General features: G+C 38.2%; 4 protein-coding genes and 1 long non-coding RNA gene across 6 annotated transcripts in view; 3 read left to right on the top strand and 2 right to left on the bottom strand.

Annotated features, from left to right (window-relative positions):
* vmp1 (vacuole membrane protein 1) overlaps positions 1 to 8,046 on the top strand; it is a 26,148-nt gene extending 18,102 nt beyond the window's left edge. For both annotated transcript variants that reach the window (XM_079824122.1, XM_079824123.1), the window contains exons 10-12: positions 1,374 to 1,435; positions 6,346 to 6,448; positions 7,112 to 8,046. In XM_079824122.1, the coding sequence (XP_079680248.1) occupies positions 1,374 to 1,435; positions 6,346 to 6,448; positions 7,112 to 7,255 (309 nt within the window). In that variant the 3' untranslated portion in view covers positions 7,256 to 8,046. The remainder of the gene's footprint in view (positions 1 to 1,373; positions 1,436 to 6,345; positions 6,449 to 7,111) is intronic.
* A 3,481-nt stretch (positions 8,047 to 11,527) lies between these two features.
* On the bottom strand, positions 11,528 to 20,886 carry tubd1 (tubulin, delta 1). Its single transcript, XM_079823541.1, has 8 exons — positions 20,408 to 20,886; positions 20,178 to 20,325; positions 19,881 to 20,097; positions 16,775 to 17,006; positions 16,521 to 16,685; positions 16,302 to 16,430; positions 12,221 to 12,404; positions 11,528 to 12,138 (listed from the first exon to the last, which is right to left on the bottom strand). The coding sequence occupies exons 1-8, from the start codon at positions 20,556 to 20,558 to the stop codon at positions 12,036 to 12,038; spliced, it is 1,329 nt and encodes a 442-aa protein (XP_079679667.1). The 5' UTR covers positions 20,559 to 20,886; the 3' UTR covers positions 11,528 to 12,035.
* Positions 20,887 to 22,859: 1,973 nt separating this feature from the next.
* rps6kb1b (ribosomal protein S6 kinase b, polypeptide 1b) lies at positions 22,860 to 38,633 on the top strand. The gene is made up of 15 exons (XM_079823738.1): positions 22,860 to 23,046; positions 23,729 to 23,772; positions 23,963 to 24,083; positions 24,375 to 24,443; positions 24,526 to 24,673; positions 25,002 to 25,059; positions 29,899 to 29,999; positions 30,100 to 30,190; positions 30,331 to 30,421; positions 32,004 to 32,111; positions 32,195 to 32,257; positions 34,977 to 35,054; positions 35,130 to 35,237; positions 35,511 to 35,623; positions 36,876 to 38,633. The coding sequence occupies exons 1-15, from the start codon at positions 22,978 to 22,980 to the stop codon at positions 37,120 to 37,122; spliced, it is 1,509 nt and encodes a 502-aa protein (XP_079679864.1). The 5' UTR covers positions 22,860 to 22,977; the 3' UTR covers positions 37,123 to 38,633.
* On the bottom strand, positions 35,510 to 37,416 carry LOC307130648. The gene is made up of 2 exons (XR_013817065.1): positions 36,585 to 37,416; positions 35,510 to 36,336 (listed from the first exon to the last, which is right to left on the bottom strand). It is a non-coding gene; the product is annotated as an uncharacterized lncRNA (long non-coding RNA).
* A 7,450-nt stretch (positions 38,634 to 46,083) lies between the features above and the next one.
* snx19b (sorting nexin 19b) lies at positions 46,084 to 80,061 on the top strand. The gene is made up of 12 exons (XM_079824098.1): positions 46,084 to 46,224; positions 47,844 to 49,434; positions 51,844 to 51,982; positions 52,066 to 52,166; positions 52,265 to 52,384; positions 52,475 to 52,596; positions 52,696 to 52,789; positions 53,182 to 53,368; positions 56,231 to 56,360; positions 74,645 to 74,829; positions 78,037 to 78,124; positions 78,874 to 80,061. The coding sequence occupies exons 2-12, from the start codon at positions 47,863 to 47,865 to the stop codon at positions 78,995 to 78,997; spliced, it is 2,862 nt and encodes a 953-aa protein (XP_079680224.1). The 5' UTR covers positions 46,084 to 46,224; positions 47,844 to 47,862; the 3' UTR covers positions 78,998 to 80,061.
* Positions 80,062 to 144,179: the final 64,118 nt, after the last annotated feature.

A 144,179-nucleotide genomic window follows, 5' to 3' on the forward strand; every position in this document is an offset into this window, starting at 1 on the left:
CACTTGTTCACACTGCAGTGAGAGTAAAGTGTTTCACTGAATAAAACCGGAAACCGAGGGTGACGCAGATATGACGCAATCGACAGGCGACTCCCTCACATGCATAGCTCACATGTCCCGGTTCCTTGGTTAAAATAGCAATTTCTCAAGATTTACAAATAGTTGGAAACATTTGGGATATTCTAAGTACTCAACTGAACAAAATATATAACACTGGCCTAGTGGTTTCTGGATATTTTACTGCAAAAATCCTACATAGTTCACCTTTAATGATGATTAATCTATATTTCATTTATTATTTATGCAGTTAAGAATGGTGTTTGATAACTATTACATTTCTGCATATGTCTAACAGGGAAGGCACAAGTAAAAATATCATTTATTATGACGGGTTTATGTAAAGATTGTTTTAAGTTCACTTAAATTAAAAGTTGTTTTTTTAAGCCTAATAAATGTTGAAATTGGTAGCTTTCAGTTATACTGTAATGTAACGTCATTAATGTTTCATAGAGACATCAGTATCAGTGATACTGGCCTTCATTCATATAAACATGACAATACAACACATATTTAAAATATGCAGTCAATAAATTGTTTCTACATCAATTTGGAGAGTAACTGAAATTATTACAATATCAAAACATTAAAAACGTATATTAATCGTGATTAATTACAGAAAAAATGTGTTTTAATTAGTTAATTTTTTTTAATTGATTCCCAGCACTACCTAAAACACAATCATCCGCTGCAGTTTTCCAGCTGTTTATTCAAGTGCATTTTTTGTTAACAGACTGAGAGTCCATTGCTTTTTTTTATTTTGTTCATTTATTGTGGATATTTAAAATGCTTTCCGTTTTCAGTGTTAAATAGTCTTTAGAAATAAAAGTTTATTGATCTCTGAAAAGGTGTACCTGCATTATTATGCCATTATCATTATTTTAGATGAAAATGGTCTCAGAACGACAATTTTATCGTTTATCGCAATAATTTCTTGGCCAATTTATCGTCCAGCAAAATTTGTTATCGTGACAGGCCTAAGTGTGTCATTCCTAAAGAGATGATTCCCATATTTCTCAATGTATTTTTTCAGTTGATCGGTGCAATTAGATCATCAAAGACAGATCTTTGCATGTGCCTTGAGTTTTGAATGTTGACTCAGAAGATTGTAGACAGCGGTGCATCTGATGTCTATAGAGCTGCTCATGTCATCCAAATGATCAAATCATGAGCGTGAGTGAGTCAGTGATCTCACTGGGTGTCACGTCTCCTTAAGACACTATCTGCCCCCCACAAAACAAATCTGCCGCACTCGCCGCCTTGAGGAACATGCCGTTGATTCATTGTCTGACAATGCACTTTTTGTTTCTCTACAGAAACTGTTTGTTATTATAACATTCAGCAAGCACATAGTGGAGCAGATGGTCTCTCTGATCGGGTGAGTAATGACACCACCGTGAGGTGAATATGGACACTCTGTGTAAACATTATAGCGAATAAACAAGACCTACATCAATGAAGAACACCTGGAATTATAGAAGTCGTGCGAAGATGGTTTTGTTTATATTCGGCTTGATGAGTGGCAATTCAAAATGCCTTTTAGACAATAGACATACAAGATTAAATGTATTATTAATATTTTTTTTGCACGTGAATTAAGAATCCGAGTGAAATTATTATATACAGTATGCACTACTCTTCAAAAGTTATGGTATAATTCATTAAGGATTCATTAAAGTGATTTTTTTTTTATGATTCTTTGAAGAATTTTTAAATAATAATAACAGTTTCCACTAAAATATTAAGCAACACAACTGTTTTCAACATTGACAATAATTATAAATGTTTCTTGAGCAGCAAATCACATTACAATGATTTCTGAAGGATCATGTGACGCTGAAGACTGGAGTAATGATGCTGAAAATTCAGCTTTGGCATCACAGGAATAAATTATATTTTAAAATGTATTCAAATACAATTTTGCAATATTACTGTTTTTACTGTATTACTTTGATCAAATAAGTATAGCCTTGTTGCATATGTTTTTAAAAATCATACCAACTCTAAACTTTTGAACAGTAGTGCATAGATGAAGTGATTGTATAGATGTCTTTGCCAGTAAGAAACAAATGTCATTGTAAAATGTAAATGCACAAGAGGAAACTAAAAAAAGGATCTGGCAGAGTTTATTGAACTCTTTGATGAACTGTGGGCAGCTCATTTTAATGCACGCATGCAAATCCCTCTCACACAGTCAGATGCTTACCATTGTTTAGTCTGAATCATCTAAAGAATCGCATACAGTTTCTGTTCCTCTAAACCGCTATATAGGAATGACATTTGAATGACTAAATATGTCCAGGAAACATTTCACTCCAAAGTCAGTTAGAAAGAAGATATGTTGCTTTATCTTTTAGGGCCAGTTGTTCAAAAGTAATCTGATCGGATTTTGGATTCAGATTACTTGGATTGGATTGGATCAAATCTTGAAAATGGGTTTTTCAAAACATAAAAAAGATTCTGAAATCAGATTAGATGATGAAATCCAATCTTGGTTTTGATCTGGATGAAATCATCAGTTTGTGTTGTTCAAAACATTTTAGTAAGATTGGGATACCATTGATCGAATAAAAAATCAGGATTATACTGATTCCAGCAGAAGGGTGGATTTCAGGAACAAAAATTCAATAAAACTGTAAAACTGGTAAAAAAAAAAAAAAAAAAAATTGTATCATGTAATACACACACACACACACACACACACACACACACACGTTTGTTTTTGTGAAATGTGAGGACATTCCATAGGCGTAATGGTTTTTATACCGTACAAACCATATTTTCTATCCCCTTACACTGCCCCTGCCCCTAAACCTAGCCCTCACAGGAGACTGTGCAGTTCACTTTCTGTGAAAAAAAACTTGTTCTGTGTGATTTATAAGCATTTTGAAAAGTGAGGACATGGGGAACGTCCTCATATTTCACCCTCTTTTTGTAATACCTGTGTCATACCCATGTCATTATACACATTTGTGTCCTGATATTTCACAAAAACATGCCCACACACACACACACACACACACACACACACACACACACACACACACACACACACACACACACACACACACACACACACACACACACACACACACACACACTCTCTTTACATTTTATTGTGCTCTTGATTAGTTAAAGTTAAAGTAATAAATTAGATGTAGAAATTATTAGGCTACATATTAAGCCTTTCGGTAGCTTACAGTAAAAGTAAAACAGATTTTGGCGCCATAAAGTAATCCCCAAACAGCTGTAAATATCAAACAAAAATATTATATTTAAAGTGTTTTTTTTTATCACTTAAAGGTAGGGTAGGTAGGATTTGGTAAAAAAACTTTTTTTTCCAAATTTGTTTAAACTTTCTTTATATATCAATACATAATTAAAATGTAAGTACTCAGAAAAAGAAAGTATACAAATTGAGTGTCTGTAGACCTCTCACGACTGTTTTAAAGACAGCTCATTATTTCCATTCACTCCACCTTCTCCCTTCTGAGCTCTTTCCAAAGCCACGCCCCCAAAACACATGAACGCGCTACGCCGACCACGATCAGCTCAGCTGAAAGACGCATTATTTACCTGAGGCGAGCGGAGAAGTGCATGTAGTGACATCATGTCAGAATCACATGTAATAAAAAATCTAACTTTATCATTATGAATATAAACAAATAAGATGTCTTTTAGTACTCACTCTCAAGCTAGAATAACGTTACTGGTAAAGTTTAAAATACACACACAACACAGTGTCTATGACACACACAGATACAAGATAAAAACATCAACATAAACATTGGTAGAGTATATAAAAACAAACCAAGGGCCGAAATAAACGTGCAGGTAATGTTCCCGGTGAACATGATAAAAGAGTTTAGACAGAGGGTAGTAGCTAAAGCTAACCTAGTTCTAAAAAAAGTTCCTGGATGCGGTGTACTAGCTTTTACACATGCATTTTGTTATCTAAAGTTACATTTTGCGAAATTCAACACGACAGCGATCAACTTGAGCTAAGCATATTGAGTATTTATCATCTCTACTAATGGTTCGCTAAGTGTATAACATTGTAACTTTATGCTAAGTAATGTTATGTTAGCTATATTAGGCAGCTACGTGTGCTAGTGAGACATGCTTCATGAAAACATTAACCAAAAAAATGTATAATCAAAATGAAAGATTACCTGTCCAGCAGAAATACAGCCTCTTGAACTTAAATCAAACGGGTGCGCCAGGGTTGCCAGGTTTTCACAACAAAATCCGCCCAATTGCTACTCAAAACTAGCCCAAAACAAGCCCAATAGTGTTTCTCCGGTAAAAATCGCGTTTGGGGGGTAAAATGTGTGTCTTTTTGGTAGGGCTGCCTGCTAAAATTCGCAAATCCCGGGGCAAAATATCACATAATTGGGGTCGCTTCAATCCATGGACATGAAAAACAGCCCGCGGCAACAGTGTTTGAAGTAGCCAGACTTGGCAACACTGGGGCGCGCGCATGTGGGCAGATCCTGGAGCAAAAGTGGCGGTAGCCATGGTAGCGAGAGAGAGTGACAGTCGCCCAAGCCAATCACTTGTTTCGGCCCGAACGAAAATAATGAGCGATGTCTGGGGGTCATAACATTTTTGTACAAAATTATCAAAAATGTTGGCACTGGCTCAGGGCCGTAACCACCATAGACATTGAGGGGGGCAAGTTGCCCCCCAATAATTAGAAATGGCCAAATTGCCCCCATATTTGAAATTCTTGCACTCTCCTGCACTCCATTACACAGCGCTCTGTATGTTAGGATGACAAAAAGGTTTAAAAGTTACATTTTTAGTCTGGTTTGCCTCAGGTCTAACAGCGCTCGTCAATGTCAAAATGACCGAGATGGCCAATCGAATCAAAGTAGACGGGGTTTACATTCTCTTTTGGCTCTTCACACACAGATGAGCGCATCAATCTATCGCGTAAGGCCGTTGCGGGGCCTCTATTCTTTCCAGTGAAGTCAAAAAACAAAATGCACGCACACAAATGTGTCCCTGCCCTTAATATACAATCATTGAACATCTTTGATTTTAATGAAGAAGAAGAAAAAAAAAAAAAAAACGACATGAGAGCGGATTAGAACCCGGAACCTTTGACACGCTTTACAAAAATTCTGCCACCAGACCACTGGGGAATTCAAAAGCTAACAGCAGAGCCATGTATTTATTCACTAATGTGAAGAATCTCGGGACTAATAATATATTTAACGCAAATGAATGCAAATATCGTTTGCAAATAGTCTATAAAAATGATTATTTCCCAACTACAATTGGAACAGTGAACGAAATTCTAGGTCTGTTTCCTTATGCTTTATAAAAATAAAATGCAAAATTTGTCGTCGTCCCCCCCAGTGTTTAAGACATGGTTACTGCCTTGCACTGGCTGGCAAAAATGGCGGGGAAAGAGTTAATTGTCATTAAAATAATGTCACTTTATTGGATTATACAGTGTTAAATACAGGCCTTAGGGTGAAATGTGATCATGTGATTGGCCTTAACACGGTTTGTACCACACACTGAGGCCACTTATTAGTAAGCCTGAGGAAAATTCACCATTTATGGGGATGTCTGTACACAGATAGTTTAGATGATGTAGCAGAGTGACTCAAAAGTAGAGATGCGGTCTCCATGTTGGGACTTTAAACGACATCCATAAGTACAAAGGAAATGACTGTTCGTCTTTGAATAAGGCACAATTGTAGCTTTATAATTAAGCCACATCGAAAGCACTTCATACGTACAATCTAAGAATGGTCAGCATGTTTCATCACATGATCTGGGCAAGATCCTTTGAATATGATGTGCTGCTCAAACTTGAGGTTCTTAATCATCAGCCTGTTTGTGGTGAGGTCATGTGACTGAGACCAGTACCGTTCAGAATTTGTATTGTGGTTCCTTTCAGTAGTATTCCTTTGCTTTTTGATGTATCAAAGACATGATAATTGCATCTTGAACTGCAAAGATGTGCGGTGCAGAAATAATATAATTGATCCTACATGATGGTTCGGTTTCACTGACATTCACACCCACCCAAAACTGGGTGGTTCTTCCTACATTGCAGTGATGACACAATATTGAGTCACTTCCTCATTAATTGGTTTAGAGCAGTTCCTACAGAAGCCTTTCTGCTATAAGTGAGGGTTCAGAGATCTCGTGCCTCATTGTTCTGGAGGCTTCACTGAAGGAAAGCTGTTGTGGGAGATCTAGTGGACTTCTGGCGGCTTTCGCTCTTGGTAAGACTTTGCTAATCATATCTTTTTTTTTTTTTTTGGACAGTATTATCCCTGGAGTTGGAGCATCTCTTCAGAAACCTTTTAGAGAGTACTTGGAAGCCCAGAGAGCCAAGCTTCATAATCCAGCCGGCGAAGGAACATCAGCGGTAAAAGTCAATCAATTATCTTGTTTTTTTTATTTTTCCCTTTTAATAAATACAGCAATTGCACTTTTATTATCATATAATTATATTATATTATTTTTAGTATTTTTATTTTACTTTATTTTAACATGAACTAAAAGCACAGAAGTATTTTCTTGATTTAAAAATAGAAATAATATATATATATAAAATTTATCAAGAAAATACTTCTATTTTTTCTTGTTTATTCTCACTTTTTTTTATTTTATTTAACATTATTTAAAAAAAAACTATGTATAAATAAATAAATGTGTAAATGCATATAAAATATATATACATTTTCTATTCAGAGTGAGATTACATTACAAATTACATCTAATTTATTTTTTCAACATTTATTTATTTTTAATATAATATAGTTTTGACATGGACCAGAGGCACAGAAACGTTTTTTAACATTTTTTTAATTCCTTATTCTGAATTAATGAAGATTATTTATTTAATATAAACTCTGTTTAATTCAATTTATTTACACTTTTAGTCTTTTTTATATAATATAGGTTTAACATGGACTAGAAGCTCAGAAAGATCTCGATTAAGACATTTGATTTGGTTTCAAAATCTTCATTTTTTTTTTTAAATATTTGATTTGTATACAAGATGTTTTTTTCTCCCTCTCCCGTGCAGGGTGAAAGCTGGCTCTCGTGGGTATTTGAGAAAGTGGTGCTGGTCATGGTGTGCTATTTTATTCTGTCCATCGTGAACTCCATGGCACAGAGCTACGGCAAGCGTCTCCAGCAGAAGAAGTACTCGGAGGAGAAAACAAAATGACGGACTCACGGAAAAACATCTCATCACGCTCCTGTTTCGGAACCTATGAAATATTTAAGCTAAAACTGCTACATGAGCACTGATTTCTGTGCGCTTCTGTATGTTAACGGTCATTCAGATCCCTTTAGTTACGTGAAGTCCCTCTTCATTTGTCTGTAGTGTGCTCAACTATTTAAAATCCGATTTAACATTTAGAGATTTTTGTCTTTACCGAACCAGGGCAGTCTGGCTAACAGGCTGTGTGGAGTCGTATTTGTTGCAATGCCTTATGCAACATTTGGAGGTCATGCTTCCATTGAAGTGAATACAGTTCTTAATCAATAGATTGACTTATTTAATTTCTAACATACAGGAATGGATGGGCAGGGTCTGTTTTGCGAGGTGTTGTGATTGGAATTTTCAGGGATAGTTTTTTTTAATCAATATTGATGTCATTTTGTATTTCTTTAACTGTATGACGAGGATAGCAATATCAACTCAGATCATCGTGGTTTCTAAATAGTTTGCACATCTTGTATATAATGTTTTGACTATACGCACATGATGTTTATTCTCCGGAGATCTTAAACCAAAATGTCACACACTAGTGGATGTAACTTTTAACCCAAGGAACTGAAGATGTGATATTTTGCATTTGTTTGTGCATTTCAACCTCTGACATTTGAACTAAAACCATAAGTTGATCCGTCCTTTCCTCTTTTCTTATTTTGGGCTGAAATATTTGTGTGGCTAACTATAATTTCTCTCAGAAGTAACATTAAATTGATTAATACATCTGCTGTGTTACATGTGCGTTTTACGTTCATCTGTGAATTATTATCCCAACAAAACAAAACGATGAAAGTATTTCTTTGGGTTCAGACCAATGGATGACAAGTTGTAGGATGCAGCCCAAAAGAAGGTATGTGAAAGGCATCTATCTATCTATCTATCTATCTATCTATCTATCTATCTATCTATCTATCTATCTATCTATCTATCTATCTATCTATCTATCTATCTATCTATCTATCTATCTATCTATCTATCTATCTATCTATCTATCTATCTATCTATCTATCTATCTATCTATCATCGTCTGTCTGTCTTTCGTTCTATTCGTCTCTCTGTCTGTCTTTTGTTCTATTTGTCTCTGTCTTGTTCTATTCATCTTTCTGTCTGTCTTTCATTCTATTCATCTCTCTGTCTGTCTTTCGTTCTATTAGTCTGTCTGCCTTGCATTCTATTTGTCTGTCTTTCGTTCTATTTGTCTGTCTGCCTTGCGTTCTATTTGTCTGTCTTTCGTTATATTTGTCTCTTTCTGTCTGTCTTTTGTTCTATTTGTCTGTCTTTCGTTATATTAGTCTGTCTTTCTGTCTGCCTTGTTCTATTTGTCTGTCTTTCGTTATATTAGTCTGTCTGTCTGCCTTGCGTTCTTTGTCGGTCTTGTTTTATTCATCTCTTTCTGTCTTTCATTCTGTCTGTTGTTCTTGACGTTTTCTTTCTTTCGTTCTATCTGTCTTGCGTCCTATTCGTCTGTCATTCTATCTGTTGTTTTATATGTCTGTCTTCCGTTCTATTCATCTGTCTATCGTTGTATCTGTTTGTCGTTCTGTCTGTCTTTTGTTCTATCTATCGGTCTCTTTCTCTCTCTCTGACAGCATATGTACTCACTTGTATAAACTTTCAGATGCATCATGTTCCAGTATGCTGTGCTCATGCAGCCACAAGTGTCCCATTCTGTCAGGTAGCTTATCAGACTGGTGTTGGCTGCAAGTCATAAGGCAACAGCAGTCTAATAGGCTGCCTGAAATTTTGGGCTTAATCACCGAATTTTGAGCCAGAAATGTTCAACTGAACAATATTTACTAACTGATGAATGTGTTCTCTCCGGTGTGGGATGGGTCTGAGGCAGATAGATACGAACATATTTAAGTACACCAAAGATTATATAACTGTGCAGTGGTAAAATCAATCTCTCTTTATCTTATTGCATTCAGCTACTTAGGAGAAATTAGCTAAGACAATTACATATTTTACAGAAAATGTTTTCAGTTTGTCATAGTTTGCTGCTATAAATTGATACATTTCATATCACAATAAAAAGCATTTTTGTCCTCGTATGTGGTTGAGTTTTCCCCCACTGATTAAAAAGCACTTTATACTTTCACCTATTCTTGGAGGGAAGACCGCTCGGTCTAAGGTATCGACAAAGAAAGTATATTAGTTTTAGCTTCTCGTTATTATTCAATAGACAACAAAAAGGAAAATAGGTTAATCTGAAGTTTATTATAAGCATGTTAGGCTCTTCGCTAACACACGCAACAGTAGGCCTATGTACCCTGCTTTTTCTTCACAAAAACAGCACATACTTTTAGGGCATAGTACAAGTAACTTTAGATGAATTGGGATGCCGCAGTTGTGAAACTGCTGTCCTGCTTAAACGCATTCAAAATCGACGGTTATTTTGGAAATATTGAGAGCACCGCGAATCACGTGACCGCTAGATCGAAGCACGTCGCAACTGTTTTTCAACGGCTCGGGCAGGGAGCAGTTGCTAAAACCTACCATGTAGGTCGCATATCGAGGTGAATCCTTTTTTACGGTCTATGGGTGAATCCAATCCAGGACGGTAGCAACTCTGGATCTCCAGGTCTCTCTCATATTTGGAACAGTTTTGGTATATTATTGTATGAAAAAAAAAAATCTCTCTGAGATTTAACAATTCAATATCCAATTTATATAGACCCTTTTCACAGACTGTGCTGACGCGTTTTAACGTCATCAATATCGTAAATCCTGCTAAGTTTTTTGTATTTTCACTTTTTGCAAAAAAGGTATGTAAATTTATAACACTAATACTTTGTATTTTATTACTTTTGCATCAAATTACAAAAAAAAAAAACCCCAAGTAACCGCTGCTGTGAGGGGTTTCTAATACAGTGTTTACATTTCTCTTTTGACTGCCGTTATCAATCTCACTCTATTTTTCCCTCTTTTTGAAATTTGTGAAATCATTAATGTGGACTTTATTTCTTTTGCTATTTGAAATGAGCACACACACAAAAATATATTTATTGTATTCTCTCATTCACTTCTATAAAGGTTAACCTAATTATGACGACTTCCGCTCTGAGAAACCCAGAAATGTGAAAAGGGTCCATTAAATTGCAATATACAAACAATTAACCCTCTGGGGTTCTTCATTTATGGGTCACACTCAGGACCTTCGAGTTTGAGTAAAATCAATGAAATATATTTTTGTTCAATAATATTTTTTCTTTTCTTTGTTGATAATTAATATTTCTGCAATAATTGACCCATTTTTTCCCATTGAATATAATAAAACATTTATATATATATTTATTTTTATTAAAGCTGTATTTCATTTTAGAGTCAAGCCGAGGCCTCATGAAAGCAATTTTTTAAATGAGATCGGTGCCATCCGGTGGACACATTGAGCATTTTTATCACGCAATAGCAAATTTTTACCACTATAGTGGATCTTGCGTTTTATAAAACAAATTAAAAAATTGTAGCTTCATTGGAATGGTCCGAAACTTGGTGACTTTATTGGTACTTGGTATATGAACACCCTACAAAAATTGGGGACAGGATTTGGAAAGTCTAAGTGGTAGTAAAAAAAAAAAAATCACACTCAGGACCTTCGGGTCAAAAATGACCCCCATAGGAAATTATTTTTTTTGTGCATACAATCTACAAATCAGCCAGGGTGCTGGAAAAGGGACTCAACAGTGAAGGGGTGAATCTCTAAAACATCGAGTGCAAAACAGACAAATAAACTCACACACACACACACACACATACACACAAATGAACGCATGCCATTCCAAAAGCTAATTGTGTTTTTGTGTGTGTGTGTTATTTTGTCTGTTTTGCACTCTTGATGTTTTAGAGATTCACCCCTTCACTGTTGAGTCCTTTTTTCTGCATCCTGGCTGATTTGATTCTGTATTTTCATATTTTTGCCAATTTCCCATTCATTTTCTATGGGGGTCATTTTTGACCCGAAGGTCCTGAGTGTGACTATTTTTTTTACGACCACTTAGACTTTTCAAATCCTGTCCCCAATTTAGTTGGGTGTTCATATACCAAGTACCAATAAAGTCACCAAGTTTCAGACCATTCCAATGAAGCTACGATTATTTATTTTTTTAATTATAAAACGCTTCGGGTCATTTTTGACCCGAAGAACCCCAGAGGGTTAAATATGTATCCATAAATATCAGAGATAAATACCAAAGGCAACAAACGGTAATACTAAAAAAATAGCCAAAAAATGTCTGTCTTTGTTACATGTACTAACCATAGTAATAACAGTAAATTATACATAATTACATGCAACTAACCCTCAACCAAACCCTAATCCTACCCTAACCCTATAGTAAGTACAATTAATATTACTCAGTACCTTAAAACAAAGTGCAACCAAAATTGTAATTGGTACAGTAATCAGTATTTTGTATAACATATACAAAATAAAAAAATGAAACCGAATCAGAAACGCTAAAAGCCTAAATATATCATGAATATTGGTCACAAAAACATAAAATATTTGATAATAATGAAATTCAGGCAATTTGACTGTAAACAACATGATCAAAATGAAACGTTGCTTTTATGTCATTCAAATACATTATAAATGATCTATTTAACAGTTAGAGCTTTAAAAGGCAGAAATAAATATTCGTATATCACAAAATGATGGATTTAACTGCCCTATTTTATTTAACAAATATAATCCTCCAGGGCCAGTAAAGTCATATATGAAATCGGTAAATCAGAGGTGTGTGTAGCTGGAGATGATCTGCTCCAGTGCAGTAAAACTGTCCAGAAAATCCTCCTCAGAGATTCCAAACTTTGTATACTGATGAACATAGGCCCTACAGGAAGAAAAAAAAAGAAGACTTTTTAAAAAAAACACTGCAGAAAATTGGCCAATATTTATGCTACTGTATTTCTCACCTCGAGGCAAACATGTTCCAAGCCTTCCTGACTATATTGTCCAGTGGTTTTAAAAGGGACTGGCTGTTGCTGACCAAAGTGGCAGACTTTTCATATCCATTGAAGACTACAGGGGAGTTCCATGTGCTGAAACTATTTTCTGTTTTAAGCCACGGCACATATAACGCAGGATCCTTAAAACCATCTGTTGATTGAAGTATTTTTCATGTTAGTAAACTATACACATATTTTTCAACACAGGGTAAGCTGTTTTCTGTGAATGTGCGAGACTTCCGATTCATTAGCCACTATAGGGAAATAACACGGAATGACAGTGCAGTAAACGGTAAGACAATTTGTGCTACAAACCAGCGCATTTTTAATTAAGACAATATATTAAAATATGAAGTCTGCAATATCAAGCATCATAACGAGCTGCTTTGTACAGCTTAAAATAACTGGAAGCGAATGATACCGGAAGCCAGACACATTCAAATGACCCGTTCCTGTGTTGAAAATTAGGTGGATACAAATATGTATGGGATAATCCACTGCTATCTGTGCATTATTGATTTTAATGCACGACGTGGAGGCAAAGAACCGCCAGCAGTTTCACAAGTGCTGCGTCCCAATTCGCCTACTTATACTATGCCCTTAATATGTACTGTTTTAGTGAAGTACATACTTGCGTAGCGGAAGAGTAGGCAAGTCTAACATGCTTATAATAAACTTCTCACTTGCTCATACATATAAATCATTTAGCCGTGGATTATCCCGCTTATACCATGGTCATCAGCATTGATAACTTAAAGCTGTTATTAATGTTTGCAGCGCAATATTTGACCGGAAGGGTAAAATTGACAGATATTAGATCTAGCATTCTGCCCACTCTGAATCAGACAGAGAGATAAAGTAGTGCATAACATTACATTTATTTGAATGAATTATAGCAATTATTTGAAATAATTATCGAGAGAGAGAGAGATGCGTATCTGTGTCTGTTCTGCGTCTGTCTCTCCACAACAACGAAGCTATGGGTGTAATACGTCACAAAAACATTGCAACCCCCTCATTGCTGAAAAATATATAATGGAACTTCCTGTGCATTAAATGTTTATGGCACACCTTCCAGCCAATCAGAATCGAGTATTCAGACAGACCATGGTATAATATTTTTTATAAAACCAAAGAACCAAAAATTACAATAATACTTATGGCAATTTGAAAAATGTTAGCCTACATGTTTACATTTTTTTTTTTAAATCTTTCCGTTTTTTACTTTTTTTTTGGTGAAATTATTTGGTAGTCAGAGGTGGGGCTAGCCTGGCTCCGCCCTCCTACGTACTTTTAATTTTCCTTCAGTACTCCGTCTGGGATTGTGGTATATTCTCTGGTTTTCTCCGGTCAAATTTTAACCGGTCCAATCAGCGAACAGAGGGAGCGGCTGAGAACGATGACGTTGATGTCATGCTCAAGTATAAGGTGACATACATCACAACCAAACGTTAGCGATTGGTCATGGCAGATCCAGAGTGGCTCTGGGCAGATCCAATAGTTTTAAAATTCAACAAAGTGTTCACGTCTTCAAGGAAGTTAACGCTTGTCAATGGAGAATTAAATGAAATGTACGCGAGTCTGGTAGGACCAGGCTAAGGTGGGGCGGGGTGGGCGCCAAATTCTTTAAAGGTTTCTCAAACAAATGAGAACCACTGTCTTCCTCAGATTCACTCATTCGCCCGGTGTGTCTAGTCATATCCGTAAATAAAGAAAAGTTGCTCCGGTGTATAGTGTGGGAGTGGCATAGGTTAGGGCATCACACTTGGTGTCTTTTTGACATGGGCATGGGCACTCTTTTGGTAAAAAAAAAAACAAAGCTGGCAGCGTTTGATTCTAAATAGCAGCGCAGGGCGTCTTTTGTTGCTCCAACAACAGCAGCTACAGTAGCCTACCCAAGAGTGCTTTGTGGTGCAGAGATATCAGCTGGTTACAGTATTGATAACTATTGCTGAGCGAACGTCAATGTCAGCTACAGATAGTTTTGTTAACGACAAGTAGTAGATGATAAATTTACCTGAACAACCAAGGATCCGTCCAATCTGTGTCCACACAGCCTCTTTATGGTGTATATTATGGTAGAGTTTTGTACTCATGTCATTTAACGCCTTGTGCCGACACTAGTACAATAAGTCCATCTACCGGCCCCTTCTCCATTTTTTCAAGTTGTTTTGGAAACGACAGGTCTAGCTACTCGTTTGTCATTGTCAAGGCGCTTGACGTAGAGCGTTTTCTTTCAGAAAAGTTGAACTTTATTCAACTTGAAAGGGACGTTGTGGTGGCGTTTAAAAAAGTGCTCAGGACTTTTTTGAAAACTCAGTTTACTCCATAGGATTATAATGTAAAACAGCTTTTCAAAAAAGATGCCAAGTGTGAGGTTCTGTGAACACGCCCTTAGTTGTCGCAACGAGCGAGAGAGGTTGACATGGAGCAGCCAAATCTTGAACTTCCGGGGAATCACCAGTTAAAAAAATATATATAAACAGAAGAGAGTCTGCTGGAAAAAAAGAGAACATGGCAGAGCTGGTAATAAAACAAGAATCAACATTAGCTTGACTTTTCGGAGATGGCAAGAACTGAAGGATTTGAAATGTTGTAATAGCGATGCGGAGATGCGTTTTTATTTCTCAACTGACACATGTTAGCCTGGCAAGCCAGACCCACATCAAGATGTTGGGTCTGGGAACACACCATTGGCAGGGCTCAATCCGAGGGGCGGGATAAACAGTTGCCTTTCAAATTCCCATTGCACGCAATAGGATAGCGCCACAACCAACCAGAACAACAAAGAAGGTGAAGCGGAGCTATTTGATACTTTCGCCGTATCCGGTCGGCAAAACTCCGAACACATCTTCCGTTTTTCCGAACACATCTTCCGTTTGTTCTTTTCTCAAAGAAAAGCTTAACTCCAAGTCTTCCAGAGTCGCGGCCAAAGCCGATTCAAAAGACCGCTGTTCGCCAGCTTTTTTGTTTTCTTTTACAAGTAGCACACCGCAACTCTGCCGTCATTATGTTAAGCCCGCCCACCGACTCTATACACGTTGTGATTGGCCTGACCAGAGTTTGTTTTTTCCAGCTCGCAAGCCAACCAAGCGGCAACCTCCCGCAGTTTCTCTTGAAGCCAATACGGAAGTGCCTCAAACTGCAGTTCATCGACTGGCCGCTAGGGACAGGATCCAGAAGGGAGCAGAATCTCATTGAGCCCCATGTTACAATGGCCAACTTCAGAGCAGAATAAAACATGTTTACAGCCTGGTACAAATTGTGCTTTTGGTCTATACGGCTCATTTTGCCCTTCATGACAACTGTGAGGGGGGTGAATTTTTTTATAACTCATTCGTTTGCATTATATAAAGCCTTAAAATTCTGCATAATTAAGGGCGTGGCCATTTCGAGTGACAGGTGGATAGCCATTTATCTGCTGTCTGTTAGTCATCGCGTCACTTAAGCTCCGCCCACGTCCCGCCTTTTTGCCCATTTTCTGTTATCCGGGAGTGACGCGCGATGACGCGCTGCCAAGATGGCGCGTCCCTACTTTGCGCTTCAGAACGGCTCATCAGAATCCTATGGGTGACGTCACGGACACTACGTCCATATTTTTTTACAGTCTATGAAGCCAACGGAGAGTTGCTAGACTACACTGGCTGCAAATTACATTTCTTGCCGCTAGGGTGCGTCTAGATTTCTAGGCTAGACACATGTTGCTCTCTAACAGAGTCGATCGTAAAGCATTACTTATTGTGAAGGCTCATTACATTATGGCTGTAGTAGCTCTGTGCTAGACTTTAATTTCAAGGAAGTACCATGTCTATTAATGGGTAAAGCTACATCTTCAACTAGTCAGCTTGAGATCATTTCCATTTAAACTGGTTATATCTCAAGCCTAGTAGAGAATGTTTTAAGAGCAGTAGGAAAAACAACATTCATCTGCACAGTCACACAGAGCCGAAGCACAACCAAAACAATGCTCTTCCACAAAATGCATGCAGTTTTGTTTACAGTGTACCTTTAAAAAAAATGCATGGAAGTACATTGAAGGGCTACTTGCCTGTAACCGCAGTAGAGACGTCTTTCCCCCGCAGTATTAGAAGATTAGCAAGTGACGAATTGAAGCTTTTATGCCTGCTGTTTGTCGCGCTCTCTCCTCCTGATGTGACGCTTACTGTCCAGTCAATTCCTTAAAAAAAACATGTGTTTGTTACATGTCATATATATAGCATCCTTCCTAACCTAATATTACATTAATATGTGACATCACAGCACTCACCTTCCTCCATCCTAGCACTGGCGATGAGCATTTGACGTAAATGTTTGAGCAGGCCAGGCCAGTTAAACACACTATAGGCCATAGACGTGCTGGACATCTGAGGAATGTTACACAAGCTGAGCAGTTTGTACTCGGGGTGACACACCAGAGAACTCAGTAATTCCCCTGTAGACAGCAGATAAACACTAGTAAAAGAGTGTCATTTTTGCCTGATGACTCTCTGAAATTGGACGTGAACTGTGAGCCATTAGTACCTATGGGGTTTCTGCTGTAATGGCAGGGTGAATCAGCAGTATAAGCGGGCTGAAGCACGCTGCCCAGCTGGTGAGCGATCACCTTATTAACGTCACTGATGGAGATGTGTTTGATGTTCATCAGCTGGCTGCAGATTTTGTGCACAGTGTCATTCTCGTGAACCAGAATAGCATCAGAGTGCTGGTAGAGATGTGACAGCGTGAGCACAGAGTTGTAGTTTTGCACGATCACCTGGAAAGGAAGACAAAATCACAAAAACAAGAATAAGGATCAATGCCAAATAATAGTGTCCATGATAATGATAAAGGAAAAATATAGTTTACAACACGTGCCAAGTCCTTCGAAATGTACTCTGTTTTCATGTTGGTTTAATATGGTTTTGATGGCACAAGACACCACAGATGAATAGGGTAAATAGTTTAACAGATATCACCATACTCCCCCAGTTGATTAATCACAGTACATTAAAGGTGCACTATGTAACATTTTTTCAGTAAAATATCCAAAATCGTCAAGTTGAGTACTTACAATATCCCAAATGTTTCCAACTATTTGTAAATCGGGATAAAAATGCTATTTTACCCAAGGAACCGGGACGCGTGAGGGAGTCAAATTTGCCATAATTTTCAACACACTCAGATGTATCTAACACCGCCTTCACACGGGGCTTCGGCGTCAACGTTTGACGGAGGGCGTGGCTGAAGCTTGGTGCTGACGCGACCGTCATAGTGACCCGCTTGGACCACAACACAACACAAAAAAGGCGTCTTTTTTGAAAGCTAGTCTGTGAGACTAATTTGTGTATGAAAACTGATCACTTTAATATTTGATTCCTCATTTGGCTGGGGGATAGCGCCTATTTGAACCACACATGATATGATATGCTGCCTGTCATTCAATGATAAACAGAGTAACGTTACACGGACGGAATACAAGCATGATACATTCCAGATTCTCCAACCGTCTCTGCCACCTCCTTCCAGGCCTGGTCTCTCCAGTTTGTGTCCCGGTATGTAAATAATGATTTGTAGTAAAGGACCGGGTGATTACCCACCGGAATTATTAGCTTTTCCTCCATTTTAGATCGTTCTTCACTCTTCATTCACCGGTGTTTTAAACGAACGCGATTGGCTAGCGTCTGCTCTAGGATATTTGTATAGGGTGATCTGATTGGATGACGCCTGCGTCGGCGCTTGAAAAGTTGAGAAATCTTCAACTTTTGCCGCTTGCAATGCGAGTGAAGCGACGCAACGGAACCCACAATTCAGTTCGTCAACGCATGACGTCACCCATTCAAAGTAAACGAGAAGCGTTGACGCCGACGCCCCGTGTGAATGCGGCGTAATATGATAAACAGAGCTGCGTTACCTCATACTCATGACCGCTAAAGCGGAAGTGGCGCCAGCAACTGTCATAATAAAAGTCCCTCTGCTCACGAGGCGTGTGTTGCCTTCATCTTATTAACAATCGCTCCAGCGGCCTTGCTCAGCTCTGCTTCATACTACAGTAACATTAATAATCACATCTATGAACATGATTTCTGCCCGAGTCCTATCCCGATTCTTTTCCACCGACTTTGAGGTGAAGACCACATGTCCCAAGATGCTGCGCTCAAACTTGGTGTCATCAAACTACGCCTTTGTTTTGAACAGGCGACCTCTAGTGGACGGAAAAGTTACATAGTGCACCTTTAAGACATTTTTTTAATACAAGTTTTCTAAAATATGCAAACGTGTCATTAATTAAATTTGCAGAACAGACATTTGAACATTGGATGAAGCCAGGTTCAAAGTTCTTGAATCGTTTAGCTTGTGTATTTTTACAGAGGGGGATTTGGGATATCTATTTTTATCATTTCATATAATGAGAAAATACTGTCAACAGCCAGAAAAAAAATTGCACCATGCCTTTAGGAATAAAATGTTATATAAATCAGGCGAATGATATATGGACAAAAAAAAAAACATAGATCAGAATAAAACTGTAAAGTTTGGTGTATGTAAATGCTACTGTACTGTACACTTGAATGTGCAATAAACACTTAAAAGTGTATTTTAGATGTTTTCTTTCTACTAGTCTGAAAGCAGGCATGGAAGAAAAATAACTCAAAAATGTATGTCCTGCCCTTAAAGCTACACTATGTAACTTTTCCGTCCACTAGAGGTCGCCTGTTCAAAACAAAGGCGTAGTTTGATGACGGCACGTTTGAGCGCAGAATCTCGGGACATGTGGTCTTCACCTCACAGCCGGTGGAAAATAATCAGGATAGGACTCGAGCAGAAATCATGTTCATGGATGCGATTATTAACATTACTGTAGTCTGAAGTAGAGCAGGAGCGAGTGTTGTGGAGCTGAGCAAGGCCGCAGGAGCGATTGAAGAGCGGGACTGTTATTATGGCATAGTCGCTGGCGGGACTTTTATTATGACACGGTTGCCGGCGCTACTTCCTCTTTTCCAGTCATGAGTATATGAGGTAACCCAACTCTGTTTATCGTATTAGATATATCTGAGTGTGTTGAAAAGGAAGTTATGACGTTCGCTCGGCGGCTGCTATGACACTTGTTCACAATGCAGTGAGAGTAAAGTGTTTCACTGAATAAAACCGGAGACCGAGGGTGACGCAGATATGACGCAATCGACAGGCGACTCCCTCACACGCATAGCTCACACGTCCCGGTTCCTTGGTTAAAATAGCAATTTTCTCACGATTTACAAATAGTTTAAAACATTTGGGATATTCTAAGTACTCAACTGAACAAAATATATAACACTGGCCTAGTGGTTTCTGGATATTTTACTGCAAAAATCCTACATAGTTCACCTTTAAGAAAAGTTTAAATGTATTACTCTAAAAATGTAATGTTGTATAACTGTTACCCCTTCTGTTCTTATTTATTAATTATTAATTCATAAATATTTTAGGTTTTTGGGGAATTGCCCCACATGACATTTTACAACCTGAACTAACATTGCCTTATCATAAACTGGTCAAATTATTTGATATTTTAAGAAACGTATTGACCTTGACATGCATGAGGGTCTGCAGAGGCTCAAATCCCTACAAAAAAAAAAATGTCATTGACCCAACTGTTAAAGCTCATTACCTCACCAGCTCCATAGGGCCATGTTATTTGATTTAGGATGAAGGACTGGGGGTATATGTCCCTCAAACGTTGAGTGACGTAGGTACCCACACCAGAGCCGGTGCCGCCTGCAACACTCATCATGGTGAAAATCCCTGCAAGACGATCACATCGCTCGATCTCCATCCGCACCAGATCCTCCACAGCCTCTCCATGACGTGGCCCATGAACACAGAACCTTCAGAGAAGAAGAGTAAACTGAACCCACACAGGATCAACACATGGAAAGCTCAAACTAAGAGCTGATCTGCTTCTTACCCATTGGCCCAGTTGTTTCCAGAGCCCTGCTTCTGGGAGAAATGTGCTCTGTCTCCATACCTCCATCTCCCAGATTTTGAAGCCGTGGCTATTGCTTGAGAGATGACCTTGGGCTCCATATCAACCAGCACTGACCGCGCCACAAGTTCTGTGAGACATAAACATAGGGAAGCTGATATAGATATCAAATATTACAGAGGTATTAGCAGGGTGAGTTGTGTTGAACAAACCTCCAGTTGAGCTTTCATAAAAGAACCTCTCATCACTGCATTGCTTGTAATTCTTTCTGTTTGGTCCATTTGAGTCACCGCTTATGACACTGAAGAGCTCCTGTCCGATCTGATTCCCACACTGACCCAACTGTAAGCTTACAACCGACATATCAATAACCTACGGGCTCTGTCTGTCCCCATGTCCCATTAAACGATGCGACAAACGATGCACGCGCTCGTGGCAGCATGTAAATACACAACTCCCAAAAGTGTAGCTATAGCAACGTTTACCTTCTACCTCAATTAAACAAATTCCCTGGATGTCAGTTTTACTATACAGAGTCAAAATAAAACGGAATACACATTATCTAGTAGCATTAAGTCACTACTTAAAAGAAAATAAACTTTTACAAAGTAAAAGAAGAGATGTTGTGCCTCCAGTTGAAGGCGGGTGCAGTTTTGCAAGCGTCGGAACTGATGCATGATGGGACAGGGAGAGTGAAAAACATCTCTACAACCATCAGATGGCGCACAATTTACATACTTTCTGTGGGCTCCCTTGTTCTACTCGTCTAATGTTCTACTAATATGTACTATAAATGTCACGAAAGCGTAGTCACATTTAATCACAAAATCAAATCAAACTGAAATTAGCAAAATATATATTTTTTTTTCCATAAAGCACAAGATTTTTTTTAAAAATATATTTTGCATTATTTTCATGCCAGCCAAGTACATTTTTCTCCAATTATTTTTTACTTTGTAATTCTATTTCTTGTGTCATTACTGCAGTAGATTTGAAAAAATAATACCATTATAATTTAAATAATAAGCATTTTTTCCATATTGCATTACAATAACAAGAATGTATATATTTTAGTATTTATTTGAATTATTGTATATATTTATTTGTATTACATTGAATTTGAGGAAACGTGATATTTTGTTCTTCTTCTTTGTTTGATTCAGGGTTAAAATATGATAACGTTGATAAAGTTTGGCAGTAAAGATAACATGTAGGCCTACTAACATATTTACGTGAAAGCTTATTCTATTCGTTTTAATTAATTACTTAATTTCAATTGTTTTAATTAAGTAATTATTTAACTAAATGTGTGTTGTAAAACATACAAATAAATAGATACAACACTATATATATATATATATATATATATATATATATATATATATATATATATATATATATATATATATATATATTATTTGTTGTATTATTGTATTATTGTATTGTATTATTGTATTGTTGTATTATTTATTTGTATGTTTTACAATATCACATATTTAGCAAAATTAATTAATTAAATATACTAAAGATTGTTTACATTATTTTAGTATATATATATATATATATATATATATATATATATATATATATATATATATATATATATATATATATATATATATATATATATATATATATATATATACACACACACACAGTTATTTATACTATTTTTTGTTTATATATATATATAAAAAATACAAAAAATAGTATAAATAACTGTGTGTGTGTGTATATATATATATATATATATATATATATATATATATATATATATATATATATATATATATATATATATATATATATATATATATATATATATATATATATATATATATATATATATATATATATATATATTATGTGTTGTAATCAAATATAAATATATATATACAGTTATTTATATTATTTATATATATTATTTGTTGTAATTATTTATTTGTATGTTTTACAATATCACACATTTAGCTAAATTAATTAATTAAATATACTAAAGATTATTTATATTATATATTATGTGTTGTAATCAAATATACTAAAATGATTTATATTATTTTAGTATATACATATATATATATATATATATATATATATATATATATATATATATATAGATAGTTATATATATATATATAGTTATTTATATAATTTATATATATATATATATATATATATATATATATATATATATATATATATATATATATATATATATATATATATATATATATATATATATATTTGTTGTAATTATTTATTTGTACAATATCACATATTTAGCTAAATAATTAATTAAATATAATAAAGTTTATTTATATTATTTTATTATATATATATATATATATATATATATATATATATATATATATATATATATATATATATATATATATATATATATATATACATACATACAGTTATTTACATTATTTTTTGTTTATATATATATAGTTATTTATATATATATATATATATATATATATATATAATTTGTTGTAATTATGTATTTGTATGTTTTACAATATCACACATTTAGTTAAATTAATGAAATTAATAATAGATTAATGTATGTATTTAAAGGTCGAGTATTCTGATACTGACAGCTACACATAAAGACAGTTTGAAGTCCGGCGCGAGTTTGGTATTTTCCCGCATTCCTCCGCGCGGGGGTGTCAGTTTGCGTCCATGCCGGTCATGGCGACTGTGCGTTCATGTCCATGAGGCGGGAAGCGCGAGCCCCTCACGCGGTTTGAAGTGATCCCGGACGGCGAAATCAACGATGGCTGGCGTTTTCGACATCGATCTGGACCAGCCGGAGGAAAATGTCTCCGATGATGAGCTGGAGGAGGTAACGGACGGACGGTTTGGAAAGTAAACGGCACGCGGGAGTGTTCCACCCCGAGCGGAGTGCAGGCCCGAGGCCCGAGGAATACGCGTCAGGCTGCTTTATGTTATGCTAACATGCTAACACGATAACCGTACAGTGTGTTTTACTTAGTGAATAACTTTGATATTCAGCCTGTCAGCACACGTGTCAGAGATATCTGAGTTTTACTACCTGAAATGTGTGTTATATTTACCAGTCGAAGATATGAGCCTGAGATAATAAGGTTGTATGTAAGCATTACTACTTGACAGTAGTGTACAGTTAGGGCGATTTAAAGGGCTGGACGCGTGTGTTCTTTCACATAGGAAGGATGCTGCACTGCAGCATACCTTAGATATAATTTTTTTGGTATGCATATCGCGTTAAGTTGTCTTTAAGAACTGTCTTATTATATTCACGAGGATCAGTCAATTAGGAGTTGCAACGCCATAGATGGTGCATGCCACCTTATTAGATCTCTGGGAATAGTATTGCGAAATCCGACCCCTTACGTTTTCATGTTCAGACTAGAAGTGCTGCCAACTGTTGCCTCGTAACGTTATCTCTTCGTGCACTGATCATTTCTTCACCCAACACCCAACTGTTCACCATTGCAGTGAATTGAGCTTTTATTGATCATGCATTTAATACTTCTCTTCTGCAGGCTCAGATCAATGACCTTATGGATCAGTGCAGTGGCTTTGAATTGTGAGTATATGTAGTGGTTGCCATCTGACAGTTTTTATTTTTTAATATTTGAATTTTTTATAAAGATGCATAGACAGATAAAAAAATAAATAATAATACACTTGACACACAAAATCAACATTCTAATGCTGATGAGAGAAATAATTATGATTAAACATTATGATTTGTCATTTTCGGTTCGTTCTTCTAGTAACATGGACGACTGTGAGAAGATTGAGATATCGGAGGACAATGTGAACCAGGGAACTGAGAACATCCGTCCAGAGTGCTTCGAGCTTCTCCGTGTGTTGGGGAAAGGTGGTTATGGAAAGGTATTGTAGCAGGGTTATTATATATATTAAAGACGTTTAGTTTTGTTAATTGAAATGAAGCTGAAATAAAATGGCAATAGAGATAAGGTAACAGAAACATTTGAAATATTGCCTGTAGTTGAAGCACTGGAATAAAACAAATTGAACCTAAATATTAATATTTAAAACCTGATTAAATGACAAAAGCACATTATAAAATTATTAAACAAATTAAAATGAAAATATAAAAAAATATATATGCTTGAAAATTAAAAAAATAAAATCATTTTCTATGCATTTCTTTTTAAATAGGTTTTCCAGGTTCGGAAAGTATCCGGTGCCGCAACAGGAAAAATATTTGCAATGAAAGTCTTAAAAAAGGTTAAGCAAATTCCTTCCATTTGAATGCAGTAATTAACATTTGTCGCGATGTCTCAATGTCACCTCGTTCTACTTCTTGTAGGCTATGATTGTACGCAATGCCAAGGACACAGCGCATACTAAAGCGGAGCGGAACATCTTAGAGGAAGTCAAGCATCCTTTCATCGTTGATCTAATCTATGCCTTTCAGACGGGCGGCAAGCTTTACCTCATCCTTGAATACCTAAGTGGTTCGTGAATCAAGAACAACCTTTGTCCCGTAGAGATAGATGACTTCTCATTCTTTCCACTCCCCTCCTGTTGCTGCGGAGTTGCTAAAGAATATATTCCGCCATTGGTGGCATTCCTTCTTTGAATGTCTTGTTTTGTTTTTTTCTTGCATAGAGGGAATTTATTGTTTGCTGAAATGATAAATACGTTAATGTAAAACGGCACTTTTGCAGTGCGATTTTGTTTTAAAATCTAATGTGGTAAAGCTTTACTATCAGTCCATCTCTGTGTTTGCTCTTAAAACTGCTGTTTGTGGTAAAAACGTTTTTTTTTTTTTTTTTTTTGCAGGTGGGGAGCTTTTTATGCAGCTTGAGCGAGAAGGGATTTTCATGGAGGACACAGCCTGGTAAGAGAGGCCGATTTGTTTGGTTTTGTGACTTAAATGAACTTGCCATGTTAAGATGTAGCTATGGTTAGCACTTAAACGCATACAGACCTGGTTTCACAGACAAGGCTTAGGCTGCATCCGAAATCGTGTACTATGTGAGTTAGGGATGTCACAAGTACCGTTACTTCGGTACCAGGTCGGTACTGAAATTATAAAAATGTGAGGATGATACCAGCATTTCTGTAGTACCGACTCCCGAGTATATTCGGTACCCGCAGCTGTGTTCAGTGACTTCCGTGTTTATCTAAGCGCAGGGCTCCAGACTGTAGCCAAATTAGGGTTGTGCCGATGGACGATATCATCGTCCATCGTGATGGCTGACCGACATCACGATGGAGCGCCACCATCGTGATGCCACGCCCCAGTTGCGAGTCTGTTGTGAGTGCGACACACACAAATCCTCTTCTATAGTATTAGTTATACTAAACATTTAGCAGGGATTGCTCTGTAAATTAAATTGAGAATGTAACTAATGCATATATGCTATTTTAAATACTGTAGTCTATGCCAGATATATGCATAGCCTACATTTTGAAATTATTTGAGGCTGAAACATCCATAAGCATGCGTGTTTATTTAAGCACTTCCGTCAGTGAAACAATACAGCCTATAAAACATTTAAACGATTTTCAGTAAATAATGGTAACCTCAAGAATATTAGAAAATTAATAAGTTAGAAAAATATTTTATTCATACTATTTCCCCGCAAAGATGCGTCATATACCGCTTTGCGCTTTGAGAGGAAAACGGGACACAAGCTGGATAGACACCTTCTCGAATATCTTCATCTTCATATGTTCTACTGATGTTGCAAAGCAACACTTGTTGTAAAAGGTCTGAAGAGCGAATTTTATCTTCCACGGGGTCAAGACATTTAGGCAATCTTTGATTATTCACTGCCAGAGAAAACGAAACTAAAATCACCGGCGCGCGCGCGTGTGTGTGTGAAATGCGCTATTCAAATAAACCAAACTTGACGCGCCTTACCAAGTTTAATAACAAACTGTGTTAAATAAAATTTGAAGTAATAAGGTATTCGTCCTACAGTGTTTTTTATACTTTACCACAGTAAAGGATGTGAATAGTTATAATATACTTAATTATAAGCAAACGAAAGGAAGAAACGTTTATAATCTCCTGTGAACATGGGTGAGACGTGAGTGAAGATTTGGGAAAAGAAACGAGATGTCCATGTCCATTGGGATAAAATGGACTAGGCCTATTGTTAAAATTCACGGAAAGTCGAGTGACCAGATCCAGATCGCAAAACAGAATGAAAAAGTGCTCTCTGACCATTATTTCCTTTCTAGGCTAAGCTTTGTGCTTCACTCCTGTGGTAATATTCACGTGAAACAACATTCACATACAAAACACTGGGTTAGTAAAATAACGAAGTAATTTTTTTTTAAAGTAGAAAATAGTATTTATGTAAAGAGATATATTAAAATAAAAAGAGCTCAACTCTTAAGTGGAAGGAACCCATTTTTTCCCCTCACGTGCAAACTAGCGGATGAGTCATTATTTGGGTTAGTAAAAATAACGAAATTATAGTTTTAAGAGAATAGTAGCTATTTATGTAAAGATAGTATATTATCTACCTATTTACCTAACACCCAAAAAAAAAAAAAAAACCTAAGACGACGATATCATCGACCATCACGATGTCAACACATACTGTAAACATCGTCAACTGCCAATTTAGGGGACATCGCCCAACCCTAAGCCAAATATATACTAGTGTCTGTGGATATTAAACTGCAAAATACTATTTAAATATCACTCCTCCATGTTCTGCGTCTCCGTGTGAACGACACTCGCTCGCTGTCTTTGTAGTCTCTGCTGTGTGTTACTATATGAGGACACAAACCGTAACGCACAAACCGTCCCTTCGTGAGAAAACGGTCATATCATGAACACAGACACTCAAAGGTCTTCACGGCAACCAGTCAAAATAAAAGTTTGGTTTAAAAAATTTAAATTGACAGAATATTTCAGGCTACTCTTGTAGCCTACAGTAGATTTAGCTATATGTAATAATAATAATAATACGTCTCTACTAATGATAATAATTATGCCTAGATGGTTGATTATTTTTCACTTGATCTTTTTTATGAACAATGTTTAATTTTAAACAGCATACAGCCTTTAAATGTTTGTATTATTTACTTATAATGATTATCATCATCATAAATAATAAACTTAATACATTTAATATATATTTTTTAAATAGTTAAATAAAATAAAAAAACATTTAGCTGTGGTACAGAAATTGGTACCGAGTACCGTACAATTTTTATGGCATTGGTACGGACTAGGGCTGAACGATATGGACAAAATTTCATATCTCGATTTTCATGCCAGATATCTCGATATCGATACAATACGATATGACTACGTGTTCGGTGAAAACCAGAATCTGAATTAAAATGTGTTTGATTTAAGCCTACATTTCAAAAATTTGTGTCAGAAAATGTATTGTTTTTAAGCCTTTCGCACGTACGATCACACAGGTGTAATCAGTCTAGGCTGGTCCCTGGAGCGTATGATCAAGCGCATCACATGATCAACTGCTAAATTCAAATGTTGAATTTAGCCAGAGACAGGCGCGCTCAGAGCTGTCATATATCACAACTTTTCAGTGTTTTCAACCACATACTGTTTATTTTAGGTTTCAAACATATAAATTCACATAAGTACTAAAAAAAACAATCCATTTAGAGTTTGTAAAATACACACTGATGTCTATGGAAGAGGTAATAATAATCCTTTCCATTATAATTATACACATATTGTGTAAGTAACTTCAATGTTTACTTTATTCTATTCCCAGTTCACCAGCCACTTACTCTTAAGTATTTCGGGAGAAGTGGATGAATTCACGTGTTGTAAACATAGAGGTTGTAAATCCAACAGATCCGGTTCTCTGAACTGCGTCTGCGGCACAAACTAACACGGCGGCGCCCATCGCGCATACAGCTCAACTAACGCGATCGTTATAAAGGTGTTTAAACAACAATATACTTCCACTTGCATGTATTTGACAATCGGAATATCAGATATTTCATGCCATAGCTAACACATTTGTGAATATTCTGAATAAAAACGGAAAAAATGACATAAAAGCAGACCATCATTCATTCAGCGCTGTTGCTGCTGCGGTGTGTCACGTGACAAGCAATGACGCGTCACCATGGAAACGCCGCCCCCCCTCTCACAATATAGTTCCACGTCCCTGGTAGTGTGTGCGCGCTGGCTTTAGCGGTGCATTCAAGGGCACTCGTAAAACTGATGTTTGTTGTGACTGCCAGAGTTGTATGCAGGGCGAGCGCGGAGAGAGGAAATCTATATCGTCTATATCGTTGCTTTTTTCGATAGTAATATCTTGAAAGTTCATATCTAGATATAGATACGATAACGATATATCGTTCAGCCCTAGTACCGACTACTGGAATTTTGGTACCGTGACATCGCTAATGCGAGTAGGTACTACATTTGAATTTGAACAAACTTCGCGACCGTTAAAAAAGTAGGTTCTCTATAGTATGAATGAATGTAATCCGGACATACTACATCTGCCATGTTGTCATGATCATGTGACCTACCAGCGTCAGTTGCTTCACCTCCATTCATAAATCATCTCCCGTGGCCTCATGAGATAGTAAAGTGTCCATCGTATGCGCACTTCGGAATCTCGCCGGAAGTAGTAGGTCATCCGGGGACTTTTCGCCTACTATTTTTCAAATACTATGAATTCTGACATACTACCCTGTTGGCATACTGTTTTTCGCATACTATATAGTAGAGAATTATTCGATTTCGGGCGCAGCTTTAGATTAAGCCAGGATTCTGCCTTAGTTTAATTAGGACATTTTAAGTAGCTTTTAGAAAAAAACATTACAGTGTGCATCTTTAGACATAACAATGGCACTGACATATTTTAAAGGCCACATGACACACACAGTTTTTCTGCCAATCTCATGTTAATCTTGAGTACCTGTAGAGTAGTATTGCATCCTTCATATCTCCGAAGAGTCTTTAGTTTGATCATAATTATAAAAGACAGATGCACAATAACGATTCTTTCCGAAAACTGCTGAACTCGTGTAGGCGTGCAGTGGGCAGAGCTAGAGTCACGAACACACACACACACACACACACACACACACACACACACACACACACACGCGCACACACACAATACATCATGGCATTATCCCTGGATAACTTTCGATTCACTTTACGTTTGTGTTGTTGACATTATACGCACTTACGCACAGACATTTTATGCAGTTTCACTCACCGCCTGCGGTTTCGACTCATGACTGGGAAGAAACAAACACACTTTCAGAACTCCGTTGCTGCCCTGGAAAAATAAACTGCATCCACTGTTTCCTTAACACTGGGTTATTTGGGAAGCTGAACTAGGTTATCTTTCCCTCACAACCAAAAACACACTTCTTTAGTAACATTATTGATTTTGTGGTCCAAAAACAAAATGACAGCGCTGTCGACGGCTTCTGTAACTCGAACAAAGCTTGTTGATGGGCGCACCCTTTAAGATAACCCCCTTTAAGACATGTCAGCGCAAGTTGCTTTCAGTTAAAACAGCTCAAACTTCCATTTTAGTCTTGGACTAGGCCTTGTCTATGAAATCGGAGAATAGTGTTTTATTGAAGTGTACATTTTTAAAACAATTTACAAGGACGCATGAACAGATACATGCATACAGTAAGCCTTAAATTCAACATGATGAGATGAACAAAGATAATCAGAATGATGAGAGCTTTTTACATGCAGTTTTTACTTGGCTGAAATCTCTATGGCCCTCGGACACCTGCATCAGAAAGGCATCATCTACAGGGATCTCAAACCTGAGAACATCATGCTCAATAACCAAGGTTTGGCCTCTTCATTTTGTAATTTAGAAAGGAGTAAATCGACAGTGGAAGTACTGAAAAATGTTACATTTTTAATAATCTGTTTTTGGTCTTATCACAGGACATGTAAAACTGACTGATTTCGGGCTGTGTAAGGAGTCGATTCATGATGGCACAGTGACCCACACTTTCTGCGGCACAATTGAGTACATGTGAGAGCCGTTTAAAGAAGCCCTTAACATCCTTGTAATGTCTGAGTTGCTAATTTCCTGTTTTGCATTGCCTGACGTGCCTGTGTGACATGCATTTAGATGAGTTCTACAGTAGCGTGAGAAGTTCCTTTTAATTTCAGGGCTCCGGAGATCCTCATGAGAAGCGGACACAATCGGGCTGTTGACTGGTGGAGTCTGGGGGCTTTGATGTATGACATGTTAACAGGAGCAGTGAGTATACGCGTCTTGTGAATGCGCTGCACTAGCTTGCAATAGTTTAATTGTTTTTCGTGTTTACATTCTGATATTTATGTTCCAGAATTAATTTCAACAATCAATTAGTGAGCTTGGCTAATTAAAAAAAGCATTTAATTAGATTTTTAATTAGATTAGACAAAATGAATTTCACATACACTATAAGCTAATTGTCTAATGTTCAAACCAAAAATGTGATTTTGTTGTCAATTTCTTTTTATATTTATTAGTGAGGTCCCTTACAAGGGGTAGGGATGGGCATTTCAAGCAAAAATTATATTCGAAGATCGCTGGGAATTATTCGCTTTTTATTTGAAAATCGCAACTCCTCCCCCGCATGCACGCGTGTAAAGGCTACAAACATAAACAGAGAGAGAGAGGGAGAGAGAGACCATTCACGCTCTCAATCTGTAGGATAACAAACTGTTTAATTCATTAGGGAATAGGCTATATCAACTCAAGCCATATATTTATTGTAACATGCTGAAACATATGACTGTAATGTGACATCGCCCCAAGTTACCTGATAAATACCACAAGTCTACAGTGCGTGTGAGACGATGTGTTATTCTTCTGTCGTCTCAGGGCGTTTTTACTCTGGCATTTTAGTTCGGAATGGGGCACGGTTAGCATGAAAAATTGCTAATGTGAAAGCTTACCTACAGAGCTTGGTGTGCACTGAGGTACCGAACCCGAGAACACACAACCGGAGTTCGGTTGCTCTCGTAGCTGAGCCGTGATTCACGTGAATGTGCAAACAACACTCGGGTGCGCACTTGTTCTGGAAGAAAGTAACCAGCGCATGTGTTTTAGCCAATTACAATGTCATTAGTTCAATAACATACACGTAAGAGATGATAGTGTTGATGATTTACCTGAGATACGATCGCGAGAGCGAGCCTGCAGTGTATTCGCGCATCGTGCAATCAGGGCAGCAAATGAATGGCAATTCACCGTCTCCTCAAAAGAGTCTGTTTGCAAGCAGCAAAGCCGCCTTCAAGCGACACACATACGGTAAACCCAAGTGTCGTTTACTCAGCTGCACATAATGGCACCAAATTAATTGAAAAAAGCCCAATATATTGACCCGCGTTCTGTTTTCTATCACGCCCGTGTACGTTTGTGATGACGTAAGATGAACGCAAACGCACCAGGGTTCAAGTTGAGTGTGAAACCAGACCAACACTGCGGAGGCGGAGGGAACAGTCAGACTCGGACCGCAGCAAACGTGTCCAGTATAAAACACCCTGAGAGCTGACTGGCAGCTTTTAGGTGCGTTATTGGCAGCGCCTCTGGTTACATGAACGCGTCAGCACCACATCAGCACCGACAACATGGGGATTTTTTTGGGACAATAATCGCACATACTATTCGATATTCTATAATTAAATAACTAATCGAATATTCGAAAATCGCGACCCATCCCTAACAAGGGCATCATTGTATGTGGGGTCCTTAGCATTAAAACGTTTGAAAACCCTAGATCTAGTTAAGTCTTTGAACATCCCTACTTTAAATGGGTGTTTCTTTTTGACATGGATGTTTTTTGCCTTTCTAGCCCCCCTTCACAGGAGAGAACCGGAAGAAAACCATTGACAAAATTCTTAAATGCAAACTGAACCTCCCACCCTACCTCACACAAGAAGCCAGGGACCTTCTCAAAAGGGTAGGCTAACATTTAAAAATAGAATAAAAAATTAAGTAAAAAAAAATATTTTGTAATATAAATTTTATTCAATTTGTGTTCAGCTACTTAAAAGAAGTGCCTCATCTCGACTTGGGGCTGGACCTGGAGATGCAACAGAAGTACAGGTTTGTTTACAGCTCTTATATCTAACAACATCAATGTTGAATTCAACATGAAATCTTTACCCTTTTTAGCCTGACATATGAAACAATGTTATAATATATATATATATATATTACAGAGTCCCAGGGTTCCCGAAAGTCTTGCATTTAAAAATCAACATTTTAGGACTTAAAAAGTCTTAAATTCGCTATAATGAAATATTGAGTTCTAGGTCTTAAATAATTGTCTTACATCCATGTGACACTACCTCTATTGCTCATTGAAATGCTCCTGCAGCGCTTGTTTATAAGTTCTTGTTTTATTACTGACCATTTACTTGATTACTTAATTACTTGAGAACTTTTTACTTATATTAAGCAATTGCTTATTGCTGTGGTTTACCTGTAAGATTTGAAGTGATCATGTTATTAAAGTTGGATGGCACACCACTGGACCAGCCATGTGTGCCTATTGTGCATCTAATAAAAAAATAAAATTGTTTTATCCTTGTGGGATTGAGCTATGCGAGTGCAACTAATACTCAATAATACTACTATAATAAATTAATTTGCTTTGCTAGTAATTTAGTGATTGTGCATTTCCTTTGTACGTTTTTTTTATTGCGTGATATAGGTCTTGAATTGAATTCATAATTGTCTTAAGTCTTAAATTTGACTTGGTGAAAACTGCAGAAACCTTGAGTTCACACTTGAGGAGGAAGGAAACGCCTCAGTTTTATTCAGAGGGGCCTAAACTGTGCAAGCAGCGATCTGGTGCGTTTGCTGATATGGCCAAAAAGATGAAATTCTGATATGTAATGTGAATAAATGAAATGTTATAACCGTATAGCAGACTACTTGCATAAAATTCATATGAATTTCAGCTGCCACTATATATCTCCCAATAATATGTCTTCGTTGATACCTAGATAATATTTAAATGCTTAGTTTACAATCAAAACTCAAGAGATGTATAAATTAGGGATATGTGGGACCAGTCGATTAAACAATGCTGCTGCTAGTCGACTTGGAAATACAAGTCGTTTACTTTTTTCCTTCACATTTTATGTTTTTACAAAGTCTACATTTAAATTACCATCATGTAAAATTAATGGTAGGATCCAATTCTCACTATTAACTAGTTGCTTATTAGCATGCATATTACTAGGATATTGGCTGTTTATTAGTACTCATAAAACGCATATTAATGCCTTGTTCTGCATGACCATATTCTACATCCTTTAATCCTATACCCAATACCTAAACTTAAAAACTACCTTACTAACTAATAATTAGCAGTAATTAGGAGTTTGAGGCAAAAGTCGTAATAGTTAGTTAATAGTGAGAATTGGACCCTAATCTAAAGTGTGTCCAAATTAATATTATTTTGAAGAATTTATTATTTTGAAAACAAAATCATTTCATTTTTCCTCATATTTTGCATGAGTTCGTTTTCACTCGTGGTGAGTTCAGAGAAATGCCCACTCTAAAGATGTATATTTTGAAATCTACACACAATTTTTCTGTTTTATTCTGTCATGTTAAACTAATATATAACAATTAAGCTTCCTTAGGCTTGTTATACTACCGGTTATAATGGACAATAGAGTATGAAATTGTATATCGGATTAAAGGAGAAACCTTATGAATCTTACTTGACACTTGAACAGTTACTATATCAACATCCTAACAAAGAGAATAGGCTTAAATTATGTAGTTGTCAGTATGCGTCAAGCTTTTCTTGTGATTTTGCCGCCCGTCATGTGTACAGACTTTTCATACACGAGAAGCGTTTTTCAAACCCGGGCTCAGTTCCAAGATTTCCGTTTAAATGTTAATGAAATTAGTCGTTGCACACATCCTTAGTACAAATAAATGTTCCTTAAAGGCCTGATGTGTCATATTTGATACTTTTTAACATGGTGGGGAAAAAAAAGATGTATGGATAATAAGGCTGCACGATTCATCGAAATCGAACCACAATCGCGATTTGGCTTATGTGCAATTATGAAGGCTTAAAGGCTGCGGTGGTTTTTCTAAAAAAAAAATTTTTTTTATATAATGCTCTATGATCAATAGTAAACGCTGCTCCTTCTGAAAGCACTGCGAGTTTGAGTCGCTTATAACATGCATTTGAAAAAACAAAGACAACGTTTAATAACATGTGTAACGCTCACTTTATATCATCAGTCGAGTGTTTGATATTTCCTTTTTGTGAGCTGATGTAGCTTCTTATCACTTGTATCTGCACAAAAAGATGTATGTGTCTTTTTGTGCAGATACAAGTTGTAATGTTACGTTGATGTTGTGTGTGTGTGTATATAGGATATCTGAATGATTAATATCATATAGGATGTGTCATATGTTCATTCACTCTTCAGCTTCATCTCATGCAGATGCTATTCCTTTTATATGCATTATTCATAATCTACAAGCTACTTTTCTAGGCATATCTTCATATTTTGATATTTTTATTTGTCAACATTAATTTTTGTAACAGTGTTTTAATTAAAATATTTTCGTTTTTACCATGATGGACCCGCCCCATCCCCCGAATACTTGAGTACTCATTTTTGAGACCTAGTAATCTAAATGGACACAATGCCCACCCCTGTTATAACCATGTTGATAATTTGAGGCTTTAGAAATGTGCATATGAAATATGATACAGTAGGATTTATAGGGTTAATTTATATGGGGAGTTTTACTGTGATTTTTTTATTTGCTTTAATTTGTCTCCTAGACTCATCCCTTCTTCCGACATGTTAATTGGGACGACCTTCTCGCCCGTAAAGTAGAACCACCATTCAAGCCTTTCTTGGTAACTATTGACACTTTTTGTGGTCCTTAAGAGTTAATCGAGTATATATGAATATCTAATGACTCATTTCGACAGCAATCTGCTGAGGATGTGAGCCAGTTTGATTCGAAGTTCACCAGCCAGACTCCCGTTGACAGTCCTGATGACTCCACACTGAGCGAAAGTGCAAATCAGGTCTTTTTGGTAAGGCAGCTAATCATGATTTTACTGTCTTCTATGGAAGCTTGTTTCTGCCATAGAGTAAAATGGTTATTGGGACTTTTTATCTTGTAATTTGTATATCAGATTTGAGGAAATTAGTTTATTGCAATTGAGTTGTTTTTTCGAGTTGAGAAAATTGTGAGATGATACGTCGCGATTACCTTTTTGTTTTTATTTTGTTGCAGAAATAAGCTTCCTTAGTCATCTTTGCCTGTTTTGAGAAAATTCTGTGCTTTTATCTTTTCATTCTTACAGGGTTTTACCTATGTAGCTCCATCGGTTTTGGAAAATTTAAAGGAGAAGTTCTCATTTGAGCCAAAAATTCGTTCACCTCGCCGTTTTTTGGGAAGCCCTCGAACGCCTGTCAGGTAATCAGATTTTTTTTCTTTTTTTCTTATAATTAGGGGTGTGTGATATTGACTAATTATATCTCAATATTTTCTGGGATTTCATAGATGACAATAATTGGATCAAATGCATGCATCATCTTTTGTGTCAAATTCTTACATTTAATCAATAAATTAAATTCTAATAATAAGACACAATAGGGCTGTTACCAATCAAATTAAATCTGTTTCAACATCTTTACAATGGAGAGGAAACACATAAGCTGCACCTGAAGTGGCATTTAGATGTATTTACAGTCTGTTTAATGCAGCTCAGATGTGACACAAATGAATAACCTGCAATTACAAACGCATAATGTTTTGATGTTTTGCACACGAAATGTTGAAATATCGATATTTGAAATGATTTAAAACATGAAAAGATACTTGGCAGCAAGTCATTGTTAATGAGCGAGTCATTGAGATTCAACCGATTCATTCAAACGACCGATTCATTCAGGAACCAAGCATTTGACCATCTTTATGAGTCATTAAATCATTCATTCAACTGATTTGTTAAAAAAGCAGATGCATTCTGTTAGGAAACACCCACTATGTGTTGCTTAGAGACACACAACAACAAGGCTTTGTTTCGAACAATTTTTGTTATCGAAACGAAATAATATTAATATAAGTAACTTTAATATTCTTGTTTATTGGATATCAAAATCACATTTATTTTCATGCGATATTAACTATATTAAAGGGTTAGTTCACTCAAAAATGTAATTTCTGTCATGAATTCCTCACCCTCTTGTCGTTCCAAACCCGTAAGAGCTTCGTTCATCATCTTAACACAAATGAAGATATTTTTGATGATATGCAAGAGCTCTCTGACCCCTCCATAGCCATTTAATTAACACTTTTAAGACCCAGAAAGGTAGTAAAGACATCATCTTTGAGGTCGAGTAATTAATGACAGAATTTTAATTTTTGGGTGAACTAACCCTTTAAAAGATATTTAAATATAAAATACACACAGGGGCATTTTTGCTGCCTTAACTTGAATTTTGGTGACATTTTAGCATTTGAGTAGACTTAATCACGCAGTGAAAGCGTACGCGCACTAGTCTAACCTACTCGACTACATGTGGCGTATGCGTGCACTCTCTGGGTGTGAGGGACATACTCGATAATGTCAGATCGCACATCGTTAAAACAACAATTACGATATTATCGCATACGATATCGCATATATCGAATTAATTTTGAATCTTGCTTTCTTGTCTTTCAGCCCGATTAAGTTCTCAGGAGATTGTTGGCCACGAGGTCCCCCCTTGCCCGAGCCTTCCTCCCTCCAGTCCCCCACAGAGCTCGCTATGGAGGTCTCCACCATGGATCAGATGGATGTCCAGGCTAGTTCTGAGGCCACCGCCCCTCTTCCCATCAGGCAACCCGCTGGCTCCAACGTGGGCCAGTTTAAGCAGCAGGCCTACCCCGTCATCTCCAAAAGGCCAGAGCATCTACGTATGAACCTATGACCATTAGTGCGACTTAGAGTTTTCCTTTGCTTTCTCTATTTCTTTTATATGGACACTTGGGGAGAAGAAAGCTCCCCACCATCACTTCCATCTGCTATATACTGTCCTTCACATCTGATGAGCATGTGTCTTTCACTGAGGTTGAGGAACTGTTACAGTTCCTCACATCCCAAAAACAAAAAACTCATTCTTAGATGATTCCTGTCATTACATATCAGATGGATTATCAGGATTCTTTTGGATTATCTACTTTTTTTTACATGATTTTACCATAAAAGGAACGCAAACACACACAAAAAAAAAACAATCACAAAAAAAAAGACACTATTTGCAAATGTGCAGATAAGTAGATGGTCCTGTCAAGATGATCAAGTGATGTTGAGGAATTGCTTCCAATGGGATGCTTTAAGTTTTTACAGTATTTCCGAGGAAAGTTAAATTGCTTTCCAGCTGTTAATGAATTGTACAAATCATTGTGGATCGCAAAATGAGATGCATTTGTGGGAGTTTCACCCAGTGGAGGTTCGCAACCTGACTCTGAAGTCTTATACATTTTTAAATGTGTATCCCGCTGTATAGATGATGGATAAATACACGAGCCTCAATAAAAACAAATACGTTGACTTTTGAAACTTTATTACATGCTGGGGTGTCAAATTGGTTGAATTGGAGAGTTTGTAAGATCTCTGCGGTTGCCATCAGTGGTAATGATGTCCATTACAAGATGTTGGGCGGGAAGATTCTTTAAATAAATGTTAAAAAGTGTCTTATGCTCAGCAAGGCTGCATTCATTTGATCAAACATACAGTAAAAACAGTTCTATTGTGCAATATTACTATGTAAAATAACCGTTTTCTATTTTAATGTTTTGTTTTAATTCCGGTGACGGTAAAGCTGAAATTTTCAGCATCATTACTCCAGTCTTTTGTCATTTGATCTTTCAGAAATCATTCTAATATGCTGATTTGCTGCTCAGGAAACATTTATTACCAATGTTGCATTAGAAACATTAGAAAGTAAAAAATAAAACTGCATTTATTGGAAAATGAAATCTTGTAACATTACCACAAATGCATCATTTTTGATCAATGTAATGCTTACTTGCTGAATCAGTTTCTTTAAAAAAACAAACCTTGTCTACCCCAGTTTTGTAAGGTAGTATGCATAAGAAAATATGAATGCAGACACGCTTTCTGTTTTAATCAAATTACTTTAAAGTTTCAGATGTGTTTTTTCTGACACTTTACTATAAGATTTGATTCGGAAACGATGCATTAGTTATCATGAACTAACAATGACGAATGGTTTAACCTAGATTAATGAATGCTTGCATTTCTACATCTTAAAGTTGTATAACTTAATAGTTATTTTAAGAGTTAAATGCATTATGAACAGACATGATTTTTTTTTTATAAATAAGCATTAACCTAGATTAATGTAATTATTTCATTTTTAGTTCATGATGCCTTATGAGTTTATTGTACAGAAGTTTATATAAAAAGTTTTTGTAGATCGGCGGTTCTCAACCTTTTTCACTTCAAGGCTCCCCATTGTCCATAACAATTTTCAAAGTCCCCTTGACTTTTCCAGTTTTTCATGATTAAAGCTGCAGTCCGTAACTTTTTTTCTTTTTGGTTGAAAATGATCCAAACTAAATTTGAGCAAGTCTATAACCAGCCAGTGTTCAAAACTACCTCCTTACCTTGGCCCCATTCACAAAGGTAAGCTTGTAATAATGTGTTCTAATTCGAGTGGTACTGGTGGATTTCCGCAGGAAATTCAAGCATGTATTTCCGTCATTACGTCACATCTGTACACATAAAGAAAGTCTGGCTAGTAGTAGTATCGTATGTGAGGATGCTGCAGGTGGCGGATCATTTATAGCCTTTTCTCACAGCAGCTGCAATAATTAAACTTATCATTTTGGTGGCGGATTGGGCTGTAAATGGAAATCTACTGGTAACGCTAATACACACTAAATACACGTAGACACCCGAAGCTGATGTTGTTAACATTTAACAATTTGAGAAGACAAAACTTACGGACTGCAGCTTTAATTAGATATGGATTTTTTTTTTTTTTATACTGACAATTTCACCTTTTTACATTTAGAAAAATGTATGTCCTGCATAAAATTCCCTTGGAGATTATTAATTTATGTGACATTCCAGGTCTAGACCATAGACCGTAAAAAAATATGGACGACGCGACTTCATTGACTTCCGCTGACCAAAGTTGAAGCTTTCATAGGCCCGCTCACGGCGCTGACATCTTGGGACCGAGTCTGCGCAGTAGCGATCTCGGGACCGGAGTTGCGCAGTAGAGAACAGGAAGTAGAGGCGCGATTATCAAAAGCCCGCCCACACTCTCGCAGATGCAGAACAATTAATTATGTTGGTGTGAAATAAACAGTTATGGAAATGTAGAAATTAGTGCTGTCAAACGATTAAAATATTTAATCGCGATTAATCGCATTAATGTCATAGTTAACTCACAATTAATCGCACATTTTTATTTATTCTAAATGTCCCTTGATTTCTTTTTGTCCCATTATTTTTTCTTATTTTAATGCTCTTATCAACATAGAAAAGTGGATCGGCTTGCTTTGTTCAAATGTTTGTTTTATTGAAAACAACATTGGCATACTTTAGTGTTCGATTTCACACCAACATTCTCACTTGGAGCAAATAATCGCTCACACAATGTAACACTGCCCATCAATAAAAGGGTGAAACAAATACTTTGTTGCACAAACAGCCCCTTCAACAGCCCTTTCTAAGGGATCAAAACAGGGTGATACAAAATAAAATTACAAAGTGCACATGCAAGGTAAACTAGGACTCCGCCTATAGTGCAGTTAAACCAGGGGTCGCCAACTAGCGGACTCCGGTCCGAATCCGGACCGCGAAGCCTTTTGACGTAATGAAACAGTTAACGTTGCAATGCTCAGTTACTACGTTCAGACCCAGACGCGCGGTCAAGCATGCAGTGAAGAGACTGATGGTGCGTTCACACCGGACGCGAATGACGCGACATGCACGCCGCTTAATCCGCGCCGCAGAATGTATATTTGCGTCTTTGCATTGACTTAAATCACTCGCGCAAAACGCTTCATTCGCGTCTGGTGTCAGAGCAGAAAGCAGCGCTCAAGACAAGCACTTTTAGTTGAAGACCCCTGAGTTAAACCATGGCTTAATACGTTTCTCATTTCGGCGTCTCACGCTTGCCATCCACGTCTAATCTTTTAATGGCCCAAACGAGTGCGGGCAGCCGCAGCGTGCCTGATGTTTTGTTTCCGGTCTAGCTACATCCGGAGTGGTGTTGTAGTTTTTCTAACGTTACTAGTTGTTGCAACAGCATGTGAAAAAACTACAAAGTTTGTTAGACCAAAAAGAACGTTAATCTCGCGATAAAAAAATTGACGCCGTTAAAATAGGTTTGCGTTAACGTCGTTAATAACGCGTTTAACTGACAGCACTAGTAGAAATTAAAGCTAAAGCTCCAATCTCCTCCCAAAAATCCAGAAAAAAGTCTGTTAGTGCCTCAGTGATAACTTCACTCAGAAAAGCCGTCAATCTCAGCTGTCAATCATGACGTCACACCCCCCGTTTTTTATAGCATCAAATAACTCACTAAAACTAAACTTATTTAAAAAACGAACACTTGAAATGAAATTATTGTAATAAAAACTGCCTAAAATGACAGAAACCATCTTTAGGAAACAATTATTTGAAGTGTAATTAAATTGTTTAGTGTGTCTCGCGCCCATTCTAATACATGGAGAGGCGGGGTTTAGGAGCTATACTGGGACCGGCCAACGGGGGGCGATCGAGGCGCGAAAGCTTCAATTTCTGACTGGAGCACTACAGGCTTGGTCTAGACCAGGGGTTTTCAAACTGGGGTCCGGGGACCCCCAGCGGTCCTCCAGAAGGTTCTAAGTGGTCCCCAGAAAATTTCAGAGAATAAAACGACAAAGTAAAAATGGATTAAGTCTACCGAAGATTCTAACAGTTTCATTTCTAAATGTTTCTCTCCTTTCTTGCCATATGCATACTTTCCATAATTGTATGTCTTTGCTTTGTATCTTTAGTGAGTTTTTCTCACTATAGTCCCCTTTATCTTGCTCACTGGGGCGGTAAGGCAGTATTCGTAACACAGTATGTAAGCTGCTTACATACATTTATTGTGAAAGTTGCTTATACAAATTTTTTTTTACTGAAAATGTTCTTCAGGTTTATACACTCACCTAAAGGATTATTAGGAACACCTGTTCAATTTCTCATTAATGCAATTATCTAATCAACCAATCACATGGCAGTAGCTTCAATGCATTTAGGGGTGTGGTCCTGGTCAAGACAATCTCCTGAACTCCAAACTGAATGTCAGAATGGGAAAGAAAGGTGATTTAAGCTATTTTGAGCGTGGCATGGTTGTTGGTGCCAGACGGGCCGGTCTGAGTATTTCACAATCTGCTTAGTTACTGGGATTTTCACGCACAACCATTTCTAGGGTTTACAAAGAATGGTGGGAAAAGGGAAAAACATCCAGTATGCGGCAGTCCTGTGGGAAAATGCCTTGTTGATGCTAGAGGTCAGAGGAGAATGGGCCGACTGATTCAAGCTGATAGAAGAGCAACTTTGACTAAAATAACCACTCGTTACAACCGAGGTATGCAGCAAAGCATTTGTGAAGCCACAACACGCACAACCTTGAGGCGGATGGGCTACAACAGCAGAAGACCCCACCGGGTACCACTCATCTCCACTACAAATAGGAAAAAGAGGCTACAATTTGCACGAGCTCACCAAAATTGGACAGTTGAAGACTGGAAAAATGTTGCCTGGTCTGATGAGTCTCGATTTCTGTTCAGACATTCAGATGGTAGAGTCCAAACATGGATCCATAATGCCTTGTTACCACTGTGCAGGCTGGTGGTGGTGGTGTAATGGTGTGGTGTAATGATGTTTTCTTGGCACACTTTAGGCCCCTTAGTGCCAATTGGGCATTGTTTAAATGCCACGGCCTACCTGAGCATTGTTTCTGACCATGTCCATCCCTTTATGACAACCATGTCCCCATCCTCTGATGGCTACTTCCAGCAGGATAATGCACCATGTCACAAAGCTCCAATCATTTCAAATTGGTTTCTTGAACATGACAATGAGTTCACTGTACTAAAATGGCCCCCACAGTCACCAGATCTCAACCCAATAGAGCATCTTTGGGATGTGGTGGAACGGGAGCTTCGTGCCCTGGATGTGCATCCCACAAATCTCCATCAACTGCAAGATGCTATCCTATCAATATGGGCCAACATTTCTAAAGAATGCTTTCAGCTGCTTGTTGAATCAATGCCACGTAGAATTAAGGCAGTTCTGAAGGCGAAAGGGGGTCAAAAACAGGATTAGTATGCTGTTCCTAATAATCCTTTAGGTGAGTGTACATCCAACATTAAGTATAGCCAATTTAAGTTGGGAAGCAATATGTTGTATTTATAATGTCACACTTACTATTTATCTAACAGTTTAAATGTTTTTTCATACATAAATATAGATGGTTCATCATATTTGAGGGTCCTTGGCATCATAAAGTTTGAAAACCCCTGGTCTAGAAATCAAACTTTTAGAATAAGGTTTTCTCATATATCCAGGTGTTCCAAAACCTTAGGAACCTTGGTTCTTCAAAGAAAAGGGAAAGAAAATACTTGTTAAGGGGGTGAATTAAAATATTAAATCTCTTAATTTCTTTAGTTGTTTTAATATCTGTTTTGTCTTATTTGAAATCATTTAAAGTCATCTTGATTGTCTTATTTTCGCAGCGATGGCATTGAAGAACCATTTTTGGTTCCCCAAAGAACCTTTCAGTGAACAGTTCCTACAAGAACCATTTCTTCTTACTGTGTTTTAATGTGTAGAACATTTTTTTTTTAAACCTAAGAAACATTTTCCTCTGTGGAATGTAAAGATTCCATGGATATTAAATGGATATAAATGCAAGAACCTTTATTTTTAAGAGTCTTGATGTCCTCTGGTTGTGGACCACTGGTGTAGATTTTCCCAATCCTCCCAGCAACACAACGGGGTTCTCCCTTTTCGAATACAAATGAGCAATGACTGATCATAATGACATTTAGATGATGTAAATCATTTGGAAATGAACACTCATGCAGATGGAGCTATACGCTTAAAAAATAATTTCCCTCAGGATGCAGCTCTTGCGCAATATGCCTATGAATTGTCCATAAGGGAGAACTCGAATACTGCTTTTATATAGTGCAATATAATGCCAGGAAAAACTCTTTTGTATTCAGTCAACAGAGAGGACACACTTCTGTTTTACCTAGTGGAAACACTAGACTCTAATAGCCATATCTGTGTGTTTGGAGTGGGGTATTGAGGAATGGGCACATAGGCCTACTGTTCATCACTTCTGTGCTCTTGTTAGTTATCAGAATAATCCGCACTATAGGTCACTGTCCAGCTGGACAGGATTCAAATAGCATTGCAGGACTCAGACTGACTGGATCAATGAGTTCTGGGAAAAAAGTGACCCAGTTTACCCGGATTGACCCTCTTTATTTGGTTATGTTCAGTGAAATGTGCTTTTTTTCAGCAACCCTTTCTTTAAGAATCACACGATGGCTGTAGAGGAGAATTATTGGTTGTATATGGAAAATGTGTATTTAAATCTTGTCTGTTGTTTTCACACTCGATTAGAGGAAGTGCGATCTGGTGAGAACAATAATGATATTTGCATATGACAAACAATATGGTCATCTCATCTGCGTTTTTTTCAGGGGGTTTCCTAAAATTTACAGCGTAACGGAAATAACTGTCTGTTTCTGAGGAACATCACTTGTAGAAGGACTAACAGTTTTAACAGCACTGGATGATTCATCCATGTTCAAATAGGCAGCTGTGTCTGTTTTAACTCCCGTTGCTTTCAGATTTATGATGTGGGACTCAAGGTTGACTTCGTTGTTTTTATAATGCTCACTATAATGTCATTTTGTTCAACAATTTAATTTAGAATTTAAATATACTGTATATACGATCTTAAAAATAATGGTTCTTTGGTGGGGTGTATGGTTCTAGGAAGAACCTTTAATATTCAGAGAATCTTTACATTGCACAAAAGGTTCTTTAGACTATAAAACGATTAGAAAGAAATGGTTCTTTCACAAAACGGTTCTCCAGGGACCCAAAATGGTTCTTCTATGGCACTGCCATGAAAACCCCTTTTTGGTTATTCCTGGCACCTTTATTTTTAAGGGTGTATATATTTATAAAAATTATACCGGTCAAAAGTTTGGAAGCATTACTATTTTGTGTTTTTGAAAGAAGTCTCATGCTCATCGAGCCTGTATTTGTTTGATCAAAAATATATTAATATACTATTTTAATATACTTTAAAATATAATTTATTTTTGTGACGCAAAGCTGAATTTTCATCAGCCGGTACTCCAGTCTTCAGTGTCACATGATCCTTCAGAAATCATTCTAATATGCTGATTTATTATCAATGTTGGAAACCGTTGTGTGCTGTTTAATATTTTTTATATCCTGTGATACATGTTTCAGGATTTTTTGATGAATAAAAAGTTTTTAAAAGAAAAGCATTTATCTAAAATAGAAATATTTTGTAACAATATGCACTACCATTACCGTTTTAAAAAAAAGAAAATAAATTAATACTTTTTTTCAGCTAGGATGTGTTAAATTGATAAAAAGTGATAGTAAATATTTATATCGTTAGAAAAGATTTATAAATGTTTCTTGAGCAGCGAATCATATTAGAATGATTTCTGAAGGATCATGTGACACTGAAGACTGAAGGAATGGCTGCTTTTCCATCACAGGAATAATTACATTTTAAAATATATTAATATTAACTTTAAATTGTAATATAGTGTTGTAGTCAAGACCACCTAAACCGAGACCAAGACCAGCATGTGCCGAGACCAGGACAAGACTAAGACTTTGTGGGGTTGAGACCAAGACCATACCAGCACTCCTTAAAAATTCATCTAAAAGATCCATATCTACTGTCTGAGAAATGACTTATATTTAATGAACAAATACAATTAGAATAGTAAGACACTATAACGCTTTTACCAATCAAATCACTAATAATCAAAATCATGGCACAGAAGTTGCATCTGAATTGGTACAATTACACCTGCATAAATAATGTTCAGATTACATTATTTAAACATTAAAATGATTTAACAGTCACAGAATCCTTTATTCAACTGATTTGTTCAAAACAGCTGATTCATTTATTAACGAAATGTTGCCGAATTAGCAAAGACATGCACAGTTTAAAATGTAATTTAATATTAACTTCTTGTTTATTGAACGTTTGTATAAATCAATATAATTTGCAATCACGCTTATATTCATGAAAACAGCTCTCTTGCTCTTGTGATATTGCTTAATTGTATTATATAAAAAACTAAATCTCAGAATTTTGTGGCCATTTATATTAATTTATATTAGTTTTTGAGACAATCCTGCACTGATTTTGAACCGGGCAGCACAGTAACACAAAAAATCACATTACAAAGAAGTTATTGATTGACCGAGACAAGACCCAAGACCCAAAAAATGGTCTTAAGACCAGTCTCGAGACCAAGAAAACCCCATATATAGGCTACCTATAGTAGTCTATTTCACAATATAACTGATTCTACTGTATTTTCAATCCAATATATACATCCTTGCATGAGCATAAGAGACTTTCAAAAACACCCAATCTTAATTATTCCCAATTTTTGACTATATCACCCAAATAATGTTACGGAGTTTCAAGAATGTTAGCCAGAATGACCATCTCCTACTCACTGGGCATTGTGTGTGGGGAAAGATGCAGAGAAAGTGAATGGTGACTGAAGTTGTCACTTGCACTGTTCCTCAGGGCGCTGCAGGGATCGGTATGACCTGTAGAGGACGACAGAACGCCGAGTGCAGTGCATCATCTGAGGCGGAGATGACGAGGAAGAAGAAGCTGTCAAAACACTGCAAGGCCGAACGAGTCGGCGTTTAAACATGAATTGGTTAGGCTCTAAATTTGCACCTTACACTTACCGCCAATGCTGTTAAGGTAAGTTCATTTTGATTCGATAATGTTTCACTGTACCACATATTACATATTTTTAGTAACGTTACTAGTACGAAACGCCAGCTTGATAGGCTACCTATCAAAACATACAGTAACGGCATTATATGCAAATGTAAACTAACGTAGTCTTTTCTGTTTTAATAATTTCAACTATATAGCTGCTCTTTACTGTTTTTAAGTATTTTCTGTATCAAAGCGCTGATCATTAGACGCCCCTTACAAACAATTGTCATGGTAACCATGGTTAAAGGTTAGGCTACATGCTGTAAAACCCCCCCCCCAAAAAACCATGATAAATTATATAATATTATATTGATATTAAATTATAAACATTTAATGATAACAGTGGTGGCTACTGCCTAGTTACCAAGTTGTATTGTAGTAACATGTGACTCCCAATGTTAAGACTACTGATGATCCATCAATTTAGTTTTTTCATAAACCGAATAGTTCACCCAAAAATGAAAATTACCCCATGATTTACTAACCCTCAAGCCATCCTAGGACGTATATGAATTTCTTCTTTGAGACGAACACAATCATAGTTATATTAAAAAATGACCTGGCTCTTCTAATCTTTATAATGGAAGTGAAAGGGGGTAGAGATTTTGAAGCCCAAAAAAACACAATAATCCATCTTAAAAGCACTCCACATGGGTCCAGGAGGTTAATAAAGACCTTCTGAAGCAAATCGATGCGCTTGTGTAAGAAAAATATATAATTATATAACTCATAAACTAAAATAACTAGCGATTTACGGCGAAATAGTAATCCCTGACCATGATGTATTGGTGAACGCGGAAGCGCAGAGGATAGAGCAAAACAAATTAGAAGTCTAAAACAAGATTTTTTTAAAAGGGAGGATTTGATATAAGAAAAGAGGAGCTTGAGTTTGTTGCCCAGCCCTATTAGTTTGAACCACGAGAGGCGTCAAAACTTACGCTACTCCTACATCCTACATCGTACATTGCATGGGGTTACTCTTTTGGCGGAAGTCGTCTGCTGGAAGCTAGTTATTTTAGTCTATAAAGTTTTAAATATGGATAATTTTCTTAATAAAACCCATAATTTTGCTTCAGAAGGCATTTATTAACCCCCTGGAGTCTTTTGGATTACTTTTATGATGGATGGATGTGCTTTTTGTGAGTAAATAATGGGATAATATAAATTTTTCTATCCTTTAATGAGACAATTTTCATCTAAAAATTAAAATTCTGTCATTGTTTACAAAAATGAATGACTTACATTCTTTGGAGGAAGAAGGAGATATTTAAAAAAATGTCTCTGTTTTGTTGTTCATATAATGGAAGTCGGTGGTAACCAAAACTATTTGGTTACCAACATTCTTCAAAATATACTCTTTTAATGAAAGTAAGTCATACAGGTTTGGAACAACATGACGGTGAGTAAATGATGCATTGACAGCATTTTTATTTCTGGGTGAACTATCCATTTAAACATTTACATCTTGTCCCTGAAGTAATGAGTATTTACTACATACTTGACAATAATTGTAGAATTTGTGTTATTTTGCTGGATACTATGGTTATACTTTTGTAAAAACTTAACTTAAACTTAACTTTCTCCATTTTCTCTTACAGGTGCATGTAAATCTCGGCAATGTCTCATCCTGAGCTTCTCAACTCAAGCCCCTGGGGCTTGTCTGAGCTTTTGGTCCAGAAGAGGCTTCTTGGTTTTGGGGCACTGCTGGCCTGGATGGTCTTGTTCCACCTGCTGGTCAACGTGTGGCTCCTCTGTGTCTTCACAAGCCTCTTAGTGGTCTTAGGTGGTTGGCTGGGTTCCAAGGCTGTCCTGGACTCGGACAGCGTTTTTCATCTGGAGCGTTTTCTTAAGCTGGAGGAGATCCCACATAGTGCCGAGAACGAGCAACAACTGGAAGATGAAATCCAGAAGACAGTTGGCAAGATCATACGTGACTTTGTCTCCTCGTGGTACGCCACAGTTTCCAGAGAACAGGAGTTTGAGGATGAGGTGCACAATGCCATGATCTCCATGGCGATGGAGCTCAAGGGTCGAGCGGCAAGGGTCGACAGGAAAGCTTTATCCCAGAGGGTGTTAGATCTATCTGGATGCCACCTTCAGTGCTACTTGAGTGCCAAAGAAGGACAAGAGGTGGAAAAAGATGGAGCTCTGTGGGAGGCGTACAGCAAACTCTGCCCACCTCATCCTGCTCTTCAGAGCTCCGCTGTCGAGGTGAATTACGTACGGGCCATTGTAGATCTCCTTCTACATGTTCTTGTACCTCCTCCACATTTAGAAACCCGAACAGGTCGATTTGTGGTGGGCGAACTTATCACGTGCAACGTTCTTCTGCCTTTAATTACAAAACTGTCCGACCCAGACTGGCTAAACATGTTGATAGTAAGCGTCTTCACTAAATCCAGCGAACCAGCCCCAGAACCACAACCAGTAGAAGTTCAGGCTCCACCTCAAATTGTATATACTCAAGAGCACGCACCACAAGAACTTAAGGTTCCTTGCGTTCTGACCCTAAAAGTCACCCCAGAGATGCCCACAGTAACGGAGGCCCCAACGCCAGAACTTGCAGCTTACGATGTCATTGATTCCACTGAGCTTTATTCTCCTTCTCCACACAACCTGGAGGAAGACGAACCACGGCTGATAAAACCGTTTCCGTTGGGTTTTAGCCCCAGAGATTTTCTGCGACTCGGCAAGCCCAATCCGTTCTATCAAGAAACAGACTCTGATTTAGAATCTCCTGTGACGGACTTCAAGCGGAGCTCTCTGGAATCGCTGGTTCTGATCGGCACAGAGGAGACCCTTTCGGAAAGACTCACCAATTGCACCACTCCAGTTGACACTGCGTTAGATCTCGAGGATGAACTTCCAACTTACACCAATTCAACAGAGAAAGAGCTATCAGTACATTCCGCCTGTGCGCCCGAGGAAGAGTCATCAAGCTTTTGCACTCTTCAGCCATTGGAGAAAAGTGTAGACCACCCTGGCCTGGTGAACCCCAGTGAGCTGGCTTTGACTGTGCCCATCCAGGCCTCTTCACCAGCTGGGATGGCACTGGCACCTTTCAACTTTGAGCCCCTCAGCAGCCCAGAGGGTCCGGTCATTATCCAGAACCTCCGCATCACTGGTACCATCACTGCCAAGGAGCACAGAGGCACTGGCTCACATCCCTACACTCTCTACACTGTAAAGGTGAATTAGCGCTCCTTTACTCTGCAGGAGGTTTAAAGTTTTACCAATATTGGCTTGTGTTAGATATTTAGGGCCAGATTTACTAACAGCTTGCACCAGCTCAGACCCTCTTTTGGCATTAAAAAAATACTGTCAGGATTTACTAAAGACACGCAGTGAAAAATTAGCGCTGAAAAGGCGTGGGCACAGTTATTTTTGCATATGCATTTGTAGGAGTTTCCCTTTCAGACGCAAAATTTATGGGAGGAGAGTATTTAAAGGTCCACTGTGTAATATTTAGGAGGATCTATTGACAGAAATGCAATATAATATACACTCACCTAAAGGATTATTAGGAACACCTGTTCAATTTCTCATTAATGCAATTATCTAATCAACCAATCACATGGCAGTAGCTTCAATGCATTTAGGGGTGTGGTCCTGGTCAAGACAATCTCCTGAACTCCAAACTGAATGTCAGAATGGGAAAGAAAGGTGATTTTAGCCATTTTGAGCGTGGCATGGTTGTTGGTGCCAGACGGGCCGGTCTGAGTATTTCACAATCTGCTCAGTTACTGGGATTTTCACGCACAACCATTTCTAGGGTTTACAAAGAATGGTGTGAAAAGGGAAAAACATCCAGTATGCGGCAGTCCTGTGGGCAAAAATGCCTTGTTGATGCTAGAAGTCAGAGGAGAATGGGCCGACTGATTCAAGCTGATAGAAGAGCAACTTTGACTGAAATAACCACTCGTTACAACCGAGGTATGCAGCAAAGCATTTGTGAAGCCACAACACGCACAACCTTGAGGCGGATGGGCTACAACAGCAGAAGACCCCACCGGGTACCACTCATCTCCACTACAAATAGGAAACAGAGGCTACAATTTGCACAAGGTCACCAAAATTGGACAGTTGAAGACTGGAAAAATGTTGCCTGGTCTGATGAGTCTCGATTTCTGTTGAGACATTCAGATGGTAGAGTCAGAATTTGGCTTAAACAGAATGAGAACATGGATCCAACATGCCTTGTTACCACTGTGCAGGCTGGTGGTGGTGGTGTAATGGTGTGGGGGATGTTTTCTTGGCACACTTTAGGCCCCTTAGTGCCAATTGTGCATCGTTTAAATGCCACGGCCTACCTGAGCATTGTATCTGACCATGTCCATCCCTTTATGACCACCCATCCTCTGATGGCTACTTCCAGCAGGATAATGCACCATGTCACAAAGCTCGAATCGTTTCAAATTGGTTTCTTGAACATGACAATGAGCTCACTGTACTAAAATGGCCCCCACAGTCACCAGATCTCAACCCAATAGAGCATCTTTGGGATGTGGTGGAACGGGAGCTTCGTGCCCTGGATGTGCATCCCACAAATCTCCATCAACTGCAAGATGCTATCCTATCAATATGGGCCAACATTTCTAAAGAATGCTTTCAGCAGCTTGTTGAATCAATGCCACGTAGAATTAAGGCAGTTCTGAAGGCGAAAGGGGGTCAAACACAGTATTAGTATGGTGTTCCTAATAATCCTTTAGGTGAGTGTACTTTAATATACTAATAAACTATGTTTTCAGTGGTGTATAAAGACCTCACATAGTGAACCGTTATGTTTTTATTACCTTAGAATGAGCCATTTATATCTACATACACCACAGGTCCCCTTACAGTGAATTCGCCATTTTGCACTGCCATGTTTCCACAGTAGCCCTAAACGGACAAACTGCTCTAGCAGTTAAACTGCGCTAGCTACTCTCAGCGGTCTAGGATGATGACATCTTTGTCCTGTGTCGGCCACCATAGCTTCTCTATGTGCTTCGAAAGGGAGGGGTGAGTGGTGGGCGCTTGTAATTCTTAACCTGACCACTAGATGCCGCTAAATTTTACCCACTGAACCTTTAAATTAATCATGCAAGGTGATTTTCTAAGGTTTGCGCTCGTCGATTTCAGCGGTATTTGCGCCACTATTTACCGCCCCAAAAGAGCACGTCTTAAACCAGCTAACTGGTATATTGCGTTGGTCATTATGTTAATGATCCGGCTGCGTCTGTGTCCTTTAACTTGCGCTTCATCAATAGAACACACGCAGAACTTTCCACTCCCATTTGTGCTTTTTTGGAAATACGCTCTCATGCTAATTTGCCCTGTTTAGTAAATCTGGCCCTTAATTGTTTATGCTCATTTCTTCTAATTTTATATTTATGGTCCCTTTGCTGTCATCTAACGCTCACTCAGAGTTTATCTATATCGTTCATAACATGAAAATAATTACTTGATTTCATTTCAGTCTCTGCAGACAGATAAGACTGAGCACATATTAGGGAAAATCACACTATTCATGAAAATCTCCAGTTCTGTAAAGCAGTAACCTAGGGGACGGAATGTAATTACAATGTTTACTTGATAACGATGCTGTTTGTCTTGCAGTATGAGACAGCTGTGGACTCAGAGAATCCAGAATCTTTGCAGCCCTTGGCCTATCACACTGTCAACCGACGATACAGCGAATTCCTCAACCTTCAGACCCGTTTGGAGGAGAAACCAGAATTACGCAAAATTATTAAAAGTGAGCGGAGAAAATGAGTCCCGTCTATGGCAAAGTTTTCCAAAACAGTGTTTTGATTAGTTTTCTTGTTCTGCTAAATGTAGATGTGAAAGGACCAAAGAAAATCTTTCCTGAGCTTCCATTTGGAAACATGGACAGCGACAAAGTCGAGGCCAGGAAAAGTCTTTTGGAGACATTCCTTAGAGTACGTTCTTCGAATTTCTTTATTTTATTTTAAATTACGTAAAGTAGTATTCCATTCCTCATTATTTAAATAGTCATTCCTGTCTTCTTTTATTACAGCAACTTTGTGCCGTTCCTGAGACGGCCAACAGTGAGGAAATGCAAGAATTTCTCGCTCTAAATACGGATGCAAGAATTGCCTTTGTGAAGAAACCTTTCATCGTTTCACGCATAGACAAGGTACTTTTACATAATGCACATTGTGTGCTCTGACTGAAACGCGTCACAAAAATACCTTTTACGATTTGTATTCAATATGTCACTCGGCAGATTGTGGTGAATGCTATAGTGGACACCCTGAAGACGGCCTTCCCTCGCTCAGAACCACAGAGCCCCACTGATGACATGGACGCAGAGCCTGATGGGAAATTGTCCACTGACAAGAAATCCAAGTATGGCAAGAGAGCTGCTTGTTTTACTGTCTTTCTGAATGTTTATAGCTGTAAATAATTTCCTTTATGACTAAAACACGATTCTCTCTTTATTTCTAGGTCTAGAATGAGGTTCTCTAGTAAAATTTCCCCTGCACTCAATGTATCTGACATGAAACCCAAAGTGATTTACTGCTGTGACGAAAGCAGCACTGTAAGTAGCAGTCATCATTAATATTATGAATATTTTACTCACCCCCATCTCATCCAGATTTGGATTTTTCTTCACACCATTGACTTCCATGACAACCAAAATGTTGAAGGTCCAAATCAATGCAGTTTCAAAGTGCTTTGAAGGGCTTCAGAGGCTCTTGATTTGGACCTTCAACATTTTGGTTGTCATGGAGAAAAATCCTGAAATATTGTCAAAAATCTTGTTTTTCGACTGAAGAAAGAAAGACATGAACATCTTGGATGAGATGGGGGCGAGTAAAATATCAGGAAATTTTCATTTTGAAGTGAACTAATCCTTTAATTGTTCTCTGATCTGCAATAGTCACTGTGCAGCAACGGGGAATGTGTATTGATTTGTTGTTGTTTTTGAAGATTTTCAATGGTTTCTTGTTGAATGGACTGGAGAGCTTCATCTCAGAGAAGGAGCGATTTGAGGTTAATGCTCCAGGGTTTGATGCTGATGCAGAAAGAAGCGGAGGCCTGGGACCCAGATGGGATATGAAGATCTGCACATGTGCCAGAGCACACCCACAGAGTGAACCTGCCTTCAGTGACTCTGGTAATGACTGTTTCTGTAAGAGAAATAATTATAATTATTATAATAATACTTGAGGTCAACTCGATGTAATGATGCAATCACAGCTGTTGTTGTGTTAACAGCTTGCTTGAGTGGAACATTTCTGGGCCACTTATATTATTTTAAATTCTTCTTTTCTATTTGAAACAATAAATTAAATGTTTGAAATGTCATGAGGGTTAGTAAATGGTTGACTTTTCTTTTAATGGGTTCGTTCACCCAAAAATGTAAATTCTGTCATTAATTCCTCACCCTTATGTCGTTCCAAACCCGTTAGACATTCGTTCATCTTCGGAACACAGATGAAGATATTTTTGATGAAATCCAAGCTCTCAGGCCCCTCCATAGAAAGCCATTTTATTACCACTTTCAAGGCCCAGAAAGGTAGTAAAGCCATCGTTAAAAATGTCCATGTGACTACAGTGGTTCAACCTTAATGTTATGAAGCGACGAGAATACTTGTTGTGCGCAAAAAAACTAACAAAAATAACGGCTTTATTCAACAATTTCTTCTCTTCTGTGTCAGTCTCCTACACTGTTTTCATTGTAACCGCAGTGCAGCGCTTCAGGGTTCTACATCAAAACGCCGGCTCTGCATTGGCTGATGCTGTTCACGTGAGCACCACGACGTATGCGTGTAATGCTGACCCGCGGGCCGGATATTTCCCGCCACTATCCTCGGGGGGCCAAGCCCTTGATCAAGCATTTGTGTATTTTTATTAGCCTAATTGGGTGGGCAGAAAGCTATGCCATAATCAGAAATAATATATATATTTTTAGCAAAGTAAGAACTAATATGTGTTAAACTCACAGCACATGCAGTGATGAAGCACAGCATTCTGAACAGAAACGCTCTGAGACGCCAGTCATGCTGAACTATTCCTTTTGTTTCAAATTGTTTCGTTTAAAACAGGGCTCCGAACCGGTTCAAGGAACGAAAACGAAAACCGGAAACGAACAAAATTTTAAGAGGAACAAAAACGAAAACGAAATCAAAATCAATTTGAATCGTTCTGAACAGAAACATTAATTTGAAATGACCATTAACCGGTTAATAACGTTATTTTATCGTTCTCTTTAATATTTTTATTTGGCAGTGACTAATCATGAATTGAGGAGTACAGCATGTGACGTTGACGGATCAAGCGTGAGTGAAATGCCCGCGCACCAGTCATCTATGAATCTACCGTCAGTGTAGAGCGCGCATTTTCATGCCTCAAGTACATTTCTTTCCCCGCTGAGGTCTACAATGAATGTGCAGGTATTGGAGGACATTCTTTTCGAATGTTTAAATAAGCAGTACGGACTTTAAGCTCAAATAGACTGATTTAGGCTAGTTTATGGATTCCGTTTAAGCCTATCCAAGTAGGTTACTAGCATCTATCAAACATTTTTCCTATAGTCTTTCAGATTGCCAATACAGGACAGGTCAATGTTTTCTATAGACGGTTAATGCTTCGTATTAAATGGTATGTTATATTGCATAAAATGATCAAGCTTTATTAGCTGACTGAATTTGATTATGTGATGCAAGGACGTGTTGCGCAGTGTTTGCTTTGAAATTAGCAGTTGACGGTGCATTAATGGTTATCCAGTTTATTTATTCTTTATTCATACATTTTTTAAAACAAGTCGTGTTGAAAAAAAGTTATGTACAAAGAATGTTATCACGCTTCTGAAAATAATTAGGCATAAGAGGCCACTTTCGATTGTCTAACGCTCCAAAACAGGTTCGCTGTTTATGCTTTGTAATGCATGTATTTCTGTTGTGGTTTTAAAAATGTTATGAAATAAATATTCAAGTTTAATTACCATGCGTTATATTATTATTGAGTGAAGTCTATTTATACATATCTTGATCGCTTCAGCGCCTCCATGTCACGATTATTGTCTGCTATAGCCTATTTGCTTCTTATTTATTAAATCCAGGCAATTGGCTGATTAAACATTGATTAAAATTAAGATACATTTTATACAAAACGAAATTCACTTTAAGAAAGGCTTTCTACAAAACAAAACTTAATGAAGTGGTCAAAATCATTTCTGACCCACTTGCATCTCTGCACTTTTCTTAATCAATATAGCCTAATGAAATTTAAAAATAACATTATAATATTTAAACATAAATATGAAACAAAATACATTGTTTAATGGCTAGTTCATGAGTGGTTCATGAGTGGAGCGCGCTGGCATAGAGCGTATTATTGAGCTGAGCGTCACACCACTCCACTTCGCTCTTTACAGGCTCATTCTCATCAGAACGCCCACATATAAAAAAATTGTCAAGTTTAAATCAGGCTCAGGCTCATAATTACAGTTAATGTGTCCGGCCGGGTTGGGCTCGGGCACAACGTGGGTCGGGCTTGATTTTTTTGGGCCCGATCTAAGCTCTAACGCAGGAGCTGACCAATACAAAGCTGGCGTTCTTACAGGTTTGGAACGACATGAGGGTAATTAATGATTGATTAATTAATTAATTTATCTTTTTTGGGTGAACTAACCCTTTAAGGCTGTGGATCTCAACATTTATCTCAAAGGAGCCCTGTTTTCCAACATAGTATTCACAGCAGCAACTCTAGAGGGCAGCATTGTACTTTCAAGAGTGTCCCTTGCATTGACAAAACCCTGACAAAAAGCTTTCATAGTTCTGTTCAGGAAAAAATAAACGAAAGTCATTTCAGGTTCCATTTTATAAAAAACATGTTAGTGACTGGAGTGTTCATATTTTGTATTTTAGTTGTACTTGTGGACATTCATTCTGGAAATCATTTCACAAATACATTTTCAAAGATTCTGCTGTGACTCATGGATTTCTATCATGTGTACATGTGTGTTTGTGTACAGTTAGCGAGACGACTCTATCTGACCAGGCCCTGAATATCCTGTGCATGCTCTTGAAGGATCAATGGAGCTGGCTCTGCACAGAGAACATCCAGAGGACCATCAGACTGCTATTTGGGACCCTCATAGAAAGGTAGCAGTTCCCTGTGTAATTCATCTTTGGTTGCTTGTTGAATTTAAACCACAGATTCGCCCAGTTTTGCTGTCCTCGGATTAGACCTCAAAGCTGAACCAATTGCTTGGATTTTCTCCAGTACATTTTGAAGTACACTGTTGTCTGTTTCTTTCATTATGCAGAATAGATCAGGCATGTTTTAGCGCCATTAGCAGACAGAAAATTTCATCACTGCTGAGGACATTTAGCACATAAATTTTTTTCTCACCCTCTTGAATCAATTGCTGAGAGATTTTGGAGAGGTTGTCCAACACATCTCTCATCTACGATGTGGAAAGAAGTGTGTTTTCAACTTAGTAAAGGTCATAAATCTGGACCACATCTATAAATATAAGATACATAATTGCATGAAATAAAAAGTGCATAGTGGCTGAAAGCCTGTCTACTTTATAGATTGTCCTACTGCAACATTTGCAGGGTTTGTGATACTTTAGGCCATGATTGGCTCGAGGTGAGCCTTTCATTAAACCTTTAACTCCATAGACTGGAAACAGGCTCGTTCGAAGTTTTGCATTCCTCTGCGTTCAGTTTGACCTCTTGTATTCAAAGAACACAAACTTCAAAGTTGCAGGTGTGCAGGAAAGTAGATGGAATATTTCGAGTTTCTGATTTATCATTATATGTTTATTTATGTAAAAAAAAAAAACATTTTACAAATGAAGTCTAGTGTGACCATGACATCAGTTTTCATTAATGTTCAGTAAAAAATCGGCTTATAACATGCGTATTATGCACTACCGTTCCAAAGTTTGGGGTCAGTAAGATTAATATGATGGATGTCATTTTTATCATTTATCATTACAATAGTTCGAATTAATCATTTGTATGAATGTTATTACAATTTATATTATAATTTTAATTAATAATGACATTTATAGTGTCACAGAAGATTTAAAATAAATGCTGTTTTATTTCTATTCATCAAGGAATCCTAAAACAAATAAAATGAGAAAAAAAAATTGTGATTCCACTAAAAAATATTAGGCATCTCAACTGTTTTTAACTTTGATAATAATAATAAATGTTTCTTAAGCGGCAAATCAGCATATTAGAATGATTTAAGAAGGATCATGTGACACTGAATGATGCAGAAAATTCAGCTTTGCCATCACAGAAATAAATTCAATTTAAAAAATATATTAAAATTCAAAACTTAAAAAAAAAAAAATCTAATATTTAACAAAATTACTGTTTTTTTGTTTTGTTTTACTGTATTTGTGATCAAATAAATGCAGCCTTGATGATTAAAAGAGACTTCTTACAAAAACATCTTACAGCAGGAACAGCATTATTCTATAATAATTGTGTAAATCTGTAGTATGCTAGATTGTACGCATCCACTTGTCATCTTGGAAATTAAAACGGTTCTTTATCCAATTTAGTGTAAAAATGTCTTTATTTTTGGCAGTCTGGTCAAATAATTAGTCCAGAAAGAGGTTTCATGTAGTATTCCGTGCAGTGATGTTTGTTGTATACTACTCATTTTGGTAAATATAGTAGGGTATCTTTATATTTTATGCATATTTATGAACACACTATACAGTGCAGCAATAGTATGATAGTTTGTTTTTGTAAAGATAGCCACGAGGCTCAACAGGGTCTAAAGACATGACCGACAGATGGATTGACTTAATGAGGTGTCACCTGAAGGCATCACTCATTCCGTCCCCAAACTGCTGTACAATTGTGTGATCATTCGTATTTTTAAACATGAATATAAATACTTTATTAAACAAGTTGTGTTGTGGGGGCCGATGACAACTTGATGTAGGAAGTGAGAACTGTGTGTTTTAAAGCTGTCAACAGGTGGCTTTTCCCCATCCTCTGCTCACCTTCTCTTGGAGTTAATAACACAGTCACGGGACATCCCACAGAGCCACCTTCGGTTTCAGCTCTCTGTTGTAGCTTTCTTCTTTGCTTTAATTAAAGTACTTGGAGTTTTTGCTACTCCGTTTAGCGATGACCGCATGTCTGCGGTGTGCAGATTTATCCCGTGGCACAATGCCTTTCTAATGCAGAGAGGTTACTGAAACCTTGTGCTATAAAAGAGACATTTTTTTTCTTCGTTTCTTTGAAACCGTCCCGTCCATCCTCGAGGATTCAAGCTGAAAGGTCAGCCGTCGCATTAAATCGCGCACGCAAGCCCTCAGCTCCAAAAGCATCTGTTTTGCAGATCCTCGTGGTGTGATGTCTAGCCATTTCAAATGACTCGTTTGTGCGGCGGTGTATTAAACACCTGCTAGCAGACCGGCTTCCTGCCATGTTTAGCTGATGGCTAACAGCCTTCAGACGGGAAAGCTGGAGTGAGACCCGTGTCTTTCCTAAACAGTTGGATAGAGCCAGTGTCTCAAAGGTGTGTCTTTTGTGGATTCAAGCTGATGAGTACAAGTGCTTATTTGTTCTCTGTTTGAAATAAAAGTTCACAATGGTCCTATTTATTTCAGATAGTTTCATAGTTTTATTTTGCAGGCTAGAACACATTTAATCTTTATTCTGCTTTAAACCAAGGGTTTGCAACCTTTTTCAGGACAAGGACACTGTGGTGGATCACGTGTCTAAATAAGTTTTGTGGTTTCTTTTCTCAAACCAGTTTTGCTCAATCCTGCCTGAGTGCTGATAGCCTATGCAATGCTGAAATGAGTAATAACCCCTTACCTACACCAATATCCACCTTATTCTTTAACATAGAGCAGGCCATTTGTAACTTGAATATGCAAGGCTTCCATTGTCATCTGCTTCCAGTTGTTTTAGCTGTACAAAAATAGTCTGTTATGCTGCTAAATATTGCAAACTGGTATTTGTTATCATATTATTATAATGTATTGCCGTAGTTTTGAACACATTGGTTTGTAGTGCACAGTTTTACCATTTACTGCAAGTTATTACTTCTAGGCTTCATAGACGGGGCTTAGATTAAGCCAGGATTAGGCCTTAGTTCAATTAGGACATTTAAGTAGCTTTTATAAATGTGCCTAAGAAAAAAAAACATTACTGGTGTGCATCTTTTGACAAAACAATGGCACTGACATATTTTAAGATATGTCAGTGCAAGTTGCTTTTAAAACTAGGGGTGTAACGATACCATCATGTCACGATTCGATACATATCACGATACTGAACACACAATACAATATTGTTGCGATACTCCCAAGACATATGGTAAAAGTTCAAAAAAATGTTTTCCTGTTGATCAAAATGCTACATTTGGGGTGGAAATGAATAGGCTTGGACTAATACAAATATTTAAAATATTCATGATTCTGATGCTGAAGCGGAAAATATAGAATATGCTTGATCTGTCTCTGACTCTAGATATATTTAAAATAATGTAGGTCACTTTTACTGGTAACATAAGACAATATGTTGGCATATTCAGGACCCACAAATATTCCCCCATTGCAATATTATACATTATATTCAACATTATATATCGTTTTAAAACGTTTATATTATAGCATTGGTATCTCATCCTGATAGATGGTAATTGTTTGTCGCAATCGTATCCATCCATAATTCTTCTGAACTCTGATCTTTTCTGAACTGAATCCATTAAGTTATTAAATTTTTTTGACGGGTGACTGTGTGATTGAGTTGACCAATGAAATCAGCTGAGGGGTGGGATTTGTGCTTAAATGGTTTGAGGGGAAAAAAACATGCAGAAGTTCCAGATTGATTAACTTTGACTTAATATTGCAATTTTGCCAAAACATTTTTATTTTATTCATACAAAAAGCAGTTTTAGATCAAACGATAATTTGTGGACCCGGCAATGCCAGCACAGAACCACCTAGGAGTCACCTCATGATATTGGCATCATTTCTTCACATTTGTTTTTTAGTTGCTAGCACTTTTGATTGACAGTGTAATTACTTTGCTCAAAATAGACACTGGCTGCATCCAAAATTGCATACTTCCCTACTATATAGTAGGCGAAAAACAGTATGTGACAAAAGACGTATATCCAAATTCACAGTACTCATAAAAGACTTGGAAAAAAGTACATGGGTGACCTACTTCTTTCGGAGAGATACCATGGATTTGTGAATAGAAGTGAAGCGACGCAACTGTCGCTGGTAGGTCATGTGATAATGACAGCATGGCGAATGTAGTACGTCCGGATTACACTCATACTGCATAGACACTCGTACTATATAGAACATACTTTTTTAGCGGTTGTGAAGTAATGACTTATTCAGTGCCTACTCAAGAGAGAATGTGATTTCGGATGCAGCCACTGTACAGAGAAGAATGAAGACATTTTGATTGAACAGATGTTTTATTTTGTATTGCAATGTTGAGTAATCAGTCATGGTGTCTTTGGAGGATAGCCTTTTTTGTGACCAGTGGCTTAGTTTAGATATTGACCTTTTGAGTTATATATTAATAATTCCAAACTGCCGTAAAATCAGTTTAGAGCATTACTACTAATTCACTTGAACACCGTTTGGCACGTGAAAAAGATTGGTCCTGAAAGAATGTGTAATAACTAACAAGCTAGAGACACGTAATTCTGTTGAGCTTTAGTATGGAATCACAGTCCTATTTGTTGAGCTTATGAAGCCACATTTACGTAAAGATTTTGTTTTTGTTTTGATTAAAACGGCTGCCAATTTGTGTCATAAATTCTGCACATCTGCATTGTGTTTACAGTCATTACTTGTTACACACATTCCGTGTTATTCCCAGCAATTATTTTTGTCCTGGAAGAATGTAAAAACATGTTTTTATTCTGTTGTTTGTATAGGAAAAATATCATGACACGTGGGTGTAACCATTATAGAGTAGCAATTTAAAATTTAGTAACATTGGTTTACATAACATTGTTTTTTTTGTTAATGACCTGCAGAATTTAATGACCAATTAAGCAGAATTAATCATTAATATTTTATCTTTGCTGATAGAATTGTAGAATGTAAAATTAGGCGCAGAGCAAAAAGGGAAAAAAAAGGATTTTTATCATTATTTGTTACATTTTCATTATTATTTATATTCTTTTCTAGTTTGGGTATGTTTGGGACCCTGTTAAGTTTGTTGATAGAATTTTTTTATTTGAGCTACAGTTGCTTGTCTGTTTGATTGAACCACATAGGCCAGCCTTCGCTCCCCGCGTGCATCAATGAGCCTTGGCCGCCCATGACCCTGTCGGACCACTTTTGATAGATACTGACCACTGCAGACTGGGAACACCCCAAGAGAGCTGCAGTTTTTGAGGTGCTCTGACCCAGTCGTTTAGCCATCACAATTTGGCCCTTGTCAAACTCGCTCGAATCCTAACGCTTGCCCATTTTTTTCCTACTTCAAACACATCAACTTGTTCACTTGGACAAAATGTTCACTTGCTGCCTAATATATCCCACCCAATAACAGGTGGCGTGATGACGAGACAGTCAGTGTTATTCACTTCACCTGTCATAATGTTATGCCTGATTGGTGTATATTCTAATAAATGTAGAAAATAAAATAAAAAAATAGCTCATATAATATTTAGTTCGACTTCATGAAGGAGACAAGCCTAATTTTCTGAAGGTTAAGCACCTCTTTGTGACATTTTCTGGGAAAAGAATTACTTCATGCAAGTCAGGGGTGTCCAACTCTTCTATTGGATGGCCAATGTCCTGCAGTTTAGCTCCAACCTGTTCCAACACACTTGCCTGGAAGTCTCTAGTAATCCTGAAGACCTCGATTAGCTGGTTCAACTGTGTTTAATTGGGATTGAAGCGAAACTGGTTAGTGGCCCTCCAGGAGCAGGATTGGACACCATTGATACAAGGGTCTCAGCTTCAGCTATTTGTTTCAGCAGTTCAAAAACGTCCTGAAAGGTACTGTACAGTTCCACAAAATATTCAGGTACTGGGCACCGTCTGTCTGACAATTTTGCTTAAAATCGGTCTATTAAAATATCACACCTGCCACATGAATTGGCTCACATATTAGATGACAGATTGTGTGCAGTGACACTCTAAATAAAAGCATGCCGGACAGGTCCTGTTGAAATGGCAGCGTGTGATTTGTGTGGATACAAGGGAGACACGAGGGTGCCAGCTGCTGCTCGTGCCTCGATGCAAACAGACACATCGGACATCATCTGAGGGAAGGAATTAGTTTACTTATCCGATGTCTGCGGCTCTTCTAGCAAGGAACCGGATGTCTTTGTCTGCCTAATTATCCAGAGGCGAGCTGTTTCCAAATGGAAATTTACACATTCTGCCACACAAACCTCTGGTGATGATGATATATTATTTTAACAAAGTAACCCAGAATGAAAGCAAAAGGACCTAGATATTATTGCTTTTAACTTAACATATCATTTATCATTTTAGTACAGACTTACTCTTATCGTACAGCCACAATATGGTTGTGGTTATATAATTCATTCGCCTGATGAGAATTATTTTTAAACATACGGCTGTGGCCTTGATAACAGCAGTGGAATGCTAAATATTTAGTCAGCATATTGATCCCTTATTTTAGACCACTACTCTGAAATGACTGTGAAACCTGCACCGGCTTTGACTTAAAGTAACTCCTGAGACAAACATGTGAACTGTCTGTTCTTATATAAAGGATTCCTGCTCCAGCACTAACACACCTGTATGTAATTTTCGAGCGGACTTTAAGACCTTGATTATCCGGCTAAGGTGTGTTTGATTAGAGTTAGATCTAAACTCTGCATGAAGGTAGATCTTCACAAGAGGTATTGAGCACTGTCTGCTTTACATTAGTCATCATGTTTGTAAAGCCACTTGGTGGCAGTATATACTGTCAAATGCTGATTGAAGATGACAATAAGTTGTAAAAATGGTCCTCAAATGTTCTTTTCACAACATAAATGTCATATGTTGTGATAGAAGTTTTACTGGACATGTTCATGATAGATCGGTTGCTATTATTGATAACGGCATTACATGGAGGTTTTCCATAGTTAAAGGAATAGTTCTATCAAAAGTGACAGTAAAAACATTTATATTGTTGGAAAATATTTTTTATTACAAATAAATTGTTCTTTTGAACTGTCTGTTCATCAAAGAATCCTGAAATAAAATACATCACGGTTTCCAGAAAAATATTAAGCAGCACAACTGTTTCTTGAGCAGAAAATCATCATATTAGAATGATTTCTGAAGGATCATGTGACACTGAAGACTGGAGTAATGAAGCTGAAAATTCAGCTTTGCCATCACAGGAGTAAATTACATTTAAAAATATATTAAAATAGAAAACGGTTATTTAAAAGGTATAGTTTGCCCAAAAATGAAAATAATCCCATAATTCTTCTTTCAGACGAGTTATATTAAAAAATGTTCTGGCTAATCCAAGAATTATGATGGTAGTGAATGGCAGCCCAAAATTTGAAGGCCAAAAAAGTGCATCCATCCATTATAAAAGTTATTCACACGGCTCCGGGGGTTAATAAAGGCCTTCTGAAGGGAATCAATGGGTTTGTGTAAGAAAAATATCCCTATTTAAAACTTTATAAAGTCAAATATCTAGCTTCCGGCGGACCGCCTTCTGTATTCAACTTACGAAGAAAGTGTAACGTCTCTCGCAGTTCAAAACACTTGCACTACATCTGCCGTCATCGTTGCAGCAGTTACGCTTTTTTCATAAGTTGAATACGGAAGCCAAATTTTGGGCTGCCTTTCACTGCCATTATAAAGCTGGGAAGAGCCAGGACATTTTTTAATATAACTCAGATTGTATTCGTCTGAAAGAAGAATGTCATATATACCTAGTATGGCTTGAGGGTGAATAAATCATGGGTAATTTAAATTTTTGGGTGAACTATCCCTTTAAATAGTTAAATTTCGTTTTGATTTTTACCTATTTTAAACCTATTTGACTTCTCTTCTCCTTCTGTTGTATAAACTACTTTTATCTGGCTTTTTAGTGCTGTGAAAAGGGTGCGAAAAAGTCTGGGGCTGAAGATGCTATGATAGATTGTTCTGCTGTGCCTGCCAATATTTATTTCATAAACAGGAAGTTTGGAAAATGCTTGAGGTAAGAGAGGCTGCCAAGCATGGTTTTATTCCACCACAGAACATTTGCTGTTTCTTTCTCTTCCTCTGATCCATCTACCCGCAGTCCATCCTTGGTTTATGCTTAGTTATATCCATATTAAGAAGGCAAGACACAAAAACACAGTCTGTCAATTGTTCCTGTTTTATGAACAGCCACTCAAGCTTCCAAAAGTTCATTCAATCTGATTTATTGCCTACAACACATTACAGAATGTCAATTAATAGATACACCTTTGTGCAAATTTTATTGCAGTCATAGTTTTTCATTTCAAATCAATTTATCCCAAACGTGGTAGCAAGAGCTTCTTAACTTTGTGATTTGTTTTAGAATATTCTTTCTAAAATCATCTATAGTAGGCATAGTGAGAACGTGCCTGTAACAAAGGAATTGTTTTTCCATCCAGGTCTTCTATAACAACACTGTTAAGAAGAAAACAGTGTTGGTATTGTTCTCTTTGTGTACATGCAACCACATGACCCGACACTCAGAAATATCTGATTGGAGATATGCAAGTTTAGTCAGTGCCAAAAGGAACTGAACATCTTCCCTGCATTCTTACAGGATGAGGAGTATTGATTAGAAAAGCCAGCATTCATTACAAGATGCACACGGCACGGTATAGACAGATCTGCAGAGTCTTAAGAGTATGAAAGGTTATAAATATTAGTATGACAGCAGTTGAAGATTCTTGCTGAAGACATAACGCCAACATTTTTAATGAACCTCTCAGTAGGCCCATGTGGAAAAAAGACCACACAGCCTTGTTATCGTGTCCCTATGGAAAATCTCAGTAATGACACTTTGATCTCATCTCACATCTCATCTTGTCTCAGTTTGTCTTTTTTTTTTCTTTGGTAAATTGCATCAGAGATGATTCCTTAGAAACAAATGTACCCGTGCAAGATGCTATCCGTGCCAAGAAACTATTTCTAGCTTAGAATGTGGCCTCCGAGGTGAAAGTTTTTTTTTTCACAATGAAAATTTTGCTTGTTTTGCAATAGTTTTGCATGGAGTTCGATTAGTCGGAGATAAACCAGTTAATTTGGACTTGGGAAAGACAATTTGTTTTGGTCCAACATTCCTCTGGGTTTTGAAACAGACTGATAACTTGTAATAGCTTGTTTAAAAAGCTGGCTCACAAACCAGAGCGTTTGATTATTTCACAGCGCAAATTGATGCAATTCAGCTCTTGGCAGCTCATAAAGGTCATTATGTTCCATTTGGTAAGAAAGCAGGAGCTGAATTGGTCTCCTTGTTACCTCTATTTGGACAAGAATCTATGAATAATCAGTCTGCACAGACACCTGTTACAGACACCTGCACTAGAATCAGCTTCTGTCTCTGTAATTTCACTGTCTTAGACTTATTAGAGTATAGATTTAGCTTTGAAAACAAAAAGTCAAACTGCAGTATTTAATATTTACAGTACATACAGGGAGGAAAATAAGTATTTGAACACCCTGCTATTTTGCAAGTTCTCCCACTTAGAAATCATGGAGGGGTCTGAAATTGTCATCGTAGGTGCATGTCCACTGTGAGAGACATAATCTAAAAAAAAAAATCCAGAAATCACAATGTATGATTTTTTATTTTATTTGTATGATACAGCTGCAAATAAGTATTTGAACACCTGTCTATCAGCTAGAATTCTGACCCTCAAAGACCTGTTAAGGCTGCAACATACTCCGCAAGAACAGAGAAATAAGTTCTCGCTCCCAGGGCTGCGAGAACAAAATGACGTCATTTTGTTCTCTGAGCCCTGGTTTGGGAGTTCTCGCAGCTCGTTCTCGACACATCGTCTGAGCAGAATTTTTTTCTTGTAGGTGTCCGAGAACTATTGTGTGATTGGTCAGAATTTTAAAGTGAGCGGGGTTAATGCGGAGAAACGGAGATGTTCGTGTTCCTTTTCTCGTGAGGTATAGAATGTCCTGGCGAGAACAAACTTTGTTCTTGTTCTTGCCACCTCGAGAAAACGAATACATTTCTTATGTTCCAAGCTTATGTCTGCCTTTAAAATGTCCACCTCCACTCCATTTATTATCCTAAATTAGATGCACCTGTTTGAGGTCGTTAGCTGCATAAAGACACCTGTCCACCCCATACAATCAGTAAGAATCCAACTACTAACATGGCCAAGACCAAAGAGCTGTCCAAAGACACTAGAGACAAAATTGTACACCTCCACAAAGCTGGAAAGGGCTACGGGAAATTGCCAAGCAGCTTGGTGAAAAAAGGTCCACTGTTGGAGCAAAACTAAACATGCTAAACATGACTGTCAATCTCCCTCGGATTGAGGCTCCATGCAAGGTCTCACCTCGTAGGGTCTCAATGATCCTAAGAAAGGTGAGAAATCAGCCCAGAACTACACGGGAGGAGCTGGTCAATGACCTGAAAAGAGCTGGGACCACCATTTCCAAGGTTACTGTTGGTAATACACTAAGACGTCATGGTTTGAAATCATGCATGGCACAGAAGGTCCCCCTGCTTAAACCAGCACATGTCCAGGCCTGTCTTAAGTTTTCAAATGACCATTTGGATGATCCAGAGGAGTCATGGGAGAAAGTCATGTGGTCAGATGAGACCAAAATAGAACTTTTTGGTCATAATTCCACTAAACGTGTTTGGAGGAAGAAGAATGATGAGTACCATCCCAAGAACACCATCCCTACTGTGAAGCATGGGGGTGGTAGCATCATGCTTTGGGGGTGTTTTTCTGCACATGGGACAGGGCGACTGCACTGTATTAAGGAGAGGATGACCGGGGCCATGTATTGCGAGATTTTGGGGAACAACCTCCTTCCCTCAGTTAGAGCATTGAAAATGGGTCGAGGCTGGGTCTTCCAACATGACAATGACCCGAAGCACACAGCCAGGATAACCAAGGAGTGGCTCTGTAAGAAGCATATCAAGGTTCTGGCGTGGCCTAGCCAGTCTCCAGACCTAAACCCAATAGAGAATCTTTGGAGGGAGCTCAAACTCTGTGTTTCTCAGCAACAGGCCAGAAACCTGACTGATCTAGAGAAGATCTGTGTGGAGGAGTGGGCCAAAATCCCTTCTGCACTGTGTGCAAACCTGGTGAAAAACTACAGGAAACATTTGACCTCTGTAATTGCAAACAAAGGCTACTGTACCAAATATTAACATTGATTTTATCAGGTGTTCAAATACTTATTTGCAGCTGTATCATACAAATAAATAGTTAAAAAATCATACATTGTGATTTCTGGATTTTTTTTTTTTTAGATTATGTCTCTCACAGTGGACATGCACCTATGATGACAATTTCAGACCCCTCCATGATTTCTAAGTGGGAGAACTTGCAAAATAGCAGGTTGTTCAAATACTTATTTTCCTCACTGTATGTAATTAGATATATGCTATCCATCTATCATCTTTCATCTATCTCTCTAATCTATCTATCTATATTGCCAAAAATGTTGGGATGCCTGCTTTTACATGCATGTGAACTTTAATGACATCCCATTCTTAATCCGTAGGGTTTATTATGGATTTGGCCCACCCTTTGCAGCTATAACAGCTTCAACTCTTCTGGGAAGGCTTTCCACAAGGTTTAGTAGTGTGTTTATGGGAATTCTAGAAACGCGTTTGTGAGGTCAGGCACTGATGTTGGACGAGAAGGCCTGGCAGGCAAGTACCAGCCGCCAAACCCAGACTCGTCCATCGGATTGCCAGACAGAGTAGCGTGATTCGTCACTCCAGAGAACACGTCTCCACTGCTCTAGAGTCCTAATTGACAAATTGTAACTACCAACTATCAACTAAGTAATAATCAACTAACTATCAAGTATAAACTATCAACTAACTTTCTAGGAGCTAAGCAACTAACATCTAAGTTGGTAATTGGTAGTTACTTAGACAGCGTAACTACCAACTATCTACTAACTTATTTAAACTGAGTAACAATCAGCTAAATATTAGCTGTAAAACTTTCAATGAGCTACTAACTGAAATATTTTTTACAAGGTGATCTAAAATAATTGTGGATCCCCTGAATATAAAAAGGATTCACTTCTTTTTATATGATACAACTAAATTAATACTGGTCTAATCAGCTGAATCCGTTAAATCCGTAATTGGAAATGGAAAGTGACTGTGTAAGAAGGGGACTGTTGAGGGAGGCCACCGATGACAACTCTGTAGAGTTACTGGCTTTATATAGAAACTACTGTCACCAGTCACAGCTTAATGAGTGAGTGGTGAAGAGAAAGCCACTGTTGAAAAATATCATATGACATCTCTGCTACAGTTTGCATGAAGGCATATGGGAGACTCTGTAGCCAGCTGGATGTAAGTTCTGTGGTCTGATGAGACCAAAAACTGAGCTTTTTGGCCATCCGACTAAATGGCATGTCTGGTGCTGAACATCAAAAACACATTATCCTGACTGTGAAGCATGGTGGTGGCAGCCTCATGCTGTGTGGATGTTACTTTTCAGCAGGCCCTAGAAAGAGTATGAGAGTAAAATAAACAGGGAAATCATGGAGGAAAATGGGATGGGTGATGGAGTCTGCTGGACACCTGTGATTTGGGAGATTTGTTTTCCATCAATATAGTGCTCGCAAACCTAAAGCCATGGCTTCAAAACAATGTTAATGTCTTGGAGTGGCCAAGTCCGAATCCAGTTCTCAATCAAATTGAAAACGTATGGCTGTCCGCTCACAATTTCCACGCAATCCGACTGAGACAGTTGCCAGATATGCAAAGCAGAGACACGTCTACACAGACTCTGTCTGTCAGTCAGTCGTTCTATTGTTCCATCTTTCATTCTGTCAGTCATTCTATCAAGTCTGTCTTTTTTGTAACTCTTCTTCCATCAAATCAGTTTTTCCAAGTTTATTTGCAATGCAGATCAGGCAAGGCTGTGAATGGAATATACATGTTTATATTTTTGGAGTGTCCGAAGAAATGAAGGCTAGCAATGAAATCTGAAAAGGGTAGTTAAAACTGAATTGGCTCCAGTGAGCTCCAGGCTCCCTTGTTTTCCACTCCTGTTAGCTTGAGAAATGTCTTCGTCCTCTAATGCTGCACTTCTCCGTCAAATGCCATGCCAGTCCACATTAACTGCCCTTTATAATGGCAGAAATGCCATTAATGGAATAAAATGCTCCACTTGTTGCTTTGGAACAGCTGGCTTTTGTTCCATCACCTTACATCAAAATTACTCAAGAATTACGTATGTTCTCAGTGCGACCGGTGCAAGAACCTTTCAGAAGTTCTATTAGACCCGCAGGCTTACTTAGTACTCTTGTTTTGGATTTTGACTGAAACATTTATAGAAGTGAGCCTTGGATATCATTCCAGGAAATAAAACCTGTTCGATTTATTTTAATGTACTTAGCTGATGTAAAAACTACTATTTAAACTTACTGCCGGCTCTAAAAATAAAATTTTGCCATGGAACAGAATGGCAATACTGTGTGCAAACACTGCGTATTTATGTTTTTTTTTTTACTATCGAGACTTTCATAAATGTGTAAAAACATGTCAAACATGTAGTCCAAAGAACATCTCTGCAGTAGTTCAATTTCCCCATGTATGTTACCAGCAATGTGTGAAAAGCAGGTATTGTATAGAATGCCTTGGGTAATATATAGAATGCGTGAACTTTGTAGGCAAAGTATGAGATGTCTGGTTGTTGTGATTATGTTGCATACTTTTCCTAGGCATTCTATACATGACCTAGGTGTTATACAGAATGACAAGTACACTGTAGGCATTGGCTAGGCAATCTATACAATGCCGGATTTCACACATTGCCTGTAACCTATACACTATATTGCCAAAAGTATTTGTACACCCCTTCAATCGTTGAATTCAGGTGTTCCATTCCCTTCCATGGCCACAGGTGTATAAAATCAAGCACCCGGGCATGCAGAAGATTCTACACACTTTTGTGAAAGAATGAGTCGCTCTCAGGAGCTCAGTGAACTCAAGCGTGGTACCGTGATAGGTTGCCACCTGTGCAATAAATCCATTAGTGAAATTTCCTCACTACTAAATATTCCACAGGCAACTGGTATTATAACAAAGTGAAAGCAATTGGGAACAACAGCAACTCAGCCACGAAGTGGTTGGCCACGTAAAATCACAGAGCGGGGTCAGCACATGCTGAGGCGCACAGTGCGCCGAAGTTGCCAACTTTTGCAGAGTCAATAGCTACAGACCTCCAAACTTTGTGTGGCCTTCAGATTAGCTCAAGAATAGTGTATAGAGAGCTTCATGGAATGGGTTTCTATGGTCAAGCAAGTGCAATGCAAAGCGTGGGATGCAGTGGTGTAAAGCACGCCGCCACTGGACTCTAGATCAGTGGAGACGAATGCTCTGGAGTCACGCTTCTCTGTCTGGCAATCCGATGGACGAGTCTGGGTTTGGCGGTTGACAGGAGAACGGCACTTGCCTGACTGCATTGTGCCAAGTGTAAAGTTTAGCGGCGGGGGGGATTATGGTGTGGCGTTGTTTTTCAGGGGTTGGGCTTGGCCCCTTAGTTCCAGTGAAAGGAACTCTTAATGCTTCTGCATACTAAGACATTTTGGATAATTTCTCGCTCCCACCTTTGTGGGAACAGTTTGGGAATGGCCCCTTCCTGTTCCAACATGACTGCACACCAGTGCACAAAGCAAGGTCCATAAAGACATGGATGAGCGAGTTTGGCGTGGAGGAACTTGACTGACCTGACCTCAACCCGATAAAACACCTTTGGGATGAATTAGAGCGGAGACTGCGAGCTAGGCCTTCTCATCCAACATCAGTGCCTGACCTCACAAATGCGCTTTTAGAAGAATGGTCAACAATTCCAATTAACACACTCCTAAACCGTGTGGAAAGCCTTCCCAGAAGAGTTGAAGCTGTTAAAGCTGAAAAGGGTGGGCCAACTCCATATTAAACCCTACGCGTTAAGAATGGGATGTCATTAAAGTTCATGTGCATGTAAAGGCAGACGTCCCAAAACTTTTGGCAATATAGTGTATATTCCTCAGACATGCAATGCAAATGAAACTTGTCATGTTGTTTCTGGGTCATTGAAATTTGACCATAATTGTAGTTTAATGGCCACAGGGAAATCCAACATTACGTTTGAGAGTCTAAAGGGAGCTATGCTAGACATTACTGTAGTAGCAGCCATGAAGTAGAGCAGACTTTGGCATCCATATGTCTTCCATACATGCTATGTTAATTCCCTCTGACATAAACATAAGATATATGCATTTTGGACTGAAACCCCATTGGGGACAGCTCTATGTCCAGGTACTTAGGATTTAATAGAAAATGAAATCGCTAAACTGATTTGTTTTTTGGCACTGCAGTAAGCATGACCATATGAGGTTCTCAGGATCTCAGGTTCTGTCACCATGTAGCATCTGTGGCATTTCAAAGAGTCAGAACCAAAATAAACCAGCTATGTAATCGAAGAGCAGGACAGATTTAAATCAATGACACATGAAATTCCTGTGTCCACTTCATATAGTATTCATGAAAGGTGAAAACCCTCAGGTGAGGCACATGTTTTCCTGGTTGGTTATGTGATTTGAGCCCTGATTGGGTTATATAATTATAGCATTATAGATTTTCTGACTATTTGTCTCTTGTTTTCAACTATACTGAAGTTGGTCAGTTGTTGTTTATATATTGATCATGTGTTTTTGCTGCATTAAATCAACTGCTTAAAAGTCACAGAACACTTAATTTATTCTTTGGAAATAATTGTAAATTTTTGACAAAAGTGTGTGTGTGTTTTACCTACAGTCGCCAGACTCTGTACATATATTGTTCTCATCGAGCCGAACAACTTTCTAATTTACAGTCATTAGCTCCGACCAACAGGAAGTCTTTTTGTTTGAATGTGGATTTTTTAATCTGAATTTGCTACTGCTCCAAAGGGCTTCATAAAATTCCCCCCAAACTTTTTAGTCGTGTTTGACTGTTGTGCTCGTATCTTTTGCAGCTTGTTGCGCATCACACAGCATCCTTAAAGGTCCCATGGCATGAAATTTTCATTTTATGAGGTTTTTCAACATTAATATGAGTTCCCCTAGCCTGAATATTGTCCCCAAGTGGCTAGAAATTTTGATTGGTGTAAACCAAGTTCTGGCTGTCTTTCTCTGCCTTTGAGAAAATGACAGCCCAAACGAGCTGATCTTAGGTTTTCCTGTTATGACGTCATAACAGGAACGGTTACCTCCCTTTCTTCTGCCCAGAGAATCGAACCAGTTCACCAAATCGGACTGAATCGTTCTAAACGGTTCGTGTCTCGAGTCGGCGCTGATCCATCATTTACTAAAGTTACTAACTTTCTGAAATGAGTGACCGTCCCTCCGACTAGAAATAAACTAATAACCTAAAGTATATGCTAATAACTACAACAGTTCACTGAACTTAGACGTGCTGAGAGAACAGATGAGTGACATCCGTCTCTCTGGCAGGCTTGTGCCTCGTAGACCTCGTTAAACCACACCCCCTCTGCTCATTTCAAATGCGAAGATGTCAGCCAATCACAACAGTGGGTGTTTTTACTGAAGTCTCACAGCAGACATGCCCCTTTAAACAGGGCATTCAGCCAGAGGGCAAACATCAGTGTAGAAAAAATGCCTTTTATTTCTAAATTATGACATTTTATGATGTAAAAATCATACTAACAATATAAGTACACCTCAGAATACATTATAAAATAAAATAAAAAATCCATGCCATGGGACCTTTAAAACTAATGGTCAAATTAAAGTAGTTCAACTTAAAAAACAAACCATGTCTTTAGACTTTGCTTTATTTATTTATTTATTTATTTTATTATTCTGATTCTCCATTTTCTTCCACTCCAGATAAGGGTGATTCAGGTTATATAAATAAATATATATATATATATATATATATATATATATATATATATATATATATATATATATATATATTATATATTATATATTATATATTATATATATATATATATATATATATATATATATATATATATATATATATATATATATATATATATATATATATATATTTTTTTTTTTTTTTTTTTTTTTTCTTATAAATATTTTTTTCTGTGTAATATTATTATGTGTAAATATTCAATTTCTGTTTAAAAATTGCCTTTGTGTATGAAATGTGTTATATAAATAAACTTGCCTTGCCTTTATTTTCAGCCTCTCTCATAAAAATGTAATGTCTTATTCTTTTTTTCCACATCTTTTTTCATTTCTTTTCGCTATGCTGACTGTCTGCCAAAATGGTAGTGATTATTAAAAGATTAAACAGTCTCCTCCACAGAAATGTTATGCAATCCCTCAGTTATCCGCAATTTCTTCAGCTTAAAGTGGCCAAAAGTAATTTTGAAGAACTGATTCTGTGAAATTATGCTATTTTTTTTAAAAGCATAAACCATATCCATATGTGGCCCATCACTGATTTTGATTGGAATGGACAAAGAACATTTCAGTGGCACATGTGAATGCAACTTTGCTGAAGGATATTCGTGAAAGATGGAGTCTAAACATGTTGTTATTTTTTACTTATCCTTTCCATTTGGTAGAATTTTTTTATGTATTTTGATCACACATGGTTTGTAGCGTGTTTTCTGCTGTTTATAAGGGGGCATTTTTACATCACAATGTTTTCAATTAAAAATTCTGAGGTCATTTACAAGGAAACGTCGTTTTGGGGGCCTGAAAACGCAAACTTTTGAAAACGTGTTTCAAAGTGCAAGTTTTTTCAAACGATACCATTATCGTCTCCGTGTAAACAACAAAAACAAGAATTTGTGAAAACAGTGACGACGTGCGTATGTGTATTATATGTTTAGTCTATAGGTATCTGCGAGTACTAGACAACCAAAACAACAATGGCAGACTACAGGACCGTGTTTGAATGCTTCTCCAGCAAAGTGTAGATTTACTGCACCCCTACTACGATCAGGGAAGACGCATTATTTACAAATGTTAATGCATTGGTCCGTAGTGTTTCTTTACATAGTGAAATTGCAAGCTACTGGCCTGGCATGCATAATACAGTTTTTAGTCGTTTTCGTGTGAGCAACGATCGGTTTGACAATGTTAACGCTAAACTTTTCAAGCACGCAAAATGAAAAACTTTCCAGGTTTTAATACATAGTTGTCGTGTAAACTTACTTCATCAGCAATCCTGAATTTTCTTTCTTGTAGCATCATATTAAATTCTTTGTGTTGTTGTGATTTGGTCTGTAGGTGGCTAGAGGTGGGTGTGGTTAACCTGACCTGTACGCAGTATTGGGTGATTTATCTGCGGGTGCTGCAGGAGGCCATCTGGCCTGGAGGAAGTCTGCCGGCTCAACCCCGACCCCAACGCAGCCAGCAGCAGAAAGAGGAGAGCAGAAAGCAGGCTCTGCAGTGCCTTATGAAGCTTCTGCCAGGTGAGGCGCCACATAATATTCACGCACACACTACCGTTTAGGGTCAGTATGAATTTTTTTCAATACTTTAATCAGCAGAGATTAATTAAATTGATCAAAAGTGACAGTGACAATGACAAAAGATTTCTGTTTAAAATAAATAACTTTTTAACGTTACATTCATCAAAGAATCCTGGAAAATGGTTTCCACAAAAATATTAATCAGCACAACTGTTTTCAACATTGATAATAATAAAAAAAAAATTCATGAGCAGCTAAGCAGCATATTAGAATGATTTCTAGAGTAGGCAATTTTGGAGCGGCTAGCTTTGAAAGCATGAGATCCGACCCTCCCTTCAGAGCGTCTCCAAAGCCACGCCTCCTTCGTAACACATGAACGCACACAGCAGAGTTTGCAAAGTGTCACAAGACAAGAGATGTCTCAAAGCACATAACATTACAATAATAACGAACGTAAACATTTTACTTGTACCACCTGACTTATTTATTTCAGCGTTGATAATGTTGACATAAGCTGCGTCCAAAATCGAAAACTTAAAAAACGAAAAATAGTAGGCCAACAGAGTAGTATGTCCGAATTCAAAGTATTCAAAGATTCTGAAGTGCGCATACGATGGACACTTTACCATCCCATGAGGCCAAGGGAGAGGATTTATGAATGGAGGTGATGGGACGCAACTGACACTGGTAGGTCACATTATAATGACAACATGGTGGATGTAGTACGTCCGGATTACATTCATACTAAATTCATTCATACTATATTGAACATACTTTTTTAGCGGTCGTGAAGTTCGTTCCAATTCAAATGTAGTACCTACTCGCATAGTACACGATTTCGGACGCAGCCATAGAAACTCATAAATCCAAGTCTCAGGACGTGAACAGCTCTGGGTAGAACATCATGGGTTGCCATCTCGTAATTATTGTCTACAACTCTGCATAACCTCATGGAATGCGCTGATGACGTGTGCGCGAACAAGGTGCGCAGAGGTATTGAAATACATATGTTGATAGGCAGGTAGGACATCGTATCATTGCATTCGGACCAAATGCAATGATTGGATGAACATTTTTTTGAGAATAACACAGAAGATATATGTACATCTTTTAATATTTAGACCACTTCTATTATTGATTGCTATATGGATGTGAAGAGAGTTTCAACCAGTATAACAAAAATTGCCTACCATACCTTTAATTTCTGAAGGATCATGTGACACTGAAGACTGGAGTAATGATGTTGAAAATTCAGCTTTGCATCACAGGAATAAATCACGTTGTACGTTATATTATATTAATATATTAAAATATAAAATCATTTTGTTTTTAAATTGTAATACTACTTCACAATATTACTGTTTTTACTGTATTTGTGGTCCGTGGTTGAACCACGGTGAGAATAAGAGAGTTCTTTCAAAAAAGAAAATCTGTACAGTTACAGAGATCTCCACTGACACTCAATTAAAGGATGTATCGAATGTAATCTGAGATGTTTTTCACCTCTTTATAAGTGATTGATAGATCAGTAATTGATTCTCTATTGGTTTTTCAATAAAAAAGGGAACTGGGCGCATTAAAGGGGTCATGAAATGACTTTTTACATTTTTTTATACTGTTGTCTGAGGTCAACTTATGATGTTCGCGTGGTTCTTACATTCAAAAACATCATAATGAATAAATAAAAAAATTATTTCTGCCCTGGTTTTGAGGCTCTCTCAAGAAATGCTCGGTTTTTATGGGCATGCCGCACTAAAGACTTGGAAGTAAACGCCCACGGCTAGGATTGGATAAGATTTGCATATTTAATGAGCTTCAGCTCCCCTGTCAGTACATGTGGGAATTGTTTTGAAAGCGTGTGAGGAAACCTCAAATGGAATGAATCACCCACAGGGCTTGCAAAATGTCTTTATCAAACAAACACAATGATTCATCTCTCATCCACCCACGATTTATTGGAATGTTATTTTTTTATTACTTGGCCCGCCCGTTCGGTGGATATAACCGTGAACCGTAAACACACACTCACACGCACGCTCGCCAGCGCCCTTCAAATATCAAGTCAAGAGAGTGAACAACGCACATCAAGAAAGGAATGTTATTTCACTATTTAAGATAGTTTTGGTAGCCCGTCTGAAAAACACATAGCCCCGGAACGTTGGGCTTTGCGAGCAGTGGCCCATACATGTCCTAGTCTGATCCTGAATCGCAATGAACCGGCAACACCACAAATAGAGGATTCTTCAGCCTTTGACAGCGTGCTAAGGTATGTTCAGTTAGACACGTATACATAATCAATACGATCTGTAACAATGAAATACTATCACATATAAAAAAAACACACATTAGTGTGTTGCTTCATTCATTCATGTAATCTCATCCTGTCTGCAAATCCAGTCTCTTGTTTACAAACGAATCCGTGGTGAAATGAAGGAACAGACACGCAATGTCTTCCCCACGTGAGCTGGATATTCATTAAAAATAAAGTTCATCCATGCATTCATGATATTGGAATCCGAATGAAGCTTATGTGGTATGTTTATTGCCTAGAAGTTCGACACGGTTTAGCTCTATGTAGGCCTATGTAATCTCAGGCACGAGTCGGTGGGCGGGGCTACAGAAGCAGGCGTACATATTTATCTGTTGAGGCAGCGTTTCAGCATACGATGACGTCAAGGGTCGACATATTCTGAGATCTCTCGTTTTCTGGGCCTGGTGTCTATAGAAGCTTTTCTTTGACTAACAAGGACGTTTTCAGCTCCAAAACGTACAGGATATTCTTATATCACGATTAACTTTTATATATCAATGGCTCAAGGGAAAGTTGATTTCTCAATTCATCACCCCGTTAATGTGTTAAATATGAAGAAAATTAAGAGATTAATCATGCTTAAATATTGTAATCGATTGATTTGTAACTTTTGAGTGAACTTTTTTTTTTAGCATTTAATGTTTTGGATGTAACATGTCAAATTTGAAGTTTGAAAAATAGGGTTTACAACTAATCTTGTGATTTGAGACAAAAAGCTGTTCAGTAACACAACACCATTGCTCAATCGAAACATAAGAATCAAAACATGGGAAGGTCAGAGGAAAGCACCGCAACAGAAAAATTATTGTTCTTCATCAATTGTGTGGTGTAGTCCAGCAGATCTTCATCTCTGTGTTCCTTGACTGAGTTTATTGTGTGTTTCTGTGTTTTTACAGATCTGGTCTGTGATATGCTGGGCTCTGAGAAGTACAAGATATCTTGGCAGACGGTTGTGGATTCTTTTCAGGACCCCACTATAAACAGGTGTGTTTGAGCACTAAACACAGATGAAGATAAAGATCAGCACCGCAGCCACTTGTGCAACATGTTCCTAGATGCATATTTATGAGAATAATAGCATTAATCGGAAACTCCAAATCCTTTGGAAATGTCAGAACCTAGATGAAAATATATTGTAGCGTCTTGTCATCAACATTGTCAACTGTTTGTAGCTGTAAAAAGCACATGCATATTTAATGAATCAAGCAGATATGGCCTTGTGAACATGTGGCTTTATTGGTTAAAATGGTCAGGCTGTAATTTACTTACAGCATTCTTGTTATGGCACAGTAAGCAAGCAATGCCGATAAAAGAACGCAGAAATGTGCTTTCAATAGATACATCTATAGAATCTATTGCTGTGCTGTGTTATCAGGATACCTCGTGACATCTTTGTAGACTGTTACCACAGTGGGGATACGTGATTTATTCTCACCAGCTTGGGTTTTGAGGGAGCTGCTCTTTGATTTACTAGAACATGCTGAAGTCTGCTGTAGATGTCCAGATGAAGCAGATGCTGTTACAATCAGTTATACATTGATGCAGTATCCTTTGCTTTATGAGCTGTGTCCTTAGCAGACAGTAGAAAGAAGTGGATGGCAACAAGGCATGTCCGAATCCAGTGTCTGCGTGACATCCTGTCTAGGATCTTGAGGGTCTTGATAATACAGTGTTGTGTGATCTATGTGCAGGTTGTAGCTGTGCTTTTGACCTCCTGTGACTGTTTTTTGCAGGCATCTTGTGTACTGCATCTGGGATCTGCTAATCGAGTTTCTTGTCCCTGAGCTGTCTGACGAGGACTTTCAGAAAACACTTCTGCACAGCCTGTCCAAAAATGCTGAGAGGCTCCCACCATAGGTGTGCTGGGGGGGGACTGGAGACATAAAAACGCTTGCATACATGCATGCATGCGTATCACGAACAAGCGTTTGTTCCGTTGCGATGGGAATACAGGCAGAAACGTGATCAAGAAAGTAAGGATTTTATCCGCTAAAGCCTGTGTCTGGCACCAATTTGGTCTCCCTGTTTCTGGGACGCACAACGCACATCCGGGCAAGCATTGATTAATGGACACCTGTTTTGTGTTTTATCAAACCACAAGTCCAATCTCAAAAGCCCGACATACCGGATCTGAATTAGTCGCAAGTTCTCCAACTTTTATCCACCTTGTTCTCACTTCAGCTTTGGGCAAAGCTCTTACAGATGGACTGCTCAAATCATTTCCGCCCCGTCCTATTACGTGTTTATGGCCTTTCAGTCTTGTTATACCTTGAGTTTACACACTTTGATTCATCAGACGCTGTCCCAGTTTGTTCTCTTCAGCCTTCCATTGGAGGAAAGCCTATTTTTCCTCGAGATTCCTCCTTAAGCATGAAATTTTGTCACATCTGCTTCTGGTGTCACGGTAAAGTTGTACGTGCTTTGAGTGCTTTCGGCCAACTTATGAAGCCTTTAAATATAGTTTCACTCTTCACAACTTCTAATTAAGTGGTTGGATGCTGACATACAAAGCCTCTAAAGAAAAAATCATGTTGATTCATCAAAAACGGCCAGTTTTCTGAACACTTGTCTTAATATTTATTTACGGTCTAATTGAAGTTATCTTAAAGGGATAGTTCGCCCAAAAATGAAAATGTTGTCATCGTTTACTCACCCTCATGTTGTTCCAAACCCGTGTGAGTTTCTTTCTTCTGTTGAACACAAAAGAAGGCATTTTAAAGAATGTTGGTAACCAGACAGTTGACTTCCATAGTATTTTTTGACTATGGAAGTGCCGTAAACTGTCTTCAAAATATCTTATTTTATTCCAAACCTGTATTACTTCTTTCTTCTGTGGAACATATAAAAGAAGTTTTGATAAATGTCTGAGGATTTTGGATTTTGTCCATGTAATAGAAGTAAGCATTAAAAAAGTGAGCATTAAAAAAAAAATTAGGTTACCAACATTCTTCAAAATGCCACATTAAAATAATATACACTGTTGTTCAGAAGTTTTTGTTCGATAAGATTTTTTTATGTTTTTAGAAGTCTCTTATGCTCACCAAGGCTGCATTTATTTAATTAAAAATACAAAAAACAGTAATATTTTAAAATATTATTAAAATGTAAAATAACTGTTAAGCTGGATTTTCAGCATCACTACTCCAGACTTCAGTGTCACATGATCCTTCATAAATCATTCTAATATGATGATTTGATGCTAAAGAAACATTTCTGACTTTTCTGATAATTATCAATATTCAGGATTCTTTGATGAATAGAAGGTTCAAAAGAACAGCATTTATTTGAAATAGAATCTTTTGTAACATTATAAAGGTCTTTACTGTCACTTTTGATCAATTTAACGCATCCTTGCTGAATAAATGTATTAATTTCTTTGTTTTATTATAAAAAATATATATATAAAAAATTCTTACTGACCCAAACTTTTGAACGGTAGTACGATGTTGCAAAAGCTTTCTATTTCAGATAAATACTGTCCTTTTGAACTTTCTACTCATAAAAGATTCCTAAAAAAAATGTCACAACTGTTTTCAACATTGATAATACTCATAAATGTTTATTGAGCAGCAAATCATCATTTTAGAATGATTTCTGAAGGATCATGTGACACTGAAGAACTGATGCTGAAAATGAACAAATAAATTACATTTTAAAACATATTCAAATAGAAAACAGTTATTTTACATTTGAATAATATTTCACAATATTACTGTATTTTTAACCAAATAAATGCAGCCTTGGTGAGCATAAAAGACTTCTTCTAAAAACTTTTTTTTTTTTTTTAAATCTCACCGATTGAAAGCGTTTGAACAGCAGTGTGTATATCATACAGGTTTAATACAAGATGGCAAATAATGTTATTTTTTTGGGTGAACTGTCCCTTTAAATGTTTAATTTATTGAAATTTTCATTTGTTTAGATGTACATTATAAAGAGGCAAATTGTGATTTAACCACAAATAATAGAGAATTACATGGTTCTGGTTTGTGGTTTATATATTTTCTTAAAATTTTAGCACAAAGAGATGCTGTCTTTATTGCCTTAATGTGTGTAAATAATGTAATTCAGTTAAAAATCTGTAACACATGTGATTCTTAAAAAGCCTGAAAAAACAGCCTTGTTCATTCGTCAAGATAATGTGTAATCAAATTCCAAATCTTAAAAGTATTACTGTCGGTTTTCATGTTTTATTAGCATCATCTTGTCACCATTCTTCACCAAACTACCCAGTATTTGCGTAAAATGGCCATTTGCTTTCTGTACGTGATCGTGTGAGCCTTGTCTCAATGCATGCCGATTTAGATTCAGGTTTTGCACTGTAAGCCCTGTTGCCCAAGTATGCGTTACAATGGCTTTGTTACACTGTACTTGTGTTTAATGCGCTGAATGTTGCACTATTTGTAATTTTGTAAGTGATCTGGTGCGTGTATATTGTAGGCCTTATGTTGTTATGATGTATATTGTAATGAGTATAAAGCAGTGGATATTGTCATTGAATTCAGTCCATTTTACAGGGAAATTGTCACTTATTTTTCAAAGTGCTTTGAATTTTGATTAGCATGTTACACTTGTTTGAAACAACTTATTCAAACTTGATTCAATTTACATTTAAAACAGGAAAACAGCTGGTACCAAAAAATATACTACGATATATATATATATATATATATATTAAATGATGCAAACAAATCTACCAAAAAAAGGTGAAGAGAAACTGCTTTTTTTGGTCACATAGGTCACATTAAGTTTAGATAGAATGGAACCTTATGGAAAATAATCTGATTAAAGAATGAATAAATGACACCAACCACAATGTGATATAAAACTATTGACTTGTTTTATCAAATATTTTGACACTATGATATATGGTTGTCGGTAATTCATGGGCTCACATGATAAAAATGAACATGTGTTCTGAATAGCTGAAGTTGAGTGAGCTATGATTTGAAACAGCACTTCTCAATTGAAATGATGTAATAAAAACAAAATGATGTAATCCCATTTTGCAGAATTTTGTAGCACGTACCGAGGAAACCCTACTGCTATGAGCTTTCTTTAATGACACGTGCTATCACTTCACCTGTCAGTGTTTTTTTATTCCATCTATTTTATGATTTATTTCCATTTATTGGAGTGTCATATCGTGTCATCATGCTAATACACATGGTCAAGGGGACAAGCATATGCCAAAACGCATCTCTTGCTACAGTAAATCCTCCTCGTGCTAAATAATACTGCACTGCTGTTCCATGATATGAGATTACAAGCACAGACATCTTGGAGCTAAACATCCAGAGTTCCTAGAATTTGGTGAAAAACATCTAAACCTTTGTTCAAAGTTGTTGCCCTTGGAAAAATAGGTCCATCTCCAAAACCAACAGAAATGGATTAACAAAGAGACGTTGGATTATTGAAATCAGATCGAGTATCTGGGACTAATTCTGGGGTCCACAAAATGAGTCAGGCAAGTTGGCGAGTCTTCAGAGTGTGTAGTCATGACCCTTAACCTTCACTGATTTCTGTCACAACAAATCGATCTATCTAATCTATCTGTCTGGCGTTCTGTCATTCTATCTTTTTGTCTGGCGTTCTGTCTCTCATTCTATCTATTTAACTATCTGCCTGTCGTTCTATCTGTCTGTCTGGCATTACATCTTTCTTTCTGGTGTTCTGTCTGTCATTCTATCTATCTATCTATCTATCTATCTATCTATCTATCTATCTATCTATCTATCTATCTATCTATCTATCTATCTATCTATCTGTCTGTCTGTCTGTCTGTCTGTCTGTCTGTCTGTCTGTCTGTCATTCTATCTATCTATCTGTCTGTCTGTCTGTCTGTCTGTCTATCTATATGTCTGTCTGTCTGTCTGTCTGTCTGTCTGTCTGTCTGTCTGTCTGTCTGTCTGTCTGTCTATCTATCTATCTATCTGTCTGTCTGTCTGTCTGTCTGTCTGTCATTCTATCTATATATATCTGTCGTTATGTCTGTCTATCTGCTTGTCCGTCTATCTATCTATCTATCTATCTATCTATCTATCTATCTATATATCTATCTATCTATCTATCTATCTATCTATCTATCTATCTATCTATCTATCTATCTATCTATCTATCTATCTATCTATCTATCTATCTATCTATCTATCTATCTATCTATCTATCTATCGTTCTGTCTGTCATTCTATCTATCTGTCGTTCTATGTCTGTCGTTCTGTCGTTCTGTCTGTCTGTCTGTCTGTCTGTCTGTCTGTCTATCTATCTGTCTGTTGTTCATTCTATTTATCTATCTATCTGTGTGTCTGTCTGTCTGTCTGTCTATCTGTCGTTCTATCTATCTATCTATCTATCTATCTATCTATCTATCTATCTATCTATCTATCTATCTATCTATCTATCTATCTATCTGTCTGTCTGTCTGTCTGTCTGTCTGTCTGTCTGTCTGTCTGTCTGTCTGTCTGTCTGTCTGTCTGTCTGTCTGTCTGTCTGTCTGTCTGTCTGTCTGTCTGTCTGTCTGTCTGTCTGTCTGTCTGAAACTGGCCACTGATCTGATAATACAACTTTACCAATTAATGCCTACCGTCAGTCTAGTTTTCTGTCTGTCTGTATATTACATATTTTTTAATGCAGACTTCTACTTTATTGCATGATATCAAAAGGAAACCCTTTAAGCTGTCAACATGCATGACATCATTTGGTGTACAAGCACCAAATATCATTATGCATTAAGTAGCCCTTTCTTGTACTTGCATGAGTATCCAAAATGTTGTTAACTGTCTAATGCTGAGTGCCACTGGCTCGCGTAAAGGCAAGCTGGCATATAAACAGGTCAAGTGCTCTTTAAAGGAAATTGGCACTAAACTGAAACTAACTTAGCTGGAAATAACAGAAATAAACCCTGATCTCAGACAAAGAGGAATTTTCAAAGATTAATGATCCTTAAATCCTTCTGTGTTTTATTCTGGAACTAGTGATGTTGTGCTGCTAATGGAAACGGGAGGAAAAAAAAGACGCCTAATGTTCAAATACGAGTTTAAATGAGCAACCCCACAGGTCAATGACATGTTTTTATATTAGTTTTGAATGTGTCTATGTATAGTATTTAAAGTAAACGCATGACATGTAATAACAAACTAACAATTTAAATTATTCAAGTATATTATACTATATTAGTAATTTATTTTAGTAATTTAATTAAGTGCTTTGCTTACAAAAACCTTAAACCATGTTCATTCGAACTGTGCGGTATGTAATGTAAAATGTGTTTATAAGCCAGTACACCCCCACCAGCAGTTCCTACAAATATTGGGAAACACTCAACAGAATAGTAATACCGTGATGTTAGACCACAGAGAACTATAGACCTAAAACTGCTCAAAACTGCTCCCAGACTTAGTCATCAATGACATCTAGCTCAATGCAAGCATGTTTAACAAATAAAACAGATGCAAATGTTTCATATTTAATGTTTTGCACTATTTTCTTATGAATTCATAGTGGAGTGATATGGCCCAGTGGTTAAGGATTTGAGCTGGTAATTGAATAGGGCTTTTCACACTTGAAATAGTTAACCCTGGGGAATCTTGCTGCATGTTTCACACTGGTCATAATTTACCCGGGGGTAACAATTAATCCTGGATATTCACATTGTACATTCCTAATCCCAGGGTTAACCATCAGCGTCATTGATTGGATGAACGCAGCACGCGACCTGTTTACATAAAAGCTCCCCGACTCTTCTATCGAGTTATTGAATGGATACTTTGGACTATAAAGGTAAGAATGAAACGATCTGTTCTTCACTCAAATGGTTTCGTTTTCTGTCAGCATTTGACATTTTTCCTATCAGACGCTGAATTTACTGTTAATTTACAATGTGCAGTGTTTCCGTGACTGTCCAAATATGAGTACATGATTTTTTGTCTGTTGCTAAGTATCTATCACTGCATCATTTGTCATTGAAATGCCTTATTTCGAGTTTGCAACTGTTTACTATGTCTTGTTGTCCAAAGAGGCGACTTAGCGGGAGAAAAAACAACACCACATGGACTTTAGCTGGTTTTCCGGAAATTACATAAAAAAGGTCATATTTCTCCATTTAGAATAGATTCATTTGAATAAATCTTGCATACATGATCCAGACAAAAATCTTTTTTCCAGTATTTTCTAGAATTTAGTGGAAACAGCCAAAACTGTCTGCAGGGTGCTAGAGCACACAGTTTCAGAGTTACACACTTTCAAAAAGGAATTTATAACCAAAAAAATCAAAAAGCGTCTCTTTTTTTTAGCAGGGTTATTACAGCTCAGACAACATGTACTTACACTTACAGTATTTAGCAGTGTTTTATGTAACTTCAAAGGGTTTCCTGTAAAATGACACCAACATTTTGAATTTTGAATGTTACACTCCACGCCTGTCCCAGACTCCATTTCCCAGAATCCTCCCTGTCTCACACCTCAACTCACTTCCTCATCGCCTCTCCCGCTCTCCCCGGATTCCCTGCACCTGGTTGTCATCGTCTACACTCCCTTTATATGGAACTCACTCCCAGCACTCCTTGTCTGTTCTAATGTTAATATTATGCTGTTTGGTTGCTGTGTATTCCCGTCGTTATGGGAAGCTTTTCAATTTGGGTAGGCCAAATCCAGGCGGAAATGGTACCAGAGTAATTTAGTGTAAATCAGTAACCTCCACTCCATTTATTATCCTAAATTAGATGCTCCTGTTTGAGGTTTGTTAGCTGCATAAAGACACCTGTCCCCCCATACAATCAGTAAGAATCCAACTACTAACATGGCCAAGACCAAAGAGCTGTCCAAAGACACTAGAGACAAAATTGTACACCTCCACAAAGCTGGAAAGGGCTACGGGGAAATTGTCAAGCAAGATTTTTTTTTTTAGATTATGTCTCTTTAGGACATGCACCTACGATGACAATTTCAGACCCCTCCATGATTTCTAAGTAGGAGAACTTACAAAATAGCAGGGTGTTCAAATACTTATTTTCCTCACTGTATGAGGTCAGAGCTCCTCCACAGATATTTAAAATTGAAAGTATATAAATGATGATGTACAGGGAGTTTAAGTTTATGTATTTGAAATATAATTTTTTGTAATAATGTAAAAGCTAAAGTTACATGGGCCACATTTTATGATACTTTTAAAGGGATAGTTCACCCAAAAATGAAAATTAGCCCTTGATTTACTCACCCTCAAGTCATACGAGGTGTATATGACATTCTTCTTTCAGACGAATAAAATCGGATTTATATTAAAAATGTTCTGGCTAATCCAAGCATTATAATATCAGTAATAGGTGCTCTTTTTTTGAAGTCCATAAAAAATGCATCTGTCCTTCAAATAACGTGATCCACGCGGCTCCGGGGTATTAATAAAGGCCTTCTGAAGCGAATTGATACGTTTGTGGAAGAAAAATATCCATATTTAAAAATGTATTTAACTTTTTTTCTATGGCTCTGCATCAGCCGTCCCTGCGCCATCACTTCCTGCGAATAAGGTCAAAATAAATGCAAAATTCCGGCGCGATCATAGATATATACATAGAATCCTCATTAGTGCCTGCGTGGATCGGTCATTATTTTGACCTTATTCGCCGGAAGTTATGTCGCTGGGAATACTAGATGACATTCGTCTGATAAGTATAACATAAATACTGTTCGGTTTCTCGCAGAAACCGATCGTTTCGTGTCTTAAGACATCAATGTGTCGCCACGAGCCGCATGGTTTAATATGGATTCGTATGTCTATGTGTTTTTACTCTCATACTCTAAAATATCCCCATTGACATGCATTATACGACTATCACACTGCAATGGTTGGAGTTAAAAATCTTAATTTGTGTTCTACTGAAGAAACAAAGACACCTACATCTTGGATGCCCTGGGGGTAAGCAGACAAATTTCGTTTCGTTGAACTATCCCTTTAAGGTGCCTTTTGTCCATTTTGGAGCTTGACAGCTTTTGGTCATCATCCACTTTCATTGTATGGAAAAGAGCAGCTTGGACAGTCTGCTAAATATCTCCATTTGTGTTTAACAGAAGAAAGTCATACGGGTTTGGCTCCGTTTCAGTGCATGGGAATAGACAGGATGAGAATGTCAACACATTAGAGCAGCAGGTAAAGATGAAGAATAGCCTGATGTTGTGTGACTGATTATTTCTGGCTCAGGATTTAGATTTTTTCGAGTCATTTTCAAATATTTTCGTTGACTAAATATTACGTTACATCCTGCTCAAGCTGGCTAGCAGTAGCGTTCTCTTCATCCACGTGGCGCTTGAGCGTTTCAGTAATTTAAACCAATAAATCATCAGCTGCACTGCAGGACAAAACACTGATGAATTGATCTGGCCTTTTTGTATCTTTGGCCATGTTGAACATTTTGAACCCTTCACATATTTATTCAGTGATAGCTGATTTCACAAGGCCTCTGGTTTTTTTCTCTTTGTATAGCTTGTTGAATAATTGAAGATTAGCATGAACTGCAAACCCATCCTCTATGTGGAAAACACATGGCTTTACTGAAGATATTCTTTAGTTTTGGCAAAAATGAGAAGCATATTTTTTATATTTCTTTCCCTATCTTATGCAACAAAATACAAGCATGTATGCGTCCAATTAAGACACTTGAGTTGAGCCAACGAAAGTTTCATTTGGTCTCTGGTTTGTGTTATCCTGCGGCTTTAGCTCCGACCAACTAGACGTGTTTAACACATCAATGGAGCTGTCATGTCCTTTTAAATAGCGCCTTTATATATTTGTAATTATGCAGTACAGTATATTGTACCTGTCTTGTATTAGGGAGGAATTTTTGTGATGTAGTTCTCTCTCACAGTGCCTCCTGGTGATCATCCAGCTCTTATAGCCTATACAGTATTTGCTCTTCGCGACATGTTTATGTAGCCTATAGTCAGCTGTGTGAAACCACGAATCAATCAATCTTTCAACTGCGGTTGTTTATTCAGCGTATAATTAATGTTTACTTGCATTTACAGAGTTCATAACACATCTGAATGGAGCTTTTGTTCTTTTTCTGCCTAAAGAAGGAGCCCTAGAGCTGTTGGGATTTTTAGGATTGTTAGGGTTTTAACCACAAGGTGGCAGTATAAGCAAAGACTAAAAAGTTTAGTAGTTCACCGAGACCCAAAAACACTTTTGGGCACTTATATCACACTTAAATGAAATATAATGTCATTCTTTAAATAACAAAATATCAAACCAAGTGAAAACAAATGAGCTTTTCTTAGAACTATTCATATTTTGGAGTAATTTTGCTTTTACTTGACTTTTTTTTTTTTACCGATGTTTGACAACCACAGAGTTTCCGAATACTAATAATATAATTTATGCATTGCCATTTACACATTTGAGATTAGTATAATTTAAAAAAAAGAAAGTCTCTTATTCTCACCATGGCTGTATTTATTTGATCAAAAATGCAGTAGAAAGCAATACTATTGTGGAATAGTATTACAGTTAAAAATAACTTTTCTATTTGAACATATTTTAAAATATAATTTATTCTTATTTATTTTTAGCATCATTACTCCATCCTTCAGTGTCACATGATCCTTCACAAATCAGTCTAATATGCTGATTTGCTTCTCAAAAAATATTAGTTATTATTATTATTATTATCAAATGTTGAAAACAGTCGGTCTTCTTAATATTGTTGTGGAAACTGTGATCATTTCTTCCAGGATTGTTTGTTGAATAAAAAGTTCAAAAGAACCGCATTTATTTATTAATAAATTCCTTCCCTTTCACTTTTATCAATTTAATGCGTCCTTGCTGAATAAAAGTATAATTTTCTTAAAAAACAACAGAAACAAAAAACGTACTCACCCCAAACGGGAGTGGACGGGAGCATGTGTGTGTGTGTGTGTGTGTGTGTGTGTGTGTGAATTATAATTTAAAACATCAAAAAAATAGTAAATTGTTTTGCTTATAAAGTGTATTTGTTCTATGTCTTTTCAAAATGTGATATTTTGTCATATAATACTAAGAGACTGATGCGTTTTAAGTGTGGCTTAAAATTTTCCAAATACTTTTTGTGGTCACTGCTTGTGTATTTCCTATTATCACCAGCTGTATTTCCACTGACCTGACCTGAATCTTCAGAATCTCTCTTTATCTCGAAACATTCAGCTGTAGTTGTGTGCACAAGGTGACATTGATTCATTTAATTTAGCGTCAGTTAACTCTCCCACTCTCCCACATGATGTAAACAACATTGAGAGTAGCTTTGAATCCCAACCGATTGCGTTACTTTTAGACGAATGGCCTGTTTTGAGTGGTGCCTTTCAGGAAAGATCCTAACAGTGGCCCTCCAAACACAGACTTGCATGTGCTTGCTCGAAGCCTGCTTTAGGGAATACAGCAAAACAACATTAGATCATAATCTCTGCTATTCTTGCAGTTAATATAAATCTTTGTTGTTGTTCTCCTTTTTGCTGTCCCGAGGCCAATTTGCCCTTTCCTTGCTTTCTTCAGCATCTCACCCCACATCTGCACACCTAAATGATGATGCATTAATGTTTAACCAGAACCACACTCACGGACTCACGCTGGCTAAGAAATATGAAGGCGTCTAACAGTAGAGGAGTGTTATGAGAATAGGGAGGTACTCGAGTACCTCATGACATGTATCGGACAGCGTGTCCCCAAATGACTGCGCTCTTCAGGTCAACATGTCTCCGTTGAAAACACAGTTTAAAGGAGCCGGGATCATGCTCGGATAAATTCTTCGGACGGCCGCTGTCTGTACTGTGCTTTACATTGGCGCGTGATCAAAGGCTGAACCTGTTTTGACCTTCCATGTTTCAGGGGACATTTACATAGCAGCATTTACAAGCAGATCAAGAGCAGAATTAGCCATTATCTTCTGAGGGGCTTGTAGGGGCCGTTCCAGGATACAGACACTGTGTTCTGTGCTGCTCTTCCTGCTTTGAATTCCAGCAGAGACTTTGGTGGTCTTTGTGTAATAACAAAAGAACGTTTTTCCATTACAGTAAACCTTACAGATGTTATCAGTGGAAACAGACAATAACACCTCAGTTTGATGGAGAAATTGTGGATGATATATTGCCACATCGTGAAAGTTATACGTCGTGGTGATTTATTTATTAGCCAACCCCAATTCACATGCTCTATTCTTGCACTGCAAGAGATGTTCTAAAAGTTAAGCAAAACTGATTCAAGGCAAATTGATATTAGTCTAAAAGCTGAATATCATCTAAATCTGTGTTTGTGGTGTTGAGTGGGTCGCGGAGTGTGTAGTCAAAGAAACAACAACTACATTTTAAATGTTTTACAAGACTTTTATTTTGAAAGACGTACATGAACGCTGTTGACTCTTCTGTCAGATGCAGTTTAAAGGCACAATATGTACGATTTTTGGATTAAACTAGAACAATGTATAGTTGACTTGCGTACTTAAATTGTCCCAAATGTTTCCAAGAATATTTAAATCCAGAGAAATCAACCATTTTAACCAGGACATGGACCAATATATTATGTGTTTTATTAGACAGGCGAGCAACTGTTTGGATACATTAATTGACAGAAAACTAATCACACACTTAGTCTTATTGTTTAAATCTAGTTTTCTTGATTTACTGCGAGTATACCATGTTTTACCATGCCTAATATCGATCTAGCTTACTGCAATGTGCAACAAGTGTCTCATAGTAGCCGCTGAGCGAACGCACAGAGTAGCATTATAACACTCAAATGTATAAACGGTATGCATTGACGTCTCTTTCCCGCCGGAACACGTTCTGTTTACGCCAAATTCTGACTCAGACCCAGTTTTCAACTGTCCAATTTTGGTGAGTTTGTGCAAATTGTAGCCTCTTTTTCCTATTTGTAGTGGAGATGAGTGGTACCCGGTGGGGTCTTCTGCTGTTGTAGCCCATCCGCCTCAAGGTTGTGTGTGTTGTGGCTTCACAAATGCTTTGCTGCATACCTCGGTTGTAACTAGTGTTTATTTCAGTCAAAGTTGCTCTTCTATCAGCTTGAATCAGTCGGCCCATTCTCCTCTGACCTCTAGCATCAACAAGGCATTTTCGCCCACAGGACTGCCGCATACTGGATGTTTTTCCCTTTTCACACCATTCTTTGTAAACCCTAGAAATGGTTGTGCATGAAAATCCCAGTAACTAAGCAGATTGTGAAATACTCAGACCGGCCCGTCTGGCACCAACAACCATGCCACGCTCAAAATTGCTTAAATCACCTTTCTTTCCCATTCTGACATTCAGTTTGGAGTTCAGGAGATTGTCTTGACCAGGACCACACCCCTAAATGCATTGAAGCTACTGCCATGTGATTGGTTGATTAGATAATTGCATTAATGAGAAATTGAACAGGTGTTCCTAATAATCCTTTCGGTGAGTGTATATAGGGTATGTTTTTAAACCAAAATCCAACTTCAAATCCATGTTTCGCTGTCTGGAGTTCAATTGTTTCTGTGAATTGTGTAGTTTTTTTGTGTAGTCATAGTATAAGCAAAATACAACATAGTTGTATGAATTTGTGCGACTTGACTCGCATATGATTTTTGAAAACAAAAGATTTATTGTTAGACTTTCAACCCTAACCCTCTAAAAAAAAAAAGTAAGAATGACTGTACGAATTCATACAAAATTCCTAAAAGCGTAAAATACTTCAATTATTTAGTTTATTTTATGGTAGAATTATTTTGTAATTATTTAGTTTTTTTGTTGTTGTGTTTTACAATCTGCATTGTAAAAAGCGCTATATAAATAAAGTTGACTTTTTATAGCATTTTTGGTGCCATAGTCATTGAATAAACAACCTGTTGATTAGTATTGTATTAGTTGATGATTTGGCATGAATTCGTACAATTTGACTCATTTTGAAAACGTACGATTAATCGGTGGAACGCCCCCGCTAAAACTAACCCTCAATGAGCAGATCACAAGAGTGAGATGTACAAATTCATACAAAAATGCAACCAATTCACAAAATACTTCTGAATTGTCACAAGACTGTGTTGGCATGATAACATAAGCATGCTCATATTTCTACAGTCTTTTTTTGAAAGGCATAGTGTGTATATCTAGTCAACCATTCAGGAGATGACTATGACTTTCATTTCCGGAAGACAGCTGGTCAGCTGCGGGAAAACGCAACTGACAATACCATCTGTTTGAGAGGAAAGTTTCTCAGGAATCTGGTGGAATGTGTTTATTAAATTCCCAATTAATAGCAAACTTTCAGCTGCAGCTGCTGTCTGGTTCAATCATTCTTTCTTATAGTTATTCTCTCTTTGTTGCTCATTTACACACACACACACAATAGTCTGCACTTTTTTTAAGAAAAGAAAATGCATGTGTGCGTTGCATTGTTTACCACATAAATGAATCATTTGTAATTGTTCTGTAACAGCTCTAGGAATTCGAAATAGTGTCCTAGAACATCTTAAAGGGATAGTTCACCCCAAAATTAAAAAATCTGTCATCATTTACTATTGTTCCAAACCTGTATGAATTTCTTCCTTCTGTTGAACACAAGAGAAGATATTTTGAAGAATATGGGGAACTAAACAGTTGATGGACCCCATTGACTTCCATAGACATATATGGGGGAAAGATACTATGGAAGTCAATGCGGCCCATCAACTGTTACAGACATTCTTCAAAATATCTTCTTTTGTGTTCAACAGAAGAGAGAAACAGGTTTAGAACCACATGAGGGTGAGCAGAATTTTCATTTTTGAGTGAACTATCCCTTTAACTCGGCAATAAAACCTTTTTGTGGCCACACAAAACCACCAAGCCTTGTTTCTTTCCCTCATCACTAGAGCGTGAAACAGGATTTGTAGGGTTTGCCGTCTGATTAAAAACAAGTGCACTTCTTCCATTAGGACTTCTTAGTCAAAAACCCCCGTAAGTGAGCCAAGGCATATTTAATAGTTTTCCCAGTACAAATCCAGGATATTAAAACAAAATAAACCAGACAAATGCTTATATTTATTCAGGAAAATTAGGAGATTCTCAAGAGTTTAGTTGCTACAACAAAACTGTATTTATAATCATTTCCTGTGATTTTCATGTAATAGTTTCATACAGTCACTGTGAATAATGGATGTCAGATTTCGCTGAATGTAATGTTATGGCACTTTGCTATTACAAGGAACATGAGAGCGCTTAATAACGGCCCACGGAAGAAAGTTCTAAGGCTACAGTATTTTACAACATTCACAGTGACATCATGCTCTCTTCGGGAAGGAAACAAATGCTGTCAGATGTTTCAGTGATTAGCAATGCATCCTTCATCTGGCTTGGCACGTGTGCAGGGGAAGTTTGGTGCTTTTGCATCACTTTTGCATGGATGTGCTGGTTTTTAGATGCGTGAGAGCAAAGTGGAGATGTTGTTTCTCTGATTGCTGAAAAGCAAGAAGCGGAGGAACACACACACACACACACACACACACACACACACACACACACACACACACACACACACACGTTTGTTTTTGTGAAATGTGAGGACATTCCATAGGCGTAATGGTTTTTATACCGTACAAACCGTATTTTCTATCCCCTTACACTGCCCCTGCCCCTAAACCTAGCCCTCACAGGAGACTGTGCAGTTCACTTTCTGTGAAAAAAAACTTGTTCTGTATGATTTATAAGCATTTTGAAAAGTGAGGACATGGGGAACGTCCTCATATTTCACCCTCTTTTTGTAATATCTATGTCATTATACACATTTGTGTCCTGATATTTCACAAAAACATGCCCACACACACACAGAGAGAGAGAGAGATGCAGCGCTCCAGCATGTTGCATTGCTGTGCAGTGAGGCAATGAAAGACAAGATCCCTCACAGCCATGTTTCAGAGCGTCAATTCACTCATCAGTTTAAAGGCAGGGGGATTTGAGATGCCCTAAGAGGACAAGAAAATATATATTTTTTTCTCTCTTTTCCTTTTCCTTTTGGTCTTGTATTGCACTGACTAATCAGTTCACCTGCATTTTTACAATACACTATTGTTGTATTATTGTTGTCGTAATTATTGGAGCTTTAAAAGGAGATTTACCATTTTTACACAGAAATAAATAAAAATATCTGAACATCATTTACTAATTTAAAATGATAATCTTCAAAAAACAAAATTCCAAAGAAGAAAGTAAGTCATACAGGTTTTAAAGGTCCCATGGCATGAAATTTTCATTTTATGAGGTTTTTCAACATTAATATGAGTTCCCCTAGCCTGAATATTGTCCCCAAGTGGATAGAAATGTTGATCGGTGTAAAACCGAGTTGTGGCTGTCTTTCTCTGCCTTTGAGAAAATGACAGGCCAGACTAGCCAATCCTGAAGTCTCCTGGTTTGACGTCCAAGCAGGCACGGTTTCCTCCCTTTCCTCCGCCCAGAGAATCTGGCACGCCCATGCAAACGCTCGTCGAGAGATCATTGCATCATTGCTTGTGAACAGTTTCTGGCAGTTTCTCAGTGTTTGGATGTACAAATGAAAACAGAAGTCTTTTTTCAGTTCCTTCTGATCTGTGATCAGTGATTTCTGATGTGTAGCTAATTATTTATTATTCGTGCACACAATGCGGCTTCTCTCTCTCCAGACAGAACGGTGTTTTCGTGTTTTCTATCTTGTGAGTCAGTGTTTTTGTACGTCCTCGTCGCGTCTATCGGTTCTAAAATGTGCATACAGTCATGAGTTTCTGCTCAACATCAGCAGAGATAAACCTCACACACGCCGAAGCTCGGCCTTCAACATCCCCGACCCACAGTACTGCATCTGGCCCACAGCGGAGGCACCAAACGCGGCGTGAGATTAAGCAGAAGGGGGGTAAGCTTGAGCATATCCGGGCTAGCCAGCCTAGCCCCACAATAAACTGGATTACATCCGATTACTGCTGTTGTGTCTTTGTTTGCGCTGTGTACTCAACGCGCGTCACTGACGCTTTTATTTTATTTTAAAAATAATGCTATTATCAACACTTACTTTTAACTCGTTCATCTCGACAGCTGTAATGGTACTTTGCATGTGTTACAAAGTTGGTAGAATAATGATGAAGAGACGGACTCGGTGTGACTGGGCCTCGTGTTTATTCAGAACTCTCAGATACAAACACAATAAACTCGCGCTGACTGACAGCGCTCTCATAACTCAGTAGTTACTATAAATAACTTTGTTAGCAATCGCTGAGCTCAGTCTCTGATACATTAGTGATGTCCGGTTCGCGAACGATCTTTCTTTTGAACCAGTTCTTTTTAGTGAACCGAATCAGTTCACCAAATCGGACTGAATCGTTCTAAACGGTTCGCGTCTCCAGTCAGCGCTGATCCATAATTTACTAAAGTTACTAACTTTCTGACATGAGTGACAGTCCCTCCGACTAGAAATAGACTAATAACCTAAAGTATATGCTGTAACTAAAACAGTTCAGACATGCTGAGAACTGATGTGAAGTGAACTCAGGTCCATCCGTCTCCCTGGCAGACTCGTGCCTGCTCGTGCCTCGATAAACCACGCCCCCTCCGCTCATATAAAATGCAAAGATGTCAGCCAATCACAACAGTGGGCGTTTTTATTGAAGTCTCACAGCAGACACGCCTCTTGAAGCAGGGCATTCAGCCACAGGGCAAACAGCAGTATAGAAAAAATGCCTTTTATTTCTAAATTATGACATTTTATGATGTAAAAGTCATACTAACAATATAAGTACAGCTCAGGAAACATTATAAAATAATAGAAAAATGCCATGCCATGGGACCTTTAAACAACATAAGTGTGAGTATATGATGACAGAATTATTTAATTTTTTTCAACTGCTAAAATTTTTTTTGTTTTTTTGAACTCCATAGACATAAAACATTGCAATAATTTAACAACACTTAAGATATAAATAGATAAACATATAAAATATGTGTTTTATTGTTATATACGTGGTCTGAATTATTGGCACCCCTGGTAAATATGAACAAAGAAGCCTGTAAAAATAATTCTGCATTGATTATCCTTTTGATCTTTTATTTTGTTTTAAATCACAAAAGGCTAACCTTTCATTGAAGTAAAAGAATTGAAAATGTGGGGAAACTCACATTATGAAATAAATGTTTTTCTCTAGTCCACAATTATTGGCACCCAATCCTTGCAACGTCTTTATCCCAAGATAACAGCTCTGAGTCTTCTTCTATAATGCCTGATGAGTTTGGAGAACACCTGACAAGAGATCAGAGACCATTCCTTCATACAGAAACAGGGTTCAGGTCATGGGTACTGGGACAGCCATGGCAGAAGCTTCATTTTGTGCTCACTGAACCCAATATAAGATTGCTAGCCCGGGCCGTCAGCTTTTGATTTTCTTTATCTGTTGATATTTGCTATAATCCATGATGCCATGTATCTGAACAAGATGTCCTGGACCTCCAGCAAAAAAAAAAAAAAAAAAGGCCCACAACATTAAAGATCCACCGTTTTTTTAAACTGTGGACATGGAGTACTTTTGATACCTGTTTGCTCCAAACCGATCTGGTGTGCTCATTTTTTTGTTTCATCTGACCACAGAACCAGGTCCCTTTTGAAGTTCCAGTCGTGTCTGACAACTGAATATGCTGGAATTTGTATTTGGATGAGCGAGCAGGATTTTTCTTGAAACACTCCCAAACAACATGTGGTAATGTAGGGGTTGTCTGACCCCACGACTCAACTGATCTCTGCAATTCTCCATCCTTGGAGAGTCTTTGTCCACTCAAACTCTCCTTGCCGTGCATTAGGACCATATAGACACACATCCTCTTCCAGGCAGATTCATAACATCTTTAGTTGATTGGAACTTCTGAATTATTGCCCTGATGGTGGAAATGGGGATTTTCTTACAGCCACTTTCTATTCTGTGAAGCTCAACAATCTTTTTCTGCACATCAGAACTATATTCTTTGGTTTTACTCATTGTGATGAATGATTAAGGGAATTTGGACATTGTGTTTCCTCCTGTGGAACATGAAGTCATGGCTAAACAATTTCGTGTAGGCACTCTGGTGTGCTAAAAAATGGAAATATGAATGGAAATATATTCAGAGATATTTTACTCATACAGATTTCAAGGGGTGTCAATAATTGTGGCCAACGTGTTTTGGTGAAAAACATTTATTTCATAATGTGATTTTTCTCCCACTTTCAATTGTTTTACTTCAATGAAAGGCTAGATTTTTGTTTTTTTCAAAAGGATAAACAATGCAGATTTATTTTCACAGCCATCTTTGATCATAAGTATAAGGGTGCTAATAATTCTGACCATGACTGTATATATGCCTCCATGACTTGGGCAAAAATTATATTGTGATTATTTGGCCATATATTGCAATTGCAGTTTGAACATATAGTATGAAATGCCAAATGTCTCATATTGCTACTGCGGAGACATCCAGACACAAAGAACAAGGACTCTACTGCTAATGGAAATGGTTACTTTTAAGGGTGCTGATACTTGAGTTCAATCTTTAGAACCACTTAATGCTACAAGTTACAAAACAAATATGTATATATTATTATCTGTTAGAAAAAAAGCTTTTATTTTGACTAAATATTGGTGAAATGTAAACTTCTGTCGTTGAAAATGATTCCAATGTGAATAAACAAAGTAATAGAGTTGGAGAGATTTGTGAGAAGCAGCATCTCCAAGCTTCTCTGAAAACGTGTAAATGAACAGTGCTGTGCTTCACTATGAAATACACACTGCAACAGACTATATACTTTATTAAATTGCAACATCTGATTTGATATTGATAAGATTTAAACCCCTTGCAGATCTGACTGTCCAAACTGTCCCTTTAAGACATGCAGGTATTCCACTGGGACGGTTTGGTCTCTGTTGGCACAGCAACTGCTTCCTGGTCAGAACCTGCTGTACGTTCAAAACACCTCACTCACTTTTTGTCATCATTGTATGTTATTTTAATCATGCAGTCATCATGTAACTGTATTATTCCCATGCCTGCTGCTGACTGTGTTTTTCCTGGAGCGCTTATTTTGCGCTCCTGGAGTGTGTGTTGGTGAGTAGGGGCACCCTGGATCATCTGGCACTGTGACCAGATGAGGTGATGAGGAAAATTCTGCACCAAACTCACTTTATTCAACAGGCAGAACAGGGAATGACACACTGCTGACCAAAGCCAAAAGTGTATAATTAGCTGATGCTGTCATTTAGTGTTAAAGGGACAGTTCAGCCAAAAATCATTTCTCACCCTCATGTCATTCCTAACCTGCATGACTCGTTCGTCTGTGGAACACAAAATGTTAAAGACATTTTCATTTTTGCCTGAACTGTCCCTTTAACAAAAAGAAAACGTGTTATTTGCAGCGTGTTTTTGATATCTGTTGTAGATTATTGTTTTATTGTGTGATTCGTGTGCTGGATTTGTCAGCTGTTTATAGAAGTCGTCTCTTTGTTTTGGCATGTCTTGGTGAGGTCTGGTTGGCTTATTAACCTTCAAAACAAAAATCCAAATTACATTATCTCAACTGATGTCTGAAAGTAAACATCAAATTTGCTTCTAATGATTTCATTAATTGTTTCAGGTGGGTTTTTGTTGGTTGTGACCAGAGCATGTACTTAAAATGGGGTTCATTTTCTATCGCATTTAATTTGATGGGCGGTTATACTACCAGTTTAAAAAACATCTACAGTGCCCTCGACTGATATTGGCACCCTTGGTAAACATGAGGCTGTGAAAATAAAGACCAGTGAACGCAAAGTTTCTAGGGGGAAACGCAAAACTTTATTCCTCCCATCTGATATTTTTTCCATCACAATGTCCCTTTAGTGTCTCTGTAGATTAATAAAAGTCTAATTGGTTCAGAACAACATTAGGGTGAAATAATGATGACAGAAGTTTCATTTAATTCAGTTTCATGTTTCATTCATTCCACTTTAAAGGGATAGTTCACCCAAAATTGTAAATTACCCCATGAGTTACTGACCCTCAAGCCATCCTAGGTGTATATGACAAACACAATCAGAGTTATATAAAAAAATGTCCTGGCTCTTCTAAGCTCTTCTAATCTTGAGATTTTGAAGCCCAAAAAAATTCATCCATCCATCATAAAAGCACTCCACACGGCTCTGGGGGGTTAATAAAGGCCTTCTGAAGCGAAGCGATGCATTTGTGTAAGAAAAATATCCATATTTAAAATTTTATAAACTAATATATCTATCTAAAATAACTAGTTTCCGGCAGATGGCCGCACACATTTACGGCGAAAGAGTGACCCCTTACCCGATGGATGACGTCTTGCCGGAAGACAAATATCTGAGGATTTTGATATAAGAGAAGAGGAGCTTGAGTTTGTTGCCCAGCCCTATTTGTTTGAACCGCAAGAGGCGTCAAAGTCTGAAAGAAGAAAGTCAAATACACCTTGTGTAACTTGAGGTTGAGTAAATCATGGGATAATTAGCATTTTTGGCTGAACTATCCATTTAAGTAGCGCCTGAACATGCATATTCTGATACGGTGTGATTCATTGGTATTGAGGATGTAAGGAGGCGGTTATATATCTTGATTATGGGAGTGTGCGTCTGTCAGTAATGACTAGATGTGATGTGAGGAGAGAGTGAATACTTGAATGTTTAGTTCTGTCAACAATGATAAAAAATTCAATTCAGTTTTATTTGAATTAGTCAAGAAGTTAAAGCTGCTGTCCGTAACTTTTTTGTGTTCAAAATGTACAAAAATTATATAATGAGAATGTACAACATGAATCCATTTTCCAAACCGTTTTTTTTTGTCTTACCCTGAATCATTATGGTACACTTATAATAAGTAGGGGTGTAACGATACACTCGTGTCACGATTCGATATCAATCGCGATACTGAACTCACGATACGATATGTATCCCGATATTTTAAGCTAAAATAAAGAAGAGGGTTTTTTAGTTTTACTTTTTTATTATTATTAAAATATTATTATTATTATTATTATTAGTGTATTATTATCAGGACCCACAAATATTCCCCCATTGCATTATTATACATTATATTCAACATTATATATAGTCGTTTAATGTAATAATGTCACTGAAACGTAAACTTAAATTTTTTTCCCTCACGCTTCACGCATTACTTGCGCTTTCAATGCAGGCAGTATTCTCTCCCCATGCTCCAGCTCTCCCGGTGCTCGCTACACTCAAAATTTTTTTTGATGCTTCAGTGGTTCTTCAGCGGTTCTTCAGAGGTGCTATATAGCACCTTAGTCAAAGAACCGGTGAAGAACCTCTGAAGAACCACTGAAGCACCAAAATTGGTGCTATATAGCACTAAAAAAGGTTCCCCTATGATTACGAGCCAAGAACCATTTTTGGTGCCATATAGAACCTTTTTTTTTTTAGTGTATGTCCCGCCTCTCCCGCTATTAATGCACTATACATATAAGAATACAGCATCTAAAATGCTTTGAATAATCATACTACTAAAATTAAATGTGATCTGGTGATTTAAATGATGTATGCGCTTTCACTAAGGAGTGCAGCTTTTAAAAATGTTTGCGTTCTCACTTGTAAATCTGTTCATCAAGCCATTGTTCATGTTTGACATTTTTTAGGATCTTTTAAGTTTGAGAGGAGTGGACTTTAAATGGATGGACAGAAATCCCTCAGGTTTCATAAAGAATATATTTGTTTGTGTTTGGAGGTTAAACGAAAAACGACATGACGGTGAGTACATGATGACAGAATTTACATTTGTGGTACATTTGTAAATTTGTGTTTTGGTGAATTATACCTTATAAATAGGCCTACTATACTGCAAGTTGAGCCTTGGATAAAACAACTCTATATCGCAAAATATGTCGTCACATTTTTATATCGCGATATATCACTTTACGATATATCGTTACACCCCTGATAATAAGTGTTTATGTTGGGACTATATCAGCCTGGTCTGGTAGGAACCGCTGCGGAGTCCCTGCGTGACTCGCCATAGACATAAACAGAGAGAAGTAGCTCCGGCTGCAATGTTCTTCCGCAAGACACATGCAGTTCTGTTTATTAACCGCTAGAACGCAAAAAGTTACGGACTGCTGCTTTAATTAGACTCTCTCACTGATAACAATTGCATATGTTTAAATGAAATAACACCCTACTGTTTTATTTTTATTTTTTCTAAACTGCAGTCTAATACTGTGTACATTGTGTGTTATTCAATAAGCTTGTATTCCATTACAAGCATAGCCTATATATTTGCGACATACTCCTTAACCTTTGAACTGTTACTAATCTTCCACTTTGCTGAAGAATGATTAATGATACTCATCTGACTATTGCTCAAGTCGTTAGCAAACTCCATTAGGACAATATAAAACCCGATCCTAGTAGGAGAAAGGCAAGTTTTTTCCTTCAATCAATTTATTTGTCAACCGCACCTGCTCCTTCTTCTCAGCTCTTTGGTGGGAAAAGGCTTTTATATTTTGTCATCCTCCTCTGGGAAAGTCTCTGGTAACTGCTGTAGGCTTTCATGAGAGGCACTTTCTAGCCAAATTCTGCTTGGTTGTTGTAATCACAGAAGGCTCCTAGGAAATATTTATAAATTCTGTTACCTTAGCATTTTAAGGGTCACGCAAATTTCCTGACAGCGTGATTACGCTGAGCATTTTGTCTGAGTGAGACCAGGTTTTTTGGCAAAGACTTAAGAAGCATTTATAAACGATTAAGCGACAGTATTTCCTAACGTGAGTGTTGATATGCATCGCTCTTTATTATTTGAAATGTTCTTGGCATCATGTCACAGGTCAGTTCGCGAAACAGAAATACAGTATCTGTCGTCGGCTCACATGCTCGGTTAATGAGGTAATTTGGTCTTGCACAACAACAGTGCCCTTCTGACCTCACTTTATAGACTGAGGGATGCTGGGTGTTGATGTGACCCATAGGCACGTATCCTCCGGTGTGTCTCAGGTTTCAGCTGAATGGTACGATTATGCCGGACTCAATCAAACTTCCCACCATGTGCTTTGAATCTTGACAGCAGCTATGTGTGATTTGCCGTGGGAGACTGGTTGGAAATGAAGTGTCCTGTACTGCCAGTTTAATGATAAGTTAGTTGAGTCCTGAATGAAATAGGATGGGCCGTCTCTCCTCCTCAGTCAACAGAAAGCATGCAAGATATAATTATCACACATGAAAAATTATTGCATTAGTATGACTCGCCTTTCATGGAATTTGCCATAAATTATTCCCATTTCAGTGGATCTCAGATACAAGCCCCATAACAATATACTGTATGTTCAACCGTGTAGAATGGAGCATTTTTGTATGACATTTTGCTCATACTTTTTTATAACTCATATGTGCTACACACTTGAATGATACGTCAAATCATGCTATTAGTTCTCTAAACAGCTGGACTTGACTAACAATTTTTACTTTGTGAACAATTTTAACAAAAGATTTGGGCATGTGGGGAGTTTTTGCATGGGCAAACGGAAATTACATTTACTTTAGAAAAAAAAATCTATGCATTAAAATAGTTACATAATAATAATACTTAACAGATTGTTTATATTAAAATTGTTAAATATAATTGTAATATATATATATATATATATATATATATATATATATATATATATATATATATATATATATATATATATATATATATATATATATATATATATATATATATATATATAATTTTATATATATATATAATTATACAGCTATAATTATATGTTATATACTATCATTATAATAAAAATAATACAAATGTATTAATGTTAATTATTTAATGTATTATAATTATATGAATTAGTAAATAATGACTTAAAGTAGAATGTAAAATAAAGAATATTGATTATATATACAGTATATGTGTGTGTATATTATATAGTTATAATTATATATATTATATACTATTATTATAATAAAAATAAATTATTTTTTATTTGTATTATTTTTTATTCTTAATGTTAATGATTTAATGTTTTTATTTATATTAATTATAGTAATTAATGACTTAATATAATTAATGTAGAATATAAAATAAATTATATTTAATTTATTTTATATATATATATATATATATATATATATATATATATATATATATATATATATATACAGTGTTGGGGAAAGTTACTTTGAAAAGTAATGCATTACAATATTGCGTTACTCCCTTAAAAAGTAACTAATTGAGTTACTTAGTTACTTTTGCGTTACTTTTTCTCACCTGGGCTGGGCTTGTTTTTGTTTTTGTTTTGTTTTATAACAAAAAAGTTATATTTTTGTGCAACGGTAAAGACCTCTTCATACTTAAATTGAAATAATAAGCCCCAAGCTGAGGTAATTCACACATGAACAGTAGAGGGTGCAGCTATGGATAATGGTAGAATAGGATGCAGGAGAAAAAAGTTTTACCACTAAAAACTAAAAATCTAGTAATTTTCATCATCAAAGGTCAGCAGCAAGACATTGGTAAATTAAATATAAAGGTAGATTAAATGCATAAAAATATTTGTTTTATTTAACATTTAATTATTGGAGGTTTGCATAGTATTCTGATTTAGCATTTGACTGATTTTATTCATTTTGAGGAGTACAAAATCTTTATTGTGCAAGTGAGATAAATAAATGCTCACATTTACAATACTACAATAACCATCATGTTTACACACACCTCTGCACTTATCTTTCTCAACATGGGGGCAGGAGAGCTGTCAGTCAAATGAATGTGAAAAAGTAACTTGCGTCACTTTTTTTAAAAAGTAACTCAGATATTTTGTTGTAAATTTGAAAAGTAATGCGTTACTTTACTAGTTACTTAGAAAAAGTAATATTATTACGTAACTCAAGTTACTTGTAATGCGTTACCCCCAACACTGTATATATATATATATATATATATATATATATATATATATATATATATATATATATATATATATATATATATATATATATATATATATATATATATATATATATATATATATATATATATATATATATATATATTTCATAGTTATAATTACATATTATATACTATTATTATAATGAAAATTATTATAATTTGTTTATTATAATAAAAATTCAAATACAAAATAATAAAAATAAAGAAATAATTTATTCTTAATGTTAATGATTTAATGTATTATAATTATATGAATTATTATTAATATTAATATTAATATTATAATTAATATTAATAATAGTAATTAATGACTTAAAGTAAAATATAAAATAAAGTATATTTATTGTAATTACACTGTAATTATAAATGTTACTTAATGTTACTTACTTAAAGGAGCTTTATGTAGGACTGTGGCCAAAACTGGTACTGCAACCACTTTCAAATGACTGTAGAGCAGTGTATCCCCTCTCCCCCTCCCCCTGACTCGAGGTTGCCAGATAGGCTGCAGGATCCAGCAGGAACGTAGGCTGCTACACGGAGCTTTCAATGGCAAGTGACGAGTCGTACACAGTAAGTTTTTTTTATTTCTGTTAATTATGTTTATGCTTCAAGAGCGATGCTTTGTGAAGTAATTATGAATCGCAAAAATGTACTAATGGCAATTAGCCAAATATAATCGTAAATATGAACGCTCGAATGTGACAGTACATTCCCACATGAAAAAATACTATAGTAAAATTACAGCAAAGCTAAATAACTTTAGCAATGGTCATACTGTTTACTTATTCATTTTGCACTACCACACCGTAACTGGATTATGCTCATTTGCACTGCCGACTGTTATTTACAGTACCTACTGTTTACATTTGTATTTTGCACCGTACTTCTAACTGTAATATGCAATCACTTCCACTGCACTTTTACACTTTTTTTCGGATAGCTTCTGTCCATAATTTATTGCACTACCTTAATCCACTGCCATATTCCTCATTTTAGCCTAACATATCATTGTATACCTCTATCTGTAAAATTCTGTTTATAGTAATAGCCATCTGTATATTATATTATATTCATAGTACATATCCACCTGTAAATTCTGTTTATAGTATTAACCATCTGTATATTATTCACTGTACATATTCACCTGTAAATTCTGTTTATAGTAATAACCATCTCTCTATTTATAGACATATTTATATATACTCAGTACATATCCATGTCCTGCACTTATGCAAACGTTGTATATCCTGCACTTGCTGCTATTGCACTTCTGGTTAGACCTAAACTGCATTTCGTTGCCTTGTACTTGTACTTGTGTAATGACAATAAAGTTGAATCTAATCTAATCTAATACAGGTCAACTTGCAGCATGTTTTGTCCACTATATATGCGAAGAACAAATGAGGAATAATTTTTACCGAGGTAACGTTAGGCTACAGTCTCAAACACGTTTTCACAGTGCCATAATAGGCGTGCTAATGTTGTTTTCCTCAGCGTCCCAGCATAATGACAGAGAAATGGGCTCTGATAATGCATTACTAATGTTAGCAATGACGACTCGCCGTTTTTTACCAAACAATTCCTTAACGTTACCTTTTCAATTCAATGACCCACCTCCTCCATCTGCGCTAACCTAATCGTTACTTTGCACGAACATGCATAACTTTGTTCGACTGTTATGAATATTTGAAATGTCCATTTACATTAAGTACAAGTTAGCCAGACATAGATGAACCTTACCTGTCCAGGAGAAAATTAGCAACGTTGGCATCAGTCCTCAAATTATTCTACGTTTTCAGCCGTCTCCATCTTTCAAAGGCAACTCTTATACAAATCCTTGTTTTATTACGGACACTGTCACAACGTTTTTCTGATTCATAACGAGGTCGTTTAGGTTTCGTAAAGTTAGACATTGTTTATCCAAAAAGTTTGTAGCTGCAGCTGTGGTAACTAGAGCAGAGCTGGCAACCCGAATGCAGAAACACTACTGACTTTGTGATTGGTAGACAGGTGGAGGGTGGCGCTTCAGGCCAAAACACAACATGTCAACTGCAGTTGAGGGCTGCAACTTCACTTTTAAAATGACAATATCTTGGCCGGACAACCGTTGTCAGTGATATAAATATTTGAAATTAACATGATTTCTTAATGTCTAGTGACATATCAGGGCCATTTTATGATTAATTGAAATACATTTCTTACATACAGTTCCTTTAAAGTTCAATTAAAATATATTAATATATACATTTTATACATATAAATTTGTAAGTTTGCAATAAGGTTCAGGTTAGTTTATATCAGTTAAGTAAATGCTATCAGTGAACTGAATTACCCAATTGTAACTATTAATTATTTTGTGTCTTTTTTTCTGCATTATGTTAAGATATGGTTCAGGTGTTTATACTTGTATGTGCAATAATATATTCTTTCCATGCTCTGTGGTGTGAGCGGAGCAGGCATGTATTGCTTTTGACAGTCATGTTTTCAATGAGCCGCTGTTATGTAGGCCCGAGAGTAGTAGTTCCTGCCAGACTCCTGCACCTGTGCTCGTACAGAGAGACAGGCAGGATCCCTGCTCCTTCTGGACACATAATGACAACAGTGACCTCATCTCTCATGACATCATGGGAGAGGCTGGAGGGAGATGTGCTTTGCAAAACCGCCACCCCATAAGGAAACAGCAAAAGAAAGAAAGGAGCAATAGTTCTAAACTTTTACAATTAGACATCAAGTGGTCACATTAACACAATAAGGACAAAAGTAAATAAAAATGTAAAAAAAAAAAATGAATTACACTCCAGGAGTTGAGAACCACTGGAGCTCCAGCCCACCTGGTCCACTAGACCACCCCTGGTGCAATTACCATAAGACCACCAAATCCTCAAAGCACTTGCTGAGCAGAGCATTATATGTCATCTCTGCACATGCTTTCAGTTTTCATGCGGAAATGAATGCATTAAAAATCCATTCTGAGAGGAACTCTCGTGAGATAAGGTCAATTTTATCCAGCCAAGCACAATTAAATGAGATATTGTTTTCATTGCTAATCTCCATAACCGTATGATGAAAACATTAGCATCCCCATATTCTCAAATATGAGCTTAAAGGACGGGCAATAAAGGGCTCTCAGATTTCATTATCGTCCACCACACCTTCTCCCTAGATGCTCGTTTTGGTCTTCTGAACTGCAAATGACCATAATAAGCATTTCTGCTAGAGAGGCAAAGCATCCACATCTGAGATTGATAATGCATCTCAAGGGAAAGGTTATTGTGATCTAGCTCATATTATGATCTAAGGGCCCGTATGGTTTGCGTCAAGAAGGTTACTCTTTTTTTTGTGTGTGTGTTTGGCTTTAGAGCTGATATTGGTCCCTCTTATTTTGGCACTGAATTCGTCCATCCTGAAGCCTGAGTGTAAGTGGTTTAATAGAACTGAAATTGATTCATTTTGTGAAAAAGTAAGACACTTCATCACACTTCTGGCACAATTATAATAGTCTACAAACATACTTTTAAAGGATAGTGGTCTCAAGCTCCACAATCACCTACGCCACCCCAAAAAATTATATATATTACATATAATGCTTTTTCGAATATGACCTTTTATGTAGTGTGTAATAGCTGTTTGCGAGTGTAAAAGGTCTGCAAAGTTTAAAGTGCACAATAAGTAAAGTTATTGTCGCCTAGAAGAAAGAATAGTTTCTGAACTGCCGAAAGCGAGTCGTCAGCAAATTCCAGTCTCACTTCTGTAGCATATCTACATAGGTTTGTAACAAATTTGCATAATGTCAGCCTATGGTCTTCATTGGCTGCCCGTGAACAATGTCTGCTTTGTCCCGCTCTGAAACACTAGTTGTAGCTGAGAAGCAACATGTTGTTTTGCCGACATGTCGAGACATGCCGACGTGTATTTATGTTTTCTGTACTGCGAATCCACTCACGCAGATAAGGCAAATCAACGGCATCATTACTGTTCCTTCCTATCACTAGCCGCGTTTCCATTACCCTTCAAATTGCGCAAATTGAAATTGCGAATTGAAAATACGCCCAATGGAAACGCGTCAATTTCGCAAAAAAGTTTTTACACTCGCATGAGGTGGTTTTTCAGGCAATTCGAAAGAGGAAATTTTCGCAAAACTGCAATGGAAACAGTTTTTAGCTCAAAGACTAGGTCAATCCATTCCCGACCATCTTGGTTTGCTTCTTATCTATTAAATATAGTCCACAGCCAAATAGTTGATTAAACATTGATCAAAATTAAAATACAATTTATATAAAACAAAATTAATTTTAAAGAAAGACTTTCTAGAAAACACAATTCAATTGTGCTCAAAATCCATGTCTCCAGAAATATGCGCATCTGATTATGTAGCCTTACTCATGCTGCTAGCTTTTCATAATCAACATATGAAATTAAAATATTATAATATTTAGACAAAGCCTAACTATATTAAACTAAATAGGCTACGTTTTCTTTAACCCTCTTTCCGACGAAGTCGTTGTCGCCTTTTGATTAATTTTTTCCTTATTCCAGCGGAAACTTAAAATACTCCGTCATGTTTAGCCCTACAGATAAGTGCAAGACATAATTATAAACTATAAACTGTCTACTTTTATTTGTGTACACTCACAATAACAGCAAAGGCCGTGGACTCAGGGAACAGATTATTTTGCACTCTACTCCAAACGCTGTCTTCATTTCAAAAATATATTTTGTTTATTAAACGCAAAGGTTTTCATTTCAAAAGCATATTTTGTTTATTAAACACAAAGTTTTTCATTTCAAAAGCATTTCTAAATTCAGTTTATATTTCCAAGAAACGAAATTCCGAGCCAAAATAACGAAGTGGTAAAAAAAAAAGTTGAGTTACCACCATGCATATTCAAACTTTTCGCTCGTCTCTGTATGTGGCAATGCGTCACAATAACCTGGCGTATGTAAAAGTCGATAATTCTTTACAGATGATGGTATTTTTGGACAGAAGACGAGTTCTTTATTAAACTCATAAAAAAACAATAGAATATAAAATGCCACAATTTATCATAACACCTCATATGTGCCGCTCAAGTATAAGGTGCTTTCCTAGCCATCAGTGCTATAACTCGCACGTCTCTTTCCATTAAAAATAATGGTGTGCGGTGGCTGGGATATACATAAACCTAACAACATACGTAGCATGATTTTTGGAATGATTTATCACGAGAGGAAAAAAAACTGTTTTAGTCGCATAACATCAGTTAATGGAAACGCTGTCATTTCGCATTTTTTTGTCGACTTTTAGAAAATATCGCAAAAGTTTTGCGCAAATCTGTAATGGAAACGCGGCTACTGTCTATCAAGTGCTGAGGAAGCTGAAATTTAGATGGGTGTTTTGATACGCCCTATAAGTGATAGATCAAACACAACAAACTGGATCTTCTGACCAATCAGAGCAGAGCAGGCTTTCTGAGAGGAGGAGTTTAGAGAGACTGTGGCTGCGTTTACACTGCATTTCTGAATCAAGTGTGCCGCACAAGTCCTGAAAAGTGAAGCCAAAGCGTCTTTATCGCCCCCATGTGGCTGGTCTCAGTATAGGTCATAAACCCCGCCCTCTCCGTATAATGTAATGGGACGTGATACAAATGAAAACAATCAAATTATACTTCAAATAAATTTTTTTCAAAGATGTTTCCTGTCATTTTAGGCCATTTTTATCACGCTGATGTAAGTTCAAGTGTTCTTTTTGTTTTAGTTAGGTGATGCTATATAAACGGGGGTGTGGCGTCATGATTGATAGCTGAGACTGACAGCTTCTCTGAGTGAAATCAGTCACTGAGGCACCAACAGACATTTTTCGGGAGAAGATTGGATCTTCAACTTTAATTTCCATTGCAGTTTATTTCACACCAACATAATGAGTTGTTCTGCAGTAAACTGTGCTGAGTGCGGGAGTGTGGGCGGGGTTTTGATATCGCAGCTCTACTTCCTGATCTCTACTGCACAGACTCGGATCCCGCGTTTACTACTGCACAGACGCAGGTCCCAGATCAGCGCAAGATGCCAGCGCCATATTGAGACCTTGGCGGCTTCACTTTTCATCAGTGGAAGAGAGTAAAGGCATGTCGTCCATCTTTTTTTACGGTCTATGGTCTTAATGCACAGATACAATCTTTTGTCCATATCCGATTTTTCGACTGGTATCCGATATCTGTGTTTACAATAGTTCCCGCCCAAAATGATTGTCAGTGAATGCTTTACCATGCACATGGTAGACCCTCTGGTTTTGAATGGCCGTCTTATTAAAATTATTTATATAATTCATGTTGGTGGCCATGATTATTTGGCAGCACGGACAAGATAACAGTTGTCATGGATGTTTTGCAGTGCAAAATCTTTTATTTTATCTGCGGCTCGTTAGATCTAGAATTCTGAAAATGGGATATTTTGTGCCAGTGTAAATGCAGCCTGAATACTTTATCTAAGAGATGATGCTGCAATGTGTATGAAAACGAAGAACCTCAAACCATGCAGGCCAATGTTAACTTTTTTCTTTCTTTTTTTTAATCTATAGCATTTGTTATGAAAAATAGCAACACAGTTAGAAACTATAGCTACACCATGCCACAGGTGTAATATACATCTTTAGTGAATAATATATCTCCTTAACTGATTATCTATTGATTATCTATACATTCTACAACTAGTCAAAATTTACCACAATAAATATAATAGAAGGTGATAAATTCTACTAAATGTGGTCATCATGAGTTTAAAGGGTCATGAAACCCCCTGTTTCAGCAGCCGTCAGTTCTCGCCACAGTTTTGAAAGATGCTATAAAAGTGGGCGTGGTTTAGCGGCGGAGTGGAGGCGGACGAGGGGAGACTGACAGCACATCAACGGCTTCTGATTCAGACAATTTTATTTCACTCTCATTAAAAGCATCAAAGCTTCCCACAAATGCACGCTGCAAATGACCATTAAGTTACACGGAACACAATATACACATGGATTTGTAAGCTCACGGTTACACAAATACATATATATCCTGTGACATCAGGATATCAGAGGATATCAGATTGATATCAATCTGAAGATCAGGATATCAATCTGAAGTTAATCTCAATACTTTGTTATATACCCTTTGTTGGCAATAACAGAGGTCAACAGAGAACTTGCACAATTGGTGGTTGACTAAATACTTTTTTGCCCCACTGTAAAAGCACAGCCATTCGCAATTTGTTCTCTGCATCGGAAACATATATGAATACGCTGCTGCATAACTTTGATAACTTTTGAGGCTTATTTTGTGCCTCGGTTAAATGGCTGTAAAGAGCGGTTACACTCATAGTGTGGAAGAATCGTGTTTGTGTGAAGACTCAGGATCTATTGAAGAGAACGTAGGCAACGCAGAAACTCATACAGAGCGGGAAAAAACACTTGTTTTGAACCATTAATGCATCTCTCACTTCCTGTGTGCGATCTCACTGTTTGAAACGCCAGTCAGAGGAAAATGCCTATCAACGCGTGCTGTCATGAATAATTAAGCGCGTGTGGTCATGAATTAAGCAACGCCTCTTCTCATAGGACAAAGACACGCAGACTCATGAATAATTATGAGACATCGATGAGTCATAGCCGTACTATAGTACGAGAAAACGTCACAGCTTATGACGTTGACATGAAGACGAATATAAACCAGTAAGTTGAAAATAGAGCAAAAAGGTTTAAAATGAACTAGTTTTTTTCCACATTGGAAACTAACAGATGGTAACATTGTCTTCTATGATGTTCAACACACTTCCGTTAAAATCTCAGAAAATTTGGTTTAGGGTTGCAGGATGATGTTTTCCCTTCTTTTCATCAGTCATTTAGTGGCTGTTTTAGATCGTGTCCGACTTTCTCCGTAGTGTTTTACTACATTCTCAATTCGAATTCGAATGGATCGCACATTTGATCATCAGCGTTGCATAGGGAATGGCACTTAATTAAACAATTCAATTAACTGTGCTTCAGTCACAGTCATATTGCACAGACAACTGATCCGTTATAAAAGCGAGAAGTAGCGGGACGCAAGAAAAAGTGCAGGTGCGCTTAAAGAGTAAAATGTAGAAGTGCCAGTACTGCGTACCGGTGAGTTCCACCCCACTTCGAGCACTGTAAAGGGCTGCTTGAAGATTCTGCCACAACAAACAAACTAAAAATCTGTTGTTTGTAAAGACAGAAATTACATTCAGATGACAAAATGGTGTGCAATCTAATAACAGAGTTTTCATTTTAACCCTAAAAGTTTAGCCTTGCATAAAGTAATGCGATCCTCCAAAGCCAATTGAATATCGAATCTGAATGTCGTTTGAATTCAGCACCGGTGTGATGTTGGTTTGGTTGTGCAGGATATGTGTACAATAGCTGTGACGTTTCTTCATGAGAGTGTTGCCAGAGCACACAGTGTACCTAAACTCTGAAAACCTGCTGGAAAGATTTTAATTATCAAACTGCACTGGCACGTCATGCGTGGCAGCTTGTCCCTTTTCGTTTACACTGAATCGCAGGCAGGAACCTGGACATTCTGTGCGAATGACGTAATGTGGATCATGTTAGGTGGGCCTTCATTTGACATAATTAAAAACATACATGTGAAATACGAGCGCTAGATGTTTAATCGCTGCATTTGTTTAATAACGACTGTAAATGATGGTGCAGTATTACATATGAAATCATCTGTCTGTTTAAACTTCACAATGACATAATTAGGACCATAACCGGTGGAGAACTAAAACAACACTTGATATACCATTTTTTGTAAACACACGTAACTGATGTGGTGAGTAATGAGTGAGAAGTTTGGCTGCGTTGTGAGAGAGCTCGAGACAGGTGTTCAGCTGACCTCCTGCATACATCTGCCAGACATTGGCTGCTTCTCTCGCTCTCTTCTGCTATATAAACTCCCTCTCCACCCAGTCTGAGTGCTGAAACACTGGGTTGCCATGGCGTTTTCCCGCAGCGTTGGGGAAACAGGCCAGCCCTGTTCGGGCACGAGTCCCACCTTCCAGCCCAGAGATTACTGGCCTCTTTCTCCCTGCATTCCTCATGTGCTCTTGCTTTTTATGACATGGTCAAAGAAGAGCCAGTGAGTTAGATCATCTAATGGAGGAGAGCCGGTGGAGCTCTGCAGTGCATTGTGGGTGAAGGATATTAGGGGTGAGTCATGTCTCAGAAATGGTCGGAGAATCCAAATGTATTAGTCATCTGCAAATCAATCAAATCTGTCACATGAGTGCTTATCTCAATACATCGTAAGAAGATACTCTGTAAAAAAATACAAATGTTTATATATACACACACACACACACACACACACACACACACACACACACACACACACACACACACACACACACACACACACACACACACACACAACAGAGCTTTTTCCAGCAGTGCGATATTCCCCCATTAGAAATATGAGGAAACAAAAAGGCCAAATTCCCTTAATCAAGCCTCACAAAATAGAAAGTGGCTTCAAGAAAACAGCTTAAGCATTGAAAATCCCCATTTCCACCATCAGGCCATTAATTCAGAAGTTACAATCAACTAAAGATGTTATGAATCTGCCTGGAAGAGGACGTGTGTCTATATGATCCTAATGCACGGCGAGGAGAGTTTGAGTGGACAAAGACTCTCCAAGGATCACAGATGGAGAACTGCAGAGATCAGTTGAGTCGTGGGGTCAGACAACCCCTACATTACCACATGTTGTTTGGGAGGGTTTCAAGAAAAATCCTGCTCGCTCATCCAAATACAAACTCCAGCATATTCAGTTTTCAAAACTGGAACTTAAAAACGGACCTGGTTCTGTGGACAGAGGAGAACTGGCACCCTGACTGAGCCTGGTTTCTCCCAAGGTTTATTTTTCTCCATTATGCCACCTGATGGAGTTTCGGTTCCTTGCCACTGTCGCCTTTGGCTTGGCTTGCTCAGTTGAGGACATTACATTTTCAACTAAGTATGCAAATAAATGTAATTACTAAACTAAATTATTGATCTGCCCACATTGTCACTGTATGATAATTGAAATGACCTAAATGACATCACCGTTTTCTCCAGATTGGCTGCATGGCCGAATTCTGTTGCGTTATTTTCCTGTTTAACACTGTGAAGCTGCTTTGAAACAATCTGCATTGTAAAAAGCGCTATATAAATAAAGTTGACTTGACTTGTGGTCAAATGAAACTATAAAATGGCTTTCGGCAGCAAACACACCAGATGGGTTTGCTGCAACCAGGGATCAAAAGTATCCCATGCCCACGGTTAAATATATCGCTGGATCTTTAATGTTGTGGGCCTATTTTTTTTCTGGAGGTCCTGGACATTTTGTTCAGATACATGGCATTATGGATTCTTGCAAACACCAACAGATAAAAAATCAAAACCTGACGGCCTCTGATAGAAATCTTGCTTCGTAGTTGGATCTTCCATCAGGACAATGATCCAAAACAAACACCAAAATCAACACAAAAATGTGTCGCTGAGCACAAAATGAAGCTTCTGCCATGGCTGTCCCAGTCCCCTGACCTGAACCCTATAGAAAATGAGTGGCTGAACTGGAGTCTGGAGGCTGTTATCTTCACTGTAAAAAAAAATTCAGGTCTCCAATTGAAAATTTTCTAGTGACCGATCATATCTAAATTTTTCAGTTGGCCAAATTGAATTTCTGTGAATTGATGCAATTTAATTCTATTAAAATTCAACAAATTCAATTTGGCCAACTAAAAAATGTAGATGTGATCGATCACTAGAAAATTTTCAATTGGAGATCAATTTTTTTTTACAGTGTTGGGAAAAAGACTTTGGAATGATTGGGTGCTAATAATTGTGGTCAACATGTTTGTTGGGTCTTTAAAAGATGACATTCATTGGTATAGCCTAATGTAGTCAGGATTATTCAGTCATATTAAATAATCCTTTTTGACTTTAATAAATCTGTTAATTTAGATGTTTCCCCATAAAATGCAAGTTTTTTTTTTTACAGTGCATAGTGTAAATGAGATGGAAAATCAAGTGGCCTGATCCAATTTGCAGTCATCATTGTAAATGGAATAGAAATATAAACACTGATGCATGTTGATTAAGAAAAATATATAGTTAGATTTATGTGTTTAGGCTAAATGTTTTCAGTAAACACCCATTTGTCACTCCATTAGCAGCGACGTTTGGTTTTACTCAAGGGTTCTTAGCATAATTGAGTGACACTAATGGCCCGTATGACCTCTCTCATTCCCAAAGGCCTGTTATGTTTAACAATTGCTTTTAAATGGTCTTATCAGCTTACATGATCAAAACAAGAACCGAGTGCTCAAGTTTATGTATGTTCGCTCAAAGTCAAGTGGATTGAGTAGAGGGAAAAAGACCAAATTGCCACTTTGAGCAAGTGTTTCGAGCCAAAAAACAAATAGTTGAAGCACATTGTCATTGAAAGTCAATTATTCTTGAATTGTTTACAAGAGGCATGTAAGTCATGAGCAGGCCTATTGTAGGATCCCCAGCAACAGACATTAACCAGTGCACATGATGATAAACCAAGTTTTTTTGTGTTTCCTCACTGACTGTTACAGGCAATTTCTTACCGAAGCGATTTCACAAATCACAGAGTAATATAACTTTAATTGCATAATTAACAAATCTGTGTTGGCTGTGATTTTGTTTACATTGATACGTTGGTCTGAAACCTCAAAATAATGTTTGGCAACAACACATCATTCCTGCGAGAAACCGTCAGTCTCCATTTACTCATTTTGCTGTAAGCTGGAAAACAACTAAAGCATTCAATTGAAAACTTTCTTGTAATACATACTCGAAAAATCTCTTTTATCTACAGTTTTATTTAGGAAGACTTTGTCTTGAGACCGTCTCACACTCAATCGTAAACATTTCTGTCTGGTTCTCTAAGCAAAGCAATTCCTTTTTTTTCTCGGTATATCTGTCAAGAACACTATAGCGTGCTCTGTGTTTAGATATCTCCCTCTTTGTATGCAATCCGTCACTTTCAAAAGCTCAATATACACAAACAGATTTGATATGGTGTATTTTGACATAACATTTATTAATATGTCTAGAAGTAGCCTATGCCCTCTCTCAAAGGCTGATGTGATGCATATTCCGCATCAAAAGACAATTCAGTTTCAATAAATATGAAGTACTAAGCCTTTATGAGTTTAAGCTGTGCCCTTTATTGTACAGAACGACGTATTGCAGGTATTCAGCCATTACACATGTCTGCATTTATGTGAATCTGTTTTCAATTTGTTTTTTCCCAAGGGCAGAACATGTATTTTCCCTAAACGCATGTTCTCATGCAGATGAAGCTAATGTTCTGTGTGAATGATCCAGAACAGTGGCTCTCTACTATGAACGACATTGTATTCTGCATAAAATGCTTTAGCCTCTGAAATTTTGAGGCTGTAATGCATGCGTTTTCACATTTTTCAGCGAATTAGCCCGTCTAAAATGAGGTGTTGACATTTAAATGAGAAATGCTGGTGACATCCAAGGGAAAGGTCAAGGGAAAATTGCAAGCGGATCTGCATGTTGTCACCTTTGAGAATATTGCTGTTCCACCATCTAAAGGCTTTATATAATTAGCGACCTCGGGGAGGCACATGGTTGTATTAGCATAGTTGTTTTGACAGCTTTTAAAACATCTGTGGCCGCAGTTTTTTTCTTCCGCGTGTGAGCCATGCTTACATTTCAGAAAAGGAAATTGTCTTTGTACCGGTGCTAAACCTTTTACAGATGTTGAGGAGATACGATCGCCTTTGAGTTGCTTGTGTGTATTAAAACAATTACTATTTATGAGAACTTTACAATTGAACAGGTCATTTATGTTAGCCTTTGAGGTTGAGCATTAATACTGGTTGAACAACGCCAAAGATTACAACGCATTTCCTATTATCGCTGTAAAGCTGCTTTGAAGCTATCTGTGTTTTAAAAAGCACTATATAAATGAAGGTGACTTGACAAAGACTAACGTAATGTACCTGTATATTAATACTCAAGGGTTTTTCTTGAACTTCAGCCACTTTTATGTTTCTGGGGTTCATTTTTTATTTCAACAGGTTTTTTTTCGATAAACTTTTTAAAATGCTTTTCAAATGCTTTTTGAAGTGTTACCGATACATTAAAGGGTTAGTATGATTTTTTTACATAAAAAATTGTCATAATTTAGAAATAAAAGGCATTTTCCCTTCCTTAAATTTGAGCCTCTGATCTGAACGCTCTGTTTGAAGGGGCGTGTCAGCTGTGAGACTTCAGTGTAAACGCCCTGCTGTAATTGGCTGACATCTTTGCATATTAAACAGCTTGTATTACATGCAACTCGTTTAGTCACTGGTTTGATTTACTGACACATTATAGAACATCTGACTGTACATTAATCATATCAGAAATCACTGGTCACAGATCAGGCTTTAGAATTAATACGGTTACTTACATGTTGTCACATTACTGTCGAGTCCATATCGTAAAAGTTTGTGTGCAAAGCCTGCGCAATTCAGCAAAGAATCCACAGTGGAATCTACCGAATACAAATAAATAATGCTCAAGTGAGACATTCACATTGTTGAAAATGAATAACCACATTCCTATTAGGATCCTTTGGATGGTAATGTTATTTGTAGTCCATCCTGTATTGCTCTTCTGTCCTCATCATCTCACTAACACGCCAGTGGGCGGGGCCAAAGTTGCAATGATGAAGTAGGCGTTGATTTTCTTCTGCAGAGGCGGTCTAGGCACATTCACAATGAGTCGTTCTCTGGGCTTGGTTACAACTAAAGTTGTTTTTGGACTCTGAAAGGATATTCTTATACACCGATCAGGCATAACTTTATGCCTAATGTTGTGTTGGTCCACCTTTTGCTGCCAAAACAGCCCTGACCCGTCGAGGCATGGACTCCACGCACACGCACCTGAGCCTTGGCCGCCCATGACCCTGTCGCCGGTTCACCACTGTTTCTTCCTTTGACCACTTTTGATAGACACTGACCACTGCAGACCGGGAACACCCCACAAGAGCTGCAGTTTTGGAGATGCTTTTGACCCAGTTGTTTAACCATTACAATTTGGCCCTTGTCAAACTCGCTCAAATCCTCATGCTTGCCCATTTTTCCTGTTTCTAACACATCAACTTTGAGGACAAAATGTTCACTTGCTGCCTAATATATCCCACCCACTAACAGGTGCCGTGATGAAGAGATAATCAGTGTTATTAACTTCACCTGTGAGTGGTCATAATGTTATGCATGATCGGTGTATGTTCAGAAGGTCTTCCAGGATTGTGGAATTATACACACACAGGCTGGCCACTGGTCATGTGACTATTACTGAAAACTGAAAACCATTTGATCACTGGATTTACAGAAATCATTTCACTTTTAACAAGTATTTTTTTTTTTTCATTTCACGGGCTGCCAAAATTTTAAATCAGTCAACAGAAATGCATCTTCATATTTACAAGTAAAGTTTTATATTATGTGTAGGCTTAGGCTACTTTCTATGACCCCAAAAAACTCCCCACCCTAGTAATCTTTCATAAAAATATGACTCAGTTATTCCATTGATTCAAATCATGTGGTTATTGTGAAATTGATTTCTGCTCCATGGATTTCTTTCAGAAAACAGGATATTTTTCAATAATTCTAATCAAGCTGTAATTTTGTCAAAAAGTGGCTATAAATTAACCTTATAATAAGGAAAAGCAAATGTTTAAAACGCAATTTCCATCATAAAATGATTTAAACACAGTATATCATTTGAAAAGTGATGGAAAAGATAGAGTGATGTAAAATGATCTTGAGAAAGAAAAAAAATGTTAGTGGACAAATTAAACTATTTAGAGTGTGAAAGTCATATGGGTTTGATGAGGGTGAATACATAAAGACCGATGGGAACGATCCCCTTTTGATGTCACATTTAAACATTCATTTTGTCCGGATATTTTAGTTTCAGCACGCAATTCAAACAGTGTTGTTCCATCTTTCTGGGCTAATTCTTCTAAATTTGGGTGTTTCTGTGTATACTTCCTGAGCTGCAATAATCCTATAACCAATTAAAGGATGACTGTATACACCGTGGCTTTTGAAAATCGTCTTCAAAGAAGACCTTTTCTCAGGCAGTTCCTAAGAAGCTACATGTTAAATACTGCTGAATGCAGCAAAGGAGTGTAGGACTGAAATGCCATGAATGCCCTAACAACACTTCATTATGTCAAGTCTGAAAGGACATTGTAAGCAGTGAATGAATAAGTGCTCTAACTCCAAGAGAGTCCAAAACACAGTTTAAGGATCTTGCAGAATCACTCCCTTGAGCGGCCAATTAGAATATGATGGATGAAAGACCTAAATGAAAACAGCAAGCCTATTATTTTCAGCATAGCACAGATTGGAATGTCAGTGGTCTTAAAGGCTCTTATAGAAACTTCAGTGTAGTTCAGCTCTTGATTAATGACTCAGTCCTGTCATGTAGCGAAAGGTTTTGAAATACCACTTCAATATACGTGTATGTGGAAAACAGTGATCCGAGCTCTCGCAGGAATCAGTGGGAAACACCTGAGCACATTTCCAACTGCAGCCAGCTGGTGAGGAAGTGCTACAATAGTAATTGTTTATTAGTTATTCCAATAAAACGTAATGTGTGTGTGTGTGGGTGGGTGGTGGAGAGGGGGTTAAACTTTTCCTCCGTGGTTGTTAATGGAAGACTTTGCTCATAAAACACATATAGACAGTTGCATATATGTATGAATTAGATATATCCGTGCATGCATTAGATTAGAGGAACTGTTTAATGCATTAGTCAGGAAAATATTGGGAATCCTTCCATGGAAGAGAATGATAACTTGCTAGTGTTTATTGTGTTAATGTTCAAACATGCCTGAACCGGTCCAAGGTAGAAGACCGATGTCAGTGATATGTTGTTCTACATGGAGTCGACAGACTTTGAAGTTTGGTTCCACTTCACTAATGTTGTGCAATTTGACATTATATAGGCAACGATGACAGTCTAATGCACGATTATTCTTCATGATGGGCATCAACACTCTCATGACTTCACGGGATAGTTCACTAAAAATGAAAATCCTGCCATCATGTCATTCCAAACCTTTAAAACGAAAAATGTCTGTTTTTGTTCATACAATGAAAGTCAATGGTGTCCAAAACAACACTACACACCACTGACTTTCATTGTATGAAAAAACATTCCTAAAAATATATGCTCCAAGTAAGAGAGTACTTCAGGTTTGGAATGACACGAGGGTGAGTAAATGATGAAAACATTTTGTGGTAATTTTTTAATTGTCCCTTTAAGTTGATGCTTATGTATTAAGGGAGACATACTTTAGTTTAAACAGCAAATTATTATAATTTATTGTTCCTTAACTCTTTAATTCTGCAGTAAACAGGATTCTCAAAGTTGTGTTCTATATTTATATTCAAGTTTTTTTTTTCAAAGAAATTAGTGATTTTATTCAGCAAAGATGCATTAAATCAATGCAGTTCAAAGCGTTTTGAAGGGCTTCAGAGGCTCTGCGCGATCCCAGACGAGGAATAGGGTCTTATCTAGCGAAACCATCGGTCATTTAAAAAAAAAAAATAAAGTAAAAATTTTTAAGTAATAACTTTTTATCCTTAATTGCTCATCTTGCACTTCTCTGCGACGTGCTAGTGATTGTGCAATCACGTCGAAAAAACGTCACACACGTAGGCGGAAGTACCGCCCCAAGCGAACGTGTGAGGACTAATACAAACTCCCTTTACCAAAAAACACTCCATCTTCAACTTCAAAATTGTCCGACATCGTTGTTTTACCTTTTTTTAAAATGATGCTAAAGGTCATTTGTATTAGTCTTCGCATGTGCGCTTTGTAAACACAGGGGCGGTACTTCTGCTTACATCTGACGTTTTCGACGTAATTGCACAATCAATGGCGAGCCGCAGAGCAGCGCAAGATGAGCAATTTAGGTTAAAAAGTATAATAATTAAAAAAAAAAAAAATTTAATGACCGAACGTTTCGCTAGATAAGACCCTATTCCTCATCTGGGATCGCGCAGAGCCTCTGAAGCCCTTCAAAGCGCTTTGAAACTGCATTGATTTGGACCTTCAACATTTTGGTTGCAATTGAAAACCATTATATGATGAAAAATCCTGGAATGTTTTCCTCAAAAAAACGTAATTTCTTTTCGACTGAGAAAAGAAAGACATGAACATCTTGGATGAGATGGGGGTGAGTAAAATATCAGAACATTTTCATTTTGAAGTTAACTAATCCTTTAGGGTGCGTTCACACTTGTAGTTCGGTTCGTTGGGTCCAGACCAAAAAACAAAAACAAAACATATAGTCCTGGTCCGCTTAGTGTTCACACTGGCATTTTTAACAGGGAACCTAAAGTTACCGAACCAAAGGCATAGGGATACGGTCACAACCTGATTGGTCGGCTTTTATGACGTTTGAAACAATGCTGTTTAAATGCTGTGTTATGCATGTACATATGGTTTTATTTTTACCAGCTGAGAACTCACGAAGAGCTTATAAAACGTTCACAACATTCAAAACAGCACCAGGATTTTCTCCGTTGTCTGCAGAAACGAAGATCTGCATGTATTGATGAGGCACTTTACCTCCTTGTTTCTCCCCGTTTGCCCTCTACTCATTTTGGATACACCGATCTTTCCGCGTTGTCAAATCAGCTGACTTGTAGCATCGCATCTTGTGACATCACATCCTGTCTTTAGTCCGTGTTGCGTTCATATATCAATCGAACCGCACCAGAGTTGGTTTGGAAGCGGACAGAGACCCATCTTTTTTGCGGTCTCGGCCCACTTGTTTGGTGCGCACCAGGGTTCGTATGGCAGCGTTCACATATGTTCAAATGAACCGCACTAACCGAGCAATTGTACCAGGGTTTGTTTTCATCGAACCAAACATGACAAGTATGAACACACCCTTAAATTCATTAAAAGTGACATTAAATGCAGTAAAGGTTCTCGCAGGTTTGGTGCTCACATAAAAAAATGTGTACACCAATGATCTATATAAGTGGAGCGCACATAAGCCACCTCTCAGACTCTAGCAGCTTTTGAGAACCAAAATGAGTGTCTTACTGCGGTTAAACGCCCAAATACGCACAAAATTATGTCTTGGTGAGTATTCAGTTAAACACAGTCAGTTTTGGAACCAAAGCAAGTTGTGTAACAGTATATTGGATCTGTGCATAAACTCTTAAAGTGACAGCAGTCTAATATTCCTGCTGATGTCTGTCATGTTAATCAAAGAACGTCTCGGTTACGGATGTAACCCTCGTTCCCTGAGGAGGGAACGGAGACGTAACGTTAGTGACTAACGAATGGGGGTTTCGCTTAGAAGCCTATCAACTTCGAGTTTTGAGAAAACGCCCAATGGCGTGCCAATGCCATGGGGCATGCGGAATTTGCATACGTAGCTCCGCCTCACTGCGTGAGTATATAAGGAAGTACGAGGCAATATTGCATTATGTTACCTGCTTGAGGAGCCAAGACTGAACTCCTGCGTTCCAGGCAACACAGCTCGATGTGGCAAGGGGACGTTACGTCTCCGTTCCCTCCTCAGGGAACGAGGGTTACATCCGTAACCGAGACGTTCCCTTTCGTTCAGTCACTACGACGTAACGTTAGTGACTAACGAATGGGGGTCCCAATATAATCCCGCCACTCAGCTGTCTTCCAGCGCCCTGCGTAAGTGTGAGTACCCTGTCGTAAGACTAGTACGGACGAAGGACTCCCACTTAACACAGGATTACCAAGGTACACTGGGAAGCATATCCCAGTGAGGGAATGCCAAGATGCCTACCCGTGGGGAGGACTTAAGAGACACATATGACCCGGAGAGGGTTGCATATGGAAGATCTCTAGGGTACCAGCCGAAGGTGGATTTTTAACCCTAGGGGTGGCGGGGACACGCCAAGGGAAGAAACCCGCTCACTGCGGAGACTTACGGTGAAATACACATGTGGGGGTTGCCAGAGGGAACCATGAACATGGGGCACCTGGCCGGACATGAGGGTCTGGCTCGAAAGGGCAGACTGAACTGATGTCGGCGTCGACAGTGCTGGAGGAGCTCAGGGCTCTCGGGGAACTCACCTGAGGAAATATCGCACGTATCCAGTCCGTGGAGTGGAGTGGCGAGCAAGCGAAGACACCTGAACCTGGTCCTTACCGGCCCCTCGGGGGAGCGAGTACATAGTCGGACACTGGCTCCACTCGGAGATTATAGAATCTGGCGAATGTGTTGGGTGTCGCCCAGCCTGCAGCTCTGCAGATGTCTGCTAGCGAGGTGCCATGCGCTAGAGCCCAAGAGGAAGCCACACTCCGGGTGGAGTGTGCCCTCACACCAAGGGGACATGGTCGGCCTTGCTGCTGGTAAGCCAAAGCAATGGTGTCCACTATCCAGTGAGACAGCCTTTGCTTTGAGAGAGCACTTCCCTTCCGCTCTCCACCATAACAGACAAAGAGCTGGTCTGAGGTCCTGAAACACTGCGTCATGTCTACGTAGGCGCAGAGAGCGCGTACTGGACAGAGCAATGCCAAGGCTGGGTCTGCCTCCTCCAAAGGCAGCGCTTGCAGGTTCACCACCTGGTCCTTGAACGGAGTGGTGGGAACCTTGGGCACATATCCAGGCCGGGGTCTCAGGATCACGTGAGAGTTAGCCGGCCCGAACTCCAGGCACGCTTCGTCAACCGAAAATGCCTGCAGGTCCCCGACCCTCTTGACTGAGGCCAATGCGGTCAGCAGAGCCGTCTTCATAGACAGAAACTTAATATCAACCGACCGCAAAGGCTCAAAGGGAGGTCTCTGCAGAGCAGTTAGCACTACTGCGAGGTCCCAAGAGGGTACGAGAGGAGAGCGAGGAGGATTCAGTCTCCTAGCTCCCCTCAGGAACCTGATGACCAGGTCGTGCTGACTTACCTTTTTGTTCTCCAAGAGATCGTGGTGGGCAGATATTGCGGCCACATATACCTTGAGGGTGGAGGGAGACAGCCTTCGCTCCAGCCCCTCTTGGAGAAACTCAAGCACGGACCCGATCGGACATTTCCAGGGGTCTTCTTGGCGGGAAGAGCACCAGGTGACGAAGAGGTTCCACTTCAACGCATAGGCATGCCGAGTGGACTCTGCCCTAGCGGAAGTGATGGTGGCGACCACCGTAGGTGGTAGGCCACTCAAACCTGCCGGGTCCCGTCTAGGAGCCACACGTGGAGGTTCCAAAGGTCGGGACGCGGGTGCCAATGGGTGCCCCGTCTCTGAGTAAGGAGGTCCGGTCTCAGAGGAATAGGCCAGGGAGGGGCTGTCGCAAGGAGAATGAGTTCGGGGAACCAGGTCCGGCCGTGCCAGTACGGGGCGACCAAAAGGACCTGCTCCTTGTCCTCCCTGATCTTGCACAGAAGCTGTGCGAGTAGGCTCACTGGGGGAAACGCATATTTGCGTAGGCCCCGCGGCCAGCTGTGCGCCAGTGCATCCATGCCGAGCGTGCCCTCGGTCAGGGAATAATACAGGCTGCAGTGGGAAGAGTCGTGGGAGGCAAACAGGTCTACCTGTGCGTCGCCGAACTGTTCCCAAATCAGCTGAACCGTCCGGGGATGGAGTCTCCATTCTCCCGGGAGAGGCTGAAACCGCGAGAGCTCGTCGGCTGCGTGGTTCAGGACTCCCGGAATATGGACAGCACGAAGGGACCTCAGGCGCTTCTGACTCCATAAGACGAGATGGCGGGCGAGTTGAGACATGCGGCGGGAGCGTAGACCGCCCTGGTGGTTGATGTACGCTACTACGGCCGTGTTGTCTGTCCGGACAAGCACATGTTGACCCTTCAGCAACGCTCGGAAGCGGTGCAGGGCGAACCGTACTGCCAGCAACTCGAGGCAATTGACATGCAGGAGGCGCTGGGGTCCTGTCCAGGAGCCCGCGGCTGCTTGTCCATTGCACATGGCACCCCAGCCCGTGGCAGAGGCATCCGTCGATACGACAACATGCCTGGAAACTCGTTCTAAGGGCACACCGGCCCGTAGAAAGCTGAGGTTCGACCACGGGGTGAGTGTCTGTAAGCAGGCCCGAGTCACTTGGACCCGGAGCGTGCCAGACTGCCATGCCCATCTCGGGACTCGATCGCGAAGCCAGTGCTGAAGCGGTCTCATATGAAGCAATCCGAGCGGCGTTACCGCGGCTGCAGATGCCATATGCCCCAGGAGCCTCTGAAAAAGTTTCAGTGGAACCGCATTCTTGCTCTCGATTTGTCGGAGGCAAGTCAGCAGAGACTGTGCGCGCTCGCTCGAAAGCTGCGCGTACATGGCGACCGAGTCGATCTCCATACCGAGAAAAGAGATCCTCTGCACTGGGCAGAGTTTGCTCTTCTCCCAGTTGACCCGAAGGCCCAGACGGGTTAAGTGGTGGAGAACCAGATCTCTGTGTCCGCAAACCTGCTCTCGAGAGTGGCCTAGTATGAGCCAGTCGTCGAGGTAGTTCAGGATGCGGACCCCGTGCTGCCAAAGGGGCGCAAGGGCTGCCTCGGCGATCTTCGTGAAGACGCGAGGGGACAGAGATAACCCGAATGGGAGAACTGCGTACTGGTATGCCCGCCCCTCGAAAGCAAACCGTAGGAACGGTCTGTGTCGAGGAAGGATGGAGACATGGAAGTAGGCGTCCTTCAGGTCGATCGCTGCAAACCAATCGTCCGGACGAACGCATTCGAAAAGGCGTTTCGCAGTCAACATCTTGAACGGAAGCCGGTGAAGGGATCGGTTCAAGATGCGAAGGTCCAGGATTGGCCGTAACCCACCGGTTTTCTTGGGTACAATGAAGTAGGGGCTGTAGAACCCCGACCTCATTTCGGCTGGAGGGACAGGCTCGATCGCACCCTTCGCCAGTAGAGTGGCAATCTCCGCACGCATGACGGGGGCATGGGCCCCGGTCATGGTATAGCGGACTCCCCTGTAACGGGGAGGAGCCTGCGCGAACTGAATCGCGTAGCCGAGCCTGATGGTCCGGGCAACCCAGCGGGACAGCCCCGGAAGCTGAAGCCAGGCTTCCAGAGACTGCACCAACGGGGTCATACGGACGACAGACGTACCCTGGGTGGGGCAGCGAGGCAGCGTTACCGGCGCGGACAGGGGAGGCTGTTGGGCGTCCCCGGGTCGGAGCACGGTTAACGGCTGCGCCCTGACAGAGGAGACCAGGGAAGGACTCGCGTTCCACGGGGGTCTGCTCTGCCAGGGGGCTGGCGACAGAGAGGGACGAGAGTGGCGAGACCCGAGGGTGGCGCGCACTGCCGTCACCGATCTCTGGGGGCTCAGGGATGGGTTTGTCAGTTCTTTCTTTAACCACATTAGGGTGCTGCTGACCCGGGGGCCAGCAGCTGAACAAAAGATTCTCCCCCGGCCCTCCACCGGGGGAAGGAGCGGCCCTGCCGCCGTCTCCTGGAAAGAACTGCCCATCCCTGAGCCGTCCGCATCAGGAGCGCCGCTTAGCCTGGCGTTTCTTCGCGGGCTGCGGGGCTGGAGCGGACTGGGACGCCTTCCTGCGGCTGCCTCTGCGCGGCCCGGGTGGAGGCTGCTGCTTGGGTGGCGCAGAGGCGGAGGAAGCCGCGGGAGGGCGTCCTCGGCGGCGAGCAGGCTGAGGCACCTGCGCGGGCGGTGGGGTGGAGGCAGCAGCTGACCGCCGGGGCAGGATGTATTTTATAGCCTCAGTCTGCTTCTGAGCGGCCGAGAACTGTTGGGCGAAGCTCTCGACCGCTCCGCCGAATAGCCCATCCTGTGATATGGGGGCGTCGAGGAAACGTGTTCGCTCGGCGTCGCGCATATCAGACAGGGTGAGCCATAAGTGTCTCTCCTGGACCACATTTGTGGACATCACCTGACCCAGGGAGCGCGCGGTCACCTTCGTCGCCCGGAGAGCGAGGTCGGTGGCGGCACGCAACTCATTGCTGAGCCCTGGATCAGCCCCTCTCTCGTGCATATCGCACAGCAACTTGGCTTGGTAAGCCTGAAGAGTTGCCATGGTATGCAAAGAAGCGGCGGCCTGCCCCGCAGCTCTATAGGACTTCGCCACCAGAGATGACGAAAACCTACAGGCCTTGGAGGGGTGCTTTGGGTCACCACGCCAGGACGAAGCGCTCTGTGGACACAGTTGCATCGCAACAGAACGTTCGACTGGGGGGACCCCAGTGTACCCATGAGCCGCGGCTCCATCGAGAGAGGTGAAGGCGGAAGAGGCCGCCAAACGTTCACGGGAAGACAACGGGGCCTTCCAGGAACGCGCGACCTCTTCATGCACCTCGGGGAAGAAAGGTATTGGAGGAGCGGCCGGACGGGTGTCCGAACGCGCCGCCCCCAAAAACCAATCATCCAACCGCGAACGCTCGGGCTGAGGCGGAGGGTTCCACTCCAGTCCAAGCGCTGCGGCGGCCCGAGAGAGCATGGCTGTCAACTCTGGGTCCGACTCGGGCAATGCTGGGACACCCGAAGGTGGCAGCACAGCCGAATCCTCATCCTCAGATGACTCGAGCCCACCTTGTGATGCGGCGATAGACATCACTTCCTCCTCCGCCGCGCCAAACGCCACAGTCGGGACAGCAGGAGCCGGCCCAGATGTAGACGCCTGAGCGCGGACCGGGTCAAGTGCCTGAGAGGGGGGTGTGGGCCGAGGAACTAGCGTCGGAGCTTTGTTCCACACCGTCACCCTCAGATCACCCTGGTCACCAGCCAAAGTGCCGCCTCCAGAGGAGACCGCAGATTGGGGGTGGACGGAGGGGACTCTCGTTCCGGCATCAGCACGGAATTCACGGAGTCTCGATCGAAGCACTGAGATGGCCAGGTTCCCGCAGAGAGAACATGAGTCATCCACGAGCGCTGCCTGAGCGTGCTGAAAGCCCAAACACGTCACACAGCGCTCGTGCCCGTCGAAAGAAAAAAGCGATCTACCGCACCCAGAAGTGCACGGACGAAACATCCTGAAAAGGACGTGTCACGTGCAAGCTCTTTTGTGAGAGGAAACTTCACAGTCGATGCCGAAGCGCCCAGGGAAACACACACCAGCTGGATGCAGACCACTGCACAGATCAGCAGGCAGGAAGTATGCGATCACTGGAACGCGCCGTCACACCAACACCGACTGGAAAGCTGCTCGTCTCGAAGAAGCTGACAGAGTCTCAGAAGGCTGTAGGAGTGAAGAGGTAGGTACTCTTGGCTCCGAAAGCAGAAACATAATGCGATATTGCCTCGTACTTCCTTATATACTCACGCAGTGAGGCGGAGCTACGTATGCAAATTCCGCATGCCCCATGGCATTGGCACGCCATTGGGCGTTTTCTCAAAACTCGAAGTTGATAGGCTTCTAAGCGAAACCCCCATTCGTTAGTCACTAACGTTACGTCGTAGTGACTGAACGAAAGGGAACTAATGACTCTCTGCTCTTGACTGAATAACTTTTGTAACTAATTGTAGGCATTAATCTGTATGTAATTTTGACAATGAAGACTATCCAGTGTTATTTTACATTTGATTTCTGTACAATTTCTTACCTGAATATACCGTATATACCCACCTGAAAAACTTAAAGCAGTGTTTATTATCTCTTTATTCTATTGCATTTATTTGTGCTGTTGTTTGAATTTTTTTTATTTTCTCGTCTTTTATTACTGTCTTTTTATTAGTTTTTTATGAAAATTACATTTTGAGTTTTGTTTGTATATGCTGTCAATTAATTCTTTGAAAGAACTATATCAGAATCTGCAAAAATCGCTATCAGCAGTTCAAGCTTAGAAGAAAATCGGCCATGAAATTTGCATCCGTGCCTCTCATGATGAGGGAGAGAGAAAGTGATCTCACAATATTACTATTATTAATAGTATAAATTTGATCAAATAAATGCAGCTTTGATGAGCATATGAGACTTCTTTCAAAAACAATAACAATCTTACCAGCCCCAAACTTTTGAACAAGAGCGTATAATAATACTGTAAAATACTGTATAAATAAAGTAAACAATCATTATATAAAAATCTGTGTAGAACATTGGTAACATTTGCTTGTCACTTCTCAGTAACTGCGGCCTGATGATGCAGAAGATCACATTTATATGCAAACAGGGAGAAATGACAGCATGACTGTGATTTAATTCACATACAGCATGATATGTGATTCACTTTCACAGGCCGATTATGCAATGGATGTTCCATTGACTCATTCTGTCGGCAGTCCAATGCATTCGTGATTTCTGGAATGGAAATCCCCATTTCAGCCCAGTAGAAAATATTCATAAGAATTTCTTTATGCTGCTCACCCATATAGTCACATTTACAGGTCTGTAATTCTAAACACACTGCTTTTTGGGCCTGTAATTATACATTGTATACTCCTACTCAGCTCCTTTTATACTCCTTTACATTTCATTTTGTTACATATTACCTACTGCAATTAAAAATAAGAGGAATTCATTTCAGGAACCTTGTTTTAGATCCACAATTATCAATGTGCATATGTGAGGATCATTTAACAATGTCAAAAGCTTGAAAAAACATCCGGCTACTATCTAGAGTTAAACAGACCACTTTACCTGAACAAATTGTGCGTGGAAAACACATTTGCGATAACATCATCGCTGGAGCACTTGAAAAGTGGCTTGATCACTGTTAAAACTGAAACTGCTGTAAAATCTAACCGCACGTCCCCCACTGCCTTCACTCTGAGCCAAAGCTAGATGACTACATGTGCAAAAGTAGTACTATGTCCTTATAGACCAAGGAAAAGAGATGGAATGGGCATATGACCTTGCAAATCAGCTAATAAGACAGCTGAGTAGTAGAAGTAGTGTAAAAGAGAACTCGTCTTACACTATGTTATGCTATTTGATTTTGTTTCTGCTTAACAACCCAATTTGTGTCGTCTCATCATGCTGATATACAGTCTTCAGGAATGTATGTCACCAAGATGGATTACAAGCAGTCATGCGTGAATATGTCATGTATGGTGTTTCATTCCAGGATTTGTGAAAATCATACGGTCAGAGAACTGGAATTTCCATAAGCCAGTGAAAATCAGATCAAACAGAAATCAAAGGAACCTTTTGGCAATGCAGCTTCAATGGCAATCAAGTCTAACCAGAAACAGTCATTTGTTGGTGCAGAACTGAATCCATTTTTAGTAATTTCATTGCATTTTTTCACATAAATGTTAGACTAATATTTTGTACATGAACACCCCTTTATATTTAAGAAGATAAATGTTAAATATAGCTGCAAGCAGCCATTACCGGGGCCAAGCACAAAGAAGACAAGACATGCCAAAATGGCTGGGAGTGTCAGATCAACTGCAGCAATGAGTATTTAAACACATTTTAAGATGATTTTAGGTAAAAAGGCTGAACAAATGCATTGTAGTCTATGGGAATTTCATGTTTTGTTCTATTATAGCACCACCAAGAGGCACAATCCTAAAAACAAATGTATGTGTCCTCGGAGTGAGCCCATACATGTGTGTGTCAGTTTTGGTGAAAATATCTCATTTCGTTTTGGAGTTATAGACATTTATATGAAGAAAAAAAAACACATAAAAAATGACTGACATCTGAGTTTGATTGAAATTTACTACCCCTTACTATCAATATTTTGACATTTGGGCATTAGCGTATAGCTATCGACCTATATTTTTGAACTTCTGACGCTGGTATCGTCTCAATCGGACTAGCGGAGATATCAGGTAAAGTTTTTTAAACGCTAAATTACCACACTGCACAAACCATAGGCCGAAACCTGGCAAGTCTGGCGTCGTTGGACTCTGCAAGGATTCAGGAGACAAAAAAAGTTACGCTCATGAAAATAAGTCAACCACACCCAAAGTTATAAGCATTTGGGGAAAAAAAATTCTCCACTAAGTGGCGCTGTTTCGAAACTTCTCAGGCTCCTTCAAGGCATCGTGGTGATGACCCATACCGAGTTTCGTAACAATCCATTCATGTGTTCATAAAATACAGCATTTTATCACATAATTCAAAATGGCCGATATGGTAAAATTAGATATTAGTTGACTCGGCATGATGTCCCAAATCCAAGGAGACCACTTTTATGATTTTTGGACAAACGGTTCAGAAGTTATAAGCAAAAATTGCCAATTTTTTTATCTCCAAACCAGTAGGTGGCGCTGTGCCGAAACGCTGCATGTTGCCTCATGTTGCCATTGGTTTGAATACGATAAAGTGTTGCGGAGATATAGCCTTACATGTATTTTCGCAACCACTACATAAAATTTGTTCGCGCGTTTATTGAAAACGATTTGACGAATCAACTTGAATTCCATAACTTTTTGTTTGCACCACCTGAAGATGATCTGGTTCAATTTTTGTGCAAATCGGACAAACCATCTAATACAAGTTTTTTTCAAAATGGCGGGGCATTTTTCGGTGCTTGGGCCCTAATTTTAAATATTTAATACCTTCAAGAGAATGGATTATACTTTTTTTAATTTTTAAATATAAGCAGGTATGAGTAATTGATTTTTTAAAGTCCATTAATATTGAACATGTAATTATAAAGAATTATTCATAGTTTTTTTAGCCTAATAGATTTTCATCTTGACGTTTACATGGATGGTTTTAATCGAAGAATCTGAAATGAGTGTTTACATGAATGCTAAATAAAGTGATCGGATTGATGTGTGCGTTTATATGTCACAAAGTTCAAATCGGAATCAATTTTTTGACATGCGAACACAGCACAAATGTTTCCCGCTGTTTGTGCATTTTCATACCATAGCTTCTTTTCTTTGTTTACAAAAGCATATCTAATATTTATCTATTTCGGCTCCTATTAGTCGCACATGAAGTTTTTAAGATACACCAATCAGGCATAACATTATGATCGTCATCATAATCATATTCATCACTGACCGGTGTAGTGAATAACACTGATTATCTCTTCATCACGGCACTTGTTAGTGGGTGGGATATATTAGGCAGCAAGTGAACATTTTGTCCTCAAAGTTGATGTGTTAGAAGCCGGAAAAATGGGTAAGTGTAAGGATTTTAGTGAGTTAAATTTAGCCAAATTGTGATGGCTAGAAGACTGGGCCAGAGCATCTCCAAAACTGCAGCTCTTGTGGGGTGTTCCTGGTCTGCAGTGGTCAGTGTCTGTCAAAAGTGGTCCAAGGAAGGAACAGTGGTGAACCGGCGACAGGGTCATGGGCGGCCAAGGCTCATTGATGTACGTGGGGAGCGAAGGCTGGACCGTGTGGTCCGATCAAACAGACGAGCTACTGTAGCTCAAATTGCTCAAGAAGTTAATGCTGGTTCTGATAGAAAGGTGTCAGAATACATAGTGTATTGCAGTTTGTTGCGTATGGGGCTGCATAGCCGCAGACCAGTCAGGGACTCATGTCCACCGCCGAATGTGCCAACAGTGGGCACATGAGCATCATAACTGGACCACAGAGCAATGGAAGTAGGCGGCCTGGTCTGATGAATCATGTTTTCTTTTACAACCCGTGGATGGCCGGGTGTGTGTGCGTCGCTTACCTGGGGAACACATGACACCAGGATTCACTATGGGAAGAAGGCAAGCCGGAGGAGGCAGTGTGATGCTTTGGGCAATGTTCTGATGGGAAACCTTGGGTCCTGCCATCCACATGGTTGACAAGTACCACCAACTATGCATTGTTATAGACCATGTACACCCTGTCATGGAAACAGTGGCTGTGGCCTCTTTCAGCAGGGTAATGCACCCACAAAGCAAATGGTTCCGAAATGGTTTGAGGAGCACAACAATGAGTTTGAGGTGTTGACTTGGCCTCCAAATTCCCCAGAATTCCCCCGAACGTTATCTGTAATGTTTATGGTCTTTTCAGGGCAGGATAAAATAGACAAAATAGATTTATCTATGCAGGAAATATTTGGCATGGACATATATATGGGATTATAAGCAGAATTTGATTCGAATATATAAATATTACAATACATACAATCCCCTGTTACTAAATTGCACTAAAGGTTAACCATTCATCGTGTTGATAGGAGTGACAGCATAAATGCTTGGAAGTAAAGCTTGATGGCTTTAAATCCATTTGCAGTCAGTGTCATTTCTCTGAATAAGTTGTGAAGCGTTTATATTATTTCCTGATGTTGTTTTGTTGACCAGCATCCACTTCAGACTCTTGGAGATCTTGGAAACTTCATTATAAGAATGAACAGGGAGACTTCAGATATAAAAATGCTGAAACGTTAGGTAGGCCTAATGTTTTCTCATTATTTCCTATTAGTTCAATAGAATGTGAGGGAATACCAATATGGCGGTGTGGTATCTTTACTTTTTAGGATGTCATGAGCAATCCAGTCATTTATATAGATCATTTTATGACAGTTTATTCAACAATAATGACAGCTCGTTCCGTGCATCTTACGCCATCACAAGTGAAATTTACTAGCAAATTGCTAAACTACCTACACCAAATTTGTTTCAGTGTATGTATGGTCTACTAGCAAAGATTTTCATTACCTTGCAGAATTACACAAAAAATACAATTATTACAGAATAAAAATATTTTAATAATATTTGGACGTAAAAGGAGTTTCTTTGAATGAGACACCATTATTCACATCTGCCCAACTCTAGATAAAAGTTTATTACAGTTTACATGAATTACTACAAAGTTTGGAGAAAATATAGAGTATTTTACCGTTTCAATATACAAAGAAACCATACAAAGATGCATAGAGATACCTGAGGGCAGTCAGATAATACCTTAGTAAATATTGCCTGAGTCTTAAAGGATTATGGTCTGAAAGGGATGTCAGTCATAGAGACAAGCCATCCTCGGGTCTCATGGTGGACAGATCAGAACACTTTCACTCTCTCAGGCTTTCAGAGTTCAGCTGTTTTTAAAAGTTTTTGGCCTTCTCAGCCTGTTGGGCCTTGTTTGAGTTTGAGTTCAGGGGCCTTTGTGTTTACTGAACACAGAGGTATTCTGAGCATGAGCTGGCAGAAGAATCCATCTCAGACTCTCATTCCTGGAGTCTGCAGCTCGATGACTGTTTTGAAGTGCTTGAGCGCCAAAGAAATGCTTTCTCCCTTTATAGATAAAATATTTTTTGATAAACCAGTTGACGCCACTAACTAGTAGAACAAACACCAGCAAGTTTATATAATATACTAGCTGAGAAATTAGTTCTCACTACTTTTCTCACAAAGCTGCTGTGTAGAAGTCAGTCATGAATGAGGCTCAGTTTGCTGAAGGAACACCGGTTGTACCATAAAATCAGCTCAAATGAACAGTAAACTTGTCACAATCAAACTTGCATTCTGCAGGTTGGTGTAGTTTGTAAATGGCAGCTGTTAACCATAAAAGTTAATACTTTGTCTCTCCCATGTGGGTCATGATCTTAACAGCCAGTATTTGGTAGTGAGGTAATTGAGGATCAATTCTTTGGCTTTCACACTCTAATCAGCTCCATGTGCTGTTATGGATATGTGCTACGTTGGATTCAATCCAAATACAAATGTACATGTTCATGTTCTTTCAGTCACGGTCATTTGTAACGAATGCAAGAGTTTATATTTATATATAACATATTTATATTTATTTATAGGCCTAATATAAATTATATAAATATATATACTGTATATGCAAATATTTATTTAATATACACATGTATGTGTGTGTATTCTTCGCTCCCCTCGTGCGTCAATGAGCCTTGGCTGCCCATGACCCTGTCGCCGGTTCACCACTGCTCCTTCCTTGGACCACTTTTGATAGACACTGACCACAGCAGACCGGGAACACCCCACAAGAGCTGCAGTTTTGGAGATGCTCTGACCCAGTCGTTTAGCCATCACAATTTGGCCCTTGTCAAACTCACTCAAATCCTTACGCTTGCCCATTTTTTCTGCTTCTATCACATCAACTTTGAGGACAAAATGTTCACTTGCTGCCTAATATATCCCACCCACTAACAGATGCTGTGATGATGAGTTATATACACACATGCGCGTGTATATATGTACAGTATGTATACTTATAAAGTTGCATTGTTACTAACTGCATTATTATTAAAATGTTGAAGCTGATTTTGAAGCTGGTGAAGTTGACATAATGAACTTGGTCGCATTTCACAATAATCAAAACACAGGTACAGCTTCTCCCATTAGAAGCAAGATACTAAGATGAGGTCATGTTAATATTTCCACAATGAGCGCTTTGTTTTTGGTCTCTTTTGTTTAGGAGTTGATGTGCACTAAAGGTCTCCGGCGTGTCACTCTTCACACTGAAGCATAACCAAACCACTGATGTCGACACACAGAGTGATTGAAAAGAAAAGACAACCGAGAATCAGTATTTACAATAACTGCGTGCAAGCACTATGGTTACAGACTAGGAGAAGGAACTTATTGTTTTGGCTCTGAGCAGGTGTGTTTCACAGCTCAGCTCAGCACTAAATGGATTGTATGACCTATCTTGCGTTCTTTTACTGGTCGGTTGCAGATTATCCATGTTATCAACATCTGTCCATCCATCTGTCTGTGGTTGTATTTGTATTTATAGTTATATCTTCTGTAGTTCTATTTTTTGTTCTGTCCATAAGGCCTATACAACTTATGGATACAGCAGAATCAGGCAAAGGCAACATTTTTATCACTCGTTCATAGCAATTTATCAAGTGCATGATTGATTACAAAAGCTGTCTTTTGGAAATAACTACAGTTCTAAATAGACTTTAGCAAGTAGAAACAGTTTTTAGAGTGGTTGAAATGAGTGATTCCAGTTCATCTTAGACATGTAGTGGCCAGGTAAGACCCAGCAGTGTTAACAGATAGATGACAAGATTAGTGACCCCTTTACAACCTCTACATGTTGCGCATATCATGTATAGGCCTACTGTGTATTCCGATTTGCATCTCCACACTGCACATGCACTGTGCATATTTTAGCACAAATTAGACAAGAATCAGAATAAAGAAAAACAGACAGAAGCCGTATTTCCATTACCCTTCAAATTGAAATTGCGAATTGAAAATACGGCCAATGGAAAAACGTAAATTTCGCCCCAAAATTTACGCATTTACAGATCACATGGCGTACGTAAAAGTCAATCATTCTTTAAAGATGGCGCAGTATATTTGGACAGGAGGCGAGACAGTTATTTATTAAGAAAGAATGATGAGGATACTGGATTAAACAACAAAGAAATGCCACAATATTATCAAGACCTTGAAGCAGATATGAGGGATATAGCATACGTGGCCGCTCCACGTATAAGGGGCTTTCCTGGCCATTAATGTTTGGATAACACACCTACATCTCCTTTGATTAAAAATGTAACCCAATCGCTCTTTGGTGACGTGGATGGTTACGTTACTGTTGATCATCTCTGGTTTGAGCATAGTTGCTCCACAACGGATCAAGTCCAGGCCGAACTTCCCGATCTCAAATGTTGTAGGTGGGGCTAAGTTCGGCTGGCATCCAGACTATAGGACGTACTACTTCTTCATCTTTAATGTACAGCTCTGTCGCTTAGTTAATACCCTCCACATTCAGTTTAATTTAATGTCCTATACTGTATCGGAGAGAATTGTTGTAGGCTAGTAGCACGTTGATCTGCCAGTCATGGGTATTTCATGCAGAGACTCCCCTCATGTGTTTGCAGTTTGAGTATGATGATATGTTTAAAAGTTAATGGCCAAATGTATCATTACAAAAGTCCTCAATGCAGTTGCAAATGAAATATAATGTCGATAACACTTATATATTCGTCAGGTTAGATACTGATAATTATTAATTCAAACCCCTCTACTTAACAGTCGGATTCGCACATCCGCCAAGTTTGTAGTTTTTTAACACTTTTTATCCGCGTTTGTAGTTCTTTTCGAATCCTCGTCCAACTCGCAATAGACCCTTTTCACAGACTGTGATCACGCGTTTTAAAGCCCATCACGTAAATCCTGCAAAGTTTTTTGTATTTGTATTTTTTATGTATGTACATTTATATGGGTTGTGAGAGTGAGCGTCAATCTGCACTTCAGATTCGGAAATAGTAGAGCATCCGGGTATCTTTCACTCAAAAAAATTATTTGTTGAATTTACTTAAAAAAGCTGCATCAAGTGGTTCCACACAACTTTATTGAGTCATTTTTACAAATAAGAAAGCTGTCAAACTTTCTTTAAGTAAACACAAACCATTTGAATTTGTCACTGTTACATAATATTTATATGTACAGTTTACTTGATAATGTTATGTTAAATGTATTAAAGTTTATTATGTTAGGAGAACACATTTTAATTTAATTTATCTTATTAAATTAACTACATGCTCTACAAGTGTAAGTGGAAAACTATTAAATATAACAAAAAGCATATTTAAAATAACGTAATTGAGAACAGGAAGTCCATCCAATAAATGAGTGTATGAGCGGCCACACCCTAAACACAGGCACCACTCTTCTGCATAATGGTAACCACAAAATTACAGAAACTCCTCTAAATGTCCAACATAACTGCACATAACACTAACATAAATTAACAACATCTTTCCCTTTACTGAAAAATATAAAATAACACTTTAATCCCTAAATTTACTCTCCTAATGCAGCCCTTGCAAAGCATGCTGGGAACTACAGATCCACTGCTCAAGTTTGTTCGTTTCACTCAGCAATGTTAAGTTGACCAAACAAACACTTATTAAGTAAAGCTGACAATACTCATTTTTAGTAGAAACAACTCAGTAAATCTAAGTACATTTTGTTACATGAGTTTTTTAAGTAATGTGAACAAGGATGAAGGAGTGCAACTAACAACAGTGAAAGTCCTTTTTTTTTGAGTGTTGAAATACTCATTTCAAGTTCAACATACAACGATTTGGGAAGTACTATTTCTATTTCCGAATACTATTTAGGACGCAAAGTATGTGAATTGGGACGCACCGTATGTTTTAGTCACATATATAACATTGGTTAATGGAAATGCCGTCATTTCACAATAGTTTTTTTTTTATCGACATTTAGAAAATATCGCAAACGTTTTTTTTTTTTTTTCGCAAATCTGTAATGGAAACACGGTTAGTGATTTTGGATGTAACGCCCTGAAAAACAGTTTGAATACATGCCAAAGGTTGCAGCGAGTATGAACACTGAATGAGAAACAGGTGATTGTAATTAACTGCTGGGTTTGGAGGTCCAGTGAGAGGCTCCTTTGGTGGGGAACTGAGTGAGTAGTCGGTCTGGATGTGACGTGTTCCCCTCTATGAGTGGTTCCTGCTGCTGAAATCATGTATCTCCTGGGTTTTCCTCTGGGTTTAGAAGTTGTAGTAGTTTGTTGAATGGCTCTGGAACAAATAGGATTACCATCAACAGCTGTGACATGATCAGGCTGAAGCAAAGAAGTTGTTGAAATGTGAAGTTGTTGAAACCTGGTCAGTGTCAATGGAACTTCTGGCTGCTCTTGAGTTTCTTAGTGCTGCACTTTTGTGATACTCAGTAAATCTTACCTGTTCATGTAGGAAGAATTACTCACCAAAGGTTTTTCTTTGGAATAGAGTCAGGACACGTACCACAGTTTCCAAGTAATTTGCTTGAAGGATGATGTTTAAATGTATCCTATATGATGACCAGTCTGACAATTTTTTACATGTACATGTAAAAATGGTACATGTCTGGAAAAATGGGAGAACCATTGTCTAATATCATACTCTTTACTTGTCTTTCTGTCCGATTGGGAGAAATAAAATAATTCCACAGATCTGAGACCTTTTTTATTGTTGCCCATATTTATAGCTCCAGATATTAGTCCAACTAGGAAAGATACAATTTATGCTTTAGATGGAAACATAGCTGGGAACGGTTGACTGCTATTTTGTTGACAAGTGTTTCTAGAAGACATTGCGCTGAGACAGTTGCAGTGTTTTCTTTGAACTGTTGCTTTATCCATTTTTGGGAAATGTCTTCAATCTCACTTAGATGAAAATTGAGGATCCACAAGCAGAGACTTATTTACAATTAAGCTAAACAAAATCCAGAACCCAGCACTCGTAAGTAGAATAAACCACGCAAGAATCAGAATAAACAAAACAGACAGCGAACAGGAAATTACATGTTCAGAATTGCTGGACTTCACAATTTCGGTAATACTGAAATACTTTTAAAGGGTTAGTTCACCCAAAACCTGTAAGACCTTCGCTCATCTTCGGAACACAAATGAAGATATTTTCGATGAAATCCGAGAGCTCTCTGACCCCACATAGACAGCAATGTAATTAACACTTTCAAGACCCAGAAAAATAGTAAAAACATCGGTAAAATCGTCCATGGGACTACAGTGGTTCAACCTTAATGTTATGAAGAGACGAGAATACTTCTTGTGCGCAAAAAACAAACAAAAATAACGACTTTATGCAACAATTTCTTCTAGCCTGTGTCAGACACTTACGCTGTTGCCGCAGTGTAAACAGTGCAGTGCTTCCTAGTTCCATACAATGGTAAGCCGGCGTTCTGGAAGTGCTTGCACTGTTTACACTGCGGCAACAACGTAAGAGTCTGACACAGGCTAGAGGAAATTGTTGGATAAAGTCATTATTTTTGAGCACAAAAAGTATTCTCGTTGCTTCATAACATTAAGGTTGAACTATTGGACTATTTTAACAATGTCTTTACTACCTTTCTGGGCCTTGAAAGTGGTAATGGTGGGATCAGAGAGCTCTCGGATTTCATCAAAAATATCTTAATTTGTGTTCCGAAGATGAACAAAGGTCTTACGGGTTTGGAACGACATGAGATTGAATAATAAATGACAGAATTTTCATTCTTGGGTGAACTAACTCTTTAATAGTAGATTAAAGTGTGTAAATCTAAACAAGTATTAATGCACATTATAATCATTTAATTAGCCAGTCTTTGGAAGTATCAGTAACAAAATATCCTTTGAGAAGCAGCTTGTACCTAATTGTTTCTCAGGTTTCCAAAAGTCTTTCTGGCCATTTGTTCAGAAATTAATTCTCGGAAATGATCTTACAGTCTCAAAATACCAAGCCAAGTTTCCACACACAGTCCATGTGACAATTCCTGGTATCTTAGTTCAAGCTAAAACATTTGATAAGGCTAAATGTCAAATTGAGTTATTTTTATGATAAAATTTAAACTAATATTGACTCATAAATGTAAAAAAATGCACTTGCTTGCATTAGTTCAAGGTGTTGGCTGTGTTTACATTAAACTGTTTATCTCAAAACATGGGCTACATCAGGCCAAATCCAGAGGAATGCCATCATAGAGGTCTGTGTGTTTCCTCCGAGCCCCTAACTGAAAATGAAAAGTGCGGTAAGGAGCACAGATGGATATCCCACAGACAGATTTGTGTTTCTCTTGAAGCGATTAGCCTTTTATCCCTGTTGATGCATTAGGAGCAGCTGAACTCTGTAGTTTCATAATGGTAATGTAAGCTGAAGGGTTGCAGGCTGCAGACAAATTGCAACAGTGAGATGTACAGTGAGCCATTTACCTCAATCTGTCTCAAAAAGTGTTTATACTGAGGTTGCATAACTGTTATTTCAGTACTTACAGTGAAACACATACATTGAGTTTTAACTATGTGAGATTGTTTGTCTTGTCATAGATACTGCGGTATGAAAAGCAGGTTTAAACGGAGGGTCAGAAGGACATGGGCATGCTTGCAGAGAAAAGCCTTAAAGGGACAGTTCACCCAAAAATAAAAACTCACGACCTTCCAAATCTGTATGACTTTAAAAAAGAGAAAATTTGAAGAATGTGTTGGCTGCTCTTCTTCATGCCGTTATAATCAATGTGAACTCGAGCCGGATTGACTAAAATATTTTAAATAGTTAGCTGTTTATTACATTAATTTGCACTCTCCAGTCTAGAGCCAATGCGACCTGTGCTGATTAGTTATGTCTCCTATTATTGGTATTAAATGTATTATTTGAAGCTAGTGTTATTGGGTTGTAATGATTAATTACAACAATTAATTTGAAACAACCCAATATATACATTAAACATCTTACCAGGATTTAAGGCTAGTTGAAAGTTATCCTAGCATTAAGAGGTTCTTTACGATTCATTTTAAGAAGATTCATTTCAAGAATTTGTATTCTTAAGTTTTGTCTTATGAGCAATCTTAAGAAGTATTTTTACTTTAACTTTTTCTCTTAAGTAAGAAAATAAGCACTATATTCCCTGAGTCAGATTTACTAAACAAGGCAAATTGTGTGGCCGCAATCTAATAAAAGTGTCAATGGGAGTGGAAAGTTCTGTGAGTGATCACTGTAAACCCCAACACTCAAAATAATTAAGTAGTTTGAGTAAAGCCAACTCAAATTAAACAAATTAGTTCAAACAAATGAACTTTTATGAGCATTTAGAACTTTCTTTTTCTTTTGAGTTCACAAAAGACAAATTTTAAGTAATCTGAATTGTTTCGTTGTTTTGATTTTTATTAACTTATTTCTTTTAATTTAGACAAACTTAAATTTAACTGAAACTTGGCTGGGATTTCTATTTCCCTGCATGCTTTGCCATGTATTAAACAATCTTTTGTTTTCGTCAAATCTCATTTGGACCTTGAACCGTTTGGAGGCCACTGACTTCCATTATATGGAGAAAGATCCTAAAATGTTTTCATCAAAAATCTTAATTTCTTTTCGACTGAAGACAGAAAGACATGGATATCTTGGATGACAAGGGGGTGAGTAAATTATAAGCAAAAGTTTATTTCAAAGTGAACTAATCCTTTAAATGCTGTTTAAATTGAGATTACATGATCATTTTAAATTAAATGAGTTAGCATACTCATATATTTTAAGTTAAGAGCAATTAAAACATACAAGCACAAAATAAAAATCTGTCAGTTCTGCTTTGAACTTTGAATTCCTTAACAACATTTTTTTTCGCAAACTTATTCGGGTTCACAGTGTTGACAATGTGCAAATTCGATGTCATGTGAGGCGCAAAATTGGTTAATACATGCTGTTTTCGGCCGTTAAATAATGGCGCAAATACCACTAAATGGACTACCGCAAACCTAAGTAAATCACGTTGCATTATTCATTTAAACACTCTCCACCCATAAATTCTGTGGTCTGACAGAGAAACTCCTATAAATGCATATGCAATAAGAACAGCTGCAAAAATAACCGTGTCCACGCCATTTTCATCTCACTGCGTATCTTTAGTAAATCCTGACAGTAGTTTTTTATTGCCAAAAGAGGGTTTTCACGGGGGAAAGCTGTTAGTAAATCTGGCCCCTTGTCTTCTGAAGCAACAACACAATAGTTAGTGTGATGAAAAGGCTGAAATTAAGTCTTTATTTTTTGAAAATATTAGGGTAATTAAACTTAAACATGCTCTCAGGAAGGCAAATAGAAAATATCTCTCAATCTCTTTTTCCCAAACATGACAATAGAATTTTATCCTGTGTTTGTCTATTCAAACAGACACTGTTTGTTAGATGTTCTAACATACTTGGGCCATGAGTGCTTTGGACTGATGAGTTGAGACAGCTGAGATATGTGTTGTGTTCGATACTGATTTCCCTTGGCTGTAATCCGTAAAGGAGAATATGAGATTTCAGACAGTGCAAATGCTGAAAAACAAGAATCCATCATTTGGACATCAAAAATCCTCTTGGCTTCAAAAGAGACGAGAAGATATTGGATCGGCCTGGTGGTGTTGAAAACACATCCATACAGCTGAAAATAAAGGGTATAGCTGTGGCCTTTATGTTTAGTGAATGATAAGGACCACGGGGTGACTAATTATCCTATTACTAAGCACAAACATTCAGGTCTCAAGAGAGCTCTTTACTTCTGTATTACCAATACATGCAGGAAATTAAACAACTGATGGTGTGACTTCTCTGAACTATTGCATGTTTTGATCTAAATGCCTTTTAAATTTGTTTAGCCCTGTGTAATCCTTTAACCGCCATTATAATGACAAAATATAAAGTGTTTACGTTATATTAGCTGATCGGTCTCGGTGAAAACACACAGCTGGCAAGCCAACGAGCGGGAGAAATTGTGACTTATGATCTGAGAATGAAAATTTAATGTGCTTAATTGTATTGAATGTGCACTTGTAGTGTACTTAGTTTTTCTTTTTTTTAAACTGTACTTGCAGATGATATAATAGTAAAGTAAAGGGGCTACTTAAAGGGGCTATATGTAAGAACTTTCATATTAAACACTTGTTTGTTGAGACCTTTCCCGACTTCCTAGGTTGACTATGAAAGCCTGTACATTTTTATTTGAAGGACTCGGGACATTTTTGCCGGCAAAAACAAAAGGATGTGATGTTTACACCCTGCTCCCGAGAGCCTCTCTTCCGTTCTAAGACATATTAAAAATGAATGCTTATACAGTGTTAAGTATAATGCGAAAAAGCTATTCTAGAAAAGGGATTTATTCAAACTATTGTCTCAAATATACTTTATATTCGAACTATCATAACAGTGTAATTTAAATTCCCACATTTGTCAACATGATGCCAGTGAAATGCAGAGCTGGTGCAAACGCTTTCTTAACTTCTCACCGCTGTCATTTTTGTTGTGTGTTTATTTTGTTATTGAGAGGAAAGCGCACAGCACAAATTTACATATTCATCTAAACGTCGCTCTCAGCAGCATTTTTACTTCTAAGCAAAGAATGAAAAAGAGCTTCGCTGTGAGTATATCAGGGCATTGAATCAGGTTCGGGGTGTCTTGTACATTACGCATGCATGAGTGTGAGCACGAGCATTAAGTTGCTGGCTGCAGTTCACTTAATAGCCACCGGTGTCGCCAGTAACAAAGGTTTCTGAATACTACTGCCCTGTCCAAATTCCCACACTTGCAGTTTTTGTATTTCCTGTATTTCACTACATTAGTGTTCAAGTAGCTGTAAAGACTGCAGTATTGTTAGGGACATGCAAGTTTTCAAACATAATGTATGATGGATACGCTTTGCCAATACCGCTCCGAAGCGTGGGTTTAGTGTGCATTAAGGGCACTGCAGTTTGCCATTTTTAAGGCCCTGTCCCAAATGGCACCCTAAACACTCACAGTATTCCTACGAGTCCGCACTTTCGTGACATAACGCCACTTTGACTGT

This window comes from Gobio gobio (genome assembly GCF_949357685.1).
Source record: "Gobio gobio genome assembly, chromosome: 8".
In the NCBI taxonomy this organism is placed as follows: Eukaryota; Metazoa; Chordata; class Actinopteri; order Cypriniformes; family Gobionidae; genus Gobio; species Gobio gobio.

Coding starts and splice junctions, on each gene's coding strand:
- snx19b (XM_079824098.1), top strand. CDS start 47,863: ATGTCTCATCCTGAGCTTCTCAACTCAAGCCCCTGGGGCTTGTCTGAG. Junction 52,167..52,264: donor TTTTGGAGACATTCCTTAGA/GTACGTTCTTCG, acceptor CTTTTATTACAG/CAACTTTGTGCCGTTCCTGA. Junction 74,830..78,036: donor CCTTATGAAGCTTCTGCCAG/GTGAGGCGCCAC, acceptor GTGTTTTTACAG/ATCTGGTCTGTGATATGCTG.
- tubd1 (XM_079823541.1), bottom strand. CDS start 20,558: ATGTCGGTTGTAAGCTTACAGTTGGGTCAGTGTGGGAATCAGATCGGA. Junction 20,326..20,407: donor TTATGAAAGCTCAACTGGAG/GTTTGTTCAACA, acceptor TATGTCTCACAG/AACTTGTGGCGCGGTCAGTG. Junction 16,431..16,520: donor CAGTGCTAGGATGGAGGAAG/GTGAGTGCTGTG, acceptor GTTTTTTTTAAG/GAATTGACTGGACAGTAAGC.
- rps6kb1b (XM_079823738.1), top strand. CDS start 22,978: ATGGCTGGCGTTTTCGACATCGATCTGGACCAGCCGGAGGAAAATGTC. Junction 24,444..24,525: donor CAATGAAAGTCTTAAAAAAG/GTTAAGCAAATT, acceptor TACTTCTTGTAG/GCTATGATTGTACGCAATGC. Junction 30,191..30,330: donor TGCGGCACAATTGAGTACAT/GTGAGAGCCGTT, acceptor TTTTAATTTCAG/GGCTCCGGAGATCCTCATGA.